The sequence below is a fragment of the Platalea leucorodia genome, assembly GCF_965183815.1.
Source record: "Platalea leucorodia genome assembly, chromosome: 23".
Taxonomy (NCBI): domain Eukaryota; kingdom Metazoa; phylum Chordata; class Aves; order Pelecaniformes; family Threskiornithidae; genus Platalea; species Platalea leucorodia.
Window position 1 is genome coordinate 2149799 of NC_138845.1, and position 137897 is coordinate 2287695.

Below are 137897 nucleotides of genomic sequence, written 5' to 3' on the forward strand. Positions count from 1 at the left end.
AACACACAGGTTACAGGCACCTGGTGGGATCCTCAGCAAAGCTCCGGCTGCTTGTTACCCGAAGGCTTTCCAAAATCTGTCTGCCCCTTTATACTCCTAAACGCCATCTCAGACCTGCCCCGGCCTCATTAGTTACTGAAGTAGCAGCCTGTAGTTTTCCAGCATACGAAGGGAATACTATTCATCCTTTGAGTGGTTTCTAGCCGACAAGGCTGCCGAAATACCTGGCTGTATCTATGCAATTTAAAGAACCCTTCCTTTCCTCCCTACGCTGCCTCAGCTTTCCCAGCCCTAAATGACCTGACTGTCCACGCTGACGTGACCAGGCCACACTTGAGAGGACACCAGGGGAGAAGCCAGTGCTGGCAGACATCACGGCATCTGCCAACAAGCGCTGCCGCTGGAGCTGCTCGGGGCTTCTGCCACACGGCCCCAGAAGGCAAGGTGGCATGGCCGTGCCACCATGCCTTTCTGCCGTGCCCCCAGGTCTCCCACTGATGGGGACATTGGGACTTCTTTACTGGGCTGCTGTACCAGCATCAGGGGGGTGGCAGCAAGGGGAAATCTTGCGTTGAAGGAGAACTGCGCAGGTTAGTCCGTGCTGGGAACAGTGCGTCCGGTGTGCGCTGGGCCACGCAGGGCTCGGGACGGGGACCGTCAACATCGGTTATGCTCCGAGAGGGGACATCCCAGGCTTAACTGGGACCTTCATCTGCAGAAACAAGGGACAGCACAGAACAAGGCCGAAGTAGTCCCTCCAGAGCTATTGCATTCCCGTCCCAAAGCAATCTGCTGTGCAGATTGCAAGTTTTGCAGCGCGCAGGCGTTTGCACAGCATCTTCTGGCAGTGTCCTGGAACATCATTCCCGCACGGCGTGAGTGTTCTCCATGTATGTCTTTACGTTCCTCTGTGCTAGCCTACAGTTCCCCTGAAATTGCCTGGAATTTTGAAATTCCTCCCCTCCGTGTACATCCTTAAATGCAGCAGGGTGTACCCACAAGGCAGCTGTACGCGTGGCAAATAAGCGCTTGTGGGCTACGTGAAGATTTCCCTTTGAGAGAGCTGTATACATAGCTAGGGATTTGGGGAGCCCACTGGAATGCATCGAGGTTTGTTTTTTTCATGATAAAGCCCTGAAGAAGTGTTCTTGGAAAATGCCAGCACAGATTAGAGCGCTGGGGCTTAGCGCTCGCACAACTGCGGAAGTTCAGAGGAGCCAGGCGTACGCTTTCCTTCGGAAGATGGGTCACGGCGTGGTTTCTGAAAGCCATGCTCACCGCCGGGTCCCGGCGTTCCCACCTTGAAGTCCACCGGTTGCCGCTTTCCAACTCCTCCTACAGCACGAACCCACGTTTGCGGTGGAGGGGTGCCCCCTGTGCACGCACCCATACCCCAAAAGCTCCGGTGGCCTCTGTCTCCTCCTGCTCTCCTTCGCTGCCCACGTTCTTCTTTCAGGGCAGAACTGACCCTTCCAGGAGGCTCCTGCTGCTCCAGTGCCAAAGCAGCATCTCGGACAAGGGTGGGAAATGCCCCCTCTGACTGCTGGGGCGCAGACATGCACAAAATCCTTCCCTCTCTTACCCAGCTGACTGTCTGTCTGTCCTGCAGGGTAGGGTTCAGAGTTTGCCTTTGGCTTTGGGTGCCTCTGATAGAGACAGAACTTCTTTTGGGTGGCCATCCCGACCCGTTCGGACACACCTCCCATCGCGAACACCTTCAGGAACGTCCTTAGATCCACCAGCATAACCACTTCCAGTGCTCAAGCTGCCACGCATCTTTTGGGTTTTGCAGTTGGTAGATGATGAGCTTTCCTGGCTGGTCTCTTCTGCCTTTCAAACACAAAGATTTTAATCTTTCACCCTCTTTCTTCCTCCTGGGAGACTGTGGTCAGTCTTCTTAATTAGACAGGATTGCCTCACTTCCTTAGATATGGAAATGTCCCTTTGTTAAACGAGGCAGTATCTCTTATCTCTGCCTGGCCTTTAACCAACTCTGCTCTTGGCAATTCATTCTGTGTCCTTACGCCTAACGTGCAAATGATGCAAATATCCAACTAGGTAAAAGTTTGTAACTCGTTCTAAAAACCTGCCTCAGGCCCGGAGCAGGAGCGACCTTGGTGGGGGCACTCAATTCTGCGTGGCTGATTGCCAGCTCTCTCCTAAGCACATCTTTACGTGGCAATTGCCTTTCCCCTCAGATCTTTCCCCATCATCTTTATTTTTCCTTTTTTCCTCTTTCAGGTTATCAGGTTCTTTTATCTGAGAATAGAGTCAGAAAAAATCCCAAGAAGAGTTTGTTACCTGCGGGACTTCTCCGGGACAGGGCTGCCTGGGACACCCCAGGGTGTGACTCGTCGTTTGGGGGAGCGAGCAGCCCTCAATCGCAGCCCTCTGCAGTCTGGCGGGGCCCTCCCAGCCCCCTTCCAGAGCTTGCCCTGCTGTTGCCATGAACGTGAATTTTGCTACTGCCAATTGTAAGGACAAATAAGCAATTTTTCTCCCTCATCCTTGCGACAGCAAAACTTTTGCTTTTGAGAAGACTTCAGCTGTTCCTGGTCTCAGGGATTCGCATCTACCTGCTAGAGCAGGAGGGGCATGACTTGGTTTGTAGAGGTGGGAGAAGGACCACCACGCTCCCTCTCTTCCGCCGACATTGCTCCGGTTGGCACTAAAGGATAATTTGTGCTTGGGCTGGAAGTAGCCAGGACAGGTTGCCTACGATCCCCCAATCCAGGAGCGGGGCAGGGAGCCCAGGCTCCGCTCTCGGGAGAGTTTGTGCGCGCTCTGCACAAAGCAGGGCAACTTCTGCGGAAGAGGTGGAGTCCATCCCTTTGCAAGGCTCCTGGGAGGATTCTCCTGGCTGCTGGAGATTTTCCTTCCCTCAAACAGAGGCAAAGCCTGAAGCCAGGCCTCCTACGTTAGGCCAACTGCTGTTATTGAAGGGGACACTTGGGGTGGCAATGGGTGAGGCAGGAAGAGCGTTACCATCTTCCTCCTGGAGCTGAACCCTGAAGACAAGGTCCTTGGGAAAGGTGAAGGCTACAAGCCTTGGAAACGGTTTGGGGCTGGGAATCCCAGGTGGAAGGAGCCACCTCCTGGAAAGACTAAGGCTTGCAAGCGCTGAAGGAGGACGGTCCCTCAGCTTCGCCCCAACTCTCCTGCTTTCCTTCTTGCGCTCATCATCCTCATGAACTCTTCTTGGACTAGGCTGTGCTCCCACCATGAGAGCGAGAGCAAAAAAGCTCAGAGGTGCAAAGCTATTGTGCTATGGCCCAAATTCCCCAGCAGATCTAGTGGAAGATGCTACATCTGCATCCCTCGGCGTGTAGGAAGCCCCGCTGGCCTTTTGCACAAGCACCGGTGGCTCCTCCTCAAAGAGGAGGAATGAGGAGTGAAGGGCAGGTAACGACGGGGCCAAGGTCCCGGAGGACTGGGGGGACAGCAGTGGGAATGGAGCTAAGAGCAGGCGTACAACGGAGTCACCCTGGAGAGCCGCTCTTGAGCGACCCGGGAGGAAGCCCTCTCTCCACCTCCCGTAACTTTTCTTTATAAGTGCCAAAAACATTTTAGTGAAAATTAGATATGGGCATCTAAGCGAGTTCTGTGCTTTCGAAACCTTTACCCAGCATTATAACAGTGTTTGGCACCTTAGAGTGCAGCTGGCTGAACTTTCCTGAACAAATTCAAAAGAAAATCCTTAGGTTGGACCTTTTTCCCCTGACTGCAGCTGACTTTGTGTTTGAAATCTGTATGTTTTTGGGGAAGGGAAGGATGGCTTCAGGCAGGGCGGAGATCGGCCCGTCGCACAGGAGCGGGAGCGAGCATGGCTTGCAGTAAGCTATTGAAGGAACTTAATCTGTTCAGTACATCAAAACCCAGCAGCCTCTCCATCCATTATTCCACTGTCTGTGTAGTGACACTGGAAAATACCGGATTTGACTAGATTTGGAAGTGATAAAATGCATAACAATAATCAATTTCCAGGAGTTAAAGCCAGGCGCAGTCAAACAAGAAAAGAGACACTGGGTTTGGTGGTGACTTAATTAAAAAAGCGTTCCTTGCGAGGCTGTTAAATTACCGAGGGAAAAAACTGAGAAGCTTGATGTGTGCAAATCCAGAGCAGATGCTTCTGGAAAACGCTGCAGAGGTTGGGCCCGGTGTCTGGCTGTCGGGGATGAAGGTTCCTACCCTGGGGCAAACCCGAGGGCTGTCCGATGAGGAAAGGGTGCTTCTCTGGCCCCAAAGCCCGAGAAGCCGTGCTTCAGCTGAGGGCCGTCCCTAGCTGTGCCCGAGGACGTCTGTACCGCTTCATTTCTCCCTGGCCCCCCGTTTCCCACCTGCTCTCTCCGATGACTGTCCGCCTCCGTCTCTCGCTTGCCAGTGCCATTTCCCTTTCCATTTCGGACCGGGAGCGCTGGGTTAATGCCGCCCTCGTAGGGTGTCAGCATTGCACAACCAGTTAACCCTCTCCGGATAAGACACAGATGGGAAAAACAAAGGGAAGAAGAACCGAATTCTCTGCCGGTGACACTTTCTCCCGGCCAACAAACAAAAGTTTTATTAGCTAAACCCTCTCGGATGCTGCATTCCAGCTTGGTAACATTTCGGTAACACATTGCAAACGTTTGACTCATAGAAACTTGGAAGGCTGGAGCCGGGGGAGGGGGAAGAGCGTCACATTCCCATTCCCGGGCAGGGTTTGGTTGTCGGATTTCTTTTTTTTTTTTTTTTTTTAAAGAACTGAAACTTCTCTCTGTTTAATGAAAAAAAAGTGTTTGAGGCTGACGGCTTTCACCGGCTTGCATTGTGCTGGGGAGAGAGGGGCTGGGGGAGGAGGGCTTGGGCTGCCAAGGGAGGAACCCAGGGCAGCTGAACTCGCTTTTCTTCTGCAAGCTTTTTTTTTTTTCTCCCTCTGTGTTCCCAGGACAGGGTTGGCTTTCTAGGTTTGATAAAGCATTTCCTTCCATTGTCATTCTATACAGCCTCTGGGCCCTTCTCTCAGTCCCTCCCCTTTCGCCGTCCCCTCTCTTTCTCTCTCTCTCTCTTCCTGAACTTTAGTGAATCTTGAGATATAAAGAAAGCAGCTGCCTCCCTTAAGCTCATCTTGAACAATGAGACCTCATCTCCAAGGGCTTTAATTCCTCTGGATGCAAGGACAAAGCCAGGGTGAGTAGCCTGCTAGTGACTCTGCCGGTCACTGCCTCCGCAAACGCGGCCGGTCCCGGAGGGTGCTCGCGTCCGTCCCCGCAGCGCCGGGGTCCTCTCGCCGCTCCCGGGCTGCGGAGGTATCGTATAGCGCGAGAGCAGATGCCGTAAATGTTAAAAGTCTCGAAACCCAACCAGCGCCGCCCGGGAAAGCGCTAACGCTGTCCCCGTCGGACGCTGTCCCCGTCGGACGCGCGCTGGAGAAGGCTTTGCCACCCAGCTGCGTGCCTGGATTTGGGTCACCCGCTGGCTCCCCTCCTCCTGAGACCGGGCAAAGCCTGGCTCTCGGCAAGGTGGGAGGAATCCTGATCGCAAAGGCAAAGAAAAACAAATATGATGCAATCAAGCGTGACTCCGAGCCGGGCTGCGGGAGCGAGATCTTCCCCGCAGCTCTGGGGCCGCGCGATCCAGGGGCGACGCTAGAGCGGAGCTTGGCAAGGCACCGGGTGGGAGACGCCTCCACGGACCAGGGCGCTTGGTTTCGGAGGCGAGGGCTGCGTCGTGCGGATGCTGCAGACCTTCCTGCCGGCGTCCGTGGCATTTCGGCTCTCTCGCCTTCAACAGCCTCGTAGGAATTTTCCAGTCCGTTTTAAATGGCAAAGCGAGAGATGGGCTGGAGCACAGGGGAACTTCTGCTCGGCGCAGGGGATCGGCGACTCGCGACCGCCGCATCCCGGGCGGAGTGTGGCCGGCGGGGCTCGCTGCGGTCCGTGCTGGGGACCGCAGAAAGCAGGCGGAGGCGCAGCGTGTGCAGTCGTTGTAAAGAGCGGTATCTGGAGTCTGGTTTTGCCTGAGTGATCTGTTTAGATTGTGTCCTGCACAAAAAGCAGGAGGCAAAAATACAGGACATCTCGGCAGCAGCGCGGTGTAAGTTAATTAAGGGAATTTGGGACAAGTGATGAAGTTGCTGCTTAACTTGCAATGTCCAATGTGGGGTCCCAGCCTTACCCTCCCAGGAAACTGTAACCGATTCTCATGGGAGACGGCGACGGACACGAAGGCCTATCCCAGATAAAGCTTTAAGATCTTCCCAAGGGATCGTGCGCTGCGAAAAGGCACGTTGTAAACCTGCCAGCTCCTCCAGAGCGGCTTCCCAGGGCACTTGCTCCGTTCGGTGTGCACCAAAAGAGCTCTGTGTCCCTGGCGCCTCCCCGCTGCTCTTTCTGGCAGGCCTTTGCAAACAGCTAAAATACTCTCATCTCATGAAATCTTCCTTTCGAGGTGCTGGCGTTCTCGAGCGTGCCCTGATGTGCTCCCTGGTGCAGCAGTCCCTTTCTTTGCCTCCGCTGTCATGCAAACTTATTTTGCTTGCAGTGGCTAGGTGACAGAGGGAACAAAGGAGCAGGGACCGCGACTCTGAATGATTTCTGAGGTCAAAAAGTCCCCTCTCTCCCTTGTATCGGCTCCTCTATTTGCTGAATAACTTGCAATGCGTCCGCTGCCTTCGTGTTACTTAGGGGAATCGGGAGAAAAGTGATGTGCAGAATAAGTGCGGGTGGTGCACGTGGCCGCGCAGCGGTGCGGGAGCCTGCAGTACAGCCTGGGCTAAGGACAGCGGCACTAGGCGTACTCCGGCAATGGGAAGTACTGCGTGCTGAAGAGAAACGTTGCTGTGTTATGGCATGTTCCTCAGCAGCCTGGTAACCACCCGAGTTTGAAAAAGCCGAGGGGGAAACCCAGCGAGATGCAGCAGCCGCTGCTTTTGGGAGGGAAGGTGCTCCAGCAGCTCTGCTGCTTTTCCCATCGCTCGGCTGCCCCTTCGCTTCTGCCGTTGAAACCGTGTGATTACAGTGTGGTTAAATCGGGACCTAAGGGTTTATTTTTAACCTCAGTTGCTCGATATTAGCTCAGTGATCTGGTTAACAATACAACGCCACAAGCGATAGCGGTGCTGCCGCTGAGAGGGGCCGTGAACTGCGACGTGCTGGTGGGATCAAATGGCCTCGGTGGGAAGTCCTAAAGCCTTCGCTGCCAAAGGCACCACGAAGTGGAATGACTCCCAGGTCGAGGAGTCGATTGCATGCAACTAAATACAGCCCAGATGCTGTTATCTAATGACCCCGTGCCTCAGTACCCCCCCTCTGAGTTTCTCCTCTTCATCTCCCTCTGTCTCCAGTATCTGCTGTCTGCGCTGAAATATGATTCATAGGAAACAGTATCTTAGCCTCGGAAATACCACAGGGTATCTGAGATCCTTGGGATGGGGCATGGAAAAGACTGGTCCCTGAAAGCAAGTCTCCATGCCATAATGACCGATCCTCAGGTAAATTCTCCTAAAAGCTTTATTACAGGTGAGTTTCCCAAATCTCTGTCTTCTGCCCTGGAACAGGAAAGTCAGTCTGGGCTAGCTACGATTAGGAAGGGTTCCAACGGCTTTATCGCTCTCCTTCACCCCGTCTCTGGGCTCCTCAGGCCGAGTTCAGCCGAGTGAAGGTGGAGGAGCCCAGCCGAGCGGCTCAGCCCTGGCTCCCTTTGCAGGCAGCGGGGAGGAGGGGGCTCCTCCGGGGACCCTTCGTCTTGGCTAAAAGTAGATATTTGATGCGCACTCCTAATCTGGGCAAGTTGAACCCTTCTGGTAGGGGCTTTAGGAGAAGCAGCCGACGACTTACACATGGAAAAGACGGAGGAAAACCAGCTGATAAAGGGAAATTCAGATTAACAGGGTGAACCTGGGCACGTGCAAACAATGTGATTTTGTGTTGGAAAACACTGGAAGCGTACAGCTGAGAACAGAGAAAGTAGATCAGGTGCTGACTTCTGGATTTATTCTAGAAACCTGACTCTGGACAGGATTTGGCCGCCAGCGGGGGAATCAGGAGGACGTGCCCCGCTTCTCCCGTAAGGCCCGATGTGATACCCAGGCAGAGAAAATTAACAGCTGTGTCCTTGCTATGTTTTAATCTGACTGGAGTTGATTCTTTTGGAAAATAGGAATGTTGATGCTGCCCGTCATAGACGTAGGGCGTATTTGCAATGGGGAGCTGTATTTTAGGAAGCAATGCCTAAAGAGGCTATAGGAGGCTTTGAAAGGAGAAACCCACTGGTACTGTTTCTGGTATAATATGGCAGTTGAAAAACCAAGCCTGATCTTGGGCCTCATAAACAGGAATGATCAAAGAAGGTATAAAAGAACACTCTTATTACTCATTAAAGCATTACTGAGACCATCTGGGATTCTGCGTTGGTTCAGGTAGCCGTCGGAGCGCGGCGTGTCCTTACGCTATAAACAACCAAAAAGTTGTCCTGTATTCTGCAACGTATAAACTGTTCAAAACGTGACTGGAAGTTTTCTAGGAGACCTGCAGAACCTGTGGCTTGTGCAAAAATCGCCTAGAAAGCCTGTGTAGTCTGTTATGCGGGAAGCCAGAGTAGGCTAGATAAATTTTTGAGCTATTATCTCCTTAAAAATCACATTTCTAGTCCAAGACGACGTCAGGTGTTTTCCCTTCATCCCAGTGCAGCTGTGTTTGTGCCATTTGCTCTTAGCCAGAGACCTCCACTAAATCCAGTGGCTTGGGGCAGCACTCCGGTATCTCTGGAAGCGGGCTAGGAGTTGTAGTTAGAGACGCTCGGGAACGGGCAGTGGCTAGCTGGGCATGAGCGGGATTGCTCCCGGGAGGATCAGAGCCGGTCAACATAAGGGAAGCAGTCACCTTCACCTTAAATCCCATTGACTGGTTTGAAGGAGTGGGATAAACCCGGGCTTTCAATGCAGCGGAATGAGGGAGGTGAAGTGAGCATCCCCAGACTTGATACTGAACAGATCTCGGGTCTGCGGCAGGAGGAAACCTCCGAAGCTGCTGTGCTACCGCCTGGGACAGGCGCTTTTCCAGCGGGAGCTGACGTGTGTTAGTATAAACGTAGATGAAACCTTCAGATTTAATGGAGCTTTGCAGAGGCATAATTGTGTTCCCTTGATTTTTCAGGAGGAGATGAGAACTTTACTGCCACTTCTGCCACTGAATCCTTCCCCACCTCTGTGCCCATAGTCCCCTCCATAGCAGCCTCCAGGAGCTCATCCGTGTTCTTGGCACTTGCACAATGAGGAAATTGGCCAGCATTTCCATATTAGCAATCAACTTTCCAGGGATGTTGCATGTATTTTCCAGCAAGGGATGGAACAGCATCAGCAACCCTTTTATCCGCCAGGCCAGGACCGCAGTTCTGCAGTAGGAAGGACCAGACATTGCTTAAAAAGACGCAGACGAGAGCTTTCAGAGTGCAAGCGTCCAGAGAGGCCGTTCCTTCAGCACAGCAGCTCTGTATTCAGGCCGTGCCCTGGCGCTTGGCCCTCGCGTGTTGTCCCTGCTGGGATGTTTTGGCAAGGCACGGGGATTGCTGCCGTCACCGGCGCTGCACCCTGCCCCAGCCGTTCCCTCTGACCAGTGTCACTGCAGCAGGCAAGTGGGCAGACTGGGCAAAGGCGGGAGGGACCAGTGGGATGGCAGCGCTGCTCTGTAGATGCTTGTCCCCCTTGATGTGGCTTCTTGGCGTCTTGATGGACTATCGGAGATTTTGGCGTTCATCGCCCCGGCTTTATGGCCCCGTTCCCTTGGTGAAGCTGAGCTTGGGGTCGCTGGGTGGGGGCTGTCACGCAGGGAAAGGGAAACTGGGACAAAGCGCTGAGAAATGGCCACCGGGAGCCGTTGGTAAGTTGGGGCTGAGGCGAGACGACGTGTCTGGCCACCCTCGTGGTGCGCAGGGCTGGGAAGTGGCCGGTACCCAGCCGTGACCTTATTTCCAGTGACACTTTCCCCTTGGTATCTCTCCCGGACAGACACAGCCATGCATTGTTTGCGTCGCCAGGAAAATGCACTTTAAATATATATTAATTGGGCTTGGTTAATTCATCAGGAAGTTTACTTTAAAAGCAAATAAAACCAGTGAGCAGCTATAATGCCAGGAAACAGGTAAACTTCTTTTCCCCCCGAACAAACCAGGCGGGCGAGGCAAAAAAACTCTTGCCTGAGCTGCAAGCATTTAGCAAATTTGCGATGGCTGCACCTGATGGTTATGGTATCACCAGGCAAACTGCGAAAGAATGGGTTTTTGTGTGGTGGCCACACAGGAAGACTCTTGTGGCCACACACGTTCCCCCATCCTTGAAATTTGCTGTCCGAGGCCGTTGCGGGGCTATCGGTGACTCTGGAATAGTTATTCCATCAGCCCGTAGTCGGATCTAGTTTGCTGCTGCCTTGGCATCCTTCAAATGCAAAATGCACCGAAGAGGGGGGGGGGGGGGGGAAAAATCATTGCGCTCTGCGTTGTGCCGGGCCTGGCAGAGGCGTGCGGGTCTGTAAAACCCATCCTGAGCTCCGCAGCGCCGGTGCAAACCTACAGCAGAGCGAGCGTGTCGGGGCCCGAGGTGCTGCCGCTCGCGCCCCTGGAACGGGGGGCGGAATAGGAGGAGATGGAGCCTCTCCCGAAGGTCGCCGGGCCCCTGCGGCGCTGCTGCAGCCCTGGGCTGCCAGTCCGTGGCTTCTGCTAGTCCCCAGCAGGCTGGGAGACAGGTAACACCGCGGTTCAGCCTGCTTCAGCCTTTTTTTCATGCCAGCCTGCTCCTCCCTGGTAACTGCTCGCCGTCCTTTGTTCTTGAACCATATTTCTTACCGCGTCGTCAAACGCGCTCAGCGAGACGGAGAAAAGCGCTCCCTTTCAGACACAAAGTCCCAGGACAACCCCGGCCTTTTTGTGTCCTTTTTTTCTGTGCTCGCTTTCATGCTGGGAGAGCAGTTTTTCCAGCCAGCCTGGCTTTGGAAAAGCCCAGAGCACTGGACATGTGCGGAATGAGCAATGCTGGAGCGTCGGGGCTCAGCCTGGAAGACCCTGGGCTGGATGGAAGGACGGCAGGATGGATGGCCGGACAGCGGGCAGTCTCACAGGGGAGGAAAGGGCTCGTTCTGGGTTTTGAGGACAGAGCATGGCTTTGAAGGGAACATAGGCTTTCCAGAGATGGATTTTGAGTTGGAGACATCGTGAGGCTCCGGGTTTGAAGCAAAACTGTTTCCTCCATCTCTTTGTGCCCGCGCTTTAAATGCGGCAAATGGCACGTGCTCAGCGCCGGTCATTCACGCGGTGACACCCAGACCCTGTAACTCCCCCGCCAAGGGCTGCCGCAGCCGCGGCTTCGCCCCGGCGCGGCGGCTGATCCGAGCGCTGGCAGCACGCACCGGGCCGGGGAGGACCCGGCTGCTGAGTCCTGCTGCCTTTTCAGATCCATCTCGTCGCTGTGACTTGCCTACACCAAAGGTTTTCAGCAAGTTGGAAAAACGGTGTGAGATTCCTGGGCGTTTCCCAGCCCTCGGCATCCTCTGGCCCCTTTACGGAGGTGAAACCCTGAAATGATGAGATGCTCAAGATCATATTGCTGTGCGACTCCGAGGAATGATTTATAGTCTGGGGAATATAAATTCTGCTCTGCGCAGATGTAATAAGAAGGGATCCCTCTTCCCATTTCCTGAATTCATGATATTTAAGACAAGTGAATCTGCATTAGAACAGGGGGAAAAAAAAAATCTCTGTAGCAGATCAGAAAGGAAACGTTCCTATACGTGAAACTAAATCTCAAACCAGAACTGAGACAAGCAAAGCGGAGGCCAGACACAGGGCCGTGGCTGAAAGCCATCCGAAGTCGCAGGCGTCCGAGGCGGCGCGGGGCAGGCAGAGGCTGCCGCCGGCCGGCTCCGTGCCTCAAACCAAGGCTGCGGGCGGCGAGAGGTGGCTCCCGTCTCCTGCGCAGGCTGCGAAGGCACCGCGCCGCTGCTGCTCTCCTCGTGCAAACGCTTCTCAAACTTTGCTTCAGAGCCGTCGGGCTGGAGCAGAAAGGGGGTTTTTAATGAAGTTGGGATTCCTGCCTCACCTGTGGCGTCGGGGATGCGCGGGGCCGAGCTCCGCCGCGGCTCTGGCTGTCGGCGGCGGTCCTTCGCCAAACCCAGGAGTCGGGGCTGTCGCTCCCCCTTCCCCGGGGCGGCACGGCTGGTTCCTGGGACGGCAGCACCCACCCAGGGCCGCGGCCAGGAGGTTGCCTAATCCCTTCTGCTTTCTGCACGCGCAGCGCCAGCAGCGTCGCTGCGAGGGGAAGAGGATGAGGGCCTTTTTCAAGGTTACAAGCCTCTTATTTTTGGACGCGTTTCCCTACGGCTGGAGCTGACCCAGGCTGCGAGCTGTTGAAGTTTTAGGTCCTTTGTTTGTTTAATTGAAGTGCTGTTTGTTTTTGATCACAGGCATTAGATAGGCGCTTCCTCTGCAGGCAGGAAGCAGTGATTTCCTGTTCGTTCGCTGGCCAACTCTCACTGCGCAGGAAACCTCGCTCTGCTGAGTGTTCACTTTTCGTACAACGTTTTTGGAAGGTCTTTTGTGTTGTTGTTTTGTTTTTTCTCTTTTTTTTTTTTTTTTCCTTCTTTTTTTCCCCCCCCCCCCCCGCCCCTGCAAGTGGTGCTGGTGGTGTTGGGTCTCCGTAGGAAGGATGTGTAGAGACAGCCCTGAGTCAACACGCGCCGGGCTGGGCGTGCTGGGTGATGCTCTTCGCTGAAAATGCTTTCATTTCGGCTGAAATCTTTTGGTGAGGTCCAAAACGCAGGGAAGACAGCGGCCGTGCTGTCTTCACACCACCGCCAAGCCTCCTGCTACCGAACCCGTTTGGTTTTGACAGTTATTTGACAGCACTGTGTGTTACTGCGGGCAGCGTGAGGCTGTCTTCCTCGTGCTGTTGTGGACCCCACTCCGTGCAGTCCCCATCCACAAGCACCTGATTTCTTTGCAGGTCTCACCAGTCTCTAACTGCTGTTTCACTGATGTCTGCCTTGTAGTGAAATGTTTTTGGGGTTGTTTTGGGGTTTTTTTTGTGTTTTGTTTTTTTTTTTTTTTACAGGACACTCTTTCGTTTACTGTTGAGGAAGGCGTATTTGTAACGGGTCATTTAAATGACTTGGCCGGTATCACATAAAGACTCAGCGCACGAGCAAGGAGTTAAACTGAGACCTGGCTCAAATCTGCTTGTTTGCTTGCTGTGCTAGAAGGACCTTTAGGCAGATGAATACTCTGAGGATGCAGCAGGTGAAAACTCGATTACCAATTAACTCTGCGATAGATGGCCGTGCTCGGTCTCTGCCCAGCGTGGCTGGAGCGGATGGTGTTCCCCAGCTGCTCTGGAAGCGCAGGCAGCTCGTTTCTCCTCTTGCCGTGCCCCGCCGGCACAACTGCGTGTCCAGGTCCATCCCGTGAAGCATCGGAGAGGAGTCGGGGATGGGGTCAGAGCCGATGCTTCGCGCCTGCTTGGGTGTTTCTGGGGTGGAAGAGATGCTCGGGCTTTTCTGGCACACCGCGAGCGGGCGGAGCGGCGGTTCCTTGGCAGCTCCGTGCACGCAGGGGTGTTTTTACTCGCTGTGTTTATCCTGGTGGCATCTAGGAGCTACCCCAGACAGGGCTCCACTGCAGCACAATGCCCAGGGGTGAAGCACTGTGGTATCAGATGGCTCCAGCCGCAGGAAGCCCGGATAGACAGACGGACACCAGCCACAGGAAGCTCGGGCAGACAGACGGACACCGCTGCATGAGAGCTTTCAAACTGCCCCACGGCACCAGATGCCGACCGTCAGGGCCGCGCATACTTGTCTGGCCAAGTTTTTAATTATTTTGCTGTCGTAAAGGGGCTCCCCTGCAGGGAGGGAATTTGTGATGGGAAGAAGAGCGGCTGTAGGCACAAAGCGGGGAGAGAAATGGCAGGGGAAGGGGGAGCAGGGCAGCTCCGAGCCCCGGAGGCGAAGGGCGGGGGGGATTAAGCCTGCAAATGCCCTTGCACGGGAGAGAAGACGGTCGAACGTTTTAATCGGCGTTGTGCAAGAGCTGCCGGCTGGGGCCGCAGGGGATGAAAGGCCCAGGGGATGCGCAGAGGGACGGGAGCTGGAGGAAGGAGAGGGCAGGATGGTCTCTGCTACGGCCACTGTGCCGGGCTCCAGCCTCCGTGTGCTTCGGCCACGGCTCGTGCTCGGGGCATCCAAGGAAAACCTTGCTGGGACTGCTCTCGCACGGCCCCGGCCCGCGGCGAGCGCGTCCCCCACCATCTCGGCCTCCTCTCCCGCCTCGTTCCTGGAGAGCTCTCCATTCCCCAGGCCCCTTCCGATCGTTGCATGTCGCTGACATCATTCTTAGTTGCCATGGAAAAGCCAGGTTGTCCAAAACACGACCCCTTGGCCTCATCCCATGTGTGTCAGGAAATGAAGGGTTTATAGTACATCTCTGCAATGGAGCAGGAACAGCCGGAGCAGGAACCGCGGCCCGGGGACAGGCGCGCAACCCACCCCCGTCGCGTGCTGCCGGGCGCGCGACCCCCGGCGGCCTCGCCCATGGGGAAATGGGGACCTATGTCTTGGGGCTGCAAGGCTGATTTATGTCTGCGGCGTTATTCCTGGGCTGCTGAGCATTCTGCTTCGGTCTGAAACGCCCCCGAGGAGAGGCAACCTGAAGCATTTATGCTGGTGCCCAGGGAGAAGGCAGAAAGGCTGCAGGAGGCTCTGAGCAGAGGGAGAAAATGGGATAAACTGGTCCCTAGGGCTCCTGGCCGGGTGGAGCAGTCGTGGGTGACCAAAAGCATCTCCCACCCGAGCCGCGGGGTCCTGCTGCTTTTGGAGGGGCTGTGATGTGCAGGGAGAAGAGCAAAGGCGTTTGGGAGCCTTGGCCACTGAAATTTTCCCAAAGCCAGAAAAAGCCGTCCCGGAATGGATGATTACCCAAGGCCTCGCAGGTAGCGCGGGGGCTCGGGAGAGGAAACGTCGGGTGCCGTCCCGCGGCAGGGACGGGACGCTGCTGTTAAAGGCAGCCTTTGTTTAGGCAGGAATTACAACCAGACTCTCTTCTCTCCTGCAATGTTTGGGAGTGGAGGTGTTTCCCCGAGGGAGAGCTGGAAGCCTTATCCCTGGATCCCCTGAAACCAGGCCAGAGAAAGCAGGAGGTGTCCTGCCCTGACCACAAAGCCAGGCTGGATCCGCTCCCTCCGTGCAGAAGGAGCACAAAAAGCTCCCGGGAACACCTGAAGCAGCCGGTGGCTTTGCCGACGCTGGCTTCAACTTCCCTTCCAAATCTGCGGCAGGGCCAGCCTTCAGCTCGTCACCCGGGCTCGGACGTGCGTCACCTCGGATGCAACGGCTCTGCAGCAGCTCAGGCTTTGACACACTTTGTCTTGCCCCTGCCCTTCCTGCTCTCAGTTTGGCTGGGAAACGAAAACGCTGCTTCTCTTGCTGTTTCCAGACAGAGCGGCTGAGCGTCTCCGGACGGACGAGCTGTAACGTGAGAGTCTGAGACCCAAAGAGCCTCGAGTTCTCGCCATTTCATGTTGCTGCGTCCCACTGCTGCGCTGGGCGGTGCACGCAGGCACGCGTGCGTCTGTACATGCGTGTGTCCGCACACGCGTGCGCTGCTGTGCATGCTTGTGTTAGTCCTGGTCGGTGTGTGGCTGGTGTGTGCCCGTGTACGCTGCAGCCCTGAGCACCAGGGAAGTAAATAACAAGAGGAAAATGACCCTCAAACAGCAGCGTGGCCTGAATCTGGTTTCCACTCCCTAGTGCAAGCTCGTTTCGAACCTGGAGGCTTTTTCCAGCTCGCTTGCCCCTCAGCCACGCTGCCCGCTTGAACCAGTCCCCCAAAAACAGCGGCGATGAGCTGGTTAAACAGCACGCTCATTTGGGGGATGTGCTGGAAAATAAAAAGTTGGAGCCTTTCAGTTTTGCATACCCCATCCGGGGGCACGGTGCTGGCACCAAGCATGGAAAGTGCCTGCGTGACTTGTTTTGGTCTCACTTTGCTTGATAACTTGCCAATGCCACAGTCAAATTACCCCGGTAAACAACAGCACGAGCCAGCTCAGACTCAGAAACGGGGCTGGCAGCGACACAGTCCCGACCCGATGGTGCTGGCCGACCCGCTGCACCGCGCTGCAGGCTCCCCGCTGCTTGCAGTGGGTGTTTCGGGGTTAAAAATAGACTCCAGATTTCGGTTAGTAAATGCGGAGGCAGGGAGCAGAGAGCAGTTTATCAATGCCAGGGTTTCCCCTGAGACACTGAAATGAGTCAGATAAGAGACGGGCACAACCGTGCACATGCCCTACTTCACCGGCGCTGGCAACGCTGCTCCGCGCACGGGCCGTTCTGGGGAACTTTTTCTATGCGCCGAGGTGCCTTGGAAGCCGCAGTCCCGATGGATGCTCGGTATGAGTCATGTTCCTACCAGATTTAGATACTTTACAGCATCCTACTCTCGTCCCCTTTTGAAAACATCGCTCTCTGCCATCAATCTGTTGTGCCTCAGCCATGAAAGAGCTCTTTTCTAACCTGGCTCAATTCCTACTTGTATGTTGAGCTCACCGAAGGGGCAGCAGGGCCGGAGCGAGCGTGGGGACGGCAGCGGAGCACCGGCGTCCCGAGCGGACACGCGTGGCTGCGAGGCACCGGCCTCCGCTGGCATCCCAGCCGCCTGGGGTGCAACGGCTCCGCGCAGGGCCGGGCAGGCGTCACCCCAACTTTTCTACCACGTGCAAAAGAATTGCTTCTGATGTGGAAGCTGCATAACTTAAGCTCCATCATCCTTGGGTTGTAGAGAAGTATGAGTGAGGATTTCACTGTCCCCGAGAATTTCGCTGTCCCTGTTCCCCAGGCAGCTGGGCTCGCACGTGCAGGGGGGTTTGCAGGTAGCAAAGTCCGTGGTCTGGAAATGCTGGAGGGGTCCCAGGTTCTTTCGGCTGAACAAGCACTGGTAAAGTCTGGTTGTATGAACAAAACTACTGCTGCAAGGTTTTCTTGGGCTCCCAAACATAAGGGAGTGGAAAATGGGGATCAACTGCTAATGGGATAAGCAGAGCGCTTGCCACCGCCGATATATTGCTAACATTTGGGACCTTTAGAGCAGCTGCAAAGGGAGGAGAGGGGGACTGACACAGTGCCGTCACTGCTGCTCGGAGCCGGGTGTCCAAGCGGGTGCTCGGAGCCCGCCGGCGCCGTGCGGCAGGGAGGGCTGCCCAGCACCGCTGGGAACAGAAGCGGTTCCTTTTCGGTGCCGCTTTTGGGACCTCTGCTGATGTGCATCATCCAGTGATGCCTGAACATAAAGACGTGGGACGCTGTCTTTACGTCCCTTGCCTTTCCACTGTCTCTTGACGGTCATCAAGGCACCGGCCTGTGTTTTCATGGGGTTACAGGTTCATCTTGGTCACCCTGACCCCCTGCCCAGTCCCAGCTTCACTGGGGGTGATGGAGACTTAGCTGCAGCCTCTGCCCCGGCATTGAGACGCGCGGGAGACGTGTTTGAGCCGCCCCAGGCTGGTTATAGCGCACAAGGGCAGCAGCGTGCTGCTGCTTTTAGCAAAAGACCCTCGCTTGCAGGGTTTGGGAGGTCAGACTGGTGCCGTGCCTTGTCTCAGCCCCGCGGGGAGGGGGACAGGACCGAAGCCACCCCCCGGCTCCCGCCCTTCCCCTCCGGTGCCCCCGCACCTCCTCAGTCCCCTCCCAGAGACTCCCGGCACCATCCAGACCCCGATGCCTCTGTGTCCCTGAAGTGCCGCATCTGCGCACGAGGAGCTTTCTGATGCTCTGGAGCCCTTTTCCCACAGTGACAACATTTCCAAAACCAGCAGCTGGGGCCTCAAAATTACCCCAACCTCATTTTTCAGAGGGGGGTGGCACAGGCAACACCGAGCTTCCAAATAAACCTTGCCGTGGAGGAGGTGCAGAGCCAAACCCCAGCGCGGGCAGCATCCCGCGGGCAGCATCCCGCGGGCAGCATCCCCAGCGCCCCAGCCTCGCGCCGGCCGGGTCAATCGGCTTGGCCAGGGGTGGGCAGCGGGGCCAGGACCCGCGAGTTAATCGAGGGCACTTTTTGAGGACTAATCCCTCGCTCGCCTGCGCAGCAGCGGCTTCCTGTTTGACTCACACCTGACAGCCCCGCTGCAGAAGTCGGGGCCTCTTGCGCTTGCAAGCAACTGAATGGGGCTGTTTACAATTAGAGAACATGGGATTCCCAGAAAGAGGCTCAGACCGGACATCCTGAAGCGAAATACCCCAGGCGTCACCGGCTAAAAATAACCGTAGCAGAACAGTCACCAAACAAACAGCGCGTTAACACCAGCCCCGGCACCGAGCTCTCACGTATCCCATGGCACGGGGGGAGCGGCAGGCGGAGGGGCACCGAAAGCACCGGCTTTCCCTACCCCTGCGGGGTTTTTCTGGCGTGACATGGTGCTACGAAGGCTGCTGGCTGCCCCTTGCAGTGATTTCTCTTTGTTTCTGGTTTATTTAGTGGGAGGGGGGAGTAAGGCAAGGGTTAAAATATAAATAAAACAAGTTTCAGCCAGAAATGGCTGGTGGCAATCAGTTCAGCCCACTGATGGGCTGGGGGAAGCTGTGGAGGATGGGAAGCGGAGCAGGAACAGCCTCCGCCGGGATGGGGACTTTGCTGGCCGGCTCCGGAGCTGGACTGGGCGTTCGTGGCTGCGTGGGCCTGCGTCGCTGCGGCCGGCTCCAGGGGATGTGAACAGCCTCGGGAGCTGCTGCTCCTCATCCGATGTCTGTGCTGGGAACACGTCTCCCCCCGGGACCCCCGGCTCAGGCTCACGGGGGTCTTTATAGCAGATGCTCCCAGCAGCCCGGGGGACCCAGCCCCGCGGCACCGCTCGGCTCTCCGTGGCGGGTGGAGCGGCGGCAGCTGCAGGGTGATCTCCGTAACGCTGCTGTGCGTTTCCGAGCTGGGTCCCGCTGCGGTTTCCCACTTGCATCCCCAGGGTAAGCAAGTGCTTGACCCGAGAGCCTTTTTCCAGCCTTTCTCGGGGACCATAAAGCGGCCGGCAGGAACAGATTGCACGTGAAAAAGAGTCAACAGCGCTCACTAATCGTCTACGAAATTTTCCAGGCCCCGAGTCAGGGCTAGGGAAGGGGAAGATGCTAAAGTGCCCGGTCCTTAGCGCGGGGCTTAGAAAACGGGGACGCGATGGTGGTGGGACCAACCTCGGCCTGAGCTGAGCCGCGGGTTGTGGTAGCCCCAGCCCAAAGCAGAGAGCTGCCGGCTTTGCGCCTCCTCCCCGACGCTCGCCAGCTTGAGGAAGAGAAAATAAGATGGATCGGAGCAAAAGGGCACAGAAAGGATGATAAAGACTCAGCCCAGCAGCCCTATGGTCCAGGCAACCTCTCCCTAACAGAGATTTCAGAAGACAGGAGCTCCCGTTAAAAGGCACTTGTGCAATAGGTTGCTAGGGAGGAAGTTTCTCTTTAACCCCAGGCAGTTAGTGGTTGATTTATGTCCTACAGCTTTAGATTTTACAAGTTGCAGGGGTGTTGCATAATTTGACCCCCTATTTCTTACAAACTTTTTCTTTTGGGGAACATCTGCCTCAGGTGCCTGATACCTTGACGACGTAGAGGGAAGGAAAATTCTGCGGCTCAGGTTATCTTACTCATGAGAGCGAATCCCCGCGGAGCTGGCAGGCAGCGGTGGATTTGGGTCTTCCTGAGCTTTACCCAGGAGACCGCCCGCTTTTCCTTGCTAGTTGTATCCCCCCAAAAAACCCAGAGGTTCCATTGCTGCGTGTGCCCAATTTCTTCCGTTTTCTTCGTGTACCGAGTTCTAGTTGGTGGCTTTTGATCTTAAGCAATAAATATGGCAGTGGGGAATACTCCAGGAGTGGGGACCTGTGGAGTGGGCTGCCGCGGACAATTTTGCACCGTGTCACTTAGTTCATGTAGGTGTTGGCCCTGGACTCGATGGCCCTGGGAACAACTTCCAGTCCCGTGGACCTTCCTGGGCACCAGCTATCACTTGGTGGGAGGCAATTCACTTCATGGCAGGGGAGGGAGGCAGAAGTCTTCTGCCTCATGGAAACTTCGCTTGGGCTCTCTCCTGATTTGCCATTTGCCTTTAACCTAAAATAAAAGTTATTTAGACTAAAAGCGCACATTAGCGACTTGTGAACAGAAGGACAATTACAGGGAGAAAACTAATTTCCACCAGCGTGGTGGGGGAAAGACACTGCTACGCTGAGCCGCGGTGTCCTCCCCAGCAGAAGAACCGGTCCAGGTTCTCTGCCTCCAGCTATTTGGAACGACGATAGTTTGTGAACTCGTCCTCTTGTTCTTGGCCTCCTCGGAGTCCCGCCATGGGCTGTCTCGCTGCTTCGGCAGCAGCAATACCTCCAGGCCTTCCCGTCGACAGCCGCCCGTGTAGAAAGCTTCATTTGCTCAGCGGAGGACCGGGCTCCTCCATCTGCTCTCGACCAGGGCAAAAGCGGAGCCGCAGCCTGGCGGGGATGACTGCGGAAACAGCCAGCTCAGAGTAAATACTGCACTGGAGGGACAGGCTGCCAAGCACCAGGAGGACGATATTGGTGCTGGGAGATGCTGAACGGAGAGTTGGGGCGATTCCTGCTTTTCTTGCAGACTCCCCTGGTGCCCTTGAGCGAGCCCGGTACCCGCCTGGGCATCGGCTCGCCCCGCGTGCAGAGCAGGGGGGACAGCGTCTCCCTCCTCTTTTCGTCTGCCTTGGTAATTGGGACCGGCCCTTCCTTCGCGTGGATGTCTGCTGCCGTTTGGAAATCTGAGCTTTAGGTTGTAAATTCTCGAAGGGAGGGATTTTTCTCTTCCTGGGTGAGCGTGGGTGGCTCCGAAGCTGCTCCAATTTTAGTCTCCCCACACCACCCAGATATAAAACTGGGCATCTTGCTGCATCTGGTCCCGGGATATTCATTGTCCGGGAATCCCCGGGTGACCAATTATGCCAGCGGGAGCATTCATGGAAACAGGCCATTTTCTGCGACGGCTCAAAGCGTTTGCAAAAGGTTGGTAGAGTCCCAAGAGCTTCTGGCAGCTTCATTTTATTTTGAAACCGGTTGGCCCCCAGCTGGGTGTGAGAGTAAAATGAAAGGATGCGAGATAAACCCACTTGTGCGAGAGAGTGAGCCGCTGCCCGAGGCAGCGCAGCATCAGAGGTCGTCATTCTGAAACCGAGCATGGAAACTGCACCGAGAAGAAAGCTAGAGAGCAGGGTTCGGGCTCCTCGCCACACACGGTGCAGACCACACTAAAGAGCTGCTCTGCCTGGGGACTGTCACATGCACTGGGGCAAAAGAGAGACGGAAACCTGAAGGGCAGCAGGCAGCTCTGACCGGGCAGATGAGCGCTGACAACAAAGGTACCCTCGTCCTCTCCGGGCTACTCTCGTCCAACCCATCTTTTGTGTTTAAATGTGTCTTTGGGCTTTCTTTACCCTCTGCTCTTTGCTGAACATCTCTGTCGTGTTGCTGTGATTGCCACCATCGCTGCACGGGTGGCTTTAGGCATCCCCTGGCTTGAGCCGCTCGGGGGGACGAGGAGACAGGGAGGTGGAGGGGAGTGAATGGCGAGGCACGGAGAAGAGGCGGCTCCGATCGGTTGTGAAAGCGTGCGTTTGCGTCTTGTTTACTGCCGAGCGAGCTGCCAGCCTGCTCAGGAGCCTGGGTACCGTTCATCAGGAAATACGGTCGGTGCGTGCTGTGTTTGTAGCTCCGGCGCCTTGTGACCCAGACCATACCCTGCCCAAGGGCACGCAGGGAGTTAGGGATTTTTAGTCCGGTTGACCCATTTTTGTGGGGTGCCTACTGCGTTATGACCGCTCTTGCTTGGATAGCCCCCGGCCAGCATCCCCGTCCCCTCCGCTGGTACAGCCTCTTGTATTTCAAGTAGCTGAGAGATGCTCCGGTAGATGGGCTGTAGCAAAGGGCTTAATACAGAGGATCTCCTGGTGGACATCAGCCAGGAAGGGAACGGCCGACAGGCAGGTGGGTCTTGCTCACGTTCACCATGGGCTGCTCACCATACAGCATGTGACAATCTCCGAGCTCCCCCCGCTCAGGTGAGAAAGGCAGGCATTGCCTTAGGCTTAGCGTGGTAAAAAGCAGCACTGGCTCTCGCGGGACACCAGAGCTCTCCAATTTCCAGGCTAGATGCTCAGTTACAGGCTTTCACCTTCAAAGCATGCAGTTCTCATTGCTGCTCCTCAAGACCCTCCTGTGTGCACTGCACTGTGGACGCTGTGTTGCCGTATGACCCACAGCGTGGACGGCTTTATTGGACGTGAGCTGACCTGACGCTGGTTCTGGGCGCTAAACCATGATGGTATTCAATAGCTGCAGCATTGGCTTACGTGACATGAACGACTTTTTCTCCCTACACCAGTATTCGCCTTGCAGAGCCCTGGCCTGGGCCAAGTGACTGGAGCCAGGACATGCGGAGGGAGCATCTCTCCACTTTCTTCATCCCAAGACAGGTGTTACAGCTCTTCTCTTGCCACCCCCTGGTACCTCCTTGCTCTCTTTCTGTGAATAGGTTGGAAAATTGCATCAAAATAGAAATGTGCAGGTCACAACACCACGGTTAGGAGGAGGGAAGCTGTGATGGAAGAACTTGTCGAGTTTTGTCCTACCTCAAAAGTGCTGAAACTGGTGTAACGCTCCCACACCCCAGCCTGGGAATTTCCAGCTAAAAGCAACTGCTTTTGGTTCTCTGGGCTGTAGAAAAAGCTGAGCACATGCTCAGGGTGCCCTAGTTGTTTGAGAAACCGGGACGCAAATTGGAAGAGCTGGCACTTTTGAAGTATCAGGACCCTTAACGCTAAATCTCGTGATCTGTAGGCAATCTGACGTGACCTTTGGATGGTTGACCTTGGCAGCACAACAACTGTGTTTCAAGCACCTCGTCTCCCGGCTTTGAGGGGGGATAGCGAGAAAGAAAGGAGAGGGAGAGGATGCGGCACTAAGGAAAACTGAGCCCCACACACGATGGGACGTTGTTGAGAAGTGGGGAAGAAAGTGGAGGAACCTCGTAGAGCTCGTGCAGCAGGAAGGCTTTCAATCCCAGGGTTCCTGCAACCACTTCCAGGCCCAGAAATCACCTTCAGGGCTGTTCTCTGCAGCTGGAGGACAGCACCGTCTGATCGTGGTCAACAATTAGCGCAAATTAGGGTCAATTGGCATCGGTTAGCAAGGAGCAGGAGAGAGATGCAGCGGACCCTCTCCTCTTTCACCCACTCTTTCCTCTGTTGCTTTCCACTTGTATTAAAGCTTCATCAGTTATGAGCTCTGGTTGTCTTTGTTCCCCGCCTACGGCAGCGAGGCCGAATGCTTCTTTGGAGGAGAGAGGGAAGGAACTGCATGAGAAAAGCAGCTAGAGATGCTTGCAGGGCAGGTGCCAAAGTGCAGCGAGCCACTGAGGATGCTCCAGCGTAACTGAAGGCTTCAAGGAAAGCTGCAGGGACAAAATGAGCAAAAGATAGCTGCTTAAAAATCCTTTTGTATCAGAGGTGACAAGCTTTTTTTTTTAACAGTCTGCACTTGAGTTGTCAGATGCTGGTGCAAACGCTTGGAGAACAGCACGGTCCCAGAAGGACTGAAGCTTTTGAAGGGTATTAGTTTCAGGTAAGATCTCCAAAAAAGAGGCTCTTTTGTGGCATTTATAACAGTTTTGATTGTGCTGAGTCCGATGGGCGATTCTGGAGGCCTTGTGGACTCTGTAGTTCCTGGCCAGGCTGTAACGGGGACCAGAGATGAGACCTTGTGGAAGAAAAACCTTGGGGAGGGTGTCTTGATTCAAGCAGTAAAATTCTGAGTGGGGGACAAGAGAGCACCGGACGGGTCTCCGGCTTTGGTGGGGAATCGAGGCAATGCCACCAGGCGAGCGGCCCGTAAGTGACAGCCTGAGATGAGAAAAATGAGGACAAAGTGACAACTCCAGGGACAGGACTGTGAAAATGCCAACGGGGAGCTGATAACAAGTGGCCGGGAAGGCTTCACGCAGCAGGAGAGAGCGCAGCACCCACGGCAGAGCTGCTGCCCTCACGGGGAGGAAAACTTCCAATGCCTTCCACTAATGACTGAAAATACCTAAAAGAAGCAGAATTTACCTATTCTGCCTGCTGAAGAGGGTTAATTCACAGGGCTGTTGAAGGCGCAGCCATGCACAGTGGCTAGGCTGTTGTGCTTAATGTTAAACCACTTTACTTACAGAAGTAAAGCGAGGAAGCCCGGTGGTTAAAGCTTACACCACACGGATGGGGTCATTCTTACCATGGGTGTTTGTGAGCTCTTATCAAAACCCCGAAAGAACCCTACTGAAAGGATAAAAAGGGTAAAAAGTCTCTTTTAATGTTTCTTGGTGGGCTGATATCCCATGTGTCAGAGAAAGCCTTTCTAGGGCTGAGCATGAGCTTGGAGCCTTCAGCTGACATTGGGCAAAGAAAACCTGAAAAAGAGCAGACTTGACAAATAAAAGCTCTTTCGGTGGCAATTTCAGAACTTTATGCCCAGCCCACATTCACCTGCTCCTTCTCTGTGTTTCCTGGGAAATAGGGATATGATGGTTTTGGATAAATGGTTCTCACTGTTCAGAAAATGCCAGTGGACCCGGCTCCTCACCCTGCAGTCGCAGGCAGAGCCAAACCCCTGTGGCCATGGCGGAGAACGAGCCACGTCTCATTATTAGGAGGTGGGGGGTGGCTTTTTTTTTTTCTTTTTAAGCAAAACAGGATGATTTCCAACCGATTAATTTGAATCTGAAGGATGAGTAATCGCGTGGTCATGGGGATCATGAGGTTACAATTGTTAAAAGGAAGCCTTAAAAATTGTTGAGTGTCGTCTTCAAAGCTCACGCAAGGGCAGCACCCGTGTAATGGGGACCACAATGTGCTGAAACGTTACTCAATGAAACCTCAAACTAGACTGCTTATTGTATAGGCATTGGTTTTTAAAAATAGCTCTGTTGGAAATGTTCATATCCATCGTGGGCAATTGCAGTAGAGAAGGTTGGAAGAGAAAATCCGGGCAGCTACAGGGGTGTGCGTTGGAAATAGGAGCGTGCACGGGCAGGATTTTCTGCTCCTTGCTTTTGGGATAGCGCTGTAGGAGAGGAAAAGAAACCTTTAGCTCTCGGCAAGAGGAGGTGGAGAGGAAACGGACCCTGAGTCAAAGCTGAAGAGGCGACAAAGGGCGCAGGGAGCGGCGGTGGGAAGGGTGAGTAGGCAGCGCGGGGCCGCAGCCCAGGAGCTGCTCCCAAGGCGAGTAACTCTGAGCTGGGCTGAGACCTCAGCAGTTTGTCCTGCAAGGGAAGGCGGCCCTTGAAAAAGCCGGTGTGAACGATGAGGAGCTTGTTGGTGGGATCCAGCTGATGTCTGTCCCAAGAAAAATTCATAGGCATCTGGCTGTGATGCCTCTCCCAGAGCCTCCTTCCTCCAACTTTTATTTACCTCCCTCATAAGATAAAAACCCATCAGAGTTATTAGCGCCATTTCAAAGATGCCATCAACCGCAACCAAAGCCACGGCTTAGCCAGCAAAGTGTTAAAGTCCGTCCCGGCAACTCTGCGAGAGGGAGGGAGCTGGCCAGGGGCAGGCTGGCTCCCGGCTCTGGCCGCCCTCCCTGCCAGCCAGGGCACGCGTGTGTCTCGGGCTGTCCCCTCGCTTTCTCGGCATTGCTGTGATCTGTTGTCTGCTCATCCAGACATCCCAGCTCCCCTTGGCTCTGCTGGCATCTTCCTCCCTCCTACCCCATCATCGGGGGGTTTCACTGCAGAGCACTTTGTGTAGCTGCACCCAGAAATCCTCCCTGCTCCTAAGGCCCGTGTCCCAGCTCCAGGAGGAAACCCAAGCCATAAGGGATGTCCCCGCACTCAGAGGTTTTGCCTTTGCACTCGCTGTCTACCGCTGCTGGAAGCTGCTTTAAGCAATGTCACAGTGGAGAAGGTCTCCTTTGGGATGGCAGCGCCATGGGCTTGTCCTGGGAGAAGGGAGGGCTGAGCCGAGGCGGCAGCCTGGAGCAGGCTGCGAGCCGGCCGGGGAGTCCCCGGCAGACCTGGCCCATCTGCCGTGGCGTCCAGAGGGCTGGGAGGCCGTGGAAAGGCTGCCAGCAGCGCTGCCAAGCATGAAATGGAAACATGACCTCAGCTTGAGAGCAAAACTCCACTCCGCTTGGACGTCTGGCCACTTCTGCAGCGAGGCTGCTGGCGGGGCTGCCACCTCGGCCCCGCTCCTGGTGGCCCTGGGGAGCTCGTGATGCCCGGAGGCTCGCTGGCAGTGCTGCGCTGGCCAGCCCGAGCTGTCCTTCCCAACAGCCTCCCTCATGAGGGACATTTGGGTGAGTTAGAAGCCACCAGGACTGGCCTGGCCGTGGGTAGGCATGCGGTTGCTCAGCAGCCTTTGGGCACATCCTTGCGCGGGGGTTTTAGACCTCTCCATCCTCACAACTCGCTATGTTTGCCTCTTTGGTCGTCATCTTTAGCTCTCTGAATGTGCTCGTTCTGCAGTTGTCAGAAGTCAGTTTGGGCTCAAAAGCGGCTTTCAGAGGCGCTGAGGCATGGACAAAAGTTTTGCGCTCAGAGCTTGGGGGACTGGGGGGAGAAGAGGAGGAGAGCTGGTGCCCAAACTGACTTCAGAAGGTGGACTGGTTGGGTGCAAGCAACCCCTGGGGCACCCAGGCTGTCAGGAGCTGGTGGGTTTATTTGCCTGGCTGAATTAATCTTGGACCAGGCACTTCTCTTCACGTTCTCTGCCAGGGACCGTGAGCTCTGGATGTTTCCGAGCACGTTGCAAGGGCATCTGTACATGTGTCTGCGTCCACTTGGTGGCACTGTGTCTGCCTTGGGTCCTGCAGGTGAGGCGCCTGACCCGCTTTTGGAAGATGCTTTCAGGTCCTCAGATTGGGTGATGCTCCAGGGAGTGACCTGGTGCCAGCCGCAGCGGTGATGCTCTGGGTACCCGCGCTGCGTGGCTGCAGCCAGGCTCTTCACCATGGTGCATGGCAGGAGCAGCAATGAGGATGAACCGAAATAAGAGAGGTTCTGGCTGGATACAAGGAGGAACTTCTCCCCTATGAGGACGGTCAAGCGTTGGAATGGGTTGTGCAGGCTCCGTCCTTGAGCCTTTCAAGACCAAAGCCCCAAGCAACCTACTCTGATCTCATAGCTGTCCATGTTTCAAGCAGGAGGTTGAACCAGAGACCTCCAGAAGTCCCTTCCAACTTGAATTATCCTATGATCCTGTGACAACTCTTCTGGCCATAGTAGGAACTTTGCTGCTTATGCTCTCACATCTCAACCCATCTGCTGGCAGCAGCCGGCATGTCCTCCTCCCACCCACCTCCTTGACCATCAGGGTGTCCAGCTCCTGGCTTTCTCAGCGTGTCTCTCTCAGCAAGCTCCAGGCATGATACAATCCGTTCCACGTCGCTCGTTTGCACTGCCGACGCATTCGCCGGTGAATCGGCACCAAGGAGCCGAGCGTTGCCTCCAGCCTCTGCAGGCAGGCTGGGAGCTGAGGTCATAGCTTGCTGGGTGGAAAGATTTACTAGCACGGTCGTTCCTGATGTGTTTTCTGAGCCTTTTTGAAAGGCAGGAATCCACCTTCCCCTGCAGACCCGCCTAGTCTGGTGGCGTGGCTGCTTTGCTAAGTCTGGAGACAGCTCTCCGGCCGTTCAGGGGGACCCCGTCCAGGAAGGGGACAGCACGGTTGCTGTCACAAAGCTTTAAAACACATTGGTCTTCCCTCTCTAGCCCAATCCAACCTCACAGGGTTTCCTATCCCAGGACTGGAGCGCTTGGGTGAGCTCCACTTTCTTATTAATAAGAGAGCAGGTATCGATTCAAGCTGTTGAACTGATGGAGAAAGTACCTTGCCCCTGATGGACACTAACATCCCTTAAATGCTCCTTGTTTCTCATTGAAATCTGTTTATCTCCATTTGGATCTTGCTCTGGTGCTGGACAAGAAAGATCCTTCTGCACGGAGAAATATTGCCCCTTGCAAATACCTCCGATGGCCCTTCATTCATCCCATAACCTTCCCCTGGATGCACACAGCGCTCTTTGGCCTCGTCACACAGCAGGACACACTGTACCGCCCCGCTGTGATGCTTTACCACCCTTCTTCGAGGGCAGGTGCCAGAGCCGGGGTCCGTCCTTGTGCCCTCCGAGGTGCGTTAGGCTTTGGAGGAGCCAAGCACGTAGATTTGACAGTGGGACTTTCCTGAAGGCATGAATTCATCTCGCCTACCTTGAGATGTCTTCACCTGAGCATCACTTTAGAGTCGCGGGGGGGAACAGCTTTTCTAGGGCATGAGTCATCTGGGCTATTTTGCAGACGAGCCGTACCTGCTCTGCCCAGGGATTTCACGTGTGGTTTCTCATTTGTGTGACTGATACAGTGCCCGTGGAAAGTTGCCCTCCCAGGTCAGTTCGGTTGTGTTTTCTATCAGCCAGCCTATGGCAAGCTGCTAGCTTCAGATCAGTATTTCCTTTTTCAAACTGGCTTGATGAGAAAATCACAACTGCCTGGGTCGGGTTAAGAAACTGCCATTTCTCTTTTCGCAGCCGCTGCCAAGCTGAAGTGAACTCGGGTGGCTCCTGTGCCCAGGCTGGCTCTGGAGAGCTTTAAGATGAGGTGCAGCTGTCTTTTTTTTGTGCCCTGATAATCAAAGATCTGCTCTGCACGCCTGAGAGGGTCGGAGAGGAAAAGGCACCCGCGGAGCCCGGTGGGGCACCCACAGCCCCTCTCTGCTGGGGAACCCTCTGGCCCCGGCCCTTGGCGGGGGCCGGGGAGGTGGGAAGGGCAGGACCCGCCGCGGTGGGACCCCCACCCCTTCCCAGCTGGCTTTAACCCCCGAGCAAGCCCACGCTTTAACCTTTAGAGCACTTAGGGTGCTCGGGCAGCCCCAAACCCCCCGAGGGTGGACGAAGAGCCGGCGTTTTGCTGTCGGTGCAGGACAGGCTGGCAGCGGGGACCCAGGCTGGGCTCCGGACCGGCGGCCACGGAGGCCGTGCCGTAACGGAGGGGTGGCAGCCGCTGATGCCAACGTGCCCCGCAGCTCAGAGCAGTGCCCGGAGCGTGCCAGGGGCTTTTGTTCATTCTCCTGGTGTTTAGGAAAACACAGTTTTGCCGGCTATTATTTCTTTATTTCTGGATACAAACCCTCTGGGCATTTTAAAGGGAAATAAACAATTTGCAGTCACTCAGGTGCTGACATTTGCAAACTGCTGTAAACTTATAGGGCCCCTTTCTGTGAAAGCGTTTGGCCTGAGCTGCTCTAATGAAGAAGGCAAGGAAGAGCAGGTAGCGGTCACGTATGCATGCGATGGGCTTTCACGCGACTGCCACATCGGAGTTGCTTTTAAGGATATATTAAAAAGGCAGAGGTCTATAGAAACTCCTGCATAAGTCGGGCTGTGCCTTGCTTCGCGGGGAACGCGCGGTGAGGAACCCACCAAGTTGTCCCTGTGCCTGCAAATCCCATCGGAGAGGCTTGAAATGGGAGGTGCGGATTTGGCACCCGCTCTAAGGGAAACGCCGAAGCCAGCGAGTTATTGCATTTGCTCCCGGAGTCGGGAGAGGGCGTGCGGTGCGGGGCGGCGGACAGGGTTTGCTACAGAAATATTTAGTCAACTCGAAGCTAAAGTTTCGAAAGCTAAATTGAGAGCTGCTCCGGCTCCTTCCCCAGCCCATTGTTGTGGTTTTACAATCACATTTTCCTGTTTTTAAAACAAATGTTTTTCTCTTCCCTGGGGCTGTACGAAAGCCCCGCAAGAGCAGCAGGGGAAGGTGGCCGCAGGACCGCGCTGCGCCCGGGGGCCGCAGACCTGGAGCAAACCCACCCACCGGCATCGCCCCTTCCCTCCCATCGCCCTTCGCTTTGCGCAACGCGCGGCAGCGCTAACAGCAACGGGAGGGCGAAAACAGGCAGGCAGAAGTGTGATTATTTTTTATTTTTAATTTTTTTTTTTTAAGTCGATGGTTCCTCTTTACTGTGCTGTGGTTTCACGCTCAGCAGCAGGACGGTGAAGGTATTTTTGTAGGTCTTATTCAAGGAGTGTCTATTTAAAACAAACTTCTGGGCTGCCAAGCAAATGTCATTGTTCAGTTAAAAGCACAGGCGGACGACGGGGCTCGTGGGGAGATGGGTCGGCTGGTGGCAGGGCTTCTGCCGCTTCGGCTGCCCGATGGGTGCTGTGAGGTCCCCGACGGTCCTCGGGGCCCAAGTCCCAGCTGAATTCGTACGGAGGGCGGACATCCCGCGGTGTATGCAGAGGTGGTGCAAGACAGGGGCCTGTGGAGGAGCAAAACTATTTGTTATACAAGTTCCTGTATGCAGAGTGTCTGCACGCTCCCAGTGCTTTGCATTTAAATATGAATAGTTTTACATTTACTGAATGAGAGTCAAGAAGTTTAAATGCTGAGCAGTAGCTCTGCCGAGCTGCTCCAGCTGTGCCCGGCCTTTCCAGGCGGGATGCAACCGGGGCCAAAACTGCACCAGGAGTGGGCTAACGCTTGCCCAGCGTGGCTAGGACCTGCTCAGCCCCTGCTCTGGCCCCACATCCTTCACTTGTACGGCTGAGACCCTGAGATATGAAACACAAATGCTTCAGTGCCCAGGACGCAGCCCGAAGACCCGATCGATCGCCCCCCGCCACCCAAGGCACCGCTGGGCGCCTCCTTCCCAGCCCAGCCGCGCGTTGCCCAATGCAGGGTGTGAGCTGCTGCTCCCGTATCGTACATCAGCAAATAAAAAAGGCATCAAGCACTCTTGTGCCCAAGTCAGCAACTCGCCCACCTGCTTGCTGGGTCGGCCAGTCCCTCTGCTGCTGGCAGGCTCAGCGGGTTGGCCTCGAACCCTCCCGAGCATCCCAAATTCAACCCCCAGCAGAGAAGAAATGGGGGAGAAAAAAGGAGGAAGGCTGCGATAGGAAGGCAGGGGTTGGGAGGAATGCTTTAATCCCTGCGTGTGCCCCAGGCAGGCTCCCCGCTGCATTTGCGGCTGCGGGGGGCTTCGGTCAAGCCGTTTGCAGAGGGACGCCAGGCAGCGCCGTGCGGGGTCTCCGGTGTCGCCAGCACGAGGCCGGAGTTGAGGCCAGCAGGAGGGAGGTTTTTAGACAGGATCTAAGGAAACGGGGCCGGTTTCCTTTCCAATCGCATCTCCAAACCTACCAGTGCTCAGGCATGCTGCCTTGGGTGCCGCGTTAGCCGTGGCCGGGCTCTGGCGTGACGGGGCTTGCGCGGACGCGGGGAGCAGAGGCAGCTTTATCTCCCCTGCTGTGCACCCCGGTGGGGTAGGTAAGGGCCCTGCCTTGGTCTGTAGGTGCAGATAAGGGCGTGCTTGGAGCAGATGCTGTGCGCTGCAGGAGATCAGCAGCTACAGAGTGAGAGCAAATGGTGATTTTCAGCATTTGTAATGAGGCTAAAGCGTCCTACTGCCAGCCTGTGAGTCCCTGCTGCAGCCCAGGGAGGCCAAAATATACCTGAAACAAGCACAACCCTATTTTCCCCTGGAAAGCAGGAGAAACCTTCATTTTTTCATATTTTGTGAAGCCCACAGGTGTCCCAGGAGGGCCAGACCATGCACAGCCCTGGACCAGCCCTAACGAGAGCAGCGCTTTGTGGCTGCAGGACAGGCAGGTGGCAGGAGCTATGATTTTGGGATGGAAAGTCTGTGGATGGAGGGAGGAGGACACAGATCAGCACAAACCAGGGGGGAGGATGCTGGGCTGTCCCCGAGGCTGTGGGTCCCACCTGCGGCTCTGTGTGCTCCCCTCTGGCTCAGTCAGCCCTTGTGTTGCTCAGGTAATTACGGAGCCACGAGGATGCAATCAGTCCCGGGGGGAATGCTGGCTGCCGTGTCCCTAATTTTACCAGTTTCTTCCCTGTGATCAGCAGGATCCCCATGCCTGAACGCAGCCCTCCCGATGCCGGCAACAGCCAGGCGTTCGCCCGGTCGCCACTGCACACCACCGTGGAGATCCCGGGGAGCTTTCTGTTCCCAGGGCTCCAGTTAGGACAGCCCCGTGCCAGGAGAAAGCTGGCTGCAGCCCAGATTCCCAGCACGGCTCCATAAACCGGGGCGGGCCAGGGAGCTGAGCGCACGTCAGAGGACGCTTCTCCTCCGGGGAGCATTGCTCCCGCCTGATCGAAACCGCAGTCACTCCTCACCTGCCGCAGCCCCCACCTACGTGGCCTCCCGCTGTTCCAGACGTTCCCGCTCGCAGCGGGCAGAGAGGCTGCCGGCAGCAGGCGTGGGAAGGGGAGCGTGGCAGCCCTGAGCTCGGGCGGGCAGGAGGTGCCGGCGGGGGGTCTCCGAGGTGCCCCTGGATGGAGGACGGAGGCCAGGAGAGCTGCCGAGAATAGGGCTGCCTGTGCCCCCCGTGCACGGGTCCTCCCAGGGCATATGCCCAGCCTCGTGCCTCCTGCCATTTGGGGGGCCAGGAGTGCACCCCCAGCCCTGGAGACGTTCCCAACCTTATCCTTGCGTTTTCCAGCTTGCTGCATGACTTGGGAGCATGGTGTGATGGGTGGGAACTAGAAAAGCACACCCGGCTGCTCAGCAAAGGCTTTGGTGGGCGACCACCACCGTTGCCCACCCTCCTTCCCCCTCCCAGGCAGACCAAGACCTTCTTCTGCCTCTCCTCCACCCCGAGCGCCGGGGCCGAGCCCGTGCGGGGATGCTGCGGGAAGCCTCCCCGCTTGCCGTGAGCCGGCTGCCGGGGAGCTCGGACGAGCCCGGGCAGCCTTGAGCGTCTTTGTCTCCTTCATCCGCAGTCTGAGGGTTGCACAACGCGTGGGGGTGAAGCACATTCATCTCCGCCGATCAAAATAGCACGTTTCTTTCACAACCAGCAGCGGGCTCTGCACATGTCCCACTGCCCGGCCGCAGCAGAGCCCCAGCCCTGCCGGCAATGGTCTGTAAGGGAGCAGAGACTCAAGAAAGGGAAGCGGTGCCTTGCTTTCCAGGCTAAAAATATTGGCTGCGCTTCCAAAATAATCTTGGTTGAATGATCTCGACTGACCCCAGGCTCCAAGGCTGCCGGCTGTTTCGGTTCCCCAATAACTGCAGTCTGAGCTTTGGCTACCTGGGTGCAGGAAGCTCTCGGTGGGATCTCTTTGCTGTTGGAGGTGGGTTTTACTCTTCGCGTGCAGGTAATTTCTGAACGGAGTTGTAACGGAGAAGCCAGGCTGCTTTTTCAAAATGTGACCGTGAAAAAATGCACAAATTTCAAAGCTGAAGGCAGAGACCAGGAAAAACTCTGGTTTTCCAGCCCCCTCCAAACCTGACCTTTTATTTGAGCTGTTATTTTGTAAGAGAAAAACACGCGCTTCCTCCAGGATGCCGCGGGGAAGCTTCCCACGGGCTACGCCGGAATGGGGAGCAATCTGCAGGAATGCAGGGGCTGGCGGAGCCCGGGAGGCCCAGCCCTCGCCCTTCCCACTGCCTCTGAGCCTTCGGGAAGGATGAACCGGGGGGAACGTGGAGCACTGAACAGGGGAGAGAGCTAGATGGGGAGGACGAAACCCTTTTTCCTGCTGCCGCCCAACATAAACCATTGAGAACGGTCCCCACCAATCGCACCGTTGGTTGGCTGCACTGAGTAATATGCAAATTTATGCAGAGTGGGGCCTGCTGGGACTTACGTTGTGAAGTTATTGACTGTTCTCAGAATGAGCTGTCATAAAAACATTGTTGTGGCAATGCTGGTGGTGTTGGGGCTCTGGGAGCACGTCAGCGTCCCACCTCGGGAGGCTGCCTGAGGCGAGGACGGGGGGGCCGCAATGCGGACGCCCCAGCCGGGCGGGCGATGCTGGGGCGAGCCCCCGCAGCCCTGGGGTGTCTGTGGGTCCGCTTGGCGCTCGCCAGCGGGGTCAAAGCAGCTCACCCACCCCAGATTCCCGGCTTCCCATTGCTCGTGCAGCCGGAGAGGCTTTCCGCCTCCTTGTGTCCCTCTTGTCACCGGTGTGGTCCTCCCCACTTTGCGGCGTGGTCCTCCCGTGGTCCCAAAGCACAGCGCAGGCTGGCGCACACGTGGACCCCCTTCCCGGGGGGTTCTGAGCCTGCAGCAGCCCCCAGCCACGCGCTGGCTTCTTCACCAGCCTGGGAAATGGTCAGTGCTTTTGCAGCTCACGAAATCAAGGACATCAATGCTGCTTCCCCGGCCGGTTGGCTTCCTCCACTGGCACGGATGCTGAGGTTTCCCTGCGGTCTCCCCCGGCTTCAGTTTGGGATTCATTTGCAACCATCTTACATGACTAGCACTTCTGTTCCGGTGTTATCTTCCAAATCAGAGAGGCATTAAGTGTAACCTCCGTAATTATGAGTTAGTAAAAAAGCCTTTGTCCCCTCCCTCTGTTTTTGCTACGGACTGAACCTCCATCAGGTGCTCTTTGAGAGTCACGCGTCTTCTCAGAGGAGCTTTTGCCAAGCATTTCCACGATGAAACTGTGGATCAATGAGGTTTTGAGAGTTTGGAAATGAAAGGGAAGGAAAGGCCGATCCAGAAGAAAATGGGCATAAATGAAAGGGAAAGAGAAAGCCCCAAAGGTGAGATGCACCGTGAGCAGCTGCAGTTTGAGCCTCCCAGCTTCAGAAAGTGCCGAAAATAACCACTTGGTAACTGGGGCTTACAACTGTGTGCCAGCCTGTGTGCATGCATGCATGCTTGATATGTAACTTCCCATATTCTCTTCTGGTACCGTAAGAGCGAGCAAAATAGCTCAGCAAAAACACAGCCACTGCCCACCCGTGTTTCGGTGTTTATCTCACTGCATCTGCCCCGATTGACCTCCGGAGACGCAGGGCGCTGCAGCCGAGCGGCAGCTTCTCCAGGTCTCCTTGCTCTGGGAAGAGGCAGGGCTTTGCTCTGCATCTGAAGTGATTTCTTCTTTGGAAAAGAGAAGTGTAATTCAGTGGTCAGAGAATCCCCCGCTCTCTGGATTTCCTGGAAATGCAGCTGTCCTCTTGCAGGGGAGCTGCGGCCAAATAACCGCCGTCGGAGGCTGCTCACCCCGCGGTCAGCAAGGAAATCTTGGGCGACACCGCCCTGCCTTTGAATGGGATTTGAAGCCCCTGAGCACCTCCTTTGCCCTGAATTTGGCTCATTTTCTTTCTTTGCGGCGCTAGGTCCCCACCGTGCGCTGCGTGGGGATGCTCCCGCTGTCCTGCCCGCAGCTCGTCCCCTCCTCGTCCCGTTGTGTCCGGCTGCGACGGGAACTGCCCCGGCCCGGCCCCGATCCCCCGGGAGGGTCCGGGGGGAGCTCCCCCAGCGGGGCGACGGGAGAGCCCTGACAGCAGAGCGAGTCACGGGGAAACGCGCAGGAGAAAGGTGTGGCTTGAGCCTGCAATTTGATGTAATTTCGGAGTTTTACTCGGGGCTATGCGGAAGCGCCTACTCCAATTAGGTCTGCAAAGCTCTCCTCGGGTTAGGGCCTTCCGCCAGCGCGTTTGCTGCCCCTTTTCTCAGCAGTTTGGTGGCTTGGACATTCACCCGGGATGGAGGGGACTCAGGGGCAAGGCTGGCTTCTGGTGACAAGGATTTGAACCGTATTCCCGCCTGCCCTGGGTCTTTCTAACCACTCGGCTGAGGAATTGCTGGAACAAGCTGCTCGCGGTCCCTCCTGTTGAAGCAGGTCTGCTCTGTATAAAAGAATACTGTGTTTATTGGGTATGAGACAACGCAGCTCCCTCCTCCTGGAGATGGGGGTGCTCCCATGGGTGAGCAACCTGAGTTTTGGGTCTTGCTCTAATGGGCGCTGCATTTGCCGTACAGCTGCTGAGAAGGTCAGGGTCGAGAGCAAGGGGGCTTCGAGGAGAGGCGAGGGGAGCTGCTCTGGTTTAGGGTGGGGAAGAGGAGGTGAAGGAGAGGTCCTACCACAGCCTACCGCAACCTGAGGGCAAGTACGAGACAGCAGAGTCAGCCCGTGCCCAGGGTGCCACACGATAGAAGGAAAGGCAACCGGGACAGTTTGAGGTTGGCTGGTCCAGGCTGGGCAAGCGGAGATGTTCTGCAGAGAGGTGGAAGGTCTCCAGCCTTGGAGATGACCAGCCCGAGCAAGGCAAAGCCACGACCGGCCTGCCGTGGTGGTGGGGAGGGTGCTGCTCCGAGGAGGAGGCTGGACTGGAGCCTCCGGAGGCCCCTTCCCACCAGCACTCCAACCCCGGCACATCGGCCTGTCCCACGGTGGCTGTAGCACCGGCGGTTTAAAAAGCAACCATCGCCCAGTCCCCATGGGACGTCGAGACGGGAGGTACTGAAGCCTGACCGGAGTGTCAAAAACCCGGGGCGCTACATGCTGGATGGGTGAAAGACAACTTAAATATTCATGTGGGTGTTAGAGCACCTGAAAATACTGCTCTGAAAAGGCATGTTTGGCTCAACTCCAATTAAAGAGCTGCTATGCTCCTTAAATTTAAGGCAGACCGTGATCCGCGTAATATTCTGCATTAATAGTATTTAATTTTCAAAGAGAATACACTTAAGACTAATATAAATAGCAGTGGAAAAGGCTGGCAAGCTTCATGGCTCCTTCCTGCTTGCACATCCCATATCTTTCTGGAGCCACCCTTATTTTTACCAGCCGGATGCATCAAATCCAAATGATGTGACCGCTTGAAAGGACTTGTCGTGGGTGACCCAGTCCCAAGGAAACGGGCAGGAAACGGCACCAATCCGCCAAAGACAGCTCCTGTTTTCGGCTTCGCGTCCTCTGCGCTGCCATACAGCTCTCGCTGCAGGCTCTGCTGGATTTCAGATTTTGTAAGCAAATCCGCGGTGGAAGAGTCTTTTCCAAAACTTAATTAAGTGAATAAGTCTGGGCTCAGGGTCCAGCTGCAAGAGATTTTAAATGTGCAGTTCCTAGTTTTTCCTCTCTAAACGTCTCTGTGAATCGTACCCGACTCTAGCACAAAGCAGCGTCCTGCCCGAGCCGGCAGGTTTGGGAAGCGAGATAAAAAGCTGCAGTAACGGCAGAGCTTCTTACCGAAGAGCTCTTGCTGCAAGAGGCGAGTTTCTTAAGTTCCTGCATGTAACCAGCCTGAGCCTGACATTTTCTGTGTCTGGGATTTACAAGCTGTAGCGAAGCTTCTCTTGCGGCTCACTGATCTCAGCGGGATCGGTTTGGTAGGACCAAGCACGGCACGGGTGGTGGGGAGGGGCCGTTGAACCCTGCGGAGGTTAAATTCAGCAAGCACCTTACCGCGTGACTTTTTTATGATGTTCAAAAAAATGAGATGTTGAGATAGAACTGAAATAATCTCCATTTGAAGCAAGCATGTAAACCGAGGATGGCACCACGTGTCCAAGCAAAACAGCTCAGACAGAGCGGCCCTCCAAAGCCCGCGGCTCCAGCAGTTAAAGCCGCCACCTGCCAACGCTTTCAGGCATGTTGGTGGTGGGTTTTACATCCCACTGAGCTATCGCTGGGGCTCGGCACTGCTGTTCCTCGTGGTACAGACGATGCTTTTCTGTTTGCCCTGCGCCAGCTCGCCGCGCTGCGCGCTCTGCCCCGCGCGTGTGCGCGCATCAGGCGCCGCGGGAGCACCGGGAGGGCTGTGGGCGCCCGGGTGGCCCTGGGAACACGCAGTGGCCGGGCACCACGGACGCGGGGCGGGCAGCAGCGCCCGATGCGGTGCGAGGCCAAGGCCACCGGGATCTCAGTGCACGGCAGGTGCTTTTCCAGCCCGGGGGACCGAGCCGGTGCCGGCTGGGGAGCTCTGCACACCCACGCCGGGCTGCAGAGAGCTCATGGAGCCCCATTTTGGCCTGAGCACCCGAATCCCGGTTCTGCCCAGAAGTGCGGGATCCCCAGGCGGGTCACAGAAGGGTTTGGGATGGAAGGGACCTTCAAAGGCCATCCAGTCCATCCCCCCTGCAACGGGCAGGGACATCTTCAACCAGATCAGGGTGCCCGGAGCCCCGTCCGGCCTGGCCTTGGATGTTCCCGGGGATGGGGCACCCACCGCCTCTCCGGGCAACCTGTTCCGCTGGTCCGAGGGGCTTGAACCCCCCGCCGGGTGCCGGCTGCACGCACCCCCGCTGCACCCCGGCTCCCAGCGGCGCGGCCCCGCTCGGGCCCCGCTCGGGCCGCGGGGGGCGATGCCGGCGGCGGGCGATGCCGGCGGCGGGCGCGGCCGGGCCCGGCCCCGGGGCGCGGCGGCGGCGCCATTGGCCGCGGCGGCGGGGCGGTGCCGCCCGCAGACAACGCTCCGTGGGCCGGGCCGGGCCGCGCCGCTCCGCTCCGCTCCTCCCCGCCCGGTTCCGGTGCGGCGGCGGCGGCGGCGCAGGTGGAGCCGAGCCGCTCAGCGGAGCCCCGCGCCCGCCGCCGCCCAGCGCGGCCCGGCCGGGGGCCGCCCCCCGCTCCGCCGCCGCCTGAGCCCGCGGACGCGCCGGCCTCGCCTTTGTCCCCCGCCCGCCTCCGCCGCCGGCCGCAGCCCGGCCCCCGCCCGAGGTAGGCACCGGAGCGGCGGCGGCGGCGGGGGGGACGTTTCCATCGCGGCCTGGGGCGGGCGCGGGTCTGCCGCCCCCGGCGGGGTGAGAGGCCTCCCCCGGGCCGGGCCCCCCTTCCCCGGCGGGGTGAGAGGCCTCCCCCGGGCCGGGCCCCCCTTCCCCACGCAGGAGGGGCCTCCCCCGGTCCCCGTTCCCCCCACGCTCCCGGGGGGGCGATGCCTCCCCGCGGGGCGGCCCCGGCCAAGCCCCCCGAAGGGCTCTGCTCGCCCCCCTCCCCAGGCCTTGCACCCCCTGCTCCCCGAGGCCCCCCGGGGCTGGCAGGCTCCGCTGAAGGGGTGCGTGAAGCCGGCTCCTGCCGTGCACCGGGATGGGCTGGTTGGGGTCAGGAGGGTCTCGCTCCCGGGGGCGTTGGAGCCCCGCGGCGCCCGCCTGGGGGTGCGCAGCCTCCAGCCGGGGCTGGGCTGGGGGTGGTGGTGCACCCCATATCGATGGAGAGGTGCCCGCAGCGCTTTCGCCGCCGATATCGGCACATGGAGCACAAGCCGGGCTCTGGGCTCGGGAGCATCCGACGGCCCCGGCCGCAGCGGAGAGCCTGGGCTGGTGCCTGGGGAAGCATCAGGTGATGGTGGCTCGGAGAGCAGCGGATCCAGCCCAGGAGGAGATGGCGTGCCATGCGAACGTGGCTGGGGGTGTAAGCCCGGACAAGCTGCCGGAGCCGAGGAAGAGACCTCAGGTTCATGCGTCCCCGATTCATCGGGCCAAATGAGGTCCGCAGACCTGTGGCCGCCTTCGAGAGCGGGTGTTTAGATATGGTAAACCCGAGCCTGCTGTTTGCTGGAATATTTTTGTTCTGATGCTGTCGCCTTTCCCTTCTGAAGGCCAGCCGGTGCTTGCGGGACGCGCGGCGTTAAGGGCAGAGGAGCGATGGCACTAACAGCTCTGCTGGGTTGCGTCCTCCTTGGGTGCATTGACTGAAACGGCATCTCTCTTTCTCGCTAAATACCTTATTGAGAAAGGATGTGAGCCGCTGCGCTGGGAAAAGAGCTGTCGATACCTCGAGTGGCCCGGATCTGTCTGCAGACTGAGCGTACGAGCCAATGCAGCCCACAGATCTGTGAGTCGTCCAAGATTTGCCCTTCGCTGGCAATCTCCAGGCTCCCCCAAAGCAGATCTTCCCACACCTTTTTCCATGGTAAAGGTATTATCCGGGGTTTGGGCATGTTATGAGGCTCTGCTGAGTAATGGGACGTCGGGAGGCTCCTGCAGAGGCGGTGCTGAGATGTGCGCGGGCCGGACTTGGCTCGGTGGCGGGTGTGCAGGAGAGACGAGGTGTCACTTGTCGTGGGAGAGGAAGGGAAGCCAACGGCCCGAGGATTTGGGCTGTGCGGTAGTTTTTTGGCCAACTGGATGATCTGTAAGTGGTTTCTACCCTGTGTTTGTTCTAGCAGACGGTCAAAGCAGCACGCTCTGGGAGGATGGGGAGGGTGGGCCCCGCTCTCTGAGGGTCCGGATGCGAAACCTCTGACCAGATGTTTGCAGAGGATTTGCAGCCTGGAAGTCACAGCCTTTCTCAGGAGATCTCCAGCGCTTCCTGCTCTGCAGCGAGGATCGGAGGATCTCAGCACTTCCTACTGCCTGATGCGAGCAGGAAGTGGGAGCGTGAAAATGGCAGCAAAAGCGCTTGCGGCGAGGCTGGAAGCTCAGCAGACGTAAGCGCGTGGGATGATGATGAGGTTAGACCTGTCCTAAACAGGGTCCTGAACCTTTTGGATGTGTCATTTGGGAATGGAGGAGTCCCAGCGCAGGGGCCGGTCTTTGCAGGCGCGTATCTCGTCCTGGGACAGCAGGCAGACGGAGGTGCTGCGTGAGTGCACGTGAGCGTGCCTTTTCCTGTAGTTTATTAAACAGCTTTGTCGTGTGCTGCTGGGGCTCAGACGGAGCCTCCCCGGGGCAGGGAGAGGCTTGTGCTTTGGGTTTGTGCTGGGTGCTGTCCGGTGCGGCTCTGATCTGGTAGAGGCGTTTCAACGCCACGCGGTGTTACAGCTGGACTAGCAAAGCGCGTTCTTCGTCTCCTCATGAGGTTGTGGGTCTGGATTTGTGTTGTGCCTCTGGCAGGGATGGGGAATTCAGACCTGCGGTGGCTGGAGCACGCGTGTCCCGACTCTGGCCCTGGTTTCTGTGTTCACACGTCGCTGGGCTGTGGGTTGGAGCAAAGACCCAGCTTGTGGCTGGTGTTAGGAAGGGAGGCTGGTTGCTTAAAAAATCTTTTGAGGTGCGTGGCTCTAGGGATGTGAGTGGCTGCACCGATGGCTTTGGGATACGTGGTTTAAGCCAAACGGTTCTCCTACCATGGGGCACTGGGATAGGACCGATTATTGGGAAGCTGAAAGCCAGTGCTGCAAAACCCTACCCGTTTAGAAACTGTTGAAAGAAAAATGAGGTTTGAAAATGTCAGTAGTAAGGAGACGTTGTGTATTTGGAGCCTGTGGCTCAGATTTTCAGGCTTTTTCCTGTTCAAGTAGTGGGACGCAATGGTATACGGGCTTTTTAAGAGAGTCTGGGAGATCCTGCAATCATGTACTTAACAGCTGGGACCTTGGGGAGGGGGAAAAAACAAACAAGTGTGTTGGCAATGCTCCGAACCAAGGCAGCTCCTTCTGCCCCGTTGCCTGACTCTCGCTGGGAGGTGTGCGAATCTCCTCTCCAGTCTCTGGTTCAAACATCAAGACCTTAGTCCTTCTGATCTGATTGATTACCTTTTGATCTCCATCCAGCCCCGTAGCTGCTCTCTGCTATGGAGGGCTGGGACAGCGCAGGACGGGCAGGTGAGTCAGCCCTGCGAGCTGCCGAGTCCTTCCCGATGGCTGTGTCTCATTGCCTTGCTATGCTCCCCCGAGGCAGGAATGCATCCTTCCCCAGTTCAGGCTTTTCTGGCTTCTTATTAGCAGCTCCTTTGCTGACTTTTGTGTCGTTGGTAAAATGGGGGAGATGACAGGCGGCCAGAGAAGCGTGTCCTGGCCTTGCTGAGTTTGAGCAGTCCGGTTGCAGCTGGGTGGGCTTGTGTCAGACTTGAGCAGCCCTCTGTGACCGAGGCTTTGAGAGCCCCGCGCGGTTCAGCTCCTGGCTGGCACGGCTGGTCTCTCGTCTGCCGTTCTGGCTGCCCTAAAAATACTGCAGAAACCCCTGCCGCTTGCAGCCTAGCAGCCTCGCTGAACGGCTGTAATATTCTCCAGCCTTTGTCGGTGCCTTAACGTATGTGGTTTGTTTCTGGTCAGCCCATTCCCACTTCTTGGGACGTAAACGGGCTGCTCTGCTGAATCGCCTTCCCTGAAGAGCAGGGCTGGGCCTGGAGCATGTTATGGACACTTTTGTCACTCAGAGAAGGTCTGAGTTGGTACGTTTGCTGTAGGATGCGATGGTGTCGTGAAGCTTTCAAGGGGATGTACAGAGTTCAGGAGGCGTGCAGGGGCTGGCGGCGTGCGGTGTTGAGTTGCTAATGCTGTTGATGTTAACTTTTTAGCAGAAAAACTTGGGTCTTGTTAAGCCTAGCCGAAGAAGTTCAGGAGAGCAGTGCTGTCCTGCAGAATGTAGGCAAAGGATTTGTTTTCTTTCTCTGCCTTAGGGAGCTCCATCTTCCCTTGAAACTGTGTTCCAGATATAGCAGCAGTTGCTAACCCTGAATGAATGCGTGCTGAATTTAGGCAGCTCTGAGGCTGCTGTATGTTGCGCAGGATTTGGTCGTTTGGGTTTGAGTTTAGCCAGAGCAAGCGAAGCTGGTATGCTTGGGTGGCATTGTCCCAGTTGCCAAACTATAAATAGCAAACGGAGCCCAAGCTGACTTTGGAAATTTCCCAGATTCACCTTGGAGGAGGAATCCGTGCCAAGGCACATCAGCCCTTGGCAGAGCGGGGCTGAAGGCGGTGAATGCTCGGCATGATGCAGAAGTACCCATAAGCGAGTCGATGAGGTGGCAGAGTTGGTACGAGTGCCATATGTCCGTGTCACTGTGGTCCCTGTTGGGCAATATTTGAGGATGCTGAGGAAAGAGCCTTGAGTCAGTGCTACGCTGTCACCCAGAGAGGTCTTCAGCAGGGAGGGAACGTCCTAAAGTGGGGACCTCCATGGAGGTCCTGACCCCAAGGAGGGGCTGGAGCAAGACAGCGGCTATCTGTTACGCTTCGACGCCTTAGCACATCCGTCGTGTGTATCTGTTCGTCTTCCCTCATCCTAAAAGCGTAGTCCATCCACGTTCGAGGCTAAGTGTGGTGGATGGTGCTCTCTGTTGTCAATGCAAGAATTACGAAGGTGTCTCTAAGGATGGAGTCTTCCTCGGTGGCTGGCTGGCTTGCTTTTTGCACCTCAGCACAGGAACAAACCACACCGCGTACTCACAGGCGGATACGTCGGGCTTCGTCCCGTGAGGTGTTTGTATCCAGGAGTAGGAACGCATGCCAGCAGCAGAATTAGCTCTTCCACAGGATTGCATTGCACAGTTGGATCGAAATACTGCTCACATCAGTGCAAAGCAAACACTGCTGCTGGTCTGGCACGCGGGCACGCTCACCCCGCGGCCTCTCTGTGCCACGGTGAATGACGGCGGGTGCTGCAGGGGGACGGAGGCTCTGCGCTGGAAAGGTGGGTGCTGAAGGTGGGGAAGAGGAGGACGGAGATACAGGAGTTGGGGGAAGAGCTGAGAGTATCTCACGCTGGCCTCCAGAAGAGACTCATTTCTCTTGATGGAGAAGTCTTTCACGTGTGCGGGGCGTCCCCGTCAGCGGTCCCTGCCGGGAGCATCCTCCCGGCGGTTACCCAGCGAGCGGGAGTCGCCGCTGGCCGTACGTGGCTCCCAGCTTTTGGCCCTGTTAGCTGATTGCTCTTCTGGGCTGTTTGTGCATCGCAGTGTGTAACTTAGGATCAAAAAAAGCTCTGCTGATCCTAAAGTAATATCTCAAAGCCAAGACCCAAACCTTTGCTTGTTTTAGAAATGACTCAATTGATGTTATAAGGCATGAAATAAGCAGGTAGGGCTTCCCGGTGTGTTTGGGCTTCTCGACAAGATTGCTCTCGCCTGTACTGATTCGTTGGGTCACGTTAGGTGATCCTGGGCTTTTCGTCCTTCTGCTCTCCTCTCCTACTTTGCCTCTTTTATTCCCTTTCTCCACCTTCCCTTTTACTCGAGTGCACCTAATTCTCCTGCAACTCCCCCTCTGCAAGGAGTGTGGTTGGCATTTGTAGAAATAAAATGGGAAGGTGTCCTGATGTGGTTTGTGTCCCGGTTGTAGCTGGAAGGATCTCAGCCTGTCACTGGGGTCATCTGCTTCTCCGAAAGAGAGCAGTGCGTCCACGGAGCCTCTGGAGCGTCCTGCGGTCCTGCGAGAGCCTCGGAGTTCAGCTCCACGGAGGGTGGAAGCAGGGCACCGGGGCAGCCTCCGGGGAGGAGTGGGCTCCCGGATGCTGCAGGACGGAGTCGGGATGTGGTGCTGGGAGCGGTTCGCGGGGGACGTTCTTGGGCCTTCACAGAAGGAGAATCTCTTACGCAAGGGAGGGGAAAACAGTGTGGATGCTGAGGCTGCTTTTTCAAAAGCCGCTGTTGCGTAAGAGCAAAGCCTTGGGCAGCACAGAAAATGTGGAGAACGTCACTTCCTAGCGATCGCTCAAGACAAAGCCAGGATTGCTCTCTGAATTTCTTCCTTTACGCGTATCCTAAACTTCAAGGCTTATGTAAATTCTCTAGGTTTGCTCACGGCTTGATGCACTTAGGTTGCAGAGGATATGTTTTCCATACGTAGCCTGGGGGTGCAACTACCAAGTGAAAACAGTCTCTTCTGTTCCTGCCGTAGACTCTTTTCTTCATCTAGCTGCCTTCAGCAACACTTAAGAGGCCAGTGAAAGTGCCTGCTTTCCAGCGTTATCTTCTAGCGGCTGCAGGGTGGGAACACTCACAGCAGAGCGGCTGTCTGAGGCGGGAGTGTGTCCCTGCTCCCTCCCTCCCCTTGACAGCCCAGAGCAGAGGAGAAGCACCGTGCTCCTACTTCCCTTGCCTTGCTCAGCCACGTGTTTTGCCGTGTCCTTTTTGCCATCTGTGTGGGCTCTCCCTTGGTCCTCTGGCTTCTCTGCCCTTGTCCCCGGGCTGAGGCAGGGACCGGCACGTGGCTCCTTGCTGTCCCAGGGATGTCAAGGATGCAGGGTTGACTCTTTCTGCAGACGCTACAGAGCACCTGGATGCGGGAGCCTCTGCTTCGCTTGGGGCTTATCTCCTGGCTTCTGCTGAACTCGGGAGCACGCCTGCCGCCTTCTTTTCCTTCTTCCGAGACTGCACCAACACCTGGCTGCAGCTGTCGAGGGGTCCCCAAGCGAGGGTGTGGAGGTGCTGGTGGGCAGACTCGCAGTGTGGTCCATACACCTTGAGAATTGCTTCCACAGAGACCAAGCCTGAGAGCGGACGCAATTCTCCATGGCTCGGGGATGCATCGAAGGCTGATGAAGCTACGGGGCGCTCCTTGTGTGCCTGCGGTCAGCCCCCTTCGTGGCCTTGCTGCTCCCCTCTGCGCTGGGGCTGCGACAGGCTGCATCCTCCCTGCCCTTCTTGGTGGCACTTCTGTCCCCACGGCGCGGTTGCAGAACAGAGCTGCCACCAGCCGGAGGTGGCAGTGTCCCAGAAGAGGGGTTCCCCACGCTGGGGGACAGTCCCTGCCACCGTGCCAGGGTGGTTGGGTTTTGTCTGGGTCCCTGCAGCCACGTGGCTGTCACCTGCTGGCATGGGGCGGGCAGAGAGGACAGCAGCGCTGGCTCACGCCACTGTCATAATTGAACTGCAGCGTTAAGCAAATCTGCGGCTGGTGATCTTCATTCAGAGTGCTCAGCCTCTTTGAAACAGCGGTTTAATACAGGCGGTTTGACAGAGGCCTTAATAAGCAGTTGCTGTCTGGATGATGACTGGAATTGGAGGTGCCGCGTTCCCTCGGATGCCCTGTGTAAGTTTTGGAGGATGTTTTTCTAACAGACTAAGCTGGTGGGTTTGGGGAATTCGGTTATGTAGCACTGTAGACTGTCAGTCCCTGCGTATGACTTATTCCTGTCCAAAAAACAGTACAAAATATATTTTTAGGTTTTGAGTAAGCTGGCAGAGTGTACTGGCATCGGGAGTATTCAAATGCACATGCTGACGAGGTGGATGTGCCATGAACGAGCAGAAAGCTGCTGCAGGGACTGGTTTCAGGTGGCGAGTTTGATTTCTAGAAACCGTAGCTTGTATGTTTGTTTTCCCAGTATCTAAGGGTTGAAATCAAATATGCTCCGAGTATTGCCGTTTAAATTTCCCTCCATTAATCTTAATGTTGGTTGCTAACCGAGACCAGATCTTTCCTAAACAGATCTGGTGACTGGGCACGATCGCAACCCTTTCTTCTAAGGGTGTGCTACGCTGAAGAGCTGCAAGGGTCTGCTTGAGGTTAGAAAGCAAAGACAAGGTTTGGGGTTTGTGGGTGCTCTGTCTGGTTGCTTTGGTCATGTCGGCTCGCTTTGAGGCTCGGCTCAGCCGTCTGTGAGCGCCTGGTCACAGCAGGATCTCTGGCAGCCCTGCACCACGAAGGTGCCTGGGCGGGCTGAACCTGCAGCAACACGCTCTGCTCGACGTGGGCTGCGCGGCGGAGGTGCGGGCAGCGCGGGAGGCGGTTTGCTGGGGTTTTGCTGGATCCCAAGCGGGGAGAAGCAATGGCCATGCTGGGGTCTGGCTGCGCGGTTCTTGGCGGGCTCAGCCGGTCCTGGGGATGCTCAGGGCACCGCGGGGCTGGTGCTGTGCCAGGGGATGACCCGCTGGGCATCGTGCTGCTGCAAACACAGACGCTGTGTCTTGGGTTTTGAGGAATGAGCTGGCACAGCGGTGTGGAGATGGCCTTGGGGATTCATCACAGCGTTTGCTTTGCCTCAAAAGCACGCACGGTGGCTCTACCTTCTGTTACCCAAATCTTTCTTGGTGAGGTGAGAGTTGTTGTGCAGAGTTTCCTCTTTATATCCTCTTATGTCACGCTGCCCCGCCGGCTGAGTGCGCTCAAAATAGCTGCCAATCCCAGTAGGTTTCACTTCAAGGTCTCTATTCTTAGCTTGCTGGTTAGCTGAGCAAGCCGCGTTACTCGGTAGTCATGAGTTCAAGGACCGTAGGGTAAAGACTAGCAAACTTATGCCATGCAGGAGTTTTGTTTGCATTTCATGGCAGCTCTGAAGGGACAGCTTGGGCAGAGCCCTACCCAGCAGCCTCAGACTTGCGTGCTCAAGAAGAGGGCCACATGTATGTGAGTACGAAATAAGAGTTGCTGGAGCTGGTACGTACTCCGGAGGAGGCAGACGGCTCGGGAGACGGGATGACTCAGTATACGAGAGTCTGTTAAGTGGCTTATTGCATCTGACCCATCTACGAGCAGCCTTATCAGATGCGTCTTACTGCTGCGCTGATGGCCAGATACGTGCGTGGCAGGAGCGAAGCAGAAGTGAATGTGGGATGCGGAGCAGTGGCTTCCCAGGAGTGGAACTAGCTGGATGTTCTCAGAGTGTTGCACCGAGGCGGAAGATATCTGCTACACTGGTGATGTTTGGCCCGTCCTGTAAGTGCCTTTCCCATCCCCGGGGGGATTTTTTCCTTCCTTGGATGGCTGTGAATCCTGACTAGTCGGGTGGGCTGGCTAAAGGTGTACGCAGGAGCATCCTTCTGTACGGCCCACGGAGAGCGGCTCACACGTGGGCCTGAACTGAAGCTCTAATCTGTGTCTGGTGGACTCAGCCACCACTGGGGCAGGTTAAGGGCTTTGTGGTTTTGATCGCCCGTACGCGGTCCCAGCTCGTAGCCGCGGGAGAGGAGCAGACAGCGTCAGTCCCAGTTGTACCAGCAAACACAGGACAGGCTCATCTGTTATCTGCTCGGCCGTTTCTGGCTGTTTCATTGGGAGCTCGCCCTTTACCCGCTCAAATCTGATGAAGGTGCTGCCTAGATGGATGCAGAGGGACCCCTTGCTAGTCCTTCAGCAGGACTTAGCTATTTTTGAGAGTGTGTCTGGGGAGAGATCTTGTTTTCCGGACTTCATTTAAGTTCCTGTAACTTCTTCAAACTATTTGAAGCTGTCTGATGCCAGCTCTGACGACCAGCTCTGCTGGGCTGAGATGGGTTTCCACCCAGGAGTGGATCGGGCAGAGCACGCAGCATCCTGCACCCGCGGGATTTATGGCACGGGAGAAGCGAGCCCGTCTTGGGGGTGAAAGGTGCTGGCTGTGGCTTTTGCCGTGTGCTGCGAGGTGGTTGAGGCTCTGTACGTGGGGTTGCTGGGGAGTGAGTGTTGTGTACCGAGTTCGCATCCTGCCTGCGCTGCGGGTAACGGTCACGTGCAGACGAGGCCTTTGTCCTGTGCCTGACTGCTTTTTTTAAAATTTATTTTTAGGTGCTCTCTGGCTTCCTCTTCCTCCTGCGCTGCGCTGCACTCCCTCTTTCTAACTCCCTCTTCTAGGATTGCTTTTTGAACAATCAGTTCCTCCTTAAACCCATTTTTGCAGGCCTTTGTCTGCGCTTGGGAGCTGGCCCAGTTTAGCATTAGCAGCTGCTGGCTCCTTCTGAGTAAGCAAGAACAAATAAAGGTTTACACTGAATGAATCATTTGAGCCTTATCTGTCTTTCAAATTCGGGACAGCTGTACCACTGCTGCGTGGAGTCTGCCTGGAGGGCACAGAGCCTCCTCGGCAAAGAACTTCTCCTGCCAGTGGCCGGGCTTAATGGCTTTGGGCTGCCGATCCGTGCGCTGCCTCAGTGAATTCTGCGTGCCTCTCCGAGCTTATCCCACGCTTGGTTACGAAGCACAACTCTAGAGTAATTCCCTTTCCTTGAAGACTTGCTCCATGCCAGCTTTGCTATAGGCTCCTGTGGAAATTCAGCCTTCGGGATGCTTTGAGTGGTTTGATCACCGTGTGAAAATGCAGACGCTGGCTGCAGAGCATCGCGGTGGGACCCGCGTCGTGGTGGGACCCGTGTAGTGGATGAGCTTTGAAGCAGACGGAGCATGGTTTGTGGGGAGCGAGCTGGTGGCACCCTCTTGGGCTCTCCACTTAGGCAAAGGGACACGGCGGAGCGTCAGCACTGCAGGAACCGTGGTGTGGCTTTGCTGGTTTAAGAGGCAGGATTTGTAGATAAGTACAGTTAGTTGATTTAATAACAGAAACGTGGGAGAAGGGAGGGGAGCAGCAGATAAGCCTTGGGCTCATGCCTGAAAAGTTTTAATCTGACATGAAGGTGGGGAGTTGCACCACAGCCAATATTCTGCTGAGATGAACGGGACAGTTTTTTCTCCCCTTCCCTCCTTCTCCTGCTGTCCCCATCTTCTGGCACTCTAGATTAGACATAGTTTATCCTCTTGCTCTGCAGAGAGGCACCTGTCTAACTGTAACGGAGGTCTCGCCAACAGATCTGGCGTTGTTTAGTGGTTCGGAGGAAGTGCCGGCGCGGCGAGCCTTGCCCGCCCTCCTGCAGCCTAGTCCTTCTCCCAGCTCGCGTCCTCTGGTCGTCAGAGCTCATCAGAAGAAGAAGCAGGCTCAGACACGTGACACAGCGGTGGCAAACGCCTTGTAACTTCTTGCGATTTCCCTTTTTCTTTTTTTGTTTTAATTCTTCAGAGAGTATGTGCTGCAGAGCCTGGCCATCTCTCTGCACCCTCTGCAGACGCTGCAGGGAGGTTTGGCTCTGCGGCTGGATAAACCATTTGCCTGTTGCGATGCTGGGAGCCGCTGCGCTCTTGCAAACTGGAGGCGGTGGTGGAGCTTCCTTCGTGTGTTCACAACCTGCCTTCCCAGTTTGTCTCATCCCACGCCCAAGGCCATGTGTTGACACCGAGACAGGGACATGGTGGCTTGGTGGCTTTGGTCCTGCAAGAACCATGAGGATATGTTTGTGAGACAGAAATCCATCCTTTCCAGCGGGCCAGGCCTTGGAAGGTGAAGATGGCTCTGCTCTTTGCATGGTAGCGGTTGCAAACCTTACTGTTGACTCGATAAGAAGAATTAGGGGATTAAAGCAGACCTTGGCTCCTGAGTGCAAGGGCTCTCGGCACTTTCACTCCTCTACAGAAGATCTGCAGGCTGTCCTGGCTGCTCAGAGCTGGGCTTGTAGCCCCAGCGGAGTGTATTGACGTGTACAGAGGATTGTGGGTTGTCTGCAAGGTCTTCTCCTGCCTTGGCAGTGACTTCTCTAGGGCTCCCTGGAGCTGGGCTTACCCTGAAGCAGTGATGGCCAAGGCTCTTGGGGTGCTTGGAAGGTGATTTTAGGACTGAGGTAAGCTCCTGGGTGAGGAACCAAACAGGCACTCATAACAGTGGTGGCAGAATAAAGTTGTGTTGTGGCAGAAGCTGTTTCCTTGGTTCCACGTGAGCTCTTTCCTGGAAACCCCGATGGATAAACTGCATCCCTGTCTTCTCTGGAGCGTGGAGGCACTGGCGGTGCGTGTGACCTGGCCTGGGAGCTCGAGTAGAGTGTGGAGATGCTGGGCTGCGTATCTTGGGTTGGGAAGGATAGCCCAGAGACTCTTTCCACCTTAAATAGGGAATTTTGAAGCGGGGCTGCGGGATGCTGAGATGGGACAGCCACGCTATGCATGGTGAGCTTGGCTATTATCTGTATTTTCATCTGGCGTGGAGGTGGCACATCAAGCTTGGTCGTTGGCAGGAGGCTCTTCTTCCATGCTTTAGTTTCCAGCACGGGAGTGAGACTAGGGATGGCTGGACCCAGGGATTCGGTGGGAGAGGGGTCTTGAAAGGGGGGTAGGAGGCAAACCTCGCTATTGCGAACACAAAGCCTGGCTCCTGAGATGCAGGGAGGTCTTGCTCTGAGCCCGAAGAGCTGTGGCGTGCCAGAGGAGGAGAGCACGGAGGTGGCACCGAGCGCGTGGTGCTGGAGAAGGGAAGGCCAGGGCGGTGGGACCCAGCAGCATGGACTCCTCAGCCAATGTAATTTCTTTATAAAACTGAATTTTTTCAGCCTTTGCAAAAGCTTCCTATGCATTAAGCTGGCTCTGTAACCCGCCTGTCAGGCCCAGACTGGGGCAGATTGGGGCCAAACCCATGGATCCGTCGCACGGAGGATTTCTGAGGGATACCCCCAGCTAGCCGCCACGAGCCTGTATCGATTGCCGCTTACCTTCTGGTCTCCCTGCCCGTGTCGGCCGGACTCTGAGCGCCCCAGTGCAGGGGTAAGCAAACAGGGCTTGTACAACCCTTACAAAGCCAGGGCTGGAACCTGCTTTTCTAGTATGACAGAGCAGGTCTCAGCCACTCTGCCTCTTTAAAGCAAGTGTACTCAGAGAGGGTTTGGCTTTTCTGCCTATAACTAATTTTTTAGCCATTAGGTAGACGGGGCAAAAGTCCCTGCTGGATTTGTCCAGGCAGCTCATTGCGGAGCCGTTGGAGGTTGTTTGTGTTGCAACGCCTTGTCTCGTGCGGCGAGTCCGGCCCTGGCCGTGCACCGGATGCAACGGGCGTGCAGGGATGCTGAATGCCCCCTTCCTCATCAGCTGGGTGCTCCATAAAGGCAGCAGGAATAATTCACCTGGATTAAATCACAGGTCCTCTCTCTCCTTCCATCTTCAAGGCTCTGCCGTCGTAAACAGCTGCTTACTGGAGTAGGTAAGTGGAGGCAGCCCGGTCCTGCCAAGCCCTCGTGTCCACAAATGACTAAATCCTGCCTGAAAAGTCAAAGTATGAAAACATTATTTTTTGGTTTTGGCTGAGCCTCGTGGATTGCTGGGATCAAGCCATCTTGGCTGCTTGGCGGGATAGCAGAGCCGCTCCTCTGGATGCTGGCTGGGGCTCTGCCCACCTTGCAGCTGGCGGAGGAGGGTGGAGGAAGGCTGGTGCGGACGTGTCGGGGGGCAGGCGGGGTCCTGGGGCGCAGGGGGGTGCCTGGGGGCTGCCGCTGCCCCAGCGGTGCTCGGACCAGCCTTACAGCCCGGGATCTGCTAGCAGCGCTCTTGCAAAAATTGTTGTGCCCCTTGGCAAAGTGCGTTGGCAAGGAGGGCTGGAGGGCGGTGCTGCGGCTGCAAGCCCTCGCAGTTCATAAATAACTGTGGGGGCTGGAGAGCCGGGCCGGTGTCTCGTAGAAGAGCTGTCGTGCCAGCCCCTGTGCAAATGCAGCACCTGGCCTGTGTTTTTTGGCTTTTAAGCCAGTTTTTCTCTTGTGTGCACTTCCATGGTGGGGGCCTGCGTGCAGCTGGGGTTTCTGCGTGCTGCCCTCATTTGCTTGCTGCTCCGACATCCCGTGTTGGGACAGTGGCCGGTCGTCACCTGCTTGCAGGCAGCCCTGCCTGGAGCTGGGTCAGGAGCCTTGTTGAACCGCGCGGTGCATCCGTCACCCTGTCGCAGCCTGGCTTATGGACTCTGCTGTCAGTTCGTAGGGAATAGGTGGATATGAGATGCGAGACGCTAATGTTTAATAGGGCACTGGTCTGGGAAAGGAGAGCTCTGAGCAGCTCCATGCTACAGACTCTTTGTGCATTTTGATGTCTGTTTAATATACGCTGGAGCAGGAGCCTAAGAGGGTGGAGAGCAGTCTGGTAGTAGCCCAGTCTAACTAGGTGTCCTGGAGTGCTCCTGGGAGCGTAGATCTCGCTGTCCGAAACATCCAACGTGTCTCAGCTCTGCAGTATAGGCTGCTGCGAGAGCAGGTGCCTACAGACTCAGCGGTGCTGCTGAAAGACCCCTGGCTCCGGGCCCTGGCCCGGCAGAGACCGCTTCCTTCTCTGAACAGCACAGCAGCTTGTGGCCTGCTTGGCCTGATTGCATCTGTGCTGTGCTTTGAATGCAGGCAGCGATGGACCAGGCAACGCAGAAGCCACTGCGCATCCCTGCCCTTGCTCCGCTTCCTATGCTCCCGTCTCCAGCTCCCCAGGCTTTCCCAAGTGTACCCCTCTTCTTCTCCACCCAGAATAGCCCTTGCAAAACTTTGTTTCCCAGTTGGCCAGCAGAGAGAACATAAGATGGGTATCTGCTCTCCTCCTCCATAAGCCCTTAGAGATGGTTCGCGGGTCCAGCTGCCTCAGCAAGCGAGACGTGGGACCCACAGGAGCTCAGCACGAGCCTGGACTCCTGCCGTCTGGCTGGGGCTGTAGGGACAGAGCTGAGGAGCCTGTGGTATGGGAGGTGAGAAACCCCGATGGGGAGAGGAGGCAGGCTGCTAGGGAGGTGGCAGTAGCAAGGGGATGTCCAACCCCACCTCCCAGCGAAGAGGTAGGTGATGCGTTGTTTGCTCTAACACAACCGACTTGCTCATAGCATGGTCTGATGTGATGCATAACTGGGGGACACTCGTGATTTTTCAAATCTCTTCAACTCGGCCAAATTTATAATCAAACTTTGCATCAAAAGAGGTTGGGAGCCATGCTCTGGGTTGTCCATTTGCAGCTGGCGAGGACAAGCGTGCCTGTGCGTCAAAAGGGCAAGCTCGAAGCTGGACTCTGCCAGCTGGTCAGAGATGGTGGTGGGGATGGACCGTCCCTTTGCGTCTCATCTTCCTTGCTTGCTCCACGGGCATGGCTTGCAGGGGCTGAGGCAGCAGACTGCGGGCAGTCTGGGATTGCTGCTGGTGGAGCCAGAGGTAGAACTTGGCTTCAAAGGCTGTATCTGCTCGGTCTGGGTCAAGCAGAGCAGCAGCAGGCCTGTGACGCTTGTCTGCTCCCAATGGCTCTTGGTGTCCGTTCCCTGCCTCCCCAAATGAAGCCCTCCTCCAAAGAGCAACCTCCATCGCCGCTTGCAGGACCTAACCCTTCTGAAAGACTCTGCAGTGTCTGGATGAAGATAAGGGTAGGGTTTAAGGCCAAAAATTAGGAGAATTTCCTGCTGCTAGAGATGGAGCCCGAATAATGCTGATGTAGGGCTTCGACTCCCATCTGCAGCCTCCCCGGGCTCCCAGGGGAAGCCGACCTGATTCCCAGCTTGCTGGGATCTCCCAGCTCATGCCTACTGGCAGGGTCGTTGCCCCACTGGATCTACAGGCGGTTTGTGCGTATGGATCCCCGGTTCTTGGTCTGTCTTTCACGTTCATGGCAGCACGATTCCCAGGTACGCGGAGCCGCCGACATGCCGCATCCTCCTGCGGTAGGACAGAGCCTGGCAGCCGAGACACCCCTTCTGCGTGGCCAGGCTCAGTGGTGAGACGCTGGTATGCAAGATGTAAACTCAATACCAAAGTTTAGATTACAGCCCTGTGAAAAACATCAGCTCCCCTAAATGGAGCCCAGATGGTGGCGGAAGCTGTGCAACGCATCGAAGCCGAGGGCCAGGAATTGCAGGAACCGTGTGAGCAAAGGGCCCGGGGCTGTGGGGGAGGGAGGGGAAGGGAGGCAGGGTTACAGCTCACGTAGGCTGCAAGCCGGCCGTTGGCCACTGCCGTCTGCTTCAGGGGTCAATTCCTAAACCAGGCTGGTTAATCCACCTCGCCCCCTTAAAAACAACTTTGGACGACGAATGTCTCCCGAGTTGCATCACTGTAAATGCAGCATTTCCAAAGCTGAGGTTTCCCACAGCCCGTGACAGCTGAATTTGCGGGCGTAAGAGGCCAAGGGCTCTTGGGCAAATTAGAGGAGACCGGGTAGATCTGAGGCAACAAATACACGAGCTGTGTTCCCTCGGGAGCTCTGCCAGAAGAGGAGTTTCCCAGCTTCCCCGTTTCAGCAGGTTCAGAGCCACTGAGCCCAGGAGGGGGTCGAGCGTGCGCGGGGGGAGCCTGGAGACGGAGCTGTGTTTTGGGTAAGATGAACGCCAACGCGCGCCCCAGCAGCCGGGCGATTGCACAGGCGAGCGCAGGCTACGGGGAGGCTGACCGTGACTCAATATCCTGGTGTTGTGAAAAAAGCAAACGTCCCCGGGCACCACCGAGAGCGCTGTCTGGGAGGCTGGGAGCCATCCTTCCCCCCGCTGCACTGCGGGAGCCTCTGCCACAGCTTGTTCTGGGTGTTTTGGAAAGTTGTGGAGCGATGGAGGAGTGCCAGAGGGACCACAGAGCACGTGTGGTAGGGCTGGACCCCGTGAAGCCAAGCAGTGCCAGTGCATGCACAGGAGACTGAGTCTCCAAACGATGCTGCGGCGATGTGAGAGCAAGTTATTCCCTTCCCAGTCCGGGCGATGGCCGTGGACTGCAGCTCGCAGACCTCTCTGGGCCCGGAGAGGTCCTGGATGTGCTGGGAGGTTTCTCTGGGGGGTTTGGCCATGTTAGATGGACACTGGGAATGGCTGAGTTAATTGTCCCCTCTCTGAACTGGAGGGCTGGGGTGAGGTGACGAAGAGATGAGGCATTTCCATAGAAACGGGGCTCTTCCTGAGGTTGTTCTGTCAAGAGAAGTTGTGGGGAGACCCCAAACCCGTCCAGATGGGATCAGCGCTCCTCCATTAGGGCCCCACCATCCCTCCTTCCTCCCTGCTCTGCCCTTCCCGCGTCTCCCTCCCTTCCCCTCCTTGTAAGAGCTGCTGCATTTTCCAGTGCCACCTGCTTGGGTGGTAAAAAGGGGACTGGGGCTGAGCTAGGGAGAGGGCAGGAGGGATGGAGAGGAGCGGGAGTGCTCCCGCGGGCCCCAGCACCGCTGCCGGCAGCCGGGGAGCCGAGGCCGGTGCCGGTACCAAACCACGGGGCCTGCGGGTAAGCTCACCCACGCGGCGTTCGCCTCGGAGGAAGGCCCGCATCCCTCGAGATAAAGAGTGTGTGCAAGAGCAACACACCCCTCCCCTCGGAGATAAGTTTGTGTGCAGACACAGCCCGGAGATAAACACCCAGGAAGGCAAACATCCAAGTCGTACACCTGTACGGACACGGAGCACCTGCACGCACCCGCCGTGCGGCTGTGCCCGTCCTCCCGGGGTGGCACGGCTGAGCCAGGCGGGTGTTCGGCGCTTGCCAGACCAGCACTGGACCTGGTTTTGTGCTAGAAAATCACGCGTAGGGCTGTGCGGTGCCCCAAAATCTGGGGGTGCTCAGGGAGAGGGAACAGGCAGAGTTTGGTGTCATCTGCGGGTTGAGCTGGCTGCAGCTTTCAAAGATGCTCAGAGCATCTTTCTGCTCAGCCCCCAAAATGCTGTTACACCCCAGGGTTTTGCGTGCCTGGAGGATGCTGTCATCTTTAGGCTATGAATTCAGTTGTCCAGTAGCTCTCAGGTAGCCTCCACGTGCAATGAGGAGCCTTAAAAAGTTCTTTTAAATTGCGGGAAAGGTTTTTGTTAAGATCCTGGTGTTTCTCGGAGAAGTTGTGAATTTGGCACAAATGAAACCGTCGCTGGCGTGGCCTCGTCGCACTGGGAATGCTTCGTGGGGGATTTCAACACGTGTTTCGGGGACTCTGCTTTCTGGCTCCTGTAAAGGGAGCCGAACCAGTCGTCTGGGCTTCACTTAGGTTCGGGGGAGAGCAGATCCACGCAGCCGACAGAGCTGCCGCTCATTTCTTAGGAGCTGCATGCGGGATTGGTTTAACTCCCTGAGTTTTAGGTGTCTGCAGCGATGGCATTTACGTCTGAGCCTGAAGCACATGTTGCCGCGCTCCGGGCAGGCGGAAGAGCTGCTGGGGCAGACAAACCGCACCGTTTTAGGATGTCCATGACGGGATTATTGCTGGTGTCTCTGCAGCCAGCTCGGACATCTGCACTGAAATGTCGACTCTGGCAGATGAATCACAGCTGTAGCTGGTGGATTTGGATCCTACCCTGAAGTCAGACTCCGGAGTTTTATTTTTCAGGACTGACTGGGAAATAGTTAGGGCACCGTCACGTATATCCCAGATGAGATAAGGGGGGCTGGGGAGTTCTGGTGATGGTCAGCCCTGCGTGTGCTGTCTGCAAACACCCCCCAGCAAATCCTGCGGCGGCCGTTTCTGTCCCCCCCGCTTGCCATGCTAATTGTAGGGGCTCTTGAGACATGCTTTGGCACTCAGTTGCGCCGTGTGGTTACCCTGATTAAAATAAATACCAATAGCGGGTTGTAACCAAGCCGCGGGGTGGTGGTTCTGTGTCTCATCTGTCGCTGAGAGAGCTTGCTGCAATGCACCCCCAGTTCTGGGGCGAGCAGCAACCTGGGGAGCCCTGTGCTGACAGGTACGAGCCTTGCAGAGTCGGGGAGCTAGACATCAGCTCCGTGCTTCTCGTCATCTTTGTAAATACTGCAGGTGAATGTTAACCTTCTTCCTTGGGAGGATGAGCTAGTCTTCAGACTTTGGAGACTGGGAGCACTGTATGGGTGGTCTGTAGCTGCAAAGTGCTCCTGATGTGGATGCAGCCAAGCAGTAAAGATGTGCCTGCAGCTTGTCTCTACGGGGCATCCTTTGCTCTCTGTCTCCCTACGCGTGTGGGACTGCGTGTGTACTTCTTGCTGGCTTTGCTAGTAGAGGTTTATTTGTCGTGGATCAAGAGCATTCATATCCATGAGCAGGAACCGAGCTGTCAGGAGAGAGACGGTGCTGGTCCCGCTCAGGCAATGCCATGGTGGCTGTGCTCCGAGTCCTCAAAAATAACTGAACAGGGCTGAAGGCTCCACCGAGTCTGTGTTTCTTGAGTGATGCCAAGAAGCATCAAGTAGGAGTGAGGAGACGTCATCGCCTCTGTAGCTCGTGACTCTTGAGTGGTCTTAATGCTGTGGCCAGCGCTCTACTGTCTACTTCAGAAAGGGCAGTGACTCAATGGAAAAGACTCAAAACTACAAAAATGTAGGATCTGCCTTGCAGGGAGAGATGGTGATGAAGCTCAGGCTGGTTATCTCGGCAAAGGAGGCTCGAGGCGTCAGCTCCTTTGGCTGATGGACCAAAACAATGATGTGTTGGAGGCAGAGGTTAGCTTGCGGTTTCCATGTTGGCCCTGTCCGTCTTATGTGAACAATCCTAGCAACGCCACATCTGATCTCTTCTCGTGTCAAATCACAGCCGAAGGGAGTCCCTGGGGAAACGTCTGGAGTCTGCTCCTTCCCCAGCCAAAGATCTGCAAGTCTTGTTTGCAGTTCCCGTCAGTTTTATTGGCTGCCCTTTTTGTTTGTGTTTTGAGGTGTGGATTTGTAACAGTGATGATGACAAACCCTTGAAAGATCTGTCAAGATCAAGGAACTGGGAGGATTTTTTTTTTTTTTTTTCCTTGGTGGTACCTTGCTGTCAGGCTTGGATGTCTTGTTGGGTCTAGCTTACTCATGAGTAACTAACTGTGCTGGTTGGGTGGAGGTTCACTCTCTCTTCTGCAGGAGCCCAGACTGGATGATGGCCTGTGACGGCGATGGGAACAAGTGATAGCACTTGGCCGCTTCCCTGCTGGAGAGGTTGGGATGCTGGCACGGAGAGGCCGTTTCACACCACGCGGACGTGTCTGGGACAATGTGCCAAGCGAGCGAAGAAGGTGGAGGGTGTGTCTGAGGAGAAGCCTGGGAGGGGCGCAGGGTGTAGGAGGGGGTGCTGGCACATCTGGAGGTGGGACAGGGAAACTTGCAGAAGGATTTGTGGGCTAGGCCTGGTTTGAGCTTGGGTGTGTGCTGTATCTGCACAAATCTGCATGTCCTCCCTTCTGCCGTCTTATCTTCTGGCTCGGTGGGGGAGGCCTCCCAGCAGTGCTGCCTGCCGGAGGAGATCCCCGCCAAACCCCACGGCTTTCCCCTCTGTCCAGGTGGCTTCCATGTTCATCTCCTTGCAGCAGCTCTTGCGCGTTCCTGACCCTGGAATGAGAGATGGGACTTTGCCAGAGCTCACCCACCTACCGACCAGTCTGATACCAGTAGCCCAGTTTAGAAGAGAGGTTCCCAGTTACATGCCGCTGGTTGCTTTTCTGATGTACTTAGCGTTAGCATACAGATCTCCCAGTTGGAGAGATAGGGATACTCCAAATAAAGATCTCGCAGCAGGCTCTGGGATGAGCAAAGCTCCATAAGCGGCATCTCATTACAAAACCTGGTGGTTTTATTTTGTCAGAATATCTAAATTAATGGCAGAAAGGCTATGGCTTACGTGACTTTGAGGTGAGGGTTTGTCACGGGTGAATAGTTTCCAGCAGATTTGTGTTTTAGGAAGCCATTTGACACGTTGTCTTCAAGAGTCTCAATTGAAGAGTGCTCCAAAATTGCCGTGGCTGATGTGGGAAGCAGGAGACCTGGCTGAGAGCAGCGAGTGGTGCCGCACGGTGCGTACGGTCGCGAGAAGGGGACGGTGGTGTCTTAGTGAGAGCTGGTGTTTGCAGCTCCTCCGTGTCTCGCACTGAACAAGAAAAGGGTTGGGAACTTCATGGCAGGGAATAGAAGTCACAACCCAAAGGTCTGGCTGGGAGTTGTGGTTTTCATGCAGGAAAAAGAGAGCTCTACAAGGCACAGACTAAGAAGGGAACTGGATTTGGGGCTGGGGTTGGTGGATTTAAGCCTGGACTGGGGCAGGGGGGTTGCAGGAGGGGTTTGTACAGCTCGGGGCTGTCTGTGCCGCTGGTGCACCCGCTCCTGGGTCAGGCTTCAGCTCTGGCAGGGCTCTGCTGAATGGGGAGGCCAAACAGCTGGGAGAGGAGGTGAAGCTGGCAGAAATGAGGCCTGCAGGAGCTGATTTATCTGGGAAGATTAAAATGCTTTTTATCTAGCTGAAATCACGGTCTCTGTCTGGGCTGTGCAAGGCAGGGGCTGTGCTTGCTTGCTGTTAGCTCCAGATCCCTGCCGCTCGCTGTAGGAGAGTCTCCTGCTGCAGCTCTGCCAGATCAGGAATTTACCCAGGCGTTGCTCCATGTCTGTCTGCAGCAGAGACGGGGATCGGTAACAGCAGCCGCAGCACCACCGGGGCCAGTCCCCCCTTCCCTTTGGGTGCTTGCTGACCCGCATGTGCAGGCTCGCCGGAGCCGAGCGAGCTGCCTCTGCCCTGAGCCTGTCCCTGGGCTCCCAGCTCGCCGTTTTTTTCCTCCAGCAGCAGCCACATGCCCTTTCCACAGCCCACACAGTTTTTCTTGGGTTGCGGGAGCCCTGGCAGCAGGATATCAGAGCAGACTTCCCTGCCAGGGCTCCGAGGGTGGATAGACCAGCTTTTCTCCTTCCCTTATCACCTTAAGCTTCAGGAGCGGGGAAGCCGCTGCACAGCTGCCGAGCTGCGGAAGAGTTTTTTGGGTTTGGCAGCAAAGGGAGAACGTCAGGAGTTGTGATGGCTGCAGAGGGACCACCTAAGAGACCATGGGAGGCTGGCAGCAAGCACGGCCGAGCAAAGGGATGGCAACTGATGTTGAAACTCCTGGAAAGGGGAGAGTTGTTGCTGTAGAGGGAGGAAAAATAATATGGAAGCATGGGAATGGCTTGCCACTAGATGGAGTGAATGGTCTTATGGGGATTTATCTTCAGCCTCTGGCAAGTTCAGTCCAGGACCTTTGCAGTGGGAATAGGTCCCTTCTTCCTCAAACTGCTGGACTTGACTTTGGGGACCTGAGTCGAGCTGGCCATCAGCGTCTCCTCCAGCACTGCGGAGGTGTGTGTGGCACGGTGGTCCGGGCTGTCACCACCCGCTGGGCGCAGGGCGGAAGAGTCACCTCCAGATACTGCGGGGACAGAAATTGAATCCTTGAGCTCTCGGAGCCCATGTCCTTCAGCAGAAGCACAGTTTGGGACTTTTCAGGGTGAGAGTTTCTGTGTGTGAGTATGGAAGATGCAAGAGTTGTGCAGTGAAAGGACATCTTTTCCAGCCTTGACGGAGGGAGCAGTGGAGCTGGTCCTCCTGGGGCTTTGGGTAGGGGCAGTAGCCTTTTGGGAAAGCACCTGTGCAAGAGCTGGAAGCGTTGCCATCCTGCTGCGTGCAGCTTTGCAGCAGGACCTTGCGGAAGAGCTAGCTGCTGATCTCTAGAGCTGCGGTGCTGGCTCCGCTGGCCCCGCGGCCAGCCCTGGGGAGCTGATGACTTGCAGCAGGGGACCCCCATATCCCCTCCTGTTCGCCCACCTCTTGCTGTTGGCAGCGGAGGCTGCAGACCCCGTCAGGAATGACGCAGTGCTGCAAAAGGAGATCGACGTAGGAAAACCTTGGGCCGTCCCTCTCCGGTGCCGGCTGCGCGCGTAAGGAATCCCTGCAGCAGCAGCAGCAGCTCCTCGGTGACGCGAGCACCGGCGCAGCGGCCCCGTCGGGGTGAGATGCAGCGTTCTTCCCCCCGCCCGCGCACCAGGGGAGGGGTGAGCTACAGCAACAAAAATGCGCCCTTCCACTTGGGTGACTGCTCCCAGTTAGAGATGAAAACATTTGTTCCTGAAATTGGAGTCATTCCTGGGATTGCAACACCCAGGCTGTGTTTCCAATTAATCTGCTGAAGTCGTCATGCATTTCCAAGTGCATTGGCTCAGCAGAGAGAAATCTGGCATCGCCTTCGCGCCGAGATGCCAGCTGAGATGTGCGCGGTGTTAAATGAGGAGAGAAGGGCCCCGGCGGGCTGGCCCACCGGCACCTGGCACGGGATGGCGAAGGGGCACCGGGCAGCTCCGGGACGGCGGGGGGGATGTGGCAGAGGGCAGAGCAGCCGCCTCCTGGGAATGAAAACGCTCGAAATAGTTGTTGAATTACTGTCGGGTTTTTCCTGACTGGTTTCCTTCTGTTTCTGGGTGTGTGTTTTGTTTTGGGGAGAAGGGGAGGGGGGTGAAGTGAGTTATGCTTGGTCTATTCGCTGCGTCTGCAGGAGTGTATTTACAGCCTCGCTGCCTTAGCGGTGATGAGTGGGAGCCATTTGCCGTGCGTTGGGGATGGCGGTGTGACCTCCCAGCCCCAGCCTCCTCCCAGGCCCTCCCGCGGGGCGCTCCTGCCCCCGGCGAGGCGGGTGAAGGCTGGAAGCCGCAGGCTGTTTTGTTTGGGAGTTGAGCGATCCCTTAAGCACCTCTCTAGAGAGCCGCTGGAAGGACAGACGTGCCCTTGCCGATGGTTTTCTCTCCCTCCTAGGGCGGCTTTTGCAGAAGCCAGCGTTCCCGCCTGGAGCTGGAAGTGACCCGACACATTCCTCTCATCTCCCGTGTGATTTCCTGAGAAATGAAATTGGATCGAGAGCCGGGTCCCAGCTGGGTGGGAGCGGTCCAGTGCGTTAGCACAAACACTCATGGAAAGGCCGAGCTTGCGTAGAAATCTTCCCTTTCCAAGAATGAGGTTCAGGCTGAGGGCCCCCTCCCTCCGGAGTCAGCAGGGATGACGCCGGGAGCGGGGAAGGGGGGACAGGGAAGCTCAGCAGGTTTCCTGCCACCGAGGTCACCGGTGGCTTTGCCCTTTAGGGGGAAGCATGCAAACTGCTTTTGCAAAGGGAGCATGCAAACTGCTTTCACCTGTTGGGAACCGGAGCTGGGATGCAGAGTCCGGCTGCAACCCGGCTCCCCGCTCTGCGGAGCCCCTCTCCCCATGCCGTAGGGATGGCATTCCCCACTTCCCTGCAGCAATGCTTCATCTAGAGCTGGAAAGCATTAAGCGAAGACGGTGATGAGACCGCTCCCAAATTGGATCATGCTCGCTTTCCCATCTGCGAGGGCAGCACCGGGGCAGCGTGTTCTGCTGTGGGAGTGTCGTGCAAGCCTGCGCACCCTGCTCGGAGGCCAGCGCAGGCAGGCGGCCTGCGGCAGATGCCTAAAAGCCTGGAAAAAAAAAACCCAGGGAAGCAAGGAGAGGAGGGGGAAGGCAAGTTTACCACTGGTGTTTAATGCCGCAGTGCGTCAATATAATGAATACTCTTAAAGATGTTGTGCTAACTTCCCAAGTTATTTGCTCCAGAAATAGAGCTTTCCTATGTGTCTGCATTAGAGTAAGTCTCTGTTGCATGGATTTTTAACAGCGAGCACGTAGTCGTTCTGTATTTGCTTGCAGGACAATAATGCTGATGCTTTCTATTTTCTATTTTTTTTCTATTTTTAACACATCAGCAGGGCAAAAATGCACTTGGGAACCTTCAGGGAGCAGAGCAGCTCTGCTCGTAGTGCTGCCTGCACGGCCGGGCTTCGGGAGCGACGCCAGCAGCTCAGCGAGCAGCCTGGGCTTTAAGAGTGCCTGGCCCCACTTTTTGGCAGGTAAAGAGACGCCAGTCTGCACAGGGCCTGTCTGCCTGCTCCGGTGGGCTCAGAGGAGCCCGTGCTCCAGGGTCAAGGGCTGGGCAGTGATGGGGAGGAGCAGGGATGCGTGGCATCCTCCATCCTCTTCCTCCTGTTTCTCTCCCTGCTGTGGCCCTTCAAGGCTGCGGAGGCGGTGGGGAGTGCTGAAGGGTTTGTGGGTCTGGCTGTGTTGCTGACACTGTGACGCTTGTTTGGGTGGTGCCAGTCTTGAAATCCCAGCTCAGGTCCTAAAAGCAGCTCAAGCCTTTTATGTATATGGTTTTTTTGGTTTTTTTTTTCTTAAGAAAACCAGTTTCTGTCACCACCTTGATCGTGAAAAAGGGCTGCAAGTGATAACCTGCAAATCCCTCCAGAACGGGAGGTGAATAACAAAACTGGCACCGACTTGAGTTGCAATCCCAAGTTTGGGGACTGATTCATAACTCTGAGTGGTTCTGCCCTGGCCGGGTCCTTCTGCCACCCTCATCTGCTCAAGCTGCCGTCGGCAGCCGTCCTCCGGCAGGACGGGCTTGCGTTGGTCCTTGCAGGGTTTTCCGGCTGCTGACGTGTGTGCTGGAGGAGCCTGAACACGTGCACCTCCCATTTGGAGGAGAAAATAGGAATTTAGGGTGGGACTTGCTCCCTGGGGGCTTTGTTTCACCCTCCGGGCTGGGTCCAGAGAAAGTGTCTTCTGTTGTCTTGCGGGTTTTTGGTTTGTTTTTTTTTTTTTTTCCCCCTGCAGTGGAAAATCCCACCGGTCTCAGGAGTGGATTTTATCACGGTGTTTGCGCCTGTTGCAAAGGCTCTGGTTTCCAGCCCCTCTGCGGGACCACGCACAGCGATCGCCGTCTTTCCGTGGCAGCTGGTGGCTGCCAGTGGATTTCGGATTAAATCCGAGACCTGGCCGTTACGCCTGCGGGTCCCGGGTGAAGGTGAAGTCCGTGCCTGCGGCCACCCCTCCTGGACGGGGCAGCAGGTTTGCGTTTCGGGGCTGGTCCTTTGGGGCAAGGAGGCGATTGTGGTTTTGCCGTACCGGGCGTGCAGCTGCGCGGGGCTCGGCCCCTGGCTCGGACAATGGCAGGAAGCCGGGAGCCGCGCGCAGCTCCTTGCCGCTGGCCAGGCACCGCATCCTCGCGGAGCCGAGGCTGCCTCCGCCGCCGCTCCTCCCTTGCTATTTCCATCGCATTGTCCGGAGGAGAGGAAGGATGTTTCCAGCCTTCTTCCTTTTTGCCTCAAAGGGATGTGGGGTGGGCGGGGAGGGGAGGGGAGAGGATTTTTCTCGCTGCCAGTTGTGCAATAGGCACAATTGCTGCTATTCGAAGCACCGTCCCGCTCCGCCCAGGTCAAGGGCTGATGCATCTTGGCCAGAGACATCCCCGAGGTCTCCCCTCCTCTGCAAAGTCTTGGCAGCGGAGATGCATCTCGTCCCGTGTCCCCGCTGGCAGCCCGTGGGCTCAGGCGCGTCCTTCTGTGCAAGGCGGGGGCTCGGGGCTCCGTCGGAGGAGATGCTTCTGCAACGTGGCTTTTAGTGGACACGCAGACGTGGCCGGACTCGTGGTGCTCAGCAATGCCGGGGGAGATGCTGCTGCCTCCGCATCCCTTATTGCCAGTGGTGGGGTGAGGCTGTCGTGAGGTTGCTGGCGCTCAACGTAAGGTATTTTGGGAAGGCAAAGCGGGGTCCTAATGTGATAAACGCCCTGAGCGCCGTGTCGTGGTGGGGCTGCAGGGGCTGGGAGGATAATCCCTGGCCCCTCGGCGGGGATGGTTTCCAGTGCCTCTGAAGGCGTTAGAAGAAGCGTGTGGTGGGGAGAGGGAATGGGGAAGGTCACCTCTTGCTTTGTGATAGAGAAATATGGCCATGAAAGAGGGTTCTGGCTTTTTTGGGGATGTTTTTAGTTCTTTGTCTTGTGGACGGGGCTCTGATGATGACAAAGAAATGCTGCAAAATCCTTCCTGTGTTTTTTGCACGGCTCCGACTGCTGTGGCCGTGCAAAGTCAAGGCTCCTCGCTGCGCCGGGGGAGGCCAGGCTCCCACGTGCCAGGAAGTGAAAGCAGAATTAATTAAGATGGGAAATGATGTTAATTTGCTCCAGCTAAATCCCTTTAGCACCAGTAAACCCCAAACAGTTGAAGGAAAGATCTTGGTCAGAGCGCAGCCACACCTCTCCCATCGTTCAGAGGAGAAATCGCCCATGACACATCTCTGAGGGCTTGACTGTATGGGAGAGTTTTACCAGTTGTACTGGGGTGATTGTCGCTTCCTGGTAGCAGCCAAACGGGGAAAAGCCCATCTCTTACTGAACTGGATCCCAGCTCAGCTGGGCTCACCCTGGGACAGCCAGAAGAGCGCAAATTCAGATCTCACGTGTGCTGGCGTTGAGTCTGTCCTGGGACAGCCCCAGGACTTAGCAGCAGCGCTGATTTTTCCATAGGGGAGCAGAAAGCTTTAAGGATCCCGTTTGGCTTTTTTTTTTTTTCCCTGTGCTTGTCCCAAAGCGGATCGGGACGCAGCACGGCTGTTTTGTCCTCCTCGAACGGCATCTGGCGTGCGTGGTACCCATCACGTGCCATCCTCAGGGACACCCTCCATACCCTGCTTTGGAGCCGCCGAACATTTCTGACAAAGCCCAGGGTCGGGGCCAGCCCGCGTAACCTGCCAGGAATACCGGGAGCTCCCGGATTTCACTGCTGACAGGAGGTGTCCGGCAGTGCCAGGGCGATGGAGCAATTACTTGGCGGCTGTCGGAGCCAGCTCTTTGCATTAGCAAAAAATGTGAATGATCTGCAGGCTTGTAAAAGTACTTTTTGTCCCCGGGGGGTCGGGGTAATGACCTCGCCTGCGTGTCCTCGGCGGTTTAAGCCTTCCTGACATTTTGGCCACGCATGTCCCATTGCGTGTGTTGGCGTTGGCCGCCCTGCGGTGGGGTACACGAAGGAGGAGAGGTTGCGTGGAAGGAGGAGGAGATGCGTGGTTCAGTTGTCTCCTTCCTCCTCCCTAGTTTTGTGGTTGTAGGGAGGCTGTGAGCCTGGAGAACGCAGCAGAACAGCAATTCTTCTGTAAACCAGCTTAGAAGTGGTGCTGGAGGAGCTGGTGCAATGAAATATCACTGAGGCAGAAGGTTTTCCCATTTTTTAAAAATATGAGCCAGCTGGGGTGTAAGCTTCATTATGGCCTATCTTATTGCATGTTCCTGTTTGCAAAGCAGAGAGGGTCTTGTGCTCGTTTCCAGCAGCTGCCCCGGCGAAGGGGGTTGGAGCGGGCACGCGTGGAAGCAGGAGCAGTGCTGGCATCGTAGACCGTCCTCTCCGCTCCGCTGTGGCTTTTGCTTCCCCGACAAAGACCTCTGCGTTTCCACCTGCTGCTGCGTGGGGCCTGGGTGCCAGCCACCTGCCCGAGCCCACGCAAAACCTCCCTGTTTATTTTGTCTAAAAGCAATATCCCCCAAAGCGGAGTGGGGGGAGGAATACCCACTCTGGCTTAATTGCATTTAATGAGTCTGATGGGGCTGGCTGCCAGCAAGCCGAGGGCTTTGCCAGGGTTCGTACTTGCCCGTGAGAACTGCAAGGGTGTGGTGTGCGGCCGCGCCTGGCTTTGCAACCGCTGGGAGAACAGATCTGAGAGCTCCCGCCACCCTTCGCCGCAGTCGTTGTGCCGCTCGCCCGATGCCGTCAGCCCAGCCCGCGTTGCAGGGCTCAGCTCTACGGGCGCGTTGACCCGCAAGGACTCGGAGGAACACGATGACATCTATAGGTGAGCGTGCCGAGCGGGTGGGAAACATCCCGTGCAGATATTACAGGGGTTTTATAAAGATGGGTTTGTATTAGATACACCTTGAGCATCCTTTTGTCTGGAGCTGGGTCCAGTTCAGCTCCGCAGCGTGCCCCCAGCCAGGCGCCGTTGCTTGTTCGATAGTCAAGGAGTTCAGGGTCCTGGACGGGTATGTGATTTTGCCGAGTTGATACCAGGTCTGATCTTGAGAGGGGCCCAGGGCTCCAATCCCAACACGTGCACTGGTTCCTCAGTGTCTGAGGTTAACGCTGCTGTGCTGGGCTCACCGGGGAGTTGTTTGTTTGTTTGTTTATTTTCCTTTTTTTCCCCGCATGCTTGAGCAGCTCGGTGGCAGGATTAACCCTGCTTTCTGGGTTAAACACCCTGGGCAGCGTTGGTACATGAGTGTGGAGCGCACACACCCCACCGCGCCCTCCGTCCCCACCAGGCGCTTTGGCTGCCTCGGGGCACTCGCGTTCTGCAGCCGTCAGCGGGGAGCTGGCCTGCGTCCTCCGCCGAGGTTTCTCCCTGCTGACTGCTGTTTGCTCCTGCTTTTCCCCGGGCAGGCTCCGGCTGTGTGTAGGACACCGGGTCCTCCTTGCATTTCTTCACCCCCAGCTCTTGCGGAGTCCCAGAAATCTGTCTGATGACTTGACCCTGCCGTTCCTCATAGCTTTTCCAGCCCAGGTGGCATTCCCAGATTTCAGCATCGTGGATCTCTTCCCAGCATCTCTCTCCCCCATCTGCTTTCCTGCACCAGTGCTAACCCAGATTTACCCCCCAGGGTGGCTGTCACTGGTGTCCCCATGGTGTGGCAGAAGGGCTTGTTGGATCCAGGCACGTTTCAGCCTGCTCTGCATTAAGGATTTGATGCTTGCGCCTTGCCCCGCTGCACAGATGCCAGCTTTGAACCAAAGGCCGTGCTTTCCTAACTTCTCCCTGAGCACCCAGGTATGGGAGGCAGTGCCAGACAGCCCCACAGCGCAGGATACCAAAAGTGTATTTGTGCAGGAAACTGAAAATGTTGCAGCTTCCTTCCTCTGACATAAATAGCTCTCGCCCTAAAACCCGAATCTTCGCTCTGCGTGCTGGTAATCTCTGGCACTGGCTCGAGCGGCCGCTGAGACGGGGTGGGCAGTGGTCAGGGACGGCCGCGTGCTGTCCCCTGGCCTTGCAGGGCAAAGCCGGGTCTCCCCAGCTTTGTCTGAGAGTCTCCTTGCTCAAACACCTGATGGTCGGCACCGGAGCAAGGCTTGGGGTGAACTCCGGTTGTGCCCTTGCTGGTGGTGGCGGAGCAGTCTGTAGATTTGCACGGGGAATTTCGTTTGTGCCTCTTCCCTGGGACGCATCTTATTCCCATAGAGCCGGGGCTGCCGGTGTTTTTCCCAGCTCCTTGTTCTCCTGCTCTCTGCATTGTATTGGGCCTGAGGTTTTTTTTAATTTTCTTTTCATGACAATCTGCCTTCCAGCCCAGTCTTGGCCCTCGGCCAGCATTTGCCAAAGGGATTTCCTTCTCTGCAGCATGCAGAGAGGCTCCAATTAATGGGCAGGTCCCCTTGAGTAGTCACTTGCTGAGACTGGGTATTATGGGAGTCCAGGCTTTTTGTCTCAGCACTTTCAGATCAAGCAAGACACCACTTCGGAGCCCTGGGCTCTTCCCTGGGGGCTTGTGAGTCAAGCTGGGCTCTTCCTCTGTTGCACGCAGCAATTAAAAAAATAAATACGTAGGCTGAGCTGTAGCGCGGGTGACAGCAGCCCCCGTGCAGTGGTGCCCCTTTGCAGGTGGTGCGAGACGAAGCAGGTTGTAGGTTTGAGCCAAGGGGATGGAGGCATCGCTCCGTGCCGTGCCCGCGAGGCGCTCCGTGCCGCGGCGCGATGCTCCCAACAGCGGCTTTGTGCGTGCAGGGGGCGGCAGCAGCGAGGACCCCCCTGCAGCGGCCCCCGGACGGGCTGCGGGCAGCAGCATGGTGCAGGGCAGAGGTGCCGATGAGCCCATCGGCATGCTGTCCAAACCGGTTGGGAACGCTCTCCTCCGCTTATGCAAACGGTTGGTAATTGAGGAGAGGTTCGTATAATCGTTTGATCTCTCCTCTGCTTCCCTTGGCACGGAGGCCGCATCCTCTCGTGCTGATGTAATCAAAGCCGGCGCGGGAAGACGAGGCGTCCTGCGCCGAGAGGGTGCTCGCTCGCTTCCCGGGAGCGCTTGGCTGCGTCCGCGGGGCTGCTGCGCAGCTCTGCCTCTGTTGGCATCTACCTGCTTGGAGAACAGAGACCCGGAGGAGCTTATCTTGCCAGGAGCGGTGCTAAAGCCTCTCTCCAAAGATCTGTGTTGGCCGTAAGCAGGGAGATGATGCTGAGGCTCTAGACTGCACTGTTGCCGCTTGCCAGAAGCCTGGTCGAGGGAGAGATGGGGCTGTTGGAAGACACCAAGCTGTTCCAGTTCAGGCAGAGCAGGGCTACTTGCTTGCCTGGAGCTGCTGCCTATCACCCGTGTTCGTCGTTGCCTGGGGGCCTTGGCAATATTTAAGCTTTCAGGAGCACACTGCAAACTCTCGCCCCTTCTCCGGCTGCTGTGTCTGCAAGGAGAGGACATGGGCGGTGAAGATGCGTAGCAGCCCTCCGTGGGGTGCGTCTGCAGGGCTGGTGGGGCAGGAGGAGCGGTGGAGCTTGGCGTCAGCCCGCTGCGGAGAAAGGCTTCGGGCGAGGACCGGGAGGAACAGCACTGCCTCTCCATCGCCTGACTCGGGATAGCACGATGTGCGGGGCTACGCCGACCTGCCGCTGGCGGCTCTCGAGCAGGGAGTAGCCAGCAGACCCCGTCCGGGCTGCGCGACCAGGTGAGGGTGGTCGGAGGGGAAGGAATCCAGCGGGGTGGGCTCCGCTATGGGGGATGTTTCCCTTCTGGGAAGGGAGGACTTTTCCTGAATCTCGGGAGTTTCCATGAGCAGAAGCTGCCTACGCTGTTCTGGGGAGCACGAGGTGCCGCCAGGCAACCTTGGCTTTCCTTCAACAGAGCCCTTTGGTCATGAATTTCCCTCTGTTTTGGAGGAAATGGCGGTTGTTGCGAGGTTTCCTGGGGATACCTTGCACTCCTCCGCACAGCATCCTCCCCCGGGGGCCTTGTGCTGCTATTTGGGATGGGGTTTGCGACCGGTGCGAGTGGGAAGATGCAACTGCTGGCAGGAAATGACTGCCAGAGGTTTCCAGCTGTGCCAGAGCCGTGGCGGGGATGGAGCCCACTTGCCGTCCCTCCGGCCCCATGTCCCGGCTGCGGTTGCAGGAGATGAGCTCTCCGGTCCCACCTTGCACCTTACGCTGCCCACGCGCAAACCCTGTGGCTCAGGGACTTGATTCTTCTGCAAAGAAACTGGTAAAAACGCTCTTTATTTACTTACTTGCTTTAGACGTGCGCAAGTACATATACCTGCCCGTGTAGGCATGGCTGATGGTGCCATGTATCAGGGCACGACCGAGGAACAGCCGGCAGGGACGGGGATCGTAAGCACCTATTTGTGAAACCGCAGCCGCTGCGTTGCCTGCCTGTGGCGTGATTCAATCCTGCCCGTGCCCAGCTCTTTCTGTGCCTTAGTACCTGTGTGTCCCTGTGACCGAACAATCTCAGATTTAGACTCGAAACCTATCGCCAGGTTTTGCTGTGCAGGTTTTGCCTCTGCACGTTCATGGTTGGGTGCTTTGAAGGCTTTAAGAACTCATCCCTGGGAGAGGGGCAGCATCCAGGGAGCTCAGCCCCTGGCACGTTTGCAAGTTGGACCAGCTTGGCCCTGCAGGCAGAACGCTTTCAAGGCCAATCTGAACATGCGGATTTGAGAGCACGTGGAAAACCTGCCTTGAAACAGGCACCTGAACACACCTGGGTGGATCTGCTCGCCCCACCGACCGCATCCGCGGGGCAGACCTGGCCCAGCGAGGAGGGGGCTCGCTGTCCGGGGAGCGCGCAGGCACCCCTATTTCCACTGCGGATACAGCTGGACCGCTGCCATCAATGTTTTATTTAGTCCTGAAGCATTCGCTATACCTCTTCCTTTGGTAGTGGAGTCCTGCCTTCTGCTCTGCATGGACGCTGTGGGAACGCATAGCGTGGTCCCATGTCTCTGATGAGCTTGGGTGGGAACACTGATATTGGGGTGTGGGTTGAAACACGGAGCATGAAAAATAGCAGCGGATCCAGGTATGAAGCTTTTTGCTCCGTGTCCCTGTAGCGCCGGCTGGCCTCGGTGCGCCATGAGATTTTTGGGTCCCGAAGTCATGAGTTTCAAAACGTAACTACGCACATTTGTGGGGAGAAAATTCCAGGGAGGGCTATTAAATGTCTGACTCAAAGGTCACGAGCCACAAATAGCCAGCGAGAGTAATCAGGGGAAGTATCTCGCCCTGATCCGCTTCCCGAGGCCTGATGTGGATCTCATTTACAGGCTCAAACAGAGTATTTTCTGATTTATGTGCTTGAAATACCTAAATAATGTGCTTCACTCACAGGTGTATGCACATAGTCTGGGTGGTTTCAGGTGCGTTGCTTTTAATCCTGGTTCATGACTTTGGTTGCGGAAGGGGTTTTGCGATGCACGTGCCTCTGCCAAGCTTTAATCATCGTCTGTCTCAATTTTTTTTTTTTTTTTTTCTTCTGGAAACTTTCTGCAGAAGAAAGTTTGCAAGAATCAGAGTAGAAAAATAGGGTTTTACCCTTGGGGGAAAACTCTCGGGGGCTTTTCATAGAGAAACATCAGCCTCTTCTTGTTTTGGAGCAGGAATTTGATGTCTGGTAGGGAGGAGAGGGATCCACCCACATCTGGCCGATTCATAAAGCCCTTGAAACTCCCAGTTAACATGCTCCATAAAGAGTTATCAGAACTTGGCAACCGACCGCTCCAAACATTACATCTTCCCCGAGCATCATCTGTTCTCTTATGGCTCATGCGGGACGCTGCGTACGGCCTCTCCGCTCGGGGACAGCTGCGGCGGCACAGGGCTTTCCCCGGAGCTGCCTTCCCCGGCGCTGCGCGGCGGCTCCCCTGCGCTCCCCCGGCAGCCGCCCGGCGAGGCGAGGAAGGAGGAAAATGCCCCAAACCCTCAGATTTCGCGGGGTCCTGCGAGGAGGCCCCCCGGGGACGCGCAAGCAGATGGAGGTAGGGGAGCCGAGGGGCGCGTGGAGCACCGGCTCGGGGTTCCCGCTGTCCCCCCGGGAGCTGCGAGACCCGAGGGCAGTGCCTGTGCCCCTGCTGCTGGTGCAGCTGGGCAGAGGTACCGGGGTGATGCTGGTTTTTGTCATTTTTTGCTGGTCTTTGAGGGGAGCATAGTGTTTGGTCCCATAATTAAAACCAGCATCTTGGTGCATACACCTCCGGAGCCAGGGTGAGGTTATGCGAGGTACCCCGACTCCGGGATTTCCTATTTCTCGAGTTCTGGCTTTGTGATCTTAATGTTATTTCAACATAGTCCTTTTTGTGTGGTTTCTCATTTAAGTGTTTTTAATTTGAACGAATTCCCTCCAGCTAATTTTTGTTACTTGTGCGTGGCTCTGAAGAAGACCTTTTCCTTTTATTAAAGAATGTTTTTAATCACACGCATTCTTCAACCCAGCTGAACTCTGAACCTTTCACAGCTAATCAACATAAGATGGAAAACGATTTTTTAAAAAAAAACACACCCTGCCTTTAGCTGCTGCTCAGCCTCAGACAAAGCTTTTCGCCGTGTGCGATCGCCTTGCGGGCAGCGCTGGCACACGGCAGGGCTGCACCGCGCCGCAAAACCCGGCAGCCTGCCTTCATGGCAGGCAGGGCTGAAGGCAGGGATGCACGGAAAGGCGTAGCTCGGATGCGACTGGTTTGCTCCTTCATAATCTGCCTGCCCTGGTTCCTTTGCTTCTTGCTTTATTTCCCTCTTATGTAAGTGCAGCTCGTCGCTGACGGCTGATCTCGCCTCTTTAAAAATATCAGGAAATGCCAAAGCAAAGATTTCCGCACTGCTTTTTTGCGGGGGGCTGTCTGTCTGTCTGTCCGGGAGCAGCAGCGTGACCAGTGATTTCCCCTTTGGGGAGCGAGCGACACAAGCGCCGGATTACCGCCACCGGCCTGGGAAACTCACTGGCACCAGATTTCACCCCGGCCAAAAGCTTAGCAGGAGTCCGAGAGGCGCTTGAGCGTTTGCAAAGCGGGGAGCCCGTCGCCGTCTGCACGCTCGCTCCGCGGCTCTCCCCACCTCGCCGGTGAGCGCGCCGGCCCTTGGAGCGCCTCGGCTGTTTTCCCTGCACCGTGCCGTGCCGGCAGCCTGGAAAATGCTGGTAACCCATGCTGGGTTGTTGAGCACAGAGCTTGCATTCATGCTCGTACCGCCGAAGGCTTTCCCAGGGCACGCCGGGGAGAGACTCTGTGCCGAAGCTCCGCTCGCTGTGTTGCAATCTCCCCTTCCCGTGGAGGAAGGGTGGAGCTGCAGCAGCTGCTACCTGCCCAGGTGCGGAGCGGTTTGTGCAATGGGCTCTGCAGCCCTGGGCAGTCGCCTCCGCCCGCCGGCACCGCGGCGCGGTTCGCCTCGGCTTTCTCCCAGCGCGCTGGCATAGCGGCGTGTTTTCCTCCCGGTGACCTGGCTGCACGAGGTGACCCAGAAAAACAAAGCGCTTGGTGCCGCAGCGATGCAGCGGCCTGGGTGCTTCTGCTTTACTGCTGGGCAACGTGGTGCAAGCAGGGACAAGGCAGCAAGTGATCCCTGCGGCCGCCTTCACCCCGCGTCCAGGCTGCTGCTGCCTTGCTTCACACCCCAGATACATCCTGAGTTGTTTGGGCTGAGCAGAGAAGCTTTGCAGTTAATGGTTTATTCGGCAGAAGCAGGGAGGAGAGGGATGTCTGCAAAGAGGCTGAGTTTTGCTGCGTTTTAATGGCAGGGTCATGCGCAAAGCCATTTGCCCTGCGAGTGCTGCCCTGGTCCCGCTGCGCTGCTGCTGGTGACATGGTGGCTGCTGAGCCCCTGCCAGCCCCGGCGCTCGGGTGAAGACGAGCTTGCCACCAGCGCCGGCCTTCCCGTGCGAATGTTCTTGCGAACTAAAAATAATTCACAAAAATGTTGGCAGCCGGACATCCAGCCGGGAGAGGAGCCTGTCCCAGAAACCTTCCGCCTCTTCCCTGGGTGGGTGCTCCCAGCTCACTTCTCCCTGTCCCGGCACTCGGTCCTGCTCCTGGCCACACGGCTGAGGAGGGAAGGATGATGGATTCGGCCCCCTGAGGCTGCACGGGGCCAGCGGAGCATCCCGGTCTCAGCCCGTGCATCCCGGTCCCAGCCCCTCTGTGGCCACGGGTCGTGGTGCTGGTGGCTTGCGATGGTCCACTAGGAACCGGCAGGACCCGGGCTGGCTTGGGGAAAGGGGCAGACCCCCCAGGAGCTGTCATGGGGCCGTGCTTTTGGCCTTCTTCGGGTGAGGGGAAGAGGAGGAGCTGCTCGCCTGGCTGCCTGCCCCCTGAATCATGTGTGAGCATCGGAGGCTGCCGGGGAGGGGAGTTGTTTACTGTAACTCTTGGCGGAGGTCCCGGCATGAAACCCCAAATGAATTCAAGCTGCAGCGGGAGTTCACGGCTGAAACAAACAGCTCCCAGGGCAGGGAGGGCTTTGCGAAGGGGTCCGGAGCTGCTGGAGCCTGGGCTGGAGCAGGAGGGACGCGGGGCATCCCTGGGGAGCTGCCACGCGCCGGAGGGGTCCCAGCGTGGGGACGGTGGCCGGGGCTCCTGCCCAGGGGCTGGGCTGCTCTCCCGGTGCCCCTGCCCCCAGCCGGTCTTCGTCCCTCGCCTCCCTGGCACTCGGCATGTAAAGCGTCGCATTTCTGAGCTCTGAAAAACCGCCCTGACTTTTGTGGCTTTAGCCCGTGCTGGCCAGGTGCGAAGCTGTAAGTCGGGGCTTTGCACAGGCTGGGACGCCTGTGTCACCCTGAGGCACTTCAGGCCAGTCCGTGCTCCCGTGGTACCTCTTTTCCAACCCATCTTCCCTCTCTCCCACCTCTTGAACAGCTCCGTTTTGCCTAAACATCCCCAGCCGAGCAGGGCCCGGCGCAGCGGGGTGCTCCGTGCGCCGTCGACGTGCGGAGCTGGGGGCCGTGGCGGGAGGAGGGTCTGCGCAGCCTCTGCCGCCGGCCGCTCTCCCTGGCTCTGGTGCCTTTTGGCCGTGGGGATGCTCGACAGCCTTTTTCCTGGCTCTGGGCGAGCGGTGAGGAGTTGTTTTTCTGGCTGCTGGCCGCTGGCCTGCCCGTCCTCCCTCTCCCCCAGCACATGCGTTCCCTCCCACTTCTCTTCCGCTGCTTCGGAGTTTGTTTTTAAAAAGACTAAAACAAATGAGGTAGAGAGATTCCCAGAGACCCCGCCAGTGCCTTCCCCCTCGGCTCTGTGCCGCTGCCTCTGTCTCCCCCTCCGTCCCCGGAGGTGCCTGTGGTTGCCCTCAAGGCTTTCGCGCCCCTTTTTGCCCCGGGGAGATGCTGAGGATGCTGCTGCTGGGGCGGTGAGAACAAGGCTGCTGCTGCTGAGCGTTGGCCGGTGGGAGCTCCCCGCGGGCAGTTTTAGGATCGCAAGGCTGTGACAGCTCTTCTCTGGATGCCATCAGCTCCGAGGATGGAGGCTGTGGTTTGGTGGGCTGGCCCCTTCCTCCTCGTACCCCCACTTTCCCCTCCAAACGGTGCTTCTGCATGTAAGCAGCCCTTCTCAGTGTCTCAAAGCCGGTCGCGATGGCTGTGGTCCCCCAGTGCATTTCCCAGCTCCTGCCCCTTTATGGTATACAGCAGGACAGTGACATTTGGCTGGAGGGGACCGAGGGATGGCTGAGCTTCAGCAAGTTCCTGCAGATAGACAGCATCACGTGGCGGGGATTTGGCTCGGCTGGGAGCTGTCAGAAGTCCCCGTTTCCCATCCTGAGATTTGCTTGTTACAGTCTGTCCTTGTCTGGCTGCCAGCAGCGCGTCCCGTCGGGTAGCACTACGCACACCGTGCCGCTGCCTCCCTTCAGCCGTCCTCCTGCCGAGCATCCCCGAGGGGCTTGGCCAGCGCCCGTCCCGCTGGCATCCTCCTCCTCCTCCTCGCTGGGAGGTGGGAACACACAGGAGCTGAGAAGCAGGAGGTGACAGCCCAGCTTATCGCTTGCATCCTTCAAAATCACGGGTGTTTAGCAAGATCCGAGGCCCTTTGGGGATTGCTGAAGCTGGGAGGTTTCTGGAACAGCAGGCAGGTATGGCCTCCCAGGGCGCCGGTGCTGGCACCGTGCTGCAAGGAGACGCGACCAAGCGCTGCAGCCTCTTGGGTAGCGCTGGGGTGAATTACCAGCCCCACGGAGGACACCAGCCTTTTCGGGACCCCTGGCTTCTTGCAGGTGTTGAAGGGCACCTGGAGAGAAGGCTTGGGGTCTTCTCGCTTAGGGTAACTTCACTTGGAGTCTTGTTCGCTCATAAAAATGCAGCTGAAAGGTGCTCATTGCTTTTGCTGTGCCTGACCCTCAAAGGGGGCCGTGGGGCTCACCCTGCCCATCTCGTGGCATCGCGCCTTGTCCAGCCCCGAGGCCTTGGTGATAACGGAGCAGAGGAGCTCAGCGGCTTTTGGGCTGCGGCTGTTAATCTTCCTCAACCTTCCTATCATGCCGGTTACGGTGGGGCAGGCAGGGTGTAGTAATTAGAGCCAATTAGCCAGAGACAAATTAAATCCCAGGCAGTTATCAGCGAGGTGGAGAGAGAACGGGATAAACCCTGCAGTGGGGTTTCTTGGGAACATCAGGTCCTTCTCCAACATGGCCCGAGGTTGGGGATGTTTCTGTCCTGGAGAACTGAGCTGGTGCCGAGAAGTGTTTGCCCTGGACCGGCGGGAGTTTTCCTGCCTGGGCCACGCAGGAAAGCCAGAGCTGGCCCCATTTCAGCAGGGCCGTGCACCCCCTCGTCTGCACGGATGTGTGCCTGTGGTTATTAACAGTCCCTGGGCCCTCCTTGGGTGAACGCTCTCGTGCTCCCTTGCCTTGCAGGGAGGCGTGGGCCGGGGCAGGAGTTTGCCGGGTTTCCCCCTGGAAGAGCTGTGTAAATGCTGTTACGGGGCAGGAGCCTGCGGAGGTTTCTCCTGCAACGTTGCAGTCATCAGCGCAAGCTCCCCGATACCATTGAGGCTGAGGTTTGAACAGCGCAGGGTGTGGTTCTCTGTCTATAAAATAACATTTGCATTTGATTTTTTTTTTTTTTTTTAATTGAAACTGCTTTTGGAAAACAATTAGCTCTCAGGCTGCAGCGGCCTTGGCCCTGCGTCCTGCAAGAGCATCCCCCTTGCAGCGTCTCTTCGTGCTGAATTTCCTGCCCGCCTGCCTGTTTCCAGCTTCCCCTGCGCTGCAACGCCCCTGGCGAAGCACGAACCTGCAGTGGCCGCGGCTGCCTTGCTGCGTTTGGTTTGTGGGACGCCCCGGGGCTTGTCCGTGCGTCCTTCAGTTGCTGTCGTGCTTGCTCATCCCCTTTCTGCCCGCGCCTGGCCGGCTCGCTGCCTTCTGGCTGTGGTGTTTGGAGCATCCCGCCGCAGGGATGCAGGAGGAGCACCGCGGCTGCGGGCATCCCGCGGCTGCGTGGCTCTTCTGCAGGTTCGTCTTCTGTTTGTTGCAGCTGGAAGCGACCAGCTCTGCTTTGCCCTGGCCCGTGGCACGTGCAGGAGAAATTAAGCAAGGCTTTAGGAGCTGGTTGGTGAAAATCCCCTGCCACCGTGGGTGCTCCAACGCTCTGTGTAATTGGGACTGTTTTAGGCGTTCCCAGGAGGGTGGGGGGTTCGCCACGCAGGGAGGCTGTGCATCCAGGCAGGGCGGGAGCGTCTTAAGTTTGCAAAGCAGTTCTCAGCCGTGGTATCAGGGCGAGGTGCCTGCAGCACCTTGGAGGTTCTCCAAGGGTGTATGATTTACAGGATTTTTTGCCCGATGATGGAGGAGGCTTTTGCAGGCAGTAGATGGTGCGTAGCAAGCCCTTCTCAATGGCAGGACGTGTTCGTGCCCACCCGTGCATTGGAGTATACCCCAGCCTCAATCTGCTGCTTTCCCTACCTAGCAGGGTGGTCTGAGCCGGACAGGGACTGAGCTGTGCCCCGCTTTGTGTCTCAACAGCTGCTGTGAACCCGTGCACCTCCCCACGGGTGCCCCAGACCGCCCCCATGGACCTGCGTATCGGGCAGCGCGTCGTCAAGCCCGGCTCCGACACCACCTTGCTGGCCCTGAAGCACACGCAGCAGCTGCAGCACCAGCTCTTCCTCGCCAGCCTGCACCAGCAGCAAGTGGAGCAGCTCGCCCACCAGCACGTGAGGGTACGGGCACCCCGGGGTGCAGGGGGGGGACCTGCACCCACTTTTGGTAGCAGCTGGGTGAGGACTGGGCACTTCAAAGAATTGATTTTGCCCCCAAAGCACGTAGCTCATGGCACCACGTGTGTCTGCCAGCAGTGCCCTGTGTCGGGGCTGGCTTTGTCCGAGTTCCCGTCTCTGGCAGGGATTAAGAGGAAGAGGCTGGAAATCCCAACCCCAAAATAACCTTCCCAGGTGAATTCCTTCTTTCCCCTGAGGCGGAGAGTCTGTAGTGCTTTTTAGCCAGCCCGGAGACCTCTCTGACGCAAGGAGGCCAGTTAGGCAGTCAGGTGGGGGGGTTCGTGTCTTACTTTCAGGCCAAATCTCCGTCCTGCCAAGGCCGGCGGGAGGGCTGGGGCCTCCTGGGATGTGCGAAGCAGGGAAATGTTTTCAGCTGCATACCATGTGTGCTGAGCGAGGAGCCAGAGCGACTGGACAGGATGCCTGGTGTCTGTGATCTGCCACTCCGCTTGGCCACCGCTGTTTCTCTGCCCTAAAGGCACGGTTTACTCACTTTACAAACTAATTTGCTTTTCTGGGAAGTCTTCACTGAAATTCTCTAGTGTCACCCAGAATAGCACCCCTGCCCTGCACAGCCTCTGCTGCCAGACCCTGCATTGTCCCACAATTACAGCAAGATTGAGCTTGGATGGTTCCTCTGGAGGCCCCCGCTGAGAGCAGGGCCAGCTTCAGAGGCAGGGCAGGTTGCGGAGGACCACGGCCAGGCGAGCTGTGACCATCTCTACGCACAGAGATCCCCCCCTGCGTGTCCCGGTCGCAGGGCTGCACCGTGCTCGTGGCAGGCATCAGTTCCATATATCCAGATGGGATTTCCCTTGTGGTACATCTGTCCCATTGCTGCTCCTCCTTTTGCTGTGCTCCTCGGAGGACCCTGGCTCCATCTGCTCCGTGACCCCCTTTGGGTGGTGGAAGATGCAGTTGTACCCCCGCTCCTCTGGACTAAGCAAGCCCAGCCTCATCCGCTTCTCTCACGTCCCGTGTGCCTTGCCCCTCAGCACCCGCCCTGCTCTCAGGCTCACTGGTCCCAGTACCCTTGTCTGGAAGCCCTGGGGGAATCACACGGAGGCTTTCTGGGAGAGGCTGAGCGTCAGCTTGGTCCACACAAGGAGAGTTTGAGATGCTGCTGCCGCCACGACTGATGGGTGCTTAGAGGCATTTGTGCAGACGTGATGCTTTCTGACCTCCCTGGGAAATGGGATCATCTCTGAAAACCTCAGCTCTGGAAAACACCAAGATCCAACCTTTTAAGACTAGTATAATTGGGGGTTTTTTTTCCCCTTTTAGTCAACTCTGATTTTTATTTTTTGTTGTATTACAACATGCCCTAGCTACAGATATGTCAAAACACCATGAAAGGCAGCAAGTTGAAACAGACTGGTTTGAGTTTTACGATGTCCCTGGGGAGAGCGTCTCTGGAGACAAAGATGCGTCCGGTTTGCTGTGATGAAACAACTTAACACGTTCTTGTCGGCCAGGGCTTCCAAAATTGACATAACGGACCGTTTCAGACATGCTCCGCCACCGTGTACTCGTGCCTTGGGCTTGGGGCGGGGGTAAGAGGGCTCCGGTCTGCGCTGGGCGAGGCTGGGGTCTCCTGGTGCTGATGTCCCTCTCCTTGCAGGTGACCATGGAGTCCCCGCACCGTGAAGCCGAGCCTGGGCAACAGGAGCAGGAGCTGCGGCAGATCCTCAACAAGGACAAGAGCAAGAGAAGTAAGAGCCTCCGTGTGTCTGCTGGCACGTGGCACCGGGCACCGCGTCCCTGCCCGAGGAGCCGTGTCCCCGAGACTGGGGGCTCGGCTCACAGAGGGAGTGAGATCAGAGTGGCTTTTAGAAGGGGGCTCAGCAGGTGATTCTGCCCTTATCCAGACCGAGCTCTGCCTTCTCTTGCTCTAAAGGCGTGTGATAGATCCATGCCGCTGAGCATCTCTGTCCTGTGCATCGAACTGCGCCGTGCTCTGTGCCTGCCTGGGGCCAAGAGAACAGCTTGGTGTCCGCGGGGAAGTCCGGCCCTTCTGAGCAGCAAGCAGCGATGCCAGCAGGTTGCACTTAGCAGCTGGCAAGAGATATTTTTTTTTTGGCCCCGGCCTGGCTGGTGTTTGTCCTTCATATCCTTCCTAGCGATGCCAACCAGGAGGTCACAACAGATCTCCAGATCTCCCTACGGCCGCTGCAGCGGTGCTGCCCAAGCTGACGGTGCTTGCGACTGCACTGGGCAGGGCGTGAATTTGCCTCTTGAACTTGCAAGCCCCAGGCTGGAGCACCCGTGGCAGTGGGGAGAGGTTAGTGGGTCCCCCCACGCTGGGCAGGAAGGTTTGCAAGCCCGGTCCGGCTGCGATCTCCCTGCGCCATCTAGTGCCAGTGGCCGCAGGGAGCTCGCAGGGAGCTTGCTCTGAGCTTTTGGATGTGCAGAGCTCTGCATCACAACCCAAAAATGCAGCTGCAGCATGCATCGGCTGCACTGCGCCCGTGCCAGTGTCCGTGAGCCTACTGTCCACCTGCCCGTCCAGTCTGAGCTCTGTCGGGATGCTGGTATTTTCCCTTGCTCCCGCGTGGCTGCGGAGCACAGGCTTCTCCGCCACGGTGCACGGGGTTGATGGGGCTAATTGCAATGCTGAAAACGCAGCGCCTGCCCTTTCCGTGCCGTTCCTGAGCAAACAGCTCCTGCGAACGCAGTCAGCTCGGCATGGCTGAGCGTGACAGCCTACACACAGCCCCTTTGTGCAATCCGGGAGTTAATCATACAAATTAATTAAGTAACTTGTGCTCGGAGGTGCTGAATGCTGGCACAGAAGCGTGGAGCATCCCCGTTGTAACCACAGAGTGTTCCTGCTGGAACGGATGGATGGGGCTATGGCCTGGCATGGGTGGGAGCATGGGAACGGGCCCTAGTCCGAGGTGAGAAACCACACGGGAGGCTCACGGCAGCCAGGGACTGGCGATTGCAGCACCCTGCAGCAGTCAGACCTCTGCGTGGGGGTGTTGCACCACCGCGGTGGAGCCAGGTGTTGCACGTGGGTCGCTGCTGTTTGTTTGCCAGCGGGTTGCGGTAAGTCTCATGCTCTTCTGGAAGAGCGCAGCTCCCTCAGGAGATTCGGGAGCCTCAAAGCTATCCCCTGACCTGTTTGGAGGTGCTTTCTTTTTCTTGCTGTCTCTCATGCAAGCTGTCCCCGTTTTGGGGGGCAGAGTATGGCTGCGTGGGGGGCTGAGGTGCCGGACAGGCTGAGCTGTACACCATCAACTGGAAGTTACCAGCGCGTAACGCAGGCTCAAAGAGCCCCGGGGCACAGTGTCTCTGGAGAGGCTTCAGAAGGATCCCGTGCACCCGTGGGAGTTTTGTCACTGCTGTACGAGCCCCGTTGCGCTTTCATGCCCTCTTTATTCCGTGGGTGTCAGCTTATACCTGCTTGTCTCTGGCTCGGATGAAGCAGACAGATCCGCAGCTGAGACTCGCCTCTGGCGATGCTCTGCCTCTCACCAGCCGCGCTCCCAGTGCTCAACGAGGCGCACGCACGAAGATCAGGCTCCTGACTTGATGTGGGAGAGCTGAGGGTGGGACGGGGACGCTTCCCTGACCCTCTGGGCAGGTCCGGCTGCCCCGGCTGGCCCTTCTCTCCCTGAGCCAACCTTGACCTGAGAACTGCACCAAGCATCTCCACAGGGTTTTCTCAGTGTCTCTTGCTTGTAGGGGGTCTCCAGCCGTCCTGGCATTACTTGTGGAGCCGTGGGGCCACGCTGGTGTCTGCAGGGATCCCTTACAGTGCTGTGTTGGCTCTCAGCCCTGTGTGGTCACTGCTGGTCTTTCTGCAGGTGCTGTGGCCAGCACAGTGGTGAAGCAGAAGCTGGCTGAGGTCATCCTGAAGAAGCAGCAGGCAGCTTTGGAGAGGACCAGCAACCCCAACCCTTCAGCCATGCCGTACAGGTAAAACAAGGGCATCCTCTGGCCTGCCCCGAGCAGGACATCTGCTCGGGACCCAAAAAAGGTGGCTGTTTATCTTGGGCGAGATCTCGCCGTTATCTTCTGCTTTCTGGTCTTTAGAGATGTTGTTTAGCTAACGTCTGTTGGGCGAGGTGGCTTGGTTCTGTGTTAAGTGCTTGCAGGAGGTGGATGAAGCTCCTGCATTGTTTTCCCTGACCTTGTCGGACTTTGATGGCTCGTCCCACTCCTGACCCAAGAAGTACTGTCAGGCTTCTTGTCTTTTGTCCCAAGACAAGGCAACACCAGCAGCTGGATCCCTTCTATAGGTGCTTGTGGTAGTGGACAGGACAAGTCTTTCTGGCCACTGGCAGAGCTAGCACACGCCCAGGAAAGGCAAATACCCCCTGGGCCACCCTTGCGTTGGAGGGCGTAGCGTGGGTGGCACGTGGCTGCCAACTGGGAAGGGTCTCTGACAAGGTGGCCTCTCCCCGTAGGTCTCTGGAACCGCTGGATCCCGAGGGCCCTTCCCCTCCTGTGCTCAGCACCTTCCTGCCCCCTGTCCCCAGCACTTCTCTTGACCCCCCGGAGCATTTTCCGCTGCGGAAGACAGGTAAGGCCTTGGGGATAATGCCATCTCCCTCCCGCCGTGATGCCCTCGCAGCCCGCGCGCGGGGGATGGCTGGAGCTGAGAAGCGGGGTGGCCTGGCCCCACGAAGCCAGTCCAGCCTCGCCCCTGTCGGCAGCGGGGCCGGGACTAACCACCTTGTCTGCTCGCAGCGTCTGAGCCCAATCTGAAGGTGCGTTGCAAGCCCAGGAAGTGCCTTGACCGACGCAAGAATCCCCTGACGCGGAAGGAGAGCGCTCCCCCCTCCCTGAAGAGGCGGCCGCCCGAGGCGATCGGTGAGGGCTTTGCCAGGACAATGATACCTCAGGGATCTGGAGGGACCTCGGGGCCAGGCTGGAGCAGCTACGGTCTGCCCAGGGCCCCGCGCCACATCTGCTTGAGGGTCATGTCTTCAGGGCTTGGCACATTGTGGGTGCCCTCCTCGGGGCACAGCCCATGGAGGGAGCTCTCTGCCATGATGGTGCGGGGATAGATGAGCCAGGAAAAGATGTTGCTGCAGCTGTACCCTGCTGCTTTTTGGGCCCAGGATGGACCTAGAAGGCTGAAAGGGTTCAAGGCCCCGAGCAAACGTGGCTGGTCAGGCTTCCTCGCTGTGGCGGGGTGCCTCCCATGCGGGCAGGGCAGCTCCGTCTCCACTGTGCCGCGCAGTCAAAGGGAGGTTTGGCCCTCGGAGGGCGGTGGGCAGCTGTTAGAGGGTGGGAGGGCTATGAAGGGCTGGGGCAGGGGCTGTGAAGCCTACATCTGGGTGCTTGTGCCCATCACCCCCGTTTCTCTTCCTTGTGCAGACTCCTCCCCGAGCAGTAGCAGCACCCCCGTGTCCGGCTGCAGCTCTCCCAACGACAGCCTCCCCGCCGAGCACGGAGCCCTCCCTGCTGCCTCCGGCATGGCCCACGAGGTGAGCTCCGACGGCCTCGCAGCCAGAGGTCTTGTGGGTTGGGGCTTCCTGACCCCAGGGCTGGGTGCCCTGATCTCCCACTCCCGTCCTAGGCTCAGGCAAAGGTAGCATCCACCCCCGGGGACCCCAGCCCTGAATCCCGCTGCCCAGGAACTGCCCTTAGCCCTGCTCTCCCTACACGGTGGGATCTTCTGTCTGGCCCAGCGCTGCTCCTGACACACTGCCCTCCTTGGCAGTGTGCATTTCTTGTCTCCTAGTGTATGTGCTCTCCCCACTGGGCCCTAATGTCCCTTGCCCTGGCCCGAGGCGTTCCTCCAGGCAGCTGGGGCTCAGCCGCCCTCTTCTGCTGCCCGTGCCCAAGCTGCTTGTCCCACGCTGAGCTCTGCCTCTGCCAGAGCAGGAGACTAATGAATTGTGTTTGGTGCAGACACCCCTGGCCCAGCGCCTGATGATGCAGGAGAGCTCACTGGCCCAGTTTGCCCTGCAGAGTGCAGCCTCCCTTCCGGCCATCACGCTGGGATTGCCGGCTACCACTAGCGCCAGGGTAGGTAGCCAGGTTGTAGGTAGCCCTAGAACTGGGCAGAGTCCCCGGGGGGCGGGGAAGCCCTTTCCTTTGGGCCTGAGGTTCCTGGGGTAATGCCGGGCGTGCAGCGGCTCTGAGTATCCACAGCCGCTGCCTGCGGGCACTGGGCACGGCAAGGATACGCCATCCCCTTGCCGTGTGCGTCCTGGTGGGTGGCTAACCCACTCCTCCTCCTCTCTGCAGGGAGAGGCAGATCGCCGCCCGCTCTCCAGCCTGGCACACCGGGTGCCCGTGCTGAACGGACCTGTCCTCACGGGCACGCACTCGCCCATGTTCATACCAGCTGGCTTGGAGCAGCACGAGGCTGGGAGTCCCTTATCCACTCGGCTCCAGCCCGTCATCATCCTCGAGCCCTCGGTCACCCACACTCCGCTGGTGGCGGGTAAGTGTTGAGCTCGGTGACAGGCACTGAGGCTGTGTCAGCGCTGGCAGGGCTCAGCGTGGAGCTTTGCTCAGGGCGGGCAGGTTTTTTGGGTGCTGGGAAAGCCCAGTGGCCTTGATTTTTCCATTACTCTTCTGTGAGCTGGGGCCAAGGGAATGGAGGATGTTGCCCCTGCAAGCGTGTCCTTGCCATGGATGAAACCAGAGTTCTGCATGCACCATGGCCCCAACGGTGCAGAGAGCGCCGTCGCTTTGGCTCTTCCCTCCAGCTGCCCCTTGCCCGGCCCGAGCTGGGCTGGGCTGGAGCCGCTCACCTTTCCTGCAGCCCAGAAGCCCCCCTCCAAGGGGTCTTTCCTGCCTCTTCCTAGGCTCTTGTGCCAGCACATTTCACCACAGGCCCTGCATTGAGCAGGGCAGCTCAGACGTCCTGGCTTTGCCTCTAGCTGCCTTATTCCCCCCAGCCCCTCTAGGTAATCCGCTCTAATTGTAGCAGAAGGAGAACTGGCTCCTTCATGCTGGTTCCTGGCTCCATCTCTCCCTGCCCTGTGATACCTGCAGCAAAGGAAGCTTCTCCCGTTGAGGATGAAGCTGAGGGGGGGACTGAGATGATTGAGGTCAGCCAGATCCTGTCCCCAGACCCCTGTGGGCTGTGTGATGCCAAAGCGATGGGGACAGAAGGAGGGGAGCCAGAAAGACACAGCCCATCCATCCTGGCCTACCAGATACTGGGCTCCAGCACTGGATCAATGTCATTTTTAGGGCTGTCTGGAGATAGTCTGCATGGGTGCAGACAGCACTGCTGCTCGCCGTGCCCAGCTCTGCAGGGTGGCACGTCTGCCCAGCAGACCATGCCACCCCTCACCTCTCCTTCGTCTCCCCTGCAGTGCCAGGTCTGGGAACCGTCCCCTTCTCCTTCGCCCCCTCACTCATCTCGGCAGAGCGCCTGTCGCTCCCAGGCCACCATAAACCGCTGGGCAGGACCCGCTCGGAGCCCCTGCCCCAGAACCCCAAGGCCATCCAGCAGCAACTGGTGTACCAGCAGCATCACACCCAGTTCCTGGAGAGACTCAAGCAACAGACGCATCTGGGCAAGGTAAGTCACGGAGGCCCAGCCCAGGCGTGTAGGAGGTAATGGGAGACAGATGCTAGAAGGGTGCAAGATGGCAACCCTGCGTGCTGGGCAGTGAGGACCAGGTGTCCAGGGCCAAGGCAGAGGCACTTGCGAGATGCTGCCTTGCCCAGACTTGTAGCAGCAAGCTGAGGGTACCTGCTCAGCTTCCCTGGCTCCCACATCCATCGTGCTCCTGCCCCGAGATGCCCTGCCACCCCCCATGACCTCCTCAGCCTGGCCTGTCCCCTGCCACCTCTCCATGCTCATTTGTGACCTCTCCAACCACAGCGCATGGCTAAATCCAGCGAGAAGCCCCGTCTGCGGCAGATCCCCTCCTCCGAGGACATGGAAGCTGAGGGGACGCTCCCAGAGGCCGGGGCCGAGAGCGGCGACGCAGCGAGGGCACGCGTGGAGCCCGCACGGCCGGGCAGCAGCGTGAAGGAGCCCGAGAGGACACAGAAGATGATGCAGCCGCAAGAGGAGCTTGTCCTACAGCCGGTACCCAAGGGCTGGCAGGGATGGGAGAGCCCTGGGGCGGGGTGTGGGCTGCCGGCCTGAAGCAGCCCTCTCTCTTCTGGGCACAAGGAGCCCATGGGGAAAAGGGACGATGGCTTCTCTGGCTGTCTCAAGCTTCATGGAGCCCTTGGGGTGGTTTGAAGCTTTCATAGAGGCTCAGGAGTGGGCTGTAAGAGGTGGAGTTCCCAGCCTTGTCCCTGTCTCCAGTCGTAGCTTAATTGCTTTGAGCATTAGTCCTGTGCAGGCAGCGTGCAGAGATCCCTGCCCTGCGATTTGGAGCAATTTTTAATTCATTCCTTGGTGTCTCCTATTTGAGGCTTTGCACAAACCCAGCAAAGCTGGGAAGATCCAGATCAGACTCTGGGAGCCACCTCCGTAAAGGGGTGCTGTGTGGGTAAGGACACAGGCACCACGTCTGTGCCTTCCTTCAGCCTGGAGCAGTTTGCTAGGACAGGGACAAGAGCTGCAGCCACCCCTGGTGTCAGCAAGGCTGGGTATCGTCCCCGGATTGCTGGGTATGGTCCCCAGATTGCCTGCCTTGCAGCAGGGCTGCCAGCACTGCGGGGCTGAGCCAGCAGAGAGCAGCAGATGCTGCGTGACGTGTCCCAGCTCCTGCAAACCAGCTCTGAGCCCCCCAGCATGGAGCGGGCTGTGGTATCCAGACCCTGGGAGGGTGCGCAGTGCAGGGCTCCCTTCCCTGGGCCGGGTGATGCTGCCTTCACCGCCCCGGCGCCGTGCTCACCGCCGCCTCTCTCCATCAGGCCTATCTCTGGGATTCCTACCAGCGTGTGCAGCAGCAGCTCCTCAAGCGGCAGCCCTTGGCCGACTCCCCCATGGTCCCCACCATCCATGCGGGGCACAGGCCCCTCTCCAGGGCCCAGTCATCTCCTGCCACCGCCACCGTCTCCCTTCCTGCCCAGGACACGGCCCCCAAGACGCTCTCCCTGCCTGTGCAGGAGCAGCCAGCCAAGCCCCACTTCACAACAGGTACGGCCCAGCCCCTCTGCGGGGCTGGAGCAGCAGCAGGGGCTGAGGACAGGAGCTGGAAGGGAGGTGGGGATGCCCAGGGGCAGCTTAGCATCAGTCCCAGTCACTCCTGGACTCATAAATGCTTGGGAGTGCTCTGGCTCGCTACAAAAAGAGCAGAGCGAGCCATGAGGGGCTCCTTCTCCTTATGTAAGGTGACTTTTCCAAGCAGGACTTGCCCATCTGGCCCCTTGACTGCCATCCTGGTCCAGTGATGCTGGCAAGGTTCAGCTCTTGTACATACCCAAGGCAGGATTTGCTTCAAACATGTTGGGACAGAAGCTCCCATGGTTTGAGAGAGGTGTTTCAGTCAAACCAAAAGGCCATGGGCGTTTAGGGTCTCAACCAGCCCCTGAAAAGGAGCTGAATTAGGGTCAGCAACGTGGAGGCCTGGGTGTCCAGTCCAGCCTCGGGACAGCAGCTCTCCTTGTGCCTTGCAGGGCTGGTTTACGACTCGGTGATGCTCAAACACCAGTGCTCCTGCGGCGACAACAGCAACCACCCAGAGCACGCGGGCAGGATCCAGAGCATCTGGTCCCGTCTGCAGGAGAGAGGGCTGCGCAGCCAGTGCGAGGTGAGCGCGAGCGGCAGGGTGGGAGCTGGACGCCTGCCCAGGAGGGGGATGTGGGTACGAGCAGCTCTCCTGCTAACGGTGTGATAGGGTACCCTGCTCCCAGCTCCATCCGTTTTGCTCCCAGATCTTCTCAGCCTGTTGCCACCATTATCCAGGCAACAAAGACCTTGGCAGAGGGCTTGGACTTCTCTGTTGCTGGCAGTGCCAAGCCAGAGCACGCTGGTCTGACCATCTCCAGCTTCGGAGGGCAGCAGCAGTCTGCTCTGCTGGAAGATGGGCGTAGGGAGAGGTGTGATCCCTACTGAAATGGGGTTTTGCCGACTCAGGGAACATCAGTGTCAGTTCCAGTCTGTTAGAAACCTTGCCCCGGTCTAGCTGGGCTGACTGGTCCGCACAGGGCTCTGCAGTTGAGGGAAGGCGGTGCTGGCATTTGCTGCCTGATCTCTGCCTGCAAATGAGGGGTGCTCAAGTTCAAATCCCATGCAAGAAGCACGGCGCTCAGCCTTGCAGCTGCCTCCCCAGCTGCGGTGACACGAGGTGTGGCTGGACTCGTACATCGAGATGCGCCCCTGCCACCCTCGGAGGCTGGTGTGCGTGGGTGGGCGAGCCCGCGTCTCCCACCTGGAGCAGCTTGCTCACAGCCCCTGTCTGCCACAGTGTCTGCGGGGACGCAAGGCCACCCTGGAAGAGCTGCAGTGTGTCCATACCGAGCGCCACGTCTTCCTCTACGGCACCAATCCCCTCAACCGCCTGAAACTGGACAACGGGAAGCTGGCAGGTGAGTCCACATCCACTCCGCTCCCTCGGGCAGCCGTGCCCTCGCCTTCTGCCCGTCCCTGCCCGCGCATCCACACCGGGTCCCAGAGCACCCTCAGCCATGGGGACCGCACCAAGCAGCCCCCGTGTGGGCTGGTCCTAATTCTGGCCGAGCAGCCAGGCCGAACCTCCCTCCTTGGTACCCCTGTGCCATGTGCCCTGTCCCCCACCATTCCCCAGTTTCTCGGCTCTGAAGCCCTCGCTGTCCCCTCTCTCTGCAGGGATCCTGTCGCAGCGGATGTTCGTCATGCTGCCCTGCGGAGGGGTGGGGGTAAGTGCTCCATCTCTGCTTTGGCCGGTTTTGGATGGGGTTGTTCCTTTCTTCTGTCCCCAGCGAGGGCTTCCTTGTGGGCTAGAGTGGAGAGGGAGCTCGCGGAGCCTTTGGGCTGCGAAGGTTGGGTAGCCTCAGGTGGGAGCACTCCATCCGTGGGCAAGATGTCATTGTATCAGAGCTTCCCCCGTCCTTGGGATGGTCCTAAGCATCCCACCCTTGAAAGGGGATCCTTTGTGCCTCCTTACTCTAAGGGGCCCAGGAACCAAAAGCCCCTCGCAGCCATTTCTAAGAGCCCGGGGCATTAGAAGGGAGCGAGCTGGCGGGACGGCTGGGGGAAGCCGCAAGCCATGGTCTCGGCTGAGGGAGGGGAGCGGTGTCATGGGGCCAGCAGCTTGCCACTTCCCTCCAGACACTTCTGTGGCCTCTCCTTTCACAGCTTGCCGCCCTGTTTTCTCTCCATTCATTGCGTTCTCCTCTCTTCCTCTCTCCCCCCGTCTCTGTCCTTCTCTCTCTCTTTCAGGAAGGGTCTCACTCCATGCCTTCCTGCTGCCTCTTCTGGTTCTTCTCCTCTCCTTGCCCCCGCTGCTGGGCACCAGCTCTTCTCAGCCCCGTTTGCATCTACTTTCCCCGCTCTGCCTCTCCCTCCCTGCCCTCCTCTCGCCCGTGCCCCGAAGGCGGGGGGCTGGAGCTGCCCCTCTCCGTGGGCAGAGGGGAGCCTTTGCGTTGCACACATGGCGTTGATCAGAAGAGACTTGAGTTTTCCGGCTCTGGCTCGGCCCTTGACGTGATCCTGATCAAACCAAGATGTTTGGTTAAACAATAAAATAAGATAAAGAAGGTAACGAGCGTTTTCTCAGTCACTCCTTCCAGCCCCCGGGTGCAGGGCAAGATGCTCTGTGCGGAGCTCGGCTGGGGGCTGGGGCTGACAGCACGCGGAGGAGCTGCCGTCCTGGCCAGCAGCACCAGGGAGCTGCTGGGGAGCTTGCCCCATTGCGCGCAAGGTGGCCCGGCTCCACGGTGCCCGGCCCTTCAGCCTGCACAGGACTTCAACCCCTGGCCCCGAGCAGGGCGGCTGGCAGAGAGCGTGGGTGCCGTGACTGAGATCTCCTCCACCGGTGCCTTGTCCCCGTCTGACCGATCCCCTTGCTTCCAGGTGGACAGCGATACCATCTGGAACGAGCTGCATTCCTCCAACGCCGCCCGCTGGGCCGCGGGCAGCGTCACCGAGCTGGCCTTCAAGGTGGCCACCAGGGAGCTGAAGGTAGGCTGGCTTCACGTGGAGGTCCCGGGGCTGTGCATCGCCCCGCGGCCGGGCAGGAGGGGGGCTGCGGGGTCTCGCCAGCTGGCAGCGGGTGCTCCCAGCCCTGCGCTGCTGCGGGCCCTGTCCCCAGCTGCCCCCGGGCGGCAGGACTGGCCAGCCGGGGTGTGGAGGCGGTGCGTGGTGCTGGGGGCAGCAGCTCTGATCTCCTCGCCTTTGTTTTGTCCCCAGAACGGCTTCGCTGTGGTGCGGCCACCTGGACATCATGCGGATCCTTCCACCGCCATGTAAGGGCCCCTTCCCAAGCCGCAGGGCTGTGGGCTGGCACATGGGAAGCCCCAAAAAACATCTCCTTGGCTCAAAATCACTGATCACCCCAGACTGACCCCTCCCGGGACCCATCCGTACCCAGGCCAGAGGGAGAGGGGAGGGAGAGCCCATGCTTTGGGGAGCACATGAGCCAGGAGGAAAGGGTGCTCAGGAAGGGCCTGAGGGATAACCAGCTCCAACTCCCTCTTTGCAGGGGATTCTGCTTCTTTAACTCGGTGGCCATTGCTGCCAGGCAGCTGCAGCAGAAAGGGAAACTCGGCAAGATCCTCATTGTGGACTGGGTAAGTGCCTCTGGCCCCCAGCGTGTCCCTGCTCCTCCCCAGGACGTCCCCAGGAGCGGGTGTCTGCACCTCCTCCCAGCTCTGGTTTGGAGCTGCTGGAGAGCGGCGGAACCTCCTCCTTCGGGGACCAGCTGCAGCGGCATGGCTGGGAACCCCCGGCGTGTCAGGATGGGGGAGCAGGAGCAGATCCCGGGGATGGGGGACCAAGCCCTGGAGCAGGGTAGAGATCCAGTTGCTTTTAGCTCCGTTAGGCTATTGGGCCACCCTCAAGGCTGAAAAAAAGAGCGCTCTCCCAATCTCTCTCTCCCTCTAGGATGTTCACCACGGCAATGGGACCCAGCAGATCTTCTACAGAGACCCTGACGTTCTCTACATCTCTTTGCATCGTCACGATGATGGCAACTTCTTCCCCGGTAGCGGGGCCGCTGACGAGGTAAAACGCACCAACAGGCTGCGAGGTCTGCGCAGCTCTGCCCAGGGACGGCAGCGCTGGCGGCGGAGGTGCGAGCCAGCGGAACACGGCAGCGCTGGCTTTGAGCAGAGGGTGGTTTTGTGTCAGTGCCTTGCCCGTCGATGCTGATCCTGCCTGGTTCACCCAGCTGGCAGCAGAGCCGAGGCTTCGTCCCAGCCTGCAGCCGGCGGCACGGGGACGGCGACCGATGGCTGCAAGGCTCTGGGGAATGTCAGGAAAATGCCACAGCTTCTGCTGCTCTTCAGCAAGCTTTGCAAGCCCAACCGGCTCCCGTGGCCCTGACAATGCAGGGGGTCTGGGACACCCAGCCATGCCTCGCCGGAGCCTGGCAGCGATGGAGCCTGCTCAGGGCACTGCCCCAGCATCCCTGCAGGCTGCACCCAGGCCTTCACTGCTGCCCTTGCTCTTTCACAGGTTGGTGCTGGCCCTGGCGAGGGATTTAATGTCAACATAGCCTGGACTGGAGGGCTCGACCCCCCCATGGGTGACCCTGAGTATCTGGCTGCTTTCAGGTACTGTTCCTTGTGTTTCCACTCATCTCCTCTCTCTCAGTGTCAGGCTGAGCCAGCACTTAACACCTCTTATTTGTTTTTTACCCACGCAGGACGGTGGTGATGCCAATTGCACACGAATTCGCCCCCGATGTGGTGCTGGTGTCGGCCGGCTTCGACGCGGCTGATGGCCACCCGCCACCCCTGGGTGGCTACAAAGTCTCTGCTAAATGTAAGGGGGTGGAAGCCGCGCCGCGGGCTCAGGGCGGGTTGTTCCCGCTGCCCGCCCAGGCTGGGACCGTGGCGTAGGGGTGGCCGCTCTCCACGGAGCTGGGGAAGATCCTTGGGGTTGTACCAGCCCACCAAGGGCCAGGGCGCCAGCGTTTCGGGCAGGGATGCTGACAACCACCCCTCCGGCTTCTCCTCCAGGCTTTGGCTACATGACGAAGCAGCTGATGAGCCTGGCTGGCGGAGCCATCGTCCTCGCGCTAGAAGGTGGCCATGACCTTACGGCCATCTGCGACGCATCCGAGGCCTGCGTGTCAGCCTTGCTGGGCAACGAGGTGAGAGCTGGGGGTCAGCGGGTCCTGACGCTGCGAGCCGAGCCCTGGGCACAGCTCCCGCCTGTTGACCCCTGTGCCTTCCTTTGGCAGCTGGACCCTCTCCCAGAGGAAAGCATGAGGCAGAAACCAAACCCCAACGCTGTGCGCTCCTTGGAAACGGTGATCCAGGTTCAGAGTGAGTGTCCTAGGGCTGGGGGCTCGGTTAGTTAACGTGGAAGGGCCAAGTGCTAGCCTTCCCTCCCCTCTCCAGTAAACCCCATGACCCCCAAGGGGACACTTGGCATAAAAGACCCCAGTGGAGCCCTCCATCATCGTCCTCCTCACGGAAGGGCGATGCCCCATGTGTGCACTCACTGCAAGGGAAGCCCGGAGACCTGGGGCACCCCTGTCCCGGCACCTCCTGATTTTTTGTTTCTCCTGCAGGTAAATACTGGGTGGCCGTGCAGCGCTTTGCCGCCAAGCTGGGCTGCTCCTTCCTGGAGGCGCAGCACCACGAGGCAGAAGAGGTGGAGACGGTCACAGCCTTGGCCTCCCTCTCGGTGGCCGTGATGGTGGAGAAGAGGTGATGCTCTTAACTGAGCCTGGGAGATGTGGGTGCCCTTCGCTCCCCACGTGCCTGGGTCCGAGCCTTGCTGTCACGGGGGTGGCAGCAGAGAAGGGCCGTGTCCCACAGCCAGATGAGCTTCTGGGAGGTCGGGACAGTGCTGGCTTTAAGCAAGCCTTGGGCTGTGGGAGATGGAATTACAACCGTCCTCCCCACCGAGAGCTCTGATCCTGCAGCCCTCGCATCGCGGCAGATTTGGCCCCAGCGTTCATCAGTGGGTGACGGGGTGAGGCCCTGCATCCACATGGTCAGGACCTGGATTGGCTTCTGGGGGATTCGGCGCTGGGCTCTTCCTAAACAAGATGAAACCGAGACCAAATCCTCTTTCCTTCCTTGGAGGAAGCCAAGCCTTCCTTGGAGGCTGGAGGTGTGGGGGGTTCATCACCTCCTTTCAGCAGGGTCCCCACCTGCCCACCGCCTTTTCTCATCCTCACCAGGACTCAGCCAGAGTCTACGTAGGTCTTGGTGAAGCGGGAAGCACTGGGAGGCTTGTGTAGATGCTGGACTTGTCAGAACCTCCAGCTCGATGCTGAGGGATGCGTTGTGTCACACAGGTCTCCTCCCCGTCTCATGCGTCGTACTTCTCCATTTCAGGCCACAAGACGAGCCGATGGAGGAAGAGGAGCCCATGAACCAGTGATGAGCAGTGACGTTCTCTGCTCCCCTGCTTCCAGGATGTGGCTGGACTCTCCTGAGCCCAGCGCTCGCTCTTCACTCCTGGCTTCCCATTTGCCACGTCATCCTCACTCCCCGAGTCACGGTCCTGAAACGGCCTGGACCTTTGGCTGCCACCTCTGTAGGTCTCCCAGAAAGGATGCTTGTGCAGCCACCTGGAAGATGTCCTCCTGCTCGGGACCGATGGAAAACCACAAACTCCCTCTGCAAGGTGTGGCCTTGCAAACCTAGACCGTGCCTGCAATCAGTCCCCAGCCTTCGGGACCTGAAACCCCTCTGGGGACACGCGTGAGGGGCCTCCACCCCTCTGGCTGCGGTGGCAGCCAGATGCAGACCTGCCCTTCTCCTGGGACCTTCCTCACCCTTGGGGAAGGGGGTGGGTGTTGGGATGGATGTCGTGGCTGTGCTGTGGGTGGTTAGAGCCGCCTTCGGGACTGCGCCCAGAGCTCCTCTCTGGCCAGGCAGCGATGCCTTTGAGAAGCAGCCCTGTGTTTTGCTCGGGAGGGACAGGCTCTCTGTGTCTTCTCGCGAAGGCTTCCTGGCTCCCCTTCCTCTGGTAGGGCTCAAGGAGGGAGCGAGCGGGACAGTGAGATGGGGTATGGCCTCGTTCTGCACGAGAAGGGTTTGGACGGCTGTGCACGATGCGCCCATCGCCTTGCAGCTGGGGCAGAGCAAGGGCTGGAGCGTCTGCAGTGCCCAGGATTGCACCCGTGGGACATCCTAACCACTAACCAGAGCGTGAACCCTCTGGTGCCGGGGCCCTGATTTGCACTATATACAATTGACGTGTGCTAATGTGAACCTTACGTACTCTTCTTTCCATGGGAATTTCGGGAACAAACACCTCTTCGTGTGGACGTTACCAAGGTGCCTTGAGCCCTTTTCAGCAGCCCGCTGACCTGAGGATCTGTATCGGCGCAGACCCCTGTAACCCCTAGAGCAGGGGCAGCCCAGCTGTCTTCCAGTCCCCCCCCAGCCCACCCCCAGCACCCCCATGGGCTCCTCTTCTCCAGCTGGGATCAAACCAAGTCCTGTCGCCCTCTGCCTGGTGCTCAGCTGCCCCAGGGGTGCCCACAGCCCCAGCAACACAGTGCCTGCTTCTGCCCAGGCTGTCTTGGGGTGACAGAGGCAGGGTCGGGCCCCCCAGAATGAGGTGTCCCATCTAGATTTGCCTTCTTCCCATCTCATACTGCAACAGGGAGTTGCCATCGTGTGCCTCCTCATCCCAAGAGCCTTCCCCGTGTCTTCCCCGTGTCCCGTGGGTTGCCCCACAAGGACAGGTCCCCGCTCGGGCATCAGGGTGCTGGGCTGCAGCGGGGTTTGGGGACGGCTGGGCTGGGGCAGAGGGGATGGACGGGACACAGACCTGGCTGAGCTCGGAGGCGGCCAGGTCCGTCTGCAGGCACAGGGAGGAGATTTTGTAATTAAAAAAAAAAAAAAAAAAAAAAGTAACAAGGAGAGAGAAAGAAAAAAAAAAAAAGGCGTTGGAAGAATAAAACATTTCTGTGTCTCAGACTGCCCAGAGCTGGGGTCCAGCAGCGCCGGCCATGGCACAGAGACCGGGGAGGCTGTGGGTTCCCTTACGGTGGGGTGGCACGCCGAGAGGTCACCGTGGCCACGCTGCAGCACTGCCCGCACCCCCCTGAGGGCCACCTCCTTGCTGCCGGGGCTCGGGTGCCCGCGCTCGCCCTGCAAGGTGGCCCTGGCATGGGCACCCTCCCCAGCAGCCTCTTGCTGGACCGGAGGGAGCCACTGCTTTGCAGTGGGACAGCTTGGGCAGGAAGGGGTTACAAAGCACCCCAAAACCTCTCTCTGTCTTCTCCAGAGCCCGGCATTCGTAGATGCTGTCCCTCCGTCCTGGGTCTCCCCCCGGGCGGGCTGTGGGGCGCTGGGAGGGACCTGCTGCTCTCCAGCCTTGGGGCACTTGAGGGTTTCTGGTGTCCCCGAGCCGGGGCTGGGGCTGCCTCCCCGTCCCTCTGCTCCGGCCCCTCGGCTGCGCTGGGCACCCACAGCCCCCGTTGCCGTGGCTCCTCCGGTGCCACCACCTCTCCCTCCGTCAGCCTCGGTTTCCCTTCCCTGCTCAGTCCCAACCTCACTCCCGTTTCTCCCAGTGGGTCCCAGCTGGACTCAGGCCACGCAGGAGCCGTCCTGAAGCGACGTGGCCCACGGCCGCTCCTCACCTCCGAGGAAGCCCAAAGCTCAACGTCGAAGGAGAGTTTGTGCCCCAGTTTGCTCCAGAAGAAAGCTGTGGCTGCAACTGGGCGAGCTCAGCTGTGGAAGCTGTTCCAGAGGGACATGCCCCAAGCAAACAGCCCCTTTCCTCGCTGCTTAACTTCTTCAGTATTGAACATTTTCAGGTTTCCTCCGCGTCTATCAGGGCAAGATACCAAAGGAAAAAAAGCTGTGATTAATTAAGCTCATGAATTCAAGGGCCGGCCCTTCCCAGCCTCCAGCCTGGCAGCTGGGAGCACCAGCCTGGGCTGGGGTGGGTGGCCAAGGCGGCGTTCATCCTTTGCGCCCTACGTGGTGGGTCACCCCAAACCGGAGCCGAAACCCCGAGCAGCCCCTCTGCCTTCGCTCCCCTCTTGCGTCACCCCGCCGATGTGCCCAACGGCTCACGGGAAGCGCCGGCTCCGGCTGCCAACCGGTCGCTTGTGGTTTCAACCCCGCAGACGGGGGCCAAGCAACGCAGCGGCGAAGCGTGGGCGTTCGTGCGAGCACGATTGGTTTTTTCTAGCAGTTTCGTGCTTGCTCGGAAGGGTCCCCCCTCCCTGTGGGGTGGCACCTCCTCGTCCCCAGGCCCCCTGAGCACCCCTTTCAGTGGTGTCCGCTGAGCGCGGAGGCAGAGGAGGTGGTGGGGTCCCATGGGTGGAGGTCTTGCCGTGGTGATGCTGAAGCCCAGGTCTGGGTGGGCGCGTCGCTGCCTGGGTGCTCCCACCGCTTCTCGGTTAGGATGGAGGGAGGGACCTCACCGAGCTCCCATCTGCCTGATTTTAGCAGCTGATGATCAGGCAGAGGAGTCCCACCGTGACACCGATGGTGGACATCTCCTCTAGCTCCAGGGGGGAGCTCCCCTCTGCAGCCATCCCTGTTGCCGCGCCCGTGCATCCCAGGTGAGCGCGCTCCGTCCCGTTGCACGTGGAGAACGGGACCTCCCCATCGGGCGCCGGGTCCCACGGAAGCCCCTCGCGCTTTCCCGCTGCCGGGATGGTTTGTCGTGGCCAGGAAAGCCCCGCGGCGGCGGGGCTGCCTGCCGTGGCCCAGCCTCCTGCTGGGGACAGGGTGTCTTGGGGGGTTCCCCCAGGCTGGTGAAGATGCTGAGGCCCTGAACATCTCCAGGGCCGTCCCTCCTTGCCCCCAACTTTCTGTCTCTTTGGTGATGACCACCATGACCGTGACTGTGAGCACTGAAAAACCCCAAAACCTTGGGTCAAATTATTGTCCTTTCCTTAGAGCTGATGTTTTGCTCATTTTCAAATAAGTCCATCTAAGAATTTTTTTTAAAAAAAGACTCAACAAATCATTTTTTAAAAGATAACTTTACCCCCTTTTTTAAATCAGGGTTGGAAGCCCGAGTCTCCACATCGCGAAGAGGTATTTCCCCTTTATTTTTAAAGCACATTTTATTTTTTTGAAAGAAAATTTCTATTTCTAAAGGTGGTTTCATTTTTCATATGTAAAATACTTCCTCTGATGCAGTTCACGAAGCCATCCACAAGCCTATTTTTAGTGGAATTTTTATTTTTTTAAGCACATTCAGATCTTTTTAAAGGCTGCGGTCAGCTCCCGGGAGCAGGGAATCCACTCACGGTGTACATAAAAATGAGGATTATATAGGAAAAGGTAGTCTGAGCCTTGCTGTCGCTTCTCGTTGGATTCTCTGGTGTGTAATAAAGTGTGATCGCTAATTGAAACTCTGCTGTTGGGGCCTTTGTAACGCTTCTCTCCCACCTGGATTATTTTGGGTTGCACGCTTGTTGCAGCCTCGCTTACAGGGACTTTTTTTCCCCCCCTTCTCTGCTATAACGAGCAAAAATACCTGATTCTTTTTTACCCGATTTAAATAAAGCTGGCCGAGCACCAGCGCTGACGGAGGGTGCACGCGGCCGCGCCGCCTCGTGCTCAGGGCCTCACCATTTCCTTAGGAAACAAGAAGATTGAACTCTGGGAAATTCCCCCTGGACTTTATTGGGATTGTCTGGAAACCCCGAACCCCCTCCGTCATCCCCCCAGCATCTCTGCGTCCCCCAAAAGCGCCTGGATCCCCCCCGCAGCAGCGCCGCTCCCGAGATGCCCCCAAACTCTCCCACTCCTGCGGGGAAGAGGGAAGGGCTGCGGGCGACGTCTCCAGCCTTATTTTCCAATCATTTCAAAGAAATTGGGTTGTTCCAACAGAGCGAACAGAGTGACTGTGAGACACGTCCATGGATACGAGTGAGCAGAAGGCGTCGTGAGCCTCGGGGTTCGGCAGCCCCCCAAAATCCGCTCTGCACGCCGGGCAGTGGTGCAAACCGTGGCGTCGCTACGGCGCAGACCTTCAGAGCGGGACACAACCCACGAGCCGTGCTGGGCTCCGCGCTCGGTCCTTGGCCGAGCCCTTGGTCGCTGCGTTTTCACATCCCCGGGGGGCTCTAGGAAGCGGTGAGGACCAGGCCAGCGAGGGACGGCTCCAGCCCTTCCCATCATCCCGAGAGGCGTTGTCCTGCCTGGTCCCGGCAGAAGGCAGCTGCCTGCACGTCCTGGCTGCAAGCGGTGGGGGATGCGGGGAGGACCAAGCCCGCTGAGCCGGGGACATCGGCTTCCCTGCAGGCTCGGGAAGCAGGCAGCTAGTACCGGAGTAGGTAAGTTGACTATATCTCACCTGCGAGTCAAAAATAAATTACACCCTAAAGAGTTTCATACACGGCATCCAACCAAGCTCGTTCCAAGCAAAACCACCTGGGTCCTGGTCCGGGTCCCTCTGCCCCAGCCCCGGGGTTTGGAGGGGGTCAGAGCAGCCCCGGGCGAGGGGGCTGGTGGGGTGGGACGGGGCGCCTGCTCTCCTGCTCGCCGGGGAGGCTGCTGGCGCTTTTCGGGTGCTGGAGGAGAGCGGGGTGGCTGGGTCTGGGTGCCCGGGCGCTGGCGAGCTGCTGCTTGTTTCCATCGAGGCGGAGGCGTAAGACCTAAGGGGAGACAGGCAGGGTCAGCCTGGCTGCCAAGTCACCGAGGGTTTGGCTCGGCACAGCCAGCCCAGGCTTCCCAAAACCATGCGAAATCCGGTGCTCGGCTGGGAAGCTGGCGGGGGGAAGAGCCGCATTCGGTTGCTGGCTCCTGAGCCTTCGTGCTTCGCATTCGCAGACTTCCCCGTAGCCACAAGAGTTTGGATGGGACGCGCTGGGAAATGCCCGCGCACCTGAGGCCGGGACCGTCAGAGGGCAAAAAAATCACAGCTTTTGCCCCGAGTATGCTTCTCTGGGCGGACGGAGAAGGGAAGCAGCCGAACTGCTCGGCTCCCCCTCCCTCCGCTCCGTGGGGACGCCCGGCGTTATCCCATGATGAACCGTTCCCTCTCCAGCCCGGAGGGTGACAGGCTGTCCCCAGGGTGGGTGACGCCGGAGGGGACCCCGCGGAGCCGCCGGGCGCCTCCAGCTGATGCCGGACGCCAGCCTGGAGCCAGGGGCGAGCCAAGCCGGCGGCCTGATCCGGACCTTGGGCAGGGGAAACGTCTCCTGCAAGGGATGGAGGAGATTAGAAATGGCTCCAGGAGGTCTTGAGGGACCGGGCATGGGGGGCGAGGGGAATCCAGCCCTGTGGGGCAATGGCTTCATTTTGCTGGCCCTGGTGCTCTCGTGGCTTCCTCCCCATCACCCCCAGGTCTCTGGTTTTATTTCATTCCCCCCGCCCTGCTTTGCCTCCTCCTTTTCTAGTCCCTCCTTGCGCAAGAGCCGAGACCTTTAACTCTGGAGAGGAGCCCGGAGAGGAATAAATCAAACCCTCCACTAATTCACCCCTGGGCAGCGGCTGAGGTAATGCAGACGGGGCCAGCAGGCTGCTGGGGGCAGCCCCTGCCCACGCTCTCTGCAGGCAGGGCTGCCCGCGGGGCTTGCAGGCAGGACAGAGCCTGCCCAGGCCTGGTGGCAGAGAGAGGAAAAAACCCCAAAGCCCGACGTGTCCCATTGCCGTCCCGTTGGGACCGTGGGCCGAAAGGTCCCTGATGGGCGCTGTGCACATCCACGGTGCTCAAGGGCGACGGTGCCCGGCACAATGGACAACCAAAAAGGCTGGCGTCCACCTTGCACGGCACGGGGGTGTCCTGGGTGCGGGAAACACAGGCACGAGCATCTCAACCCAGCCCTTATAGAAGTTAATGATCTCCCCTTGCCTCGCGGCACGGCCATGTCTCAAGCCAGCAAGGTCTAACGCCAAATAACGCACTCACGGCATGACTTTGACGGCTGCCGAAGGGCTGCGGGAGCCTCCAGAAGGGGCCAGCCCAGCTCCGAGCGTGCGGGGCTTGGGGACGGACGTTCACGGGGCTGGCGTGGCCCAGACCACGGAGCCGGGGAGACGCACGGCTCTGCGAGCCCGTCCTCAACGCCCCGGCTGCCGGCCGCCCTTCCCTCCCTCCGCTGCATTAACACCCTCGGCTCTGCTCAGGTACAGCCCTATAAAAGGAAATTAAATGCAAAGCCCATCTCGTTAACGCATCTCCTTCATTCCCCCTCAGATCCCAGGTGCATTCCCATGACATTCGGCGATGAAATACAGGCTCGTTTCAAAGGCATTCCTCTGGGCTAAGCGAACGCAGCTGAGATCTAGCGAGCCCGTCTCCTCGCGGGGATCGTAAACCGGCAGACATTTTAATGCTCGTGAGGGCTGGCTCTGTAATTTTACCTCTGTTTTAATTTTAACTAATCCTGAGTAGTGCTGAGAACCTGCCTCCCTGCGATGGAGAGGAGCCCGCTCCCCCCGGGGAGGTTTGGTGTTGAGTTCTTCTGTCGTTAACAGAAAAGTGGAAGTTTTTGCTAGAAAAAGGGGTTTCGGATGGTGGAATTAATGGCAGCCCCGTCTCCTCTTTGACAGGCCCTTGCGCCAGATGCTCTCGCGCCCAGGGAGCTGGGGAGGGATGGCCGGACAGCCTGGGGCTCTCCCTGCTTCAGCCTGGGCTCTGGGAGCTGCGGCAGAGCAGCTCCGGGACGTCGAGGTGATGCCACCGGCACGGCGTGGGCTGGCCGTGGTCGGGCCAGCATCCCCAGCCCCGTCTGGTCCCCATCCTGCATCCCTACCCGGAGCCGGCGCATGAACCCAGCCCTGGGATTTTGGGGAATGATCCGCTCCCCTCATCTAGGGCAGCCCCTCCTGCCCCGGAGCACTAAAGCTGGAGCCTCCAAGGCACCAAACATCTCTGCTTCTACCCGCCCACCCTGCAGACGCCGTGGCAAACGCTACAGCGGCCCTGCGCTTGTCGGGAAAGACAGCAGCCTTTGGCAGAAACTTCTGGCCTCTAAACCTGCTCCACACCAGAGCAAGGAGCAAATCCCAGCAGCGTCCCGCCGGAGCGCATGGATGGGAGCACGGCTGGTATTTAACACGGCCCCTGACCTGAACGGAAAAAAGAAAAATCACCCGGGCACAGATTTGCCAGGATTTGGGCAACTCCTCGTCCCTTCTGGGAGCTCAAACCGAAAGCGAAAGCGAGGTGGTTCCTGCCAGCACGACCCCTCGCCCGCTGGACCTGGCTACGGCGAGCCCCGCGCCTGGGCTTGCTCTAACCCGGCCCGGGGGTCCTGGGCCACCTCGGCCAGTTTAACCAGCCGTGCGCGAACGGACCCGCTTCTCGCTGCTTTCGACGGACCGATCCAGGGTGACAAGCCAGCTCAGCCAGCCGGGATTGCGCTTTCTTGCCAGTCTGCAGGGGGATCTCAGCTTTTTGAAGCAGATGCTGCTTTAAATGCATTTTCTGAGCAGATCTGGACAGGGAAGGGAGCTCTCCCCAAGCTCCTGTAATACCCTGGTGCTTTAATACTGTGCAATGAGACGTATTTATAAATAAAAGAAAATGAAACAGCCACCCGACAAAGCAGACTCCAAGCAAGAGCAACAGTCCCCAAAGGGAAGATTTATCCAAGGTCTTTGAGGAGAGACAATTAAGTGAGGGCAACGCGAGAAAGACAATAAATCCAGGGAGACAAATGAAGGGCAAGGAATATCCCCCCGTGCAACTCCGCCAGTCTTTCCCCCCCAGCAGTTTCAGCTTCCAGCCTCATTTTCTCCTCCAGCAGGAAAAGAAACCATTTTAATGTGCTCAAGACTGTGCTGCAAAACCGTGAGCTTGGGGGACTTCAAACATTATTTTTCTTGCCCGAGGGCTCAATCCCTCTTTCCCCGGATGATGTCTCCTGGTTAACAAGGGCATATCCACATCCAGCTATTCCAGCGCCCTTTGATATTTAATAGGCTGAGTTCCAGTGGAGACCAGTATGCCGGCGCTCGCAGCAGCCATTAGCTGCTTTACATTATAAAATTACAGTCCCATTGCGAGCGCTGGGTTAATTCACTTACGGGAGAGAGACGCAGCCTCTCCAGCTCCGGCATCGCTTCCCCTGTGGCTGTTCCCCCTTTTTGGTCTTTGCTTAGCAAATCCTCCTCCCATTACTTCCCTGCCCAACTGGGAGCTGCTAATTGGTACCCGAATACCGCCGCAGGTTGGCACAAAGCAGATGATTAGCTATTCAGCTGAAGGATGCTTTGCCTCAAGGCAAGCACCGAGCCGCTTGGGATGAATATTAACCAGCAACGAGGAGCACAGCGAGAGCACCACGCTCGCAGGACAGGAGGGATTTTACACGGAGGTTTTTTTTCCTTTAGCAGAGACATCTTTAAGATCACTAAGGGTCTTTAATTCCTCTGTTTATCATGGGAACACAATTCCTGCCAAGCACTCGGCTTGAATAAACAGGTCTGCAAGCCACTGGCCGGGCGCAGCGCTGCACGACAGCCCACACACGCAACCGGGAGCAGACACGCGTGCGCCGAGCGCCACGGCCCCGAGCCTGGGCGCGATGGGGAGGGGACTCAGCAACCCCACACCTCCCCAGGGCGAGGACGCCTTTAGCTGGGCTTTAACCAAGTGCACAGCTCGGCAGGGCTGAAGCCCTTAAAAACCATCCACCAAAGCAAGCCACGCTCCCGCCGGGCCGATGCCACCTCTCTCGCGAACCCAGGAGCGGGGCAGAGCCATGCCGAGCAGCCCCCGTCTTTTGGGAGCACCCCGCGTCCCCCGAAACAGGATAACCCAGCCGCAAACTGCAAAACGTGCTGCCCAGAAGAGGGTGAGGGAGGCTCCGGGCTTGCTCTGCGCGGGGGCTCAGCATCCCGCCTGCCCCCGGCAGCTTTTTGGCTTCTCAAAGGGAGAACAAGCAACCGCAGGCTTCGCTTCTGGCTCTCCCGAAGGGGAAGGTGACGCTGGCAGCACCCGGCCACGGCTCGGGGCAGCAATCCTGCGGCCAGCAAGGACAGCCTTTCTCATCAGTTTTTAAACAACCAGGTCTGCCCCAAATAATTGAAATCTACACACGGACTTAGAAAACGGGCAGTTTTTCTGTTGGTTAGGAGAGATTAGCAAGGTTTGCAGGAAAAGGAGAGTTTAAATGTGGCACGTCCTTAAATGAAATCCCCCTGGGAGCTGGTCGACATCTTTAGCCAGCGGCTGCACCTCTACCTGCAGATCTGGCCTGAAAGTCGGGGCTTAACCACTTAACAGTGGCAAAACTCGAAGGCAGGGGGGTCAGCGGTGCTCACGGGGGGGCACCGGCTGCGGCAGAGGGTCCCTGCCTGCCCGGGCATCACCTGGGCCCCTTTGCAGGAATTTACTATGATTTATTTTGTCTCAAAAAGGCCACTTTCCTCCCTTTCCCACTCCCTCTGGCCTTTCAAAACGTAAGACCAGGGTGGAGAGCAGATTTTTTTTCTTTTGCAGTATGGCTTTCCCCCAGACGTGCTCTAGAGGCGAAGGCATCGGAGCCCTCGTCCTCGCCAGGCTGCGCCCACGCCGAGGCGGGGAGCGGCGGTCCCCCCTCGGGCTGCAGCATCGCCCCAGCTCCCCGCCCCAGCCGGGGCTCAGCACGGCTTTAACGCGGGTTCGCAGCCGCTCAGCGCTTCTCATCACAGGCTCTGGGCTGTCTCCTGTTATCCATCTGCGGCTTCTGCCTGCGGGGAAACCGCGGCTGGGCACGGGCACGCGGGTCCCGGCGCTGAGCTGGGACTTCAGCGAGACCGGCCGGGAGGAGAAACGGCGCCTAAGGAGGTTGCAGGAGGCTGACCCCGATAGCCGGCAGAAAATGAGACTAAAAGGGTTTTCCACGTTGCAGCCCTTGGTGGTGGGCGCAAGAAAAATGCGAGTCCTTTTGCAGTTGGCTTCTCCAGAGACCCGGCGGTCTCTCACCCCCAGCGCCCGGGCCGACACAAGGCAGGGGTTAATGAGCCGGTGCCCAAGGAAAGCCAGAAGCCCTGATCCTGTTTAGGGGACAACGGGGGCTCTCGGGAGCTGGGCTGGGCTCCCCTGAAGTGTCCCCGAAATCCACGGCTTGGGAATGTCCTCTGGAGCTTTCTGCTCCTGCTCATGGGCTGCAGGAACGTTAGCAGGTAGCTGACCCTTCTCCCCCGTCCCCCTTTCTCCCAGCCCAACGAGACCTAAGGCACTGCAAACTGGGTTATTCCCCTCTCAGCAGCTTTGCCGGTGATGCTCAGGTGGTGGCTGGATGGTGCTGAGCACATCGAACAAGGGGTGCAGTGCAACGAGCGGGCAAACGGCATTCTCGCTCAATATTTTATTCCCTGTGGTGTAGGACGCCTACAGCTCCGAAGGGATTATGGAGCCCATCTTTCTGCAGTGCTTTAGGAGAGGGCTAGGGGAAAGCCGGGCGGGCTGGAGGCCCCAGGGCCACCCAACGCCTTCAGGGAGCGGCTCCCAGGTTTTGCCCGGGTGGCAAGGACAAGGCTGGGCTCTTCGCCCAGGGGGAGCAACAGCAGCCGTCGGCCGATGGCTGCGGGGCTGCCGCTGGTCTTGCTCGTGCGGTTTTGACACCTCGGTAAGCCACGCACGTTCAGGAGGGTGTCTGCTGATTTACGCGCCCTCCCGGGTTACCGTGAGAGGATAAATCAGATTTTTAAGCCCTCGTTTTAAACCTTTCACTAGCCTGCCCTGGACCAGACCCCGCTAAATGAGATCAGTTGCTTTAGGGCTCTGCTGCTCGGCCCCCTGCAACGTCCTACCGGCCCCGGCAAGGCTGGGAGCTGCCACCTCCTCCGACCGCTGGCCTTGGCAGCGTCTGGGGTTCGTTAAAGCAAATCACTTGCACGTGGAGCGTGAGGAGGGGGCGGCCGCTGTGCGTTTCCCCCGCAGGACCGAGCTGGGGAGATGCGTGGAGGATGCCGGAGCGAGGGATGTGCAGAGGTGTCGGCGGGGAGGTGGCGGTACGTACCCCGGCTCAGTGGGACGCGGACATGGACCAAGCCCCTTCCATCCTCCAGACGGAGAAGGCGTAGCTGAGCCTCTCGTGGGCCAGGTAGTTGCAGCTGGTGATCTTGTGGTCCAGCTCATCGCTCTGCAGGACCTGGTACAAGAAGTCTATGTAGCGGGCGGCCAGCTTGAGGGTTTGGATCTTGCTCAGCTTGTCGGAGGGCAGCGTCGGGATGATCTTCCGCAGCTCCGCGAAGGCGTCGTTGAGCGACTGGGTCCGCTGGCGTTCCCGCACGTTGGCGATCACGCGCTGCGTGTGCACGTCCTCGAAGGACTGCGGGACGGGGCTGCGCTTGCTCCGCTTGCCCTGCGGCGAGGGCGCACCGCAGTCCTCGGCCGGCTTGCCCCCCTGGCCGCGCTTGCGGAGGCATTTCTTGTGCAGCCGCTCGCCTTCCTCCTCGCTGGTGACCAGGCTGCCTTCGGGGGAGTCCGGGCACATGCTTTCCTCTTTCATCTTCTCGGCACCTTGCAGGCGAAGGGCGCTGGGGTCTCACGAGATGCGACGGCCACAGCGCATCGGCAAGGCGGCCTGGAGAGCAGCCAGCGCCCACTCAAGAGGTGCAGCCTGGAGCATCCACCCTTCCGCCTCCCCAGACTCCCCAAGCCTTGCGGAGCCCTCCAAGGAGCTCGGTTGGTTTTTCCTTTGGGCTACGGAGAGGAAGGCGTTCGAATAACTTTGGGGAATGGCTCTTGCTGATAGGGCGAGGAGGACCGTGGGCGGACCAGGCACAGACCAATGCAGCCGTGCAAGGTAATGCAAACATCAGTGGAGCTTATGGGTTCCAGATTTCCTCCCTCCCTCCTCCACCGACACCCCCAAGCCCTCCGGCACAGATGCTCCTGCCTGCTGCCCGGATGTCAGGGGACATTGCCTATGCTAATGTGAGCACCAGCCATGGAGTTCAGGGGAGGCTTTTTTGGGTTTTAGTCTTTTTTTTTTCTTTTTTAAGCCCAGTTGACCCTGCAAAAACCAGCCAGAAATATTCACTTGTCCAGTTTGGAATAGGAGACTTTTACCTATGAGAGATTCAAGTGGAAATGTGGAGCAACGGATGTGTCGATGAGCAGTACAGGGTATTCTCTGAGTCCAAAGGAAGAAGCAACAGTGATAGGCAGCCATACTGCTCTTGAGAAATGGCGTAATTCAAAATGAACTTGAGTTTGCATCCATCCATCCATCTGCCCAGTCACCCGCCCAGTCATCCGTCCATCCATCTGTCCATCCATCCATCCATCCATCCATCCATCCATCCATCCATCCATCCATCCATCCATCCCTCTTCCTCTGTCTACATTTCTGGCAGTCTACAAGAGCCCTTATTATACAGATGGAAGCCAATACTCATCCACCATCAAATTCCTCTCAAATAAATATGGCAGCTATTGCAGATAGAGAGTGGAACAGGTCCAGACCCTGCTCCTGGCTGGACCCACAGCCAGTTCTGCCCTTGATTTGCCCTGGAAATCAAGCACTATAAGCAGTATTGCTTCCTTACACCACTCTGAGCTTGCCTACAAATAAACCCGCCTTCTCCTCCCTGCAGAAATGCTGCGAGAGCTGCAGCCTCTCTTCGCCAAGTTTAGAGGGCCAGATTCAGACTACCAAGGCATAAAATATTCTGGCCAGGTCCCTCCTTATGTCAGATAGTTTCCAACCCTCTGTTATCACACCAGTAGAATCAACACATGAAACTGGAGTCCATTTGTGACCCACCATCCTCCCCGTGCCCAGCCACCCGCTCCCAAAAAAGTCCTACACCCTTGGGAACCCCCGTGACCTTCCCGTCTCCTGCCTGTGCCCTCTCTGCCTCTCCAAGGTGCTTCTTCCCCAGCGCCTGTTGACCCCGTCCAAGCTGTCTCTGCTTACCACGCTCTCCTGGCATCGCCCCCTGCTCCTGGTCATCGGGAGCTTCACCCCGAGTCTCTTTGGAGGGGCACTGCAGGCCTGGCACCACGATCCTTGGGGATACTGGGGTCCAACCCCAGCAGAGCTCCGTAACCTTCACGAAAGTCTTGCTTTCTTGTTCTGTCTTATAATGAGAGCACAAAGGGGTGTTACAGGAACAACATGGTTTAAAACAGTGTCAGTAATTCATCAAAATAATTAAAAAGAATATCAATAAAACATAAATTGTTGAGTTGACATATGCCTTTATCTGTATAGATATTTTTTTAAATTAGCTCCTTTTTATAACACATAATAAGTTTCCATATATAATACACTTTACTCACAGACATATATAACGTACTACAGAGCTCTCCTGCAGTGCTGAGCCTGCACGGTGCCGCGGTGGGATCCGCACCTACCCCAGACTGGCAGCGATGGGGATGCGGCAGCTCAGGCTGAGCACGACCAGGAGGCTGCGGGAGAAAAACGTCCTTTAAAAGGCAACGACCTTTATTTTGCCTTGCTGCATACAACAGATGATTGATATTCTCATCTTGTCGGTATTATCTTCACCCTGAATAACCTACGCTGTTGTTCTGCGGTCTTCTCTTGAAGCTCTGTTCAAGACCCTCTGTCCCGCTCCCCACAGCCGGAGGAGGAGGAGGGTGTCCTCGCTCCTCTTTGAGGTGGGGCTGAATAAAAGCGAGAGCGACTTGGCCAACTTTGCTCAAGCAAGCTACACCCGTTTCCAGTAGAAAAACCTCAATTCAAGCTCAGCTACAAGGTATTTCTTAAAACCATGCTCCGTAGACCCGCCAAGCACCTGTAGCCGTGCTGACCAGACACGCATCCCGTTGTCCGTCAGAGCTCACAGCAAAACCCTTTCCAACCCCTTTGCCGTCCTGATTACCCCCACTCAGATGCTGCTTTTCCGCTCGGGATGCAGGCACCGTACGGATGCTTTTCTCTGTTTTAAGGAAATGTGTATTTTCACGTTCTTCCACGGGTTTCTCTCGAACATCCTTCGTGCTGGGTGGGGCCCCAAGGGAAACGGCAACCTCAAAGCGCTTTGTTGGGGATGGCGGTAGCCACGGAGGGGAGCTAGCAGAGAGCCAACGTTTGAAAAATGCCCAATATTGCTTAAAGAAGTAAGAGATGCTCAGAAACAGGTTGCTACTCAGACCTGCTGGGATGGAGGCCGGTGACGTTGCTCCTTCCTCCTCACCGACGCCCGCGGTGCCGGCAGGGCATCGGCTCAACGCATTACTCACACGCGAGCGTTGTCAAGACAGCGACTAAAATCAGATGTTCGTAACGCGGAAAGACAATAGATCACAGGGGCCTGGGAAAGCGAGAAAACAAAGGGCGAGGAAAAAATACCCCAGGGAGGGCAGGATTCAGGCAGGATCCAGGGTCCTCTGATCCCGCGCTTGGAGGAGCTGGCTCAACTCTGCCGAGGGCTGGGCAGCTGCCAATTAACACCAGCTGGGGCACGGGCTTGTGCCGGGGTTTTATTTTTTTATTAATTTTTTTTTATTATTGTTTTCCTTTTTAAAAAAAAATAACTTTAATTTAATTTCGCTGGCAAATGGTTTGGGACAAAGGAAGTGAAGTTTGGTATTGTTTCTGATATCCTTGAGCTAAAGGAGAAATACAATGAGCTTTGATCTGCGGGAAGGATCAGCTAAGCACCCCGAACTGCTCGAGCTGGCTTTTTTTACCCAGATTTGGATGTTTTGTGGCAAGAGTATTTTTCCCTTAAACATTTTAATTTGTTCTTTCAGTGAGCATTTTTTGGAGGAACATTAATATAAACTTTTCATGGAAAGGTCACGAGTCACCAAACTGGTTTCAATAACTTTGCTTTTCCAGCTAGCTGGGGGTTTTATAGCGCTCGTTTTGACAGATGAGTGAAAATTTCAGACCTTAAATATGCAGAGAAAAAAAAAATAAAGCCTAGCTCGCTTGATTCAGTGAGAAGCCACCAGATGGAAGATTTGAATTCCCACCGTGTCCCAGCCCCTCTGCCCACCTCCCCTCCTGGTCCTCCTCTGCCCTCTCACTGCTCACGTCCATCTTTCCCGAGCAGCTTTTCTTGGGTGTCGGTAGGAAACGTCCCCGGCGCTGGGGTGTCCTCAGCAGATCTGAGCCTGGAAGATGGTTCACAGGGCTCCTGCGGGGCCAGTTTGCCCTTGGGAAAGAAAGGAAAGGTGAAAAAAAAGAAGGCAAGGACACTGCCAAAGCACCCACGGGCGGAGAGCAAGGGAGCAGGGAGTCCATCGCCTGGAAAAACAGGGCTGAGGCACACCAGGAACCTCAGAGAGGCTCTGGGACCTCAAATGGGAGCTCTATTGCAGGGTCGAGGTGGGAACCAAGGTTTCTTTAGAAAGGGGTTGAGGTGTCCCCTCAAAACCACATCCTTTGGCCGGCTGAAAGCACATCTTGGTCAACCTGAGCCTGTTCCTGCCTCTGAGCCTCACACCGCCGGAGATGCTCTTCACCAGCCTTCGGGCCTGGATGTGTCTGACCCCTCTCTGCATCTGCTTGGGTGCAAAACAAGCGAAGCCCTTTCAGTCTCTTCCCCGTAAGCAGATCTCCAAAAACCCCTGGTGATCCCAGCTCCGCTCCGTGCTGTCCCCGTGGGGGACCAGGCTTCCCTCTCAGTCCCCGGAGAGCTGAGCTTTGGCACACGCGCTTACTCACCTCCTTTCGGTCCCGCTCACCAGCTCACACAAACCTCAGGCTGTGTCCTGGGATGTCCTGGCCTCTCTCCATCTTCTGCAGGGCTGGTCCACCAGAGCAAGAGGTGGTTGCTCTCTGCAGGGTCTGAAGGACAGCGTGGCACTGCCATGCCTCCAGGTCCAGCTCTGTCCCACTCAGGTCACCCCATGGGAGCACAGAGGAACCACTTAATAGCTCAAATAAATAGAAAACACTTATTTGAGCAATCTGCTTCCTAGTCACTGGTGATGTCACATCTCCGGGCTTTTCTGAGTTGGATCTAGAGCAGGAGGCTCTGCCCCGACCTTGCCAGGCACAGAGCTGGGTGGCTGTGGTGGGAGGAGGGCTCACGGGGTAGATGGGGTCCTTGGGTTAATGCGCGCTGCAGACGAGCTCGGCGTGGAGCTGATGCTCCACCACCGCAGGTGGAAGGAAGGTGGACAGGAGGTTTCTGCATCCTTGGGTTTTGGGGGCTTGAAACCATGATTCTTCTTGGGTTGCGTGGCATAAACCAGGGCTGCATCTGCTGTAACGGTGTGAAGAGGAGCGACCGAGAGAGCTGGGCTCAACCCGGACAACCTCCACCGACGCAACGACTTGTCCTTGGTGGGGAGGGTGGGGCTGGGACAGGCCATACCTGCGTGCAAATGCCATTTTGGGCAAGGGAAGCTGGGGAAGTGCCACCCCCAGCTCCACCCTCGGTTTGCAGGCCGGTAACAGGCGGCTGCAAACCTGCGCGCCGCTGCGGCGAGCGGGGGCTGCGCGGGGATAACACGGCCCATGTGTGAGCCCGGTGCTGTCAATGGCATCGCTTTGATGGCCAAGGACCTGATTGCTTCTGCAAATAATTCTGGGCACAAAATCAGAGGCCAAGCTTCAATGCAGAGGGTTTGGGTTGGGTTGGTTTGGTTTTTTTTTGCAAGCTCCTTTTCTTTGTTAGAGAGGACAAAAATAATCTCTATTTTATCCTGCGTGAAAAAAAGGAGGATAACGCTAATAAATTGAGAACATTAAAGGGAGCCAGGAATAGCCGCTGCCCCTGGAGGCTGGGGAAGCAGCTTTGGTTTCACAGGTTTTTCTAGTTATTGCAGTGTTAGAGTGGAAACATGTGTGGTGCGAATAAAAATGCGAAGCATCCGCTGTAGCGTGCTGTTGCTGCAGCAACCGCGGGGAATATGGGCGAGGGGGATCGTGCAGGGCTCTGGCTGTAAAAGGGAACTCGAGCGCCGCGGGGTCCTTTGATCTGCGCGCCTGCAGCCTTGATTGATGGCCTCGCAATTCATTTCCTTGTCAAAGTGACATAATGTTCCTGGAACTCGCTGAACTTTTTAAGAACTAAAAGATGTTCCCCACCAAAACGCAGCCCCTCCCCGAGCGGGGGGCAGAAGGGACTCGGGGTGGTGGACGGGGTCTGGCCAGCGGTGTTGCTGGTGAGACTGGGCGCGAGCCGCGTGCTTTTCTGCCTCGCTTTGCCCCTTTCCCGGGAGCGGAGCCGCGGGATGGGGCGGTGGGATGAGCCGCGGCACCGTGGCCGAACGACGGAGGGACGCCCCGCGTGCCACCCGCAGATGCCAACCGCCACCCCGCGCTGACGACCATCCTGTTCCAGTTAATTTTTACATGTGAAAGTTTGGGGCTTTTTTTTTTCCTCCCCCTTCTTCCCCATCTGTTTCCATCTGGCCATCAAAGGAGCAAGACGCCATGTTCTGGGTCTCGCTGCCAAGAGCCTCCCCGCTCTCCCCGCGAGCCGAATAATTCCCACCGAAGCCGCCTCCAGCCCAGCCCTGGCGCCGCACGAGCCGAGGCTCGGGGGGAAGCCGAGTGTGATGGGCTCACGCCAGGGCGCAGCGGCCGAGCCGAGCCCTTCTCCGGCCACCGCTGCTAACGCAGACGGTCCTGCAGCCTTGGCTGGGCGACCAAGCGCTGCCCGTGATTGCGACCTTGCTCTGCCCTTGAATTTGCATCAGTCCCAGGCAGCGCTGAAGTGGATCAACCCTCCTAGGATCTGCTTTCCTGCTAGTAATAAAAAATCATCACAAGCCGTTGCTTTTCCTATTTACTCCTGCTTTCTCCTCTGAAAGTCCCGGCTGCTTTGCAATTCCCGTGCAATGCCTCGCAGGCGTGAAGCCACCCTGGGAGGGCACCCCGGGTGCCGGGGCAGGCGGGGGGCAGGCATGCTGTGGTCGGTAGATAACTGAACAAGCATTGCGCCAGGAGATGGGATGGACAGGACAAACGCAGTCCTGGCGGGCAAAGAAACTCTCTGGGAGGAGGGAGCAAGAGCCCTACAGCTCAGGTACTCCTGCGAGCAGCAAACCCCCCCCTGCCTGGCGAGCAGCCTAACCCTGAGTCTGCTTCATCCCTTCAGCAAACATTTCTGGACCAGCTCCTCTGCCCAGACACGAGGAGTTTCGTTCACCCCTGGCTATGTCACCCACCACTACCAAGAACAGTTTGGCTCCATCATCTTTGTAGCTTGTGAGTGGTTGTGCTTATACCTGTTGTTCTTGCACCTCAGGAGCAAATAAAATCCTCCTGTCATTCTTGCCTTTAATTTCTTGCTTTTAATTTCTTGCCTTTAATTTCTTGCCTTGGATTTAAATGCCAGGCAGGGAGAAACCTTGCGAGGTGCCCATCCCCGCTTACCGCAGCTCCCTGGCTCTGCAGACCCGGCTGCAGGACCCAGCCCTGCCTCCAGACGTGCAGCTCCTTCTCCGGGTGCAAAGCAAACCCCGCTCCGCCTTGCTACCTCCGCGCGCTTCGCCCTGCACCGCTGCTCACATCTGGCCGAGGACAACGGGCTCCCGGCTCCCTCCAGCTGGAGGCACCCAGATTTGTGCCTCATGAGCAGGTCTGGGTGATGAACAGGGTGGGAACAGGGGTGCGTCCCCTTGACGCAGTCGAGGGGAAGGAAACAAGACGTGCTGGGGGCACATTGCAGGCGAGGGCTCGACCAGGAGCTCTGCATTTCATCCCAGTGCTTCCCAGTACCCAGCTGGACCTGCGCTAGCACCAGTAGCCCCAGGCTGAGAGGTCAGTGACTCACTGTCAGATGGAGCAAGGATGCTGGCGGCTGTGGCTGGGTGAGCAGGAAGCGTCTGTCCATCACGCTGTGCATCAGCTCGGCTACCGCCGCGGTGAGTCACTTCCAGCCAGGAGACCCTCCAGCCTCCAGTCCGGTCTGTGGGAAGGGAAACCAAAGGGTCGTCTTCTGCTCCTAGGGAGTTTCATGGTTTAATCCTCTCTGCGTGTGTAAGTGCTGCCTAAGCCCCCTGCTCCAGGCCTGCTTCCCCCCTGCAAAGGCATCAAAGCCTCCCCTTGCGGCTATTATCCCCCAAAAGCAGGGTTTCTGAAGTGTGGGAGCTCATGGGGGGAAATACAGCCATTCTTATTTTTGAAGCTGCACCCCTGGGCTCCATACCAGTCTATTTCTGCCTTTTCCTGACCCTTCGGGTGCTTCATCTGTGGTCACCCTGTGCCCATCCCTCTGTTTCAGGCTCAGATCTTCCAACATCCAACTTCTGGACACTTCTTGCAGCTGTAACTCCGTCTCCATACATACGTGGCTGTCTACTCCTCCATCCTTCGCACACCTTTTCCCTCCAGCTGGCCCTGCGCTTCGCCATCCCGCTACCAAACTGTCCCTCCCCTCACCCCTGCACATCATCCTGAAATCCCAATAAAGCCACTGAACCTGGTCTCTTGCTTTAAAAGGACTTCGTTTGAGGCAAATATGTATTTTTATGTGCAGTTACCTCTCTCTGTACAGAACTGGAGAGGATCCAGTAAGTCAAAGCCATCCTGACCTCCATCTGCCCCATGCAGAGAGCCACGCAATCCTCCAACACCAGCTCAAGTATTTGTGGGAAAGCGAAGTTCAAAATTGCTGTTAGCAACAAGACAAACATTTATGGTAGGTTTTGTTTAATCTGTGAGCAAAACAGCCTCTGGAAACCTCTGTGCAAGAAGGTGTTAGAAGGGCAGAGGCTGAATTTGCCCCAGGGGGTCCCTGTCCGAGAGCATCTTCCCCAGGTGGGAGGAGATGTTTCGCTTGGTGTTGCTCCTAAGCAGCAACCAGTCTTGGTCCCTTGTGCTCCTGCTCACAGCAAATCAGCCAGAGATTCAGGTTCAGGAACTGGGAGGGAGTGAAAACTGGGGAAAAAACATGTGTTTTTCTCCTCGGGGCAACCGGAGAAGCAAAAAAGGAAGACACCGGCAAGCACACGCGTTTTATAGCAGTTTTCCTTGGGCTGTTATCTAAAAGCCACAAAGCCTACCAGCAGGATAAGGCCACAAAAGCACAGAGCAGACAGACAGACGGATGATACCGATGATGCACATCCCAAAGAACGCCGAGTTATTTTTATGTGAGCAACTTTGTAAGCCCTCAAAGCTGACTCAGTTTTCTGCATCTCCTCCCTTCGAGCCGTGGGCCAAACTGGAGCCATGCCAGCCCAAGGGATGGAGGAAAAAGGGGTCTCAGAAAAGCCAACGTGCCGGGTCTTCTTCACCCAGCTCTGCGCAAGAGTCCACGCTCATGCAAACCACTGGCACCTTGGAGCAAATTAGTAGCTCACGTTCAGAGCCTGGTGGCTTCCCACGGCTCCCAGCTGGCCCATGCTTGGCAGAGCAGAGTTATGAGCAGCGTCTTCGGACAGACTTGGGTGGGATGGGAGAGGACAGGCACGTTAGCATCACCCTCCATCGCCATCACCCTGCGCCCTGGTCTGTTATCACAGAGGGCCAGGAGGAGGAGGAAGGACTTTGGAGAAGGGGGAGGGAGGGAGTGCTGGAGCAGAGGGTGGTAGGGAGCTTGGACCCTTCCCCACAGCACCGATAATTTGCTGCCAGTGAGAACCAAACTCCAGCTCTGCAATCTGTAGAAAACACTTTTGCTCTCCCGACAGCACAGTCCTGGGCAGAAAGCAGACCCTCCAAGCCCAAAGACCCTCCAACAGCCTGGTAAAGCAGGGGGAAGCAGCTCTGCCTCCATCCTGAAGAGCTCCAGAACCTCTTTTAAGAGGTTTAAGAGACTTTGCAGAAGTTCAAACCCACCGGGAGACCCGTGGGACGGCATGTCCCACAGTGCTCCAGCCCCTGGATGTCCCCAGCCCCTGGGTGTCCCCTGCTCTTCATGACCATCCGGGCTGAGGAGCCCCTCCAGTTGCCCCACCTGGGCATCTCCCAAAGGGAAGAAGTTTTTTCACCCGTGCTGCTTTCCACCCTCTCCTCCCTCCCGGTCCCGGAGCTGACACCACTCCCAGCCCCAGCAGCACATGTGGGAGGACCCTGCAAGCCTTCAAAGCCCTGTCTGGGGAGAGACGAAAGGCCGGTTAAACTCCTGGCTGGAGATGAAAGGAAACTCTCCCCTCCACGGCTGGAACGAGTTGCTGGTGCTTTGGAGTCGGGTTTGAGGCCCATTTCCTGAGCGCCATGGCAAGAGCTTTCATTTGCAGAGGGACTTTGCTAACTAGCCACGGGGCTGTTGTGAGAGCAGATGTCCAACCCATCCGCGGCACTTCGGTGCGTCCGAGTCCCCGAGCGCGCCGGGAGGACGCCAGGCTCCGCAGGAGGGGCAGCCTGGGTGCTCCAGCAGCTGAGGCTGGTGCTCACATCCTCTGCACCTCCTCAGACGGCGGCTCCCGGCACGGCTCAGCGGGACCCCACCGTCCCTCGGGGGTGACACAGCCACAAGTGAAGATGGGCTGTCCGGGGGGGCTGGCAGCAGGACGGGGATGAGCAGAAAGGGGAGATTTCGGCTCCTGCACCAAGGCCAGATACACAGCCCAGGGCTGAGGAGCGGCTGGCTGGGCGGATGCGAGCGACAGATTTTACTCATTTTGTCAAAGGAAATTCTATTCCGATTAAAACCCGTTTGATCTCGATGGAGAAGGGGGGTAGGGTGGGGGCAGGATTGGGTTTCTCTCCAATTGTTGGGCTTTATTGGGCTAATGTATCAGCTAAAATCTTCCAAGTAAGATTTAAAGGAGGGAAAGGCAAGGGCACGAGCTGCAAAATCTGGAGATGACTTCAAGGGGTTTATTAAAAAAAGGGATGCACTGCAGAGCACGGAGCAGGAAGGGATCAAGCCGCTCGTCCAGGGCCACGTGTACAGGCGGGCTGCGGAGCCAGGTGCCCTGGTAGCCCCACTCGCCGCCCCAAACACCCGGGGCTCCCCCGTCCGCCCACCCTGTGCCCGTATCTCGCCGCTGTGTTGGGACAGGGTTACCCGGCGTCAACCCTGAGCTGAGCGGAGCCCAAGATGTAGAGACGGGCACTATCAAACGGGCTAATGAGCGTGTATTGAGCTGTGTGGCTGCCTGAGGGAGAGCGCGAAAGGCAGGGAAGGTGTTGGGTAATGTTTGGAGAAATAACGGCACAGTTGGGGAAACACAGACAGACCTGAACGCAAGGTCCTGGGCAGAGGAGCCTGCGGCAGTGGAAAAATCAGGGATGCTACGGAGCTGATTTGAGCATTAAGGGGCAGAAAGGCACTGGCTGGGGAGCAGGGCTGGCCACGGAGACTCTCCAGCCCCGTGTCTCCAGCAAGCAGCTCCTACGCTGATGCATCCCCCTTCATCCACTCCCAAACCAGTCACGAGTTCAAATTCAGCAATTTTGGCTAGAATTAAAGGTCAAGTCACGGAAAATTGCAGCTGAGAGGACTTGGAGAGGTCAACCCGTGCGTCCTTCTGTCCCGTCGCTCCTCTGCCACATCTGCAAACGCCCGTCCAGTTTGTCCTGCCAGCAAAGGGGACCAGGCAGCCCACACCAGCAACCCGCTGCCCTCACTAATCCTTCCCAAGACCTAGCCTACAGCTCTGCTGTAGCATAAGCCTATTCTTTTCCCGTCTGGACTGGACAAGAAGAGCAGATGGTCCCGCTCCTCTGTAAATCAGCGCCCAAAGACCGTGGTTGGGTCTTCTCTCAACGGTTCCTTCTCCAGACCAAGCAACAAAGCCACCTTCAGGCTCACTGTAGCTTGTGCCTTGCTAGAAAAGCCATACCTGCTGTCAGCCCTACCTGTGCTCCTCTGCGGGTCTCTGCACTGCTGCCAGCTCCGCTGAGCCCCTTACCTGGTGAGTGCGGGCACGGGGAGTTGAGCAGGGATGGATGAAAGCTGGACAAGGCAAGATCATCATCTTGGTGGAAAAACTCCTGAAGGGGGAGATGCCACATCACTGCCTCATTGCGAACGGGGTTGCTTGTAGGGCTGGGCTGCCTGGACAGCTGAATGCCCAGGCTCGTGTTCCAGAGGGCTGATTCCTCCCCATCAAGGAACGAGAGTCCTCCAGCTCCTTACCTTCTCCTCCATCACCTGAAATAAAAGGTTTTGTCCAGGCTGTAACGTAAAAGGGAACGTGTCCTGTGATGCAAAGCACCGCAGGGTTGGGTGTTCTGAGGGGAATGAGGAAGGTCCCATCGAAGTTTTGGGTTTTCTGAGGGCTGGAGAGAGCACTGTGAGTTGGGGGACACGGGCAACCGACTCTCTTCCAAGGGAGGCCATAAAGTGTAACCTGAAATGAGTGACCGTGAGCTGGCAGGGTTAAACTGAACGGACAGCCAAAGTTGAAGTGTTTTGCTAGGGAACCGCTTTTTTGAGATGGAAACAGGGAAAAACCCCACTGAAAAGTTCCGTTTACATGTAGAAAGAAAAAGAATCAGAGAAAACATCTCTTTTTTTGGAGATCGCTGTAGGGTAAAGTCAGACTTGTCCCGAGCCGGGCTGAATTAGCCCTGGCTAATAAGTTCAGCTAGCAAGTTCTTTAGGTGTATACATAAAAAGAGGGCAAAAAGAGAAGACTACGTCTCTGCAGTGCAGATAGGATTGAGCTTAAAGATAATTTAGACATCTCCCCCAACGACTCCATGATTCAGGGAGGAGGATGAGGGCGCGGGACGGGTGCATCACGAGGAGGAGCTTATGGAGCGAGCACCGTGGAGGCGAAGGCAAACGTCCACGAGTATCGCATGCTGGAGCACTGGAACCCCGATGGGTAATAAATAGCATGGCTTGGTGGAAAATAAAACCGCCTGAGTAAGGACAGTAAATAGGGAGTTTTTATTGTCAGAAAGGCAAGAGAAGCAAGTAAGCGTGACCCCAGCAGTGTGCAGGGCTTGGAGGAAATCTGGAAGGCAAAAACTATCAAAGATAGGGAGATAATTGGATTAAAATGGCACAGAACGAGCTCACCTTGGGCTAACTCGACAAGTGTCTTTGATCAAAAATTATATCCTGAACAAAGGCTGGGCAGTAGATCTCCTCTGTCTGGACTTTATTAACACACTTGATAAATTGCTCCATAGGTACTTGTAGGTAAACTGGAGAAAAGGGGGTTTGAACTGGGAAAGGAACGGGCTAAAAGGGGAGATGTGGGGCTGTTGTGGAAGAGGGACTGCCACCGGCTTGGGGTCCCCCAGGGACCGGGTGGGGACAGGCTTCCTCGGTGCTTTCGTTCCCTAAAAGGCAGGGGAAGGCACAAGCAATTTGCTGGTGATGCAAAGTCATCGCAAGGCAAAGGCAGCGGCAGCAGAGGAGGACCCGAGTACCCGAGGGCAAGACCTGGATGTATTTAAAGATGAGTAACAAAAAATGGAACAAGATCAAATGTAAATTCAGCATTTGGGAATATAAAACCCTTGACAAAGTCTTCTTGCCACCGCTGGCACTTGCGATGTGGACATCCCATTTTCCCCAATCCCCTTCCTGGGCGAAGCTGCCTCCCAACCAGAATTTGGCTGATCCCATCCCACCAAGCCAATCTTCCCCAGGGTGGGAAAGCAAAAAAAAATCCGCTTGGGAAAGGAGGAGGAGCGGGCATTGGCCTGGCGGGCCGTGGGGTGCCCATCCCAAACTCTGCGCATCCCGGACCAACTCCACCTTCCAGGCGCTGGGCAAGTAGGGGAGACATTTTTATTTTTTTGCGGGTTGATTTTTAGCTTTGGAGCCCTCAGCTTCGGGACCTAGCTACCAACCCGCAAGATTTTTAATACCATTATTCCCAGAATAAATTCTCCCCCGTAAAGCCTTTAAACCACTGAACCGTGTCAAGGAGCCGTGGGCCAAGAGACATGTCCTGGCACAGCGCTGGCTCAGCGAGGTGCTCCCAGCCACATCAGGCGTGGAGCAAACAGGATCTGGTGGAGGATCTCACAGCCCAAGCGCTCGCAGGAGGAGGGGAAGGGCACCCCTTTCATCGCTTGCCTCTTCCTTTGCAGTCGTGTTTTAATCTGCAATCATCATCCCAGTTCATTCTTGGCTTTTGAGCCCTTTCTTCATTTCTTTCCTCTTTTATTCCTGGTTTAGGAGGAAGATAAACAACGACCCTTCCATGAAAAGTTGCTGCCAGCCCAGCTCAGCTCCCAGCCTGCAGCGTGGGCTGTCCCAGGAGAGGACCAGAGCCCTCCAGCCAGCTCCAAACTGCAGAGTAACCTCCGTGGAGGTGCCAGGACCATCCGATAACCCCTTTGCAAAGCTGTGGTTTGGCTCCTTTGGGCTGCACATCACCGCTCTCCAAAAATATTGTCTCAAAGGCTCTTCCTAGATACTCCACTTCAACCCGGCAATTTTCAGCCTCCTTGTTAAATATTGGAACCATATTGAATCATTTTACTCACTTGGTTGCTCTCCAAACTGAAAGATGTCCTAAAAATAACTATTCCCAGTTCTGTGTGTGATGCTCACCCCCCCCCCCCCCAGACCATGGCTGCCTCCCAGCTCCGTCTGCGCTTTGCGTAGCTTATCCCAACACTAAATCAGCTCACTTGGGGACTTTTAATCCCGCTGCTAATTTTTACCAAAACCCACCTCTGCCTGTTGGCTCGTGAGACACACGAGGCAGGAGCACTAATTCCCTTGGGAAGAGCATCAGCCTGGCAGGACTCAGCGCTGACGATGGCGACCAGGAGGACTTGGTCTGGGCTCACGTCCGTGAGTCCAGCATCCACCCAGCTTGAGGTACGGCATTTGGGAGCAAGGAGACACCTCTGGGGTCGCTTGCTCCAGCAAAGAGGTCTTCTGCAGGGACTCCTCCTTGCCGTGCTTCTCTTGGGCAGGTTGTCCCGTCCTCTCCACCCTGTCCAGACCCAGAGCCACACTCAGGATTGGGGCTGGATGCAGCGAGACCTTGCAGTTGTCCCTGCTGTGAGGAGGGTGCCAGACCAAAGACTACCAAAATGTCCCTTCTGGCCTTATTTTATTCTTTTAACTCATACTGGCCATGCCAAACGTGATCCCCACCTGCCACGTCCAAGGTCACCCCCCTTACCACATCCACTGCTACCCTCTCCCCACCATGCCCAGCGCTGTCCCACGCCCGGGGCTACCCCACGCCGGCCACCTCCAGCTCTTTGCCGTGTCGGCCGCATCCAGCCATGCCTCTGAAGCGGCGCTGCGCAGCCTCTCGTTCACGTCCAAAACCACCCCATGCCTGCTGCATCTCGCTCCAGCCAGCACACGATGGCACACAGCTCCCTCCCGCTCCGACCAGGACGTTGCGTGCAAGGGCTGCGGTTATTAAAATGGTATTTTTTTTTTTTTTTTTACAAGCAACAGCCAGTAAACAAAGAACAAATATGTGCTGAGTCGGCTCCCTCCTCGCAGGGCGGGCCGGCTCCGCTGCAAGGCTGGGGACTGCGCTTGCAGCAAACCATGCGTCCAGGCGGATCTGCACGGCAGGGCTGCTCTGCAGAGCAGTGCCACCAAGCGTGGCTGAGGTCCCCCTGTCCTGCAAGGCTCGTAAAACCGTCCCCTCTCCCTCGCTCTGCTCTGCGCTTCAGGCAGATCCCCCTTCTCAGCACCGCGCTGCCAGGCAACGGGTCCTGCAAGGACAGCTTTGGCCAAGTGGCAGCGTGAGACCCAACGTGGCACCGCCAAGCTGGATGGGTGGATGTCCCGAGGGAACAGGGACCCAGTGTCTCGGCAGATGCTTGACCCTCTTGCCTACACGGCTGGTCCCTCCCAGCACCACGCTCCCAGCCCGGCCACGCTTAGGACCATCTGTGGCCACCTCAAGGATGGCTGAAGACCTCTTTGCCCTGGCTGCATGGAGCCCCAAGCTCTGCCCCATGCCTTAGGGCTGCCGGACACCCCCAAGCACAGCCCCAGAGCCCGCTTGGAGGGCACAGAGCCAGGCTTTATGGACCCAACCCACCAAGGACGGCGTCATCCTGGCCAGCAGGCACCAAGCATCCTTCTCCACCCAAGCCCACCTTTGAAGGCCCACGTTCAGCAGCTCCAGCGTGGCTCATCTGCAGAGGCCTCCACGTCTGGCGGGGCTGCAGCGCCCAAGCCTTTGAAACGCCGCTTCCGTCCTCCCCACATCTTGAAAGCAGATTGCTAAAATGCAAAAAATCTGTTGTTTTTCTTAATGTTGCTTTGAATATCTTCAAGCGCTGCTCAGGCAGGAAGGTGGGATCAGGGCCACCGACGCGGGCAAGCAACGGACCCTCTGGGAGGGTGCCGACACCCCGACAAGGTCTCAGCAAGCTGTTGGAGACCTGCACCGGTGGCGTGACAGCGGGCAGCAGGCAGAGCTGTGCTTCTCAGCAGGCTCCTGCCAACACCAAAGGTCTGCTGCAAGCCCCAACACACGTGCCAAATCCAGCAGATGCTGCCTGATTTCGGAAGACTTCCTTACGCCGCCAAGCGCCAGGTGATACGAACACCGCTGCTCTTCCAACTCGGTGAAAACCAGGCAATTGCGTGAAAAAGGTCCTGTTGGATGGCAAAGCCTGGTCTATCCCGAGAGTGGGGCTGGGCTCGCCGAGACTTTGGGGAGTCTGCAGGTGGAGAAGGGCTCTCGTGGCAAGGTGATGGACTCGAGTCTGCCCGGGGGGCTGCTCTGGCCCTTTAGAGCCCCACGGGACCTCTGCTCCCCTCGTATCCGGACACCAGCAGGTAACGTGGGCCGGGGGCTGCCCTGCCTGCTTTAGAGCAAGGGCTGGAAACCTTTCCCCAGGGGAGGAGAAGGCTTTTCACCTCCTGGCCAGGGCAGTCAAGGGCTGCTCTGCCCTCCCTTTGGAGGGTGCCTGGCTCCACCAAGCTGCAAAACCCATCCCATAGCACGGGCCGGGGGAGACGCACTCGGGGGACTCGGATTCCCCACTGCAAACCAAGCAGAGAAGGGCGATCCCTCCCCTTCATTCCTGCTCTGCTTTGGCCCTTGCAGCCACCCTGAGGGGCAGCTTTGTGGCTAGTGGCCACCGAGAGAGGCAGTGGGACCGGCAAGCGTTGCAGGATGCCCAGCGCCGCTGTGCTGGCGTCCAGGAGCAGTGCCGGTGATGCCCAGCGGGTTCCTGCGTCCCTGAGCATCCCAGGACAGGAGAGCCAGCGAGAGGCACTGCAGGACCACGCTGAGCTCCTCAGTGGCCTCCACGCAGCCCCCAGCCCAGGGGACACCCTGGAGCGTGGTGACACGGTGCTGGACCTGCTGCAGCTCCGAGCTCAGCCCCTGGGCCTGAGGCAGGGGACAGGGCTGGTGGGAGAAATCCCCCCGGCGCTCACCCCGGGAAGGGCTGGCGTGGCGTCCCTGGGGGCCTGTGCCACAGGGCTGTCAGCCCTCGTCACCTCCCCATCGACGGCAGAGACTCGGTGGCTCCGCAGCAGAACAAAACCAGCTGGGATTTCGGCACGAACGAGCCGGGAACGGTGCCAGGAGCGACCTCCCGGTGCAGGAGCGGCTCCCAGAGCCGCCTGCGAGACCCCGGCGAGGGAAAGAGAGCCCCAAAATGTCCTGCGGTGGCTGCCGGACCCTCCCGCCACCCTGGGCCGGGGCGGAGGTGTGAAACGAGGACTTCTGCAGGCCTCAGTCTGCAAGGAAACGGGGGTTTCGGCCAGGGCGGTGGGGTCACCACGGCGGGAGCTGGTGGTCCCCAAAGGGGCCCAGCCTCATCCCCCCCGCAGCTCCAAGGAGACCCCCAGCCGGGCGCGCATCCCGCGCTGCGGCGTCATGGGGATGAAGATCCTGCTCCTGGGGGGGTCCCAGCGTCCCCCCAGCCATGGCCGGGCCACTGCTGCCCTCCACCGGCCACTGCCCACCCTGCACCCATGGGTGCTCCCAGCCAGGCTGGGGGCTGAGCCCCGTCGCCCACATCCCTCCCTCCCGCGCTGCCGCCAAAAGCCGCTGGCGCTGGGGGACCCCTCCTGCCCCCTTCCCTTCCCCGGAGGAGACCTCTCACCTCTCGCCCCAGAAGCCCCCAGCGAAGCCGCTCCGGGTCCCGTCAGAGGCCAGTTGTGCTGCTGAGGATGTGGCTGAGCCCGGCAAACTCATTTCATTTGTAAACGGGGTCGGAGCGGAGCTCGCCGCGCAGGAACGCCGGCTGGCGCTCCCAACCGCAGGGCTGCGGAGCCTTGGACTCTTCCCTCCTGCAGTAAAAGCATCAAAGGGGAGATGCCGTCCCAGCGCTTCCCAAATTTATTCCAAATGTTCCAATTACCGCGGCCTCCCACCAGCCGCTGCGCTCGCTGGCGGGGCTACGGAAAACAGATGGTCAGGAATCAAGATGCAGGGGCCTCCCCGTACCCCAGACCTGGCTGACCCAGGGGACTCGGTCACGGCTGGGGGCACGGGGTCCTGGTCCCAGCATCAGTGGCACCAGGCAGAACTGGGAGGGGAAGAGGCACCCGGCGCCATGCAGCGAGGTGCGGAGGAGGGATCTCCGCCAGCATCCGCCCGCGACGGGGACACGCAGCCACCTCCCAGCCAGGTGCTTGGTTGGAAAAGCAGAGCCGCGGTTCCCACCAGACTTCCAGCCAACCTTCAGCACTGATTTAAGACATGGCCTTGCATTTCCCCTCGCTGCTCGGCTTCCCAAAACTGCCTTCTCTTTCCCAAAATCCTACGAGGTGCAGGATTCCCGTTTCCCCCTCGTCTGCCCGTGGCGAAGGCCGTAAGTCACAAAACCTGCTCGGAGCACGCTCACCCGCTGAGACCACGCAGGGGAGACGGGCAGCGTGCGCCGAGACCGCGGCCGGCGCTCGGGAAGAGCCGATGGCTCATCCAGCCCCGGCAAGTTTTAGACAGGCCTAACGCCAGAGGCGCGAGCACGGAGGGAAGCTGCTGCGCACCCAGAGCTGGAGGGGACTTGGGAATCTCACCCGTGGGTGCAGGGATTTGCACCTCGAAGCGAGGCTGCTCAGCCGTCGGGAGCGGGTGGTGACAGCGCTGGGGCTGCGGGACGGGTGTCCGCACGCAGGGACGGGTGTCCGCACGCAGGGACCCCTCCCAGCCCAGCTCCTTCGCTGCTCCCCGGGGCAAGGGGGGATTTCTCCGCCGAGGCGCAGATGTCGATGCTGCAGCGGGAGGCTGGGCGATGCTTACCCACCCTTGCGGACGACGAGAGTGAACGCATCGTCCCCACCGGTCTGAGCCCGCTGAGATGTCACCGAAGCACCGACCGCTCCCCGTCCGCGGCGTCAGATCCGCTGCTTGGCAGGAGCAGGCTCGTCGGCCTCTGCCCAGGCGCACGCACGCACCTACTGCCAGGACTCGTTTGCAGAGGAACCACCCTCCTCATCTCTCTCGGCCCGTTCCTCGGCGGGCACCGAGCCCTCGCTGCACCAGCGACGCCCGAAAGCCCACGGAGGGTCTTCGGGGGCTACAGCCGCCTTTTTTCTCCATCCTTTAGGAAACCAATGGCTTAATCCAAACTCCGCCGCGTTCAGGTGGACGCGGCCTGGACGAAGCGTGGCCGATCCGCCTACGAGATCGGATAAGCGAGTGCCTGCCCTGCCTCTCTTCAGGCTGCACAAGGTGAGAGAAATCAGAGGCCAAGAGGGGAAAGTAAAACCCAGAGCTGCCTGAGCGAGCTGGGATCACCGCCGGGCTGGATCAGCCCGTGCCGACAGCAAGCTCCGGCCACGCTGCTGAGCGGGTCAGACTGTGAGAAAGCTAAAAAAGAGCGGGACTGTCTCATCCCAACAGCAAAAATAAAATCTGAAAGTCCCAAAGAGGGAAAAAAACAGTCAGTGCCCTGTCCCCGGGCAGGCAGCAGACGGTTTTTCACAGGAAGATGAAATATTCCCTCCCGCCAGACTTTGACACCACCAAAGCCTGCAGCTTCCCAACTCTCTTAAGTTACCGGGTGACTTCGTTTGCAGTTTTGTTTGACCCCGCTGCACTTCACAAGCCCTGTCCTGCCTCCAGTTCCACGACTGGCATCGCGACGCACACGCGAGCGAGCCCTTACCTCTGCGGCTCCGCTTCATCGCTGCAAGAAGTCAAAAGCCCTCTCCACAAGCCACCTTTCACAGGGTCTCTTAAAGAGAAAATTTGCTGCTCAAACGCAATACCGCACATCAGTTACGTCTCAGGGATGGGGGTAAGGCAGGGCTTGCAGTTGTAGCCAGGTTTGCTAAAAAGGTGGCCAAGATTTGGCTTCTGCAGGCGGCAGCGGTGGCACGCCCGAGGCGGGAGGACGAGGGCACGGCAAGCAGGAGCGCTCCCCAGCCCCGAGCACCCCGTCCCTCCCGTTCGCTGCGGGTGCGGACTACGCACCCATGGCGGCGCAAACAGAAAGGGGCTGGAAACATCATCACTTCCTCAAAAATTCCTACGGGAAAAGCATCGCCACCCGTGGATCTGGACGCTGAGGGGGCTGAGCAAGATGCAAGGGCCAGAGCACGACAGTTAAATGCTGGGGCCCCGCATCACCCCAAAACCCAAAATGTTCTGTGCAATTCACCCGTCCTCCCCACAGAGCGCGACGCTCTGCAGCTCGTCACCAAGGGCGGGCGACGGAATTTAGCAACTCGATAGGGAAAACCACTCCGGACACTGGTTTGGTGAGAAAGACGACTGTATTTCTGCTCTTACCGTGGTGTCGCGTACAAGTTATAGTGTGGTTTAGTACAAGGAGACGCTGGGATACACACAAATGAACCCCGCTGTGAATGACATCATCCCACCGCAGGACCGAATCTTACACCAAGCGTGCAAACGAAGCATAAACAATGTAAAAATATATTATATATTTACATACACAATCTTTTAAAAAGCCGAGATGCAAGTATAAATTCCAGAGCTAAAACATGTCAGGGAGAAAATGGGGGTTAGATTCGGTGAGCTGTTGGTAGGCAAATTTTACAGTCACAAAAATAAACTTTAAAAAACTCCGGGGTGAGCTGACTGTTGGACACGTGCCCAAGGAAGGAGCCCCTGATGCGCCGCCACGAGACGCCCGGGGCCCGCAGACAGGAGGGCTCTGTAACGCGGTGAGACAGGGCCGACGCTTTGCTGGAGGGCAGGAGCAGAGCTCCATCGGCCTGACCGGCGTCGGGATTTCTGCGTCCCAAGCACACCGCAAGCCGGTTACCAGAGCTGGGGCTCGCGCCCGCACAGCAAACACATGGGCAGCGTTGTGTGGGGGAAAACTAAGTGAGAGAAGGCTTATCGAAACGACCGATGCTAAAACCACCTGCAAGCTCCACGGTGGGCGCCACGGCTTCGGGCAGAGAAGCGCGATGAGCTATTCCACCCACGCCAGGCATGCTGGCAGCCTGACGTCAGCAGTAAGGGAGATTTTAGTATTTAAAAGCCCGAGTATCAATCTCGTAAGTAAGCACATTTCACATTGGCAGCCTTTGTCTGGGTTTAGTGACTCCAGCAGGTCCCCTGGCAAACACTGACCATAACCTCGGTTTACAAGGTGACCCAAGGATGTTTCTCGATCCGGTTACGTCACCTGAGGATCTTCCTACCCGAGAAACGGGAGAATGCTATCAACAGGCATTGCCAAACACTTCCAAAATCCCCTCAACAGCTCAAATGAATTACCGTGTGCTTGAACCACGCGCCTTCCAAAGCGAACCACAGACCAGCGAAAGCGTGGATGGAGCCTTTGAGCGTGGGGAGGGATTCAAGCGCAGCCGAGTCAGAGCACAGCGCTAGGATAAGGTGTGGGAAAGGACAGGCCACGATACGCCCCAGCAGGCGCTGCACAAAACCAGGCTGGGGGCTTTGTGCGGCAGGAGGGAAAGCTGGGCTGACGGCAGAGCACGTAGGACCTTCCGCTCCCACCTCGCTCGGTCACAAAACCCCGAGCAGGTCCCGCCACCCACCCTCTGCCACGGATTGCCAAAAAGGCACTTCAGGGAAGGCTCCGGCAGCACCTCGAGAAGCGGCAGGACGACTCCGGGAGACTCCCTCACACACCTGCCTTGTTCGCCTTCTACCGGTCTGCAAGGGAAGGGGCCTCCTCCTGCCTCTCTTCTCACCCACCTGTGGAATTATTCATGGAAGCTGCCATTTCCAGTCTGCAGCAGCCACCACCATCTGCCCAACATGGCAAAACACCGCCTGGATTCTGCCAGAGCAGCCCAAAAGCTTTAGCTGGTCTGAAGCACGCACGGTTAACAAGGGAAGATGTAAACTAAAAGGTTTCAAGCTTCTCAGGGTAGCTGCTGGCAGGGAGCAAACCACAGGGATTAAAGAGGTCACTAAATCCACTCAGGCTTTAGGTTTGTCAGAGCGGCGCCGTGCGTGGTGGGAGTGCCGAGGGAAGGCTTTGCTGCCATCGGGCAAAAGACGCGCCGGTCGAGCCCAGCTGTTTCCAGCACACCAGCCCACGAGCGGAGGGAGACCCGTCACCTCGTAACTCACGGCGCGAGAGCCCAGCAGTTTACCTACGGCTGCGCTGTGCCGGTGGCGCTCGTTACGGAGGCGTGCTGGAAGCTGACTCTGGATACCTTTCTTATTTTTGAGTCCCACGTCTCCTCCCCTCCCTCATCCTGCTGACTGTTACAGGGAAGCTGAGCAAAGAACAGGAAACATAGTACTGCCTACAAAAAGATATTTTTTTTAATTTTAGAAGAACCATATTCATGTTTCTCCAGAGGTCCAGGTGCACCTTTCACCCAAACACCTGATTCTACATGCTACAAATGTGAGCGTTAGATATGGTATTAAGTTCCTTTTTAAAATGATCCTGGAGAGCAGCCAGAATCAGCATTCCCCACCTCTGACAGAGCCTTGAGATGACTTCTCTGCTGCTGGCCTGTCCCTTGGGGCTCATCCAGACCACAGGAGAGAGCTGACTTTGTGCACAATGTGTAAAAAGAAAATACCGGAAGGTGCGGGGTACCGGCTGGGAGGTACGTAGGGACTTCTGCCACAAAGAAAGGCTCACCTCTCCCTTTCTCTTTGAGGCGCAGAGCAGTGCAAAAGGAGCTGACTTTCACACAGCAGGGCTCTTTGCCACACACATCTGGGGCACCCACCTGAAGCAAGCTGCTGATGCACTCACGAGGACAAGATGTTGGGGTGCTGCATCCGTGCGGTATGAACCCACAGCTCTGGAGGGCCCAGGACCTCCTCCCCGCCCGAGAGCTCCCCTGGACTTTGGGGCAACGCAAAGAGTGGATCTAGGCCTGCTGTGTGTAAGCACACGGAGTTCTTTCACCTCACCACCAGACACAGGGACTCCCAGGGAAGTTACAGAAAGACTAGATTGACATCATTAGCCAAACTTTAAATGGTTGAGTAAAAGCAATTAGGAAAAACCCCTACTGCAGACAGACAAACCAAGCAGCACTGGGTGGGTTCCTTCTCCACCTCTCGTACATCTCTTGCATGTACCACGCCTTTGGGGGGCAAGTCGAACATCCAGCACCTTCAGACAGGACTGAAGTCCAAGCATTAGAAGTCACTGAGGATACTGATGTCTGCAAACTCATTCCTGTACCGGTAAGCGTACAAACTGAGCAGGAAGGCCCATTTCAAGGAGATGAAGCTCCAGACGCACGACAGGTAGTAGCTTCTGGGATCAGTCAGGGCTAGGAGAGAAAAAAATACAGATACATTTAAAAAATCCCATTTATCCCTCACGCAGTCTGGCCAGGAAGAACCCAACTCAGCCCACCCGCTCCTGGGAGCTTTTCAGCCTGCATCTAAAGATCTTGTTCTGCGAGCAAGGCTTAATCGGTGCCAATTCCCAGCTCTCCTGACTCAGACTGTAAAACAGTTTTTCCTCATGTCTCCAAGAAAGGTGGTGATGAAAAATATTTGGTTTTCTTTTTATGTTTGTATTTCTAACGATTGCGTATGAGTGTTTTCACACCCTTCCACTAGGCTGAAGCACTCGAATCTCCACGGGGAGTGTATTTAAGCTAAGCCAAGGGCTTTTGGTGGGTTATGACCCCGACACAGCTTGCCCACCACCATGAGTACAACAACAACAGGACTCTTAGTGGCCATCAGCCCAAATGCAGCAAGCAACAAACACAGACAACTTCTAAAAAAAACAAACCCCAAACTTTCTCTCTTTGGTCTACTGCCAAGCAAATACTGGGAGTAATTACATGAACCCTCCTTAGACGATGTTAAATGTTTTATAGTAACGCAGCTTTATATGCTGACTAAGTGTAGAAGGCATTTTCACCCTGCTGACTCGTGTTTGGTTTTCAATATCCTCACCCACCTGCTGTATGAGTGCTGAAGAGACAACGTTTAAGAGCGCTCCCTTTATTTGTCATAGAAATAAGTAAATTCCAGTTCCTAGAGGAAACGATGCTGGAAAACGTGGACTGCCTGCCAGGCTATCGAGGCAGCTATCAAATATCAGAAGATGCCCTAAGGGCGTGGCGCTCATCGGGCAGCAGAATTACTCTTGTCTCATCAAGATATCACAGCAGAACAGTAACGTGCAATGGCATTCTTGCAGCCCCTCCCCAAAAGCCTCTCAGCACCTCTCAGAAGAGACGGCAGGACCACCCCCAGATTCACACCCCAGCTCTGCAGGCTCTTCCGTTCCTTCAAATCCAATCCCAGTAATCCCAGCATCGCTAGTCATTTTTCCCAGTTGCCTACTGCAACGAAGTACTTACACTGGTGCTTGGTGATGGCCAGAACAAGGAATGTGCAGAATCCCACCACTGAGAGAGCTGAGAAGAGGATCCCGATGAAGAGGAAGAACCTCAGCCCTTTTAACCAGGTCCTCCAGTAATCCTGCACATACATCACATGCGTGATTAGGGCCCAGAGCGCCAGAACACCTGCTCAATTAGACAGCAAGGGGAATCAGTACCGTGCATCACACTGCAACACAGAAAGGTGTCTAATAAATATACATCTCATCAAACCCCCCCACCAAACGCCAGGGCACACGAACGCTTCACGGCCACGTCCCCCGCAAAGAGAGGGGAATATCAGAATAACCGGCTGCCTGTGCAAGCATCGCTCTCCCCGACCACCCCGGACCCCCTGCTTTTGCACGGGCTTTAAGACAGAGACCCTGATTCCAGGCTGGCACAGAAAGGACTCCATTCGTTGATGGATTCCCCCGAATAACTTGTTCATTTTCCTGTTTGGGACAGACCCATTTAACGCATACCCAGTGCAGTTTTATTTAATTCTCCATACAGCTTTCAGGACGTGACACGTAGCAAGCCAAGCGCTTGGCAAGGATTAGTGCACCTTTTCACAAGGCCGGGCAGCCCCTTCTACATACGGAGACGACGACGCAGAGCACCACTACGTAACCACTGATTTTAGACGCCTAAACCAAGATATGCAGGACCTGTTCAGTACTCAGCGCTTCACATCACGGCTTTTGGCTCCAACGTATCTCTAGTTAGCTTCATCAAGAGCCCATTTATACGAATCCCCTCCAAACACTTCAAATGTTTCAAGTAAAGGGGTGTTAGAAGAAGCTCCCAGACGATCCGTACGTACAATTCCCACTTACGGCAAAGCACGCTCACCGTGTTTAAGGTGGCCTAAATCTAACTCTCTGCTTTTGGGTCTGGCCCAAAACGCCTGGATTACGTAACCAGGCAAATATCTGAGCACGTACAGTTTATATATATATATATATATATTTTTTTTTTTTTTTTTTAAGAACAGCCAAATTCACTATGGCTTTAATAGGAACAGCGAAAGGCGTTTCCCTAAGCTCAGGTGACTAGTCCATAACCAAGTTTCAACTCCCTTGTCAAAAGGGAGGAAACAGGAGGAAAAAAGGGATGAAAGCATCCAAGTAACAGCTGTAAAAAGCTTCTGATATAGGGAAAAACAACGCATTCTTCCCTAATCTTTGTTCTAAAACCTGCTACCTTTTCACCGCACTTCAGAAAAGAAATCAGAGGAGACACTCAATCTAAGACCTGCCCGTTCACGTGCTTAAAGCCCGTCAAAGTTTTTATAACCCGCCAGAACAAGGCTGCCTGTCACTCCCCATTATACAATCCCAGCCACAAGCGGCATCACCAACTCCTATTATAGCAAGCCGTTCCAATGTTTAAGTCGCGGCGCTGCAGAGTATGACTAAATCCCCTTAAGCCGCTAACTCAACCTATAGTTAGCGCCGCTTTACAGACTTAAAACATTTGACTCATTTTGGCAAAGACCTCTGCGGCACTTCTGAAATTTGAACCTCCAGTGGTGCAACTAACTGGCTTGTATTTCTCCTTCGCTGCCACCTCCTCTCCAGATTTTATTTTAAGGGCAGCAGGGGAAAAAAAAAATAATTAAAAAAAAAAAAATGACACCACTGCTAAAATACCAGGCTGCTTTATATGGTATCCTGCAATAACACAGACCTCCCTCTGCGGCTACTTCTCAACATCAAAGGAAGCGAAAACCAGCCTTGCCCACTAAAAGATAAACATTTTAATGCTAAGGACAGCCGCAAGCCTTGCCAGAGCTCATTTGTTACTGGATACGGCCATTATACACAAAGCTTCCCAAGGCTTAAAAGAATGTATTACAGCACAGAGGAAAACAACTGCGTCAAAACCGACAGAGGAGCGCAGCCGAGAGTCGCCCCGCAAACCCTCTGCACTTGCTTTTCAGCTCCCAAGCAGCTTCCAGCTCATCTCTAGCAGCTTTTCTGACCTCGCCGGACACACGGACGACGGATGCACTGCAGGTGCACGGCAAATGAGGCTGAATACACACAAAGTCAGTTCCAGGATAGACGACAGAACCCTGGCAATGCTTTTTGCCTCCTCAGTGTCTTGGGATGGGGCAGAGAAAGTTAAAATACCCTCCACGGTGGCCCCCAAAAGAGGTGGGTGGAAGAAGGACAACCTTCAAAAGAAAAACCCCATAAAAGTGAAAGCAAAAGCACTCAGGGTGAACTAAAAAGCCAGGGGTAAAGTGCTGATATCCAGGGCAGATGGAGCTCAGACTTTTTATCACAGCAAACAGGGAAGGCGGAACGAGTCCGTTCCTTCATCTGGTCGGACTCACGGTACCTAAGCAGCACCTAAGCAGGTTTTCAGGCTCCAAGCAGTCAGGATCTTAATTCTGAGACTCTCGTCAAGTACATACACTGCTTTTCCATGACTGGTTCCACACAGGCCACCACTACGCACGCGTGCTAGAGATCACAAAGCTGGCAGAAGATATTTTGGAGTTCTGCAGATGCAAAAGACCGTAATTGCATTGGCAATGCTTTTCAAGCAGCCTGCCACGGGATTTGGTGGAAAAGCCTATCACTCAGCTTGCTAAATCACCACTTCCTTGACTTTAAGCTCATGCTCTAGCAAGTTCAACCCACATTTAAAGAAAAAAATGGGGAACTCGGGTTTTTCAGTCAGCAAAACAAGCTGCTTCCCCCCAGGCGCTTTCAGATGACTTGGCACAATTTATTGGAACTGCCGAGTCACGTTGCTGGTGTTTCCACGCCAAAGCTGCTGCTGATGCTCTGAGAGGTCTCCGTGGGGAGAGCAGAGGCAGCGCGTGAGCTGTGACTTGATCTTCCCCCCCACGGCCAGGCCTGACCCTGCTCCTTCCCCTGACCCTAAAGCCTGACACAGCACTTGAAGGAGCTGTTTGGCAAACTGTTGTATTTGGTTAATTCTTAACATCTAGAGTAACTGCCTCATACATGACTAAGCAAAAAAAAAAAACCTCATGACAACTTGACCACGCGCTGAAGGACTGAGTCTGGTCACAGGGTCAATAAGCAGAGGGTGTCCTTTTACAGGCAGCTCCGCCAACATCATGTTCGTTACCACGTGAAACAGAGGGGAAAGGAGTCTCCTCCAGCTCCACCCGTAGGTTTGCCTCCTTTCCCTTACACCCCTACAGCACTCGGATCCTTTGGTGAGGCTATCCAGCTTGCAAAGCAGTCGATTTTTCTTGTTCCTTTTCTTTTTTCCCCTAAAATGGCAGAAAAGCATTCCAACAAGTTAAATCAGCTGACAACACTTTCTGAAAAACATCAACGCTGGCATAAAAAACATCAGCAGTAGGCATTCAGGGACAGGTAGGGGAAATGAGAAGAGGATTTGCTTTTTCAATTGCTTCATTTGCTCACCCTGAGCTTGTGAGATCATACCCGGGTGGGCACCCGAACCCCACCAGCCCTGCTCAAAACCCGGGAACAGCCACAAAAGAAAGCATAACCACCGTCCAGCTGCTGACAACCGCATGGGAACAGAAGGGGCATCCCGAGTGGGATGAAGGTACGTTAACGGCAGGGCATGGCAAACCAAGCTCAGAGCCTGAACACGCGAGGAAAACAACCAGTCCTTGCAGGGAATCTCATTTAAGCAGAGTCTATTGCTAAATATAGTTATCGCTAACCAAACGCTTAAATACATGAAAACATGTACCTTTGCTAAAAAGCCTTCTTTAAACTAACTGCGTATCAACATACGGCATTCAGCAGGGAAAAAAAACGCTATTTCTAACTCCAGAGGAAAAGTGTCCACGAATGCTGGAATGGAGCATTTGATTCACGTTTAATTCAACTGAAACTGGGTTCAGGAAAAGAAAAATCACCTCCTGTTCACGAATATACATAAGCTAAGTGGTGAGAAGATCCAATTAGCTTTACTGATTTACAGAAAAGAATGTCATTAGCACACAGAGAAACTAAAACCATACCAGCATTTGTAATTAATGTGAAATCTCTCACTTTGCAGACCTTGAGAGCAAAAGGTTTGCAGGTTTAACACAAACCCATTAGCTACACGTAGGTAATAGAAGAGCAGCTAGCTCATAGCTGTACAACTGAAACAGGTTTTACTGGAATAGGAAATAAAAATTATGTCTCATTTAAAGTCTGGGATGATTAACTGCAAGACCTCCAGTTTTTCACCTCAAGCGATTCCCCCAAATCCCCTCCTTCTCCCCAGCCACAGTCGTATTCTCCAGCGGAATCCCACTTTGCAGAGAAGCAAAACCTGAACCTGCAGACGTAGCCCTGGAGCAGCAGCGGTGGCTGTCAGCTCCAGTTACATCGCCCGCTTAAAATAACATCAAAAAAATCTTGCACCCGTTTCAGAGAAACATTTGTCTTGGTGGATTTACCCCACACATCATGGTTAGAATGACCCTAAAATAAGAGCCACTCAGTAAGACACAATCAAGGGATTTCCGACACAGAGCAATGGAAAAGTTACCTCTAAATCAAAAACTAATTATCCCAAGTACACAAAGCTCCAGGAAAAGGAAACTGGCCGATCAAACAAGCAGGAGTGCATCTGAAACAACAGTGACAGAGGCAGTTTTTTTAAACAGAAGTTAACAGGTATTTTGACACGACAAATTCATATTTAAAATAGAAAAACTTCCAGCATACTTGGAACAAGTTTAAATAAATTCTAAAAGGCACGTTCAAAAGCAGGCTCGCCCTCAGTCTGTAACCTGGTACAGAAAAACACTAACATCTAAATATTTTGATAAGCCCGTCCCAAAGTTTGGCACACTTGAGCTCAAGTGAAACAAAACTTTCCCTTTCTCCAAACATAAAAACAAAAACTGTGACAAACAAAAGGTTTTCTCAGCCCCCTGCTCATCACTGACCGATTCTTCGGTCCCAGCAAAACAAGTTGCATTGTTGATGGGGAAGAACAGCACAGCTGCCTTCCCCGAGGCCAGCGCAGCCGGCGGCCAAACGTGTCAGGCCACGTTGGCACGCCGCGGGGGGACACGGTGTCCAACACTGATGGGCCTCACAGATTCTAGGAAAAAACAACAAATGTGCAACGGAGGCCAAAAAACCAAGCAAACATACACACGGAAGCCATTCTGCAACGAGCGCTCTTATTCCAGCCTTCTGAAGCTCAAAACGCCTGCTGACGCTGGCAGATAAAGATGATGCCAAACAAAATGACAATAAAAATGAAAAACAAGATTAAAAACTACTTGCATAGTCCCGGAAAATATGAAGTCTACGGTGACCGATTACAAGACTTTTTTTCAGAGCGCTTACAAAGCCTTCAGCCATTTTCCATCTAAACAATCTTTTTCACGCTCTATTGCTCTAGCTGGAGCATTGGAAATACCTGCTCCAAAAGGAGCCTGAGCTTTGCCAACCTCAGTTCATTTTGCCATTTGTAAGTTTTGAAAATTTTGCCTTGTCTGGTTGATTCCCTGAAAGGGTAAAATGTTTTCTTCCGGGAGCTAAAGCCAAGCTAGCTCAGCCTCAGCTGTTTTTGGAAGAGGTTAAAAATGGGTTTTCTTGAACAGCTCTTCTGCCAAAATAGCTGGGGATCAACACTGAAATATTTTAGGAAAACAGCTCTCGAAGGAGAGGAGTCTTCAGAGTATTCTAGTGAAAACTGGTTTTCACTTGGCAAAATTTCCCTCTGGACACGTGCAATCGAGTGCTTTACTATTCCAGGCCGTTTCGGTTCGGAGGAAAGCAAATTGGGCCGCACACGTGCGAGAAGCAAAACCTGGCGTCCCGGCTTGTTGTTCAGCACCGAGGCGCTCTGCTCAGCCATTTTCAGAAGCAGGAAACAAGATTTACAGATTTCAGATGCTCTGTGCCTCTACCGTTCACATTTAAGACGAAACCACCATCACAGTTTCCAGCACATCAGCAGCACTTACGAGGGACTCATTCTCTCCTCGCAACTTAATTAAATTATGATTAAGCATAAGCCACGTGCAGGCTTTTCTGCATTTTCTTTCAGCGTGCTTTCCTTCCCTTTTCTCCACTTCTTAAGACGATGGACTAAAGCAGTCACGAGCCAAACCTTGATCGAACAATATGTAGCGTTTTATATGCAAATCCAAGCATTTAAGAAAGCTTTACTCCATAGCTGCAATGCTTTTTGGCCATGCTATTCCAGCCCTGGAGAGGGAACAAGCCAATTTGCATAAATTTATCTAGTATATGCAAGTTAGATCAGTTATCAGAGTCTTCAGAGAATCACTGCTTCTGTATGCAACAGATACTGTGTTCAGCATAAAGGCGCTTCTACTACTTTCACTTATCAGATATTTTTAAAGTGTCAGAAAAGTACATTTTGTGTTTCATCTTCTTTGCAGCTGCTTTAATATCTGGTCCACATTATATTCGCAAAGCACAAGCTTTATATTTTGCCAGAAATATCTGAGCAGCTTGGAAACAGCCAATAAAGTCTCTTTGGAGCAGAAAAAAAAGGAGAAGATACATACACAAGAACATTAAAAGCCACTCAGGAAAGGGCTGGATACATCCTGAAAACGTTTAATTGCCTTCTTCTCTTTTAAACTGCCTCTGGCAGAATGAAAACATCAGAGTTGCTTAGAGATTCATGGCCTACTTAAAAAAAAAAAAATTAATTTAAGGCAGTGAGGGGAGAAGGTCAAACATACAAACAAGCAGTAAATTATAAAAGGCACTGTGACTAGCTCAAAATTAAACAGCAAACCACCGAGACAGCTAGTATTAACTGAGGAATGCCTTTCTGGGTCCTGTGATTAGTCGATTAAGTTGCTGTCCCTCAGGTTATCAGAAGCGCTCGATGGGGTGTTTCTGCTTCAAACAAGGATACGATACACCACGGCTGTATCTGATTTAAGATGATCCCCAAATTCCCAAGTATGCATGCCCAGAGGCATATTTCAGATTTTGAGGATTAGCGAGTTGATTTTACTAGGCATTGTGTGGGGGGTTTATTGTTATGAAAGCCAACCGGAAAGACTGGAAAGGCAGTTTGCTCAGCACCTTAAATTACATGCTTCTGGTTTCATAACTAGAGGTAACCGAGGGCTCTAGTTACAGGCTGATCAGTATGTGGCAATTTTCCCTCCACAGCACTTTAATACTGCACCTTGGAGTAAATAAATATCTAAGTCTTTAAATTATAGGAAATGTATCAGAGCAAGTAAGTTAGTACAAGCAGCAGTGGAGGGCAGATTTCAGTGCAAAATGTAGCAGGAAAGGTTCTCTAGAAGATAAGCAAAAGATAAATAAACTGATTACAAAGAGAAAGATCTAGATTCCTAATGAGACAGGAATCAGTAGGACTTCTTGCAGAGAGGAAGCCCACGGATAAACATCCTAAAACACACGTCCCTGACAAACCAAAGGCACATCAACAAAAGCTGCACAGGCTGCGATCCATCTCACCAACGCAGGCAAGAGAAAAGCAACGACAAACACCCAGGAGGGGACGGGAAAACCAGAAAGATCGTTAAAACTAGATCAACGTGTACAAACACACACTCGCAGAGAAGGCTGGCAGGCAAAGCCTCGGCTTAATCAGAGGCTTATTAACGAGGAACTGCTGCAAAGCTGCCAAATGCTCCAGCCTAAACAATTTTCTGCCCCCCACACACGGTGTCAGAGCTCCCAGCTCCAACAGCCCAACCTGCAACTCACTCTCAGGTGCTCAGATCACTTTTTAAAGCTTCTGAATAAAAAAGGCACATATGGGCCAAAAAAAAACCCCGTTTGTGCTAAAGACAGTGAACCCACCCAGCACAGCAAACACACCTCCAGCACAGGGTTTTGACTTCACACCACCAGCAGCAGCAGCAGCACGCACGCTGCGCCCCGGCACTTGAGCCGTCTCACACGTTTTGGGGGAGAAGCCGTCTTTCTGCATTATCTTACCCTGTACAACGTGCAGAAAGTTGCAACAGGTTTGTTAGTAGACTAAAGGGCACAAAACAATGCCTGACAATTAACTTTGCAATGTCTACGCGGCGGAAAATTTCAGAAACTCACCCACTTCCTTTCCTGCCATTCTCTGCCAGTAGAAGTAAGTGCTAGTTAGCATGTTACAATAAAAAACATGATTTAATGAACTACGCCAGAAACAAACCCCGTGAACGCCCTGCTTACCTGAAACTGAAGTATTCAGTGTCTACACATAATGCAAACCTCCTACACACCGGGATTTTTTTCTTAGAACAATCTTACTTCAGCAAGTAGCCTTAGTTTCAACACGTGGAAAAAAACACAGCTTTTTTTTTTTTGGCTACTCCTCCACGACTACACAAGCAACCCCTTGGCTCTCTACCCACGTGTGCAGTACGTGAAATGTCGATTTGGAAAGGCTAGCAATGAACTGAGGGCACAAGTTGACTTTAACATCTGACTGACAGCTGAATGAATTTAAAAGGTCCTCCCCATACACGAGTGGTTTTATTCCCCCTCCTGGCCCCTCCGTTGTGGGGATAACAATGTTCGCGAGACAGCACACTACGTATCCTCAGTTGAGGGGTGGGAGCCGAAAATAAAAGTCTCATCTCAAATGTCTGGAGCGTATTTCACCTATTGAGACATTGAGGGGGTAGAAAAGCGAAGCAGAAGAGCAGGAAAAAGCAGCCATGAATTTAAGATGACAGGAACCCCTTAAATCAGCTTTGTTCAACACCAAAACATACATTTCTTAATCTGTTTCTCAGGCTTTGTGATGCTACTGCGACTCTGCCTATAGGCACTTCACAGATGTTTGAGAGCAAATTCACACAAATACACAGAGTCCAACCTAACAAATGACCATCTTTTTAATTTTGTTTCTTGCTTACCTTGCTCCTTGTTATCTTAACTAGCTTGAATTACCTGGTAATTAACCAGCACACAAACCTTCTCCCAGCAGACAATAAGCTAAGTAACT

At 56.6% G+C, this 137897-nt stretch overlaps 3 protein-coding genes and 1 long non-coding RNA gene across 26 annotated transcripts in view; 1 reads left to right on the forward strand and 3 right to left on the reverse strand.

Annotated features, from left to right (window-relative positions):
- The first annotated feature begins 5047 nt into the window (after positions 1 to 5047).
- HDAC7 (histone deacetylase 7) lies at positions 5048 to 94340 on the forward strand. 7 transcript variants are annotated; one of them, XM_082332587.1, is made up of 25 exons: positions 5048 to 5166; positions 77356 to 77552; positions 79231 to 79321; positions 81419 to 81530; positions 82022 to 82137; positions 82305 to 82427; positions 82938 to 83047; positions 83475 to 83591; positions 83814 to 84012; positions 84896 to 85104; positions 85411 to 85620; positions 86400 to 86625; positions 87105 to 87238; positions 87896 to 88016; positions 88276 to 88325; positions 89482 to 89589; positions 89818 to 89873; positions 90110 to 90197; positions 90511 to 90630; positions 91084 to 91181; positions 91274 to 91392; positions 91590 to 91723; positions 91814 to 91898; positions 92147 to 92285; positions 92922 to 94340. In XM_082332587.1, the coding sequence occupies exons 1-25, from the start codon at positions 5148 to 5150 to the stop codon at positions 92965 to 92967; spliced, it is 3027 nt and encodes a 1008-aa protein (XP_082188713.1). In that variant the 5' UTR covers positions 5048 to 5147; the 3' UTR covers positions 92968 to 94340. The 7 variants fall into 7 exon arrangements, with proteins under 7 accessions (XP_082188713.1, XP_082188716.1, XP_082188712.1 ...); XM_082332590.1 differs by lacking the exon at positions 5048 to 5166 and adding an exon at positions 38390 to 38456; XM_082332586.1 differs by lacking the exon at positions 5048 to 5166 and adding an exon at positions 46618 to 47055.
- Positions 94341 to 97363: 3023 nt separating this feature from the next.
- Positions 97364 to 116290, reverse strand: LOC309600295 (twist-related protein 2-like). 17 transcript variants are annotated; one of them, XM_082332492.1, is made up of 7 exons: positions 116188 to 116290; positions 112867 to 112997; positions 108461 to 112292; positions 106735 to 107732; positions 106370 to 106532; positions 104465 to 105583; positions 97364 to 98164 (listed from the first exon to the last, which is right to left on the reverse strand). In XM_082332492.1, exon 6 carries the CDS (start codon positions 104954 to 104956, stop codon positions 104471 to 104473), a length of 486 nt encoding a protein of 161 aa, XP_082188618.1. In that variant the 5' UTR covers positions 104957 to 105583; positions 106370 to 106532; positions 106735 to 107732; positions 108461 to 112292; positions 112867 to 112997; positions 116188 to 116290; the 3' UTR covers positions 97364 to 98164; positions 104465 to 104470. The 17 variants fall into 17 exon arrangements, with proteins under 17 accessions (XP_082188618.1, XP_082188615.1, XP_082188612.1 ...); XM_082332489.1 differs by lacking the exon at positions 97364 to 98164 and having other exon boundaries at positions 104138 to 105583; positions 108461 to 109298; positions 112158 to 112292; XM_082332486.1 differs by lacking the exon at positions 97364 to 98164 and having other exon boundaries at positions 104138 to 105583; positions 108461 to 109306; positions 112158 to 112292.
- Positions 116291 to 116341: 51 nt separating this feature from the next.
- Positions 116342 to 119614, reverse strand: LOC309600298. Its single transcript, XR_014230418.1, has 3 exons — positions 119452 to 119614; positions 118920 to 119187; positions 116342 to 116429 (listed from the first exon to the last, which is right to left on the reverse strand). It is a non-coding gene; the product is annotated as an uncharacterized lncRNA (long non-coding RNA).
- A 5277-nt stretch (positions 119615 to 124891) lies between these two features.
- SLC48A1 (solute carrier family 48 member 1) overlaps positions 124892 to 137897 on the reverse strand; it is a 14967-nt gene continuing 1961 nt past the window's right edge. Inside the window, exons 2-3 of the mRNA XM_082332501.1 lie at positions 128934 to 129101; positions 124892 to 127883 (exon numbers count right to left, since the gene is read on the reverse strand). Coding sequence (XP_082188627.1) covers positions 127747 to 127883; positions 128934 to 129101 — 305 coding nt within the window. The 3' untranslated portion in view covers positions 124892 to 127746. The remainder of the gene's footprint in view (positions 127884 to 128933; positions 129102 to 137897) is intronic.

Coding starts and splice junctions, on each gene's coding strand:
- HDAC7 (XM_082332586.1), top strand. CDS start 46,953: ATGCGGAGCAGTGGCTTCCCAGGAGTGGAACTAGCTGGATGTTCTCAG. Junction 87,239..87,895: donor GGCTGCGCAGCCAGTGCGAG/GTGAGCGCGAGC, acceptor TGTCTGCCACAG/TGTCTGCGGGGACGCAAGGC. Junction 91,393..91,589: donor CTACAAAGTCTCTGCTAAAT/GTAAGGGGGTGG, acceptor CTTCTCCTCCAG/GCTTTGGCTACATGACGAAG.
- LOC309600295 (XM_082332492.1), bottom strand. CDS start 104,956: ATGAAAGAGGAAAGCATGTGCCCGGACTCCCCCGAAGGCAGCCTGGTC.